This window comes from Ixodes scapularis, unplaced genomic scaffold (assembly GCF_016920785.2).
Source record: "Ixodes scapularis isolate PalLabHiFi unplaced genomic scaffold, ASM1692078v2 PGA_scaffold2__306_contigs__length_199485367, whole genome shotgun sequence".
NCBI lineage: Eukaryota > Metazoa > Arthropoda > Arachnida > Ixodida > Ixodidae > Ixodes > Ixodes scapularis.
In genome coordinates this window covers 118188837-118333015 of record NW_024609857.1, presented here as the reverse complement: position 1 = coordinate 118333015, position 144179 = coordinate 118188837, and the positions used below count along the sequence as shown (strand labels likewise).

Here is a 144179-nt window from a genome sequence, read left to right as displayed (position 1 = left end):
AATCAGAAGGCCCCATTGGCCGAAAGCGGGCTGGGCGTGTTCTATGGCGTCTTCAGAAACACGAATGTGGCCAATCAGAAGCCAGAAATCATATACCCTGGCGGTGGTCGCGAGAAACAAACTTAATAACTGCGTCGGAGTAACTCTCGCTGACTGAAAATTGTGCGCACGTGATGTTTCAATCACGGTCGTCCAAAATCACGGTGGAAAAGTGCGACTAGCGGAACGATCGACATAATGCGTACGCCAGGCGCCGAGGGCCGGGAATCTGCCGTCCGAGCGGTCACGCCCTGTCCAAGCACGACAGAGTTGAGCAGCGCATTCGTTTCTTACATCATTCTGCATGATCATGATCGAAACATTACGCGCACCCTATTTTCAACCATGAAGAGTTACTACACTTCACTCTTACGCGCTTATTAAAACTGTATACCTTTGATTAAAACAGTTTCTCCCTACCAACGCTATAGGATTTTTTTAGGCTTCTCGTTGGCCAAGAGAGCATGCCAAGCCCCTTTTCTGCGTCTGGTGCATGTCCTGGCTCTGCCCGTTCCTCCTATTGACCAAACTTTTTCTATACAACGCTCTGGCAATCGTCTATACTATCTATAGTCACTACGACAGTTAGTATAATGTCACAACAGGAGCGAACGGCTCCATATTCCACTGAAATAAAATTCGACAGCGAAATCGACTCGAAACGATGTGCCAGTAACTAGCACTCTTCCCAAAATATATTATTATTTTATTTATCTAACTTTTTTTTAAAAATAAGAACGTTCATTTTATTTTGTGCTGTTTTTAACCTTGATAAATGGATGCTAACTGCTGTACCCTTTTTAACGGGCGGTAGTCCGTTATAAAGAATACAGCCGTTGCCCAGAAATCGTCCACATCCCTGTCACCTTTTTCGCACGACAACTTTTTCTGACCCAGATAAAAATTGTAATGTTTTTGTAGGTGTTTTTCTACAATATTAGGGCACTTCGTTGGCAGAACGCGTATATTTTGACGAGTAACCGATCTTGTTGTCTTAGTCTTCTTAAACCATGTAATAAAAAATAATAGCTGATGTCAGCTTTCTTAGTTTTTAGTAACAATGGTACGCAGAAGGTTTCTGGCTTTCCTGTCGTTGGCTGTCGCAGTGGAGGGACGCTGCGCCGCAGTTGCCGCAATTGACATCGATAAAAAACACAGAGGTGTGGTACGTGTTTTGGACTGCGTATTGACATTCTATTATTTCTTTACCCTAGGACGTAAAGTTAAAGTAACTCCGCCAAAGTAACGACTTTCTTTTTAAAGTAACGGTCAATAACTTTTACAGAAGACTAATTGTAACAGTAATTAGTTTCAATTTAACCCTGGATAATTGTAAATGTAATCCCTTACTCTTTTTTTAAGTGACGAGTAAAAGTCTGGTCGCTGTATCCAGTGACACTATGACTTTGCAACGTGACGTCAATTTTACCGCTAAATTTAGCGGAGAAATGTATATATAGTGTCCTTTCATTTTGGGACGTCAAATCACGCGACACCATGACGTCACGTCACTTGATCACGACATGCGATTTCAGATCTCTTGACATCAGTTTGGGAAATTTAAAGGTGCACTAAATGTTTCTGAGATTGTCTGTTCCTGGTGATAACTCATTATACGAAACATTAACATCCCAGAAACTTAAAAATTATGCTCGTGCGACGTTTATTTCTCTACCAAAATGTGAACGAAGTTTGTGATACGCCCCTTTGTGAGCAGAAATATCTGGAGTACAGAATTCAGCGGAGGCGCCGGCAGCGGAGGCGCCGCCGGCGCCTCCACCAAATTTTGTTTCAGATTTTTCCGCTCAAAAAGGGGCGTGGCACACACTTCGATCACATTTTTAGTCGGGAAATAGAAGTGTCGAAATCATAATATTTGGATTTCAAGTATGTTTGATAAGTTATCCTAAGTTGATAAGTTATCCTAAGTTATCCCTGAAGATAAGTTATCACCAAGTACAGACGATGTAAACGTTTTTAGTGCACCTTTAAGTCCCGCGACGTTATGATATTACGTGACACCGTGAAGACAACTTCTGCAAAATTTTAAGGGTAAACGGACGTCGCGGCGTCTTCCTGGTGTAACGTGACGTAAGGCATCAATTTTCCCGCTACATGAAAGGGGCCGAGAAATGAGTTTTGGGCTGGGAGGAATGATTTTAAATAGGAATTTTACTAATCGCGTATCGTTTAGTGGACGGCTAAAAGAAAACTGGTACACGAGAGTAGAAAGTCCAACAGCCTGCCTTGCGGTACGAAACTTTTGAAGATATAGCTGACTGTTGCATGCTTACCCCCTTTCCTCAAAAGGCTCTCTGCCTCTTTAGTGTCATGCATCCGCGGTGCCCAAGTACGCCAGCCAATCCTAGCTGGACACGAGCACGTTCGTGGCCAGCCACTGCCTGTCAGGTTCTTGGGAATTTTTAGCGAACCGTTACCATGTTGCGTGTACCCCACTACCGGAGCCTTCGAAGCATGTTGTTAAGCGCGCACTCCCCACGATCACGGAACTTCGGGCACGCGCTTAAAAGCATGCTTCAAAGGCTCCAGTTGTGCGGTGCGCGGAACAACCTCATGGTTTGACATAAGTACTCAAATATCCATTTGACGTGTTTCTTGTCACTCTCATGTCCAAAGAAGGGGAAAAAAAACTTGATGGATATTAAATGAAAGAAAAGTCATTTTGTACGGAGGTCGACTTGCCGGGGCAAATATCTGGCCGAAGTTGCAGAGTGGCGCTCTCATGACCGCTGGATCGAGTCTGTTCTTTGGGGCGTCCCGACTGCTCCAGGGTATTGGGGTGGCTCGTAGAGATGGCTCTCCTATCAAAATCGGGCATCGCCGGTATTTCACGGCACCAAGCTTGCCTTCGGGCCTTTTTTCCTTGAACCGCTCTGTGCACTTACTTCTATTCGCTACTCTACATTTCTGTGGATCTTCCAGTTCTTTTTCTTTTTTCTGCCGACTGTCGTCTATGTTGTTTTTTTTCCGTTTATTAAACACGCCTCAAGTCGCTTGGTTCAGGCATTAACTGACGGGGGGGGGGGGGGGGGGGGGGGGGGTTAAAAATGTATTGACACGAAATATGTTTCCATAACGAACTTCTTAGAAAAAAAGGACCATAACAATCTAGGGATGTAGATAAATACAATACAAAGAAATTCACACGCACAGAAGCATCATTCATGAGTACCGCAAAGTGATAATTCGCACGATGTTTTGAATTTTGCTCTATCTGTAATTTCTACAATATTATGGGGCAGAGAGTTCCGCTCGGAAATGGCAAGCTGCAACAGGGAGTTGAGAAATTGGCTCGTACGACATAATTGTGGGCGAAATTTACGAAGATGATTTTTCTCCAGAAAAAAAAAAAAAAATGCGATAAGTGTAATAACCGCTTCTTGACTGGAACATCAAAAATAGTAAATGTTGTGGATGAACGCAAGACTGGAAACGTGTGGTGTCTGATAAAGGCAAATTTGCTCAATGTTTTAGAACCTATAGTCTCGTAAATGGTGAATAGTCTAAATATAAAACGTGCTCCCTTGCTTTGAATTCTTTCTATTTTATTAATAAGATAATCCTGATAAGGAGCCCTTATAATTCTAGCACACTCAAGCTGGGACCCGACAAATGACGAATGACAAAATCATTACAGTGCCATGACGGCACTTACCACTTGCGAATCGCAAGTTCCACACTGTGCTAAAAATGCACAATAGAAGCTTGGAATCATCGGCTCCGGTGAAATACGACGTTACAAAAACGTGATTTCTTAAATCACATTTGAGTTGATGATCAAATCTAAGGAGAGGACGAAGTTGAAAAATAATGTTATGGTTCCTTTAATACCCAATGTTCTTCATTCCTCGAAACGACTGCTTCAAGTTTCCTAAGTAAATGTAAGTGATCGCTTCAAAAAAGCAAAGGTTCGAATCCTTTAGCGGGCTCGCCAAACTGTCTTTTCTTAAATAATTATCAAATATATGAAAGAAAAAAAAAAGGAAAAACGAAAGGAATTAAAAAATATGAAAGGGAAATGGAAAGTGCAGGTAGTAGGGAGAAATGTGATAAATTGCACTGGGAGGAGAGGGAAACTTCAAAGGTCTATCCTCGAGGCCAGCGTACTCGAAGAACTCCAGTAGAGCAATGAATTTTCCGGCGACGGCGGTTGGTGCCAGAAGAGAAAATGATGGTCCCTTCTGTAGGATTGCCAATTTCAATTGTGAAGAGCTTGGCGAGCAGGGCGACGAATGAAGCCCTCCTTATGATTTGTTTGTTTGTTTATTGGTGTAACCCGGGAGGGTATGGCAACTGCGAGCGGGCATTACGCCCATACCAAGGGGTCCACAGTGCGTCTATGGCAGTAAAAGAAAAGAAAAATAATAAATAACTAGAATCGGTACATAGATAAAAAGGTAAGTTCCGTGGGAGAATACAAATTGAGTTAGATGCTCCGCAGGTGGGCTGTGACGCCCTTCGTAAATGTTCGTAGTGAGGCACTGTCAACTGGTGGTAAATTGGTGATTGCCTGGGGAGGGACCTCCAAAGTTGCACCGCACTGGGTGCGAAGAAGTGCGAGTGATGGAGCGTTCGGGTCAAAAGGGGCTGCAGACCACCGGTGGGGGTCCGCCGCAGGGAAGAGCCAAAAGGAGGGAGGAGTACGGTAGCAGGAAAGTGGCTAGGACCCGCGTGGTTGCTGCTTGACGCCGAAGTTGAAGCGGGTCCCAGCCAACTGAACGGAGGAGATCTCTAGTGTTCTGTTCTCGATAGGGTGGTGTTCGGGGGCCAAGTTGGCGTCTCATAATAAGGTAGGCAGCGCGACTTTGTACCGATTCGAGGGAGGCAACAAGTTGCCTGGTTGCCGGGTCCCAGACCGAGCAGGAAAACTCCAGGATGGGCAACACCAGCTCTGTGAAAAGCAATCTGGGCACATCGGGACTGGCTCCTCTTGTTGACCGGATGACGAAGCGAAGGAGTTGTCTTGCCCTGGACACGACGTTTTGGACGTGGTGACGGAAATCGAGATGCTGGTAGAGGACGACCCCTACGTGGCGGATGTGCGTGTTTCTTGTGATCTCCACTCGTCTCAGGAAAAGTGTTGGAGGGGTCGAGGATTGACGCGAGGCAGTGATGCGCATGATAGTGCATTTGGTTAAGTTCAGGGGAGTTTATTATCTTTCGACCAGAGAAGATTGCTATCTAGGTCGGCTTGTAAGCGTGCGTAATCTGAGGAAGATGATCGGGGTGGATAAGGGTGAGGTCATTGGCGTATAAGAATGGGGTGGAAAAGAGGAAAGATGTGATGTCGTTAATGAAAATGTTGAACAGGGTGGGACAGAGTACGTTGCCTTGGGGTACGCCCTGGCGTACAGGTGTCGTGGTAGAGTGGGTGTTCTGATAGAACACATGCTGGCTGCGTCCTGGGAGAAAATCCTGCAGCCAGGCATACAGGGAGCCAGGTATTCCCATATGTTTGAGCTTAGGTAAAAGCAGGTTGTGGTTAATGGAATTGAACGCCTTTCTGAAGTCCAGTTGCACAAATTTGCAAGGGAGGCGGCTGTCGAGGCTGGCACTAAGCGTACGTATTGGTGACAGATGCAATGGCCGTCTCACAACCCCTGCCAGGGCAAAAGCCATACTGATGTGGGCTGAGGAGATTCGACTGGGCCAGAAGATGTTCATTGACTACCCGTTCCATTCTCCGGCACACTTGAGATGTAGTGGAGATTGGCCAGTAGGAAGTGATTTCAGACTTGGGGGCTTCATGTCCTTTCTACAAAGGTGTTACTGGCGCAACTTTCCAAGAACTAGGCACTGAACAATTTGTGAGGAAATCATTGAAGAGACGAGTAAGAACGGGGGAGATGCGGACAGCGCAGGCTTTGAGAAAAGCAGGATGAATGCCATCTGGCCCGGGGCGTTGTGAGGGGTTGAGGCGGGACAGGGCTTCGTAGAATTCGTTTGGTAGGATGTCTATGGAGGACAGCACGGTTTCTGGGACAGTTCGGGCGGGCAAAATCTCGGGATGTGCGGGGGAGGAGTCCGGTGTAGCAGGGTCAGTTAGTGGGGGCGCCAGGGAAAATTTGTGGGCGAAGAGTTCGGCTATGTCGTTGGGTTTGAAGTAGGGTATACCATGATGTATGAGGACGGGGGCTTGGGACATTTTCTGTTGGCGGTGAAAGTAGGTCCAGAAAAGTTTGGGTTGACTGGCAGCTTTTGCTGCTAATTGTTGCAGGTAGTTGTTGTGGGAGATGTGGGTAAGACGCTTGACATCCCTGCGAGCCTCGTGGGCTCGGGCAAGATGGGCAGGATTTTGGCTTTTCTGCTTTTTCTATGAATAGGCGGTGCTTGTGCCTGATCAGAGCTTAAATCTCCTTTGTCATCCACGGGAGGTTAGCTCGCTTCCGACTAGCCTGGACAAAACACACATTCGCGCTGGATGGCTGACATTATGTCGAGCCAGAGGTCGTAGGCATCATCAGTGGAAGGATTGTCAAACACCATCGACCAGGGAGACGCTCGCACCATGTTTTAGACAGGTCAACAATGTAAGTACTTCCAACCGGTATTTTGTCTTACTTGCGCTCTTGCTGCAATAAATTCTGCATCTTCAGCACAAAGACCCTGGGTTGCAACCTGTGGCAACTCGCGACGGACGTAGGGAACAGTGGTGCCATGTGAAGAAAAAGGAAATATAGAGCTTGTGCATGAATGTAGAATGACCTTGCTGTGGTCCAGCTTCATAAATAAGGTTGGACAAAAACGATGGTGATCTAATTAAAATGATTAAACATCTTAAGACTGCTAAAGCAGTGATGCTGCACCAAATAAGAACTTGATATATTACATAATATGCCAATATATTAAGATACGCACCACCACAGTTATAAAATTGCATATTTTCTAGTGGCAATACTACTAAGAAGCTCAAAACATAAATTTTTCAGACGATATATGAAATAAAATTAATTATAAACCACACTGTATGCACACTGTACGGACACTGTCGGTGATCACTTATATAATGGAAACAATATATTATTAAAATACTTCAGAACTATATTCTGAAATATGATCTATTAACTCGCACGGAATATGAATTCAAGGTGAATAGAACCACTGACTTGTTAGAAGACTTTTACTATGTAAATAAATAAAAAAAAAACGAACAGTTGTAAATAGGCTCTTGTTTTATTCATATACTTTAGTAATTCCTTTAAAACAATGAACCACAATAAGTTACTAGATATATTACACAGTATTGGCATTCAAGCAAGATGCATGACTTATTCCGGACTCATTTTCATGACCGGTATCACATAGACCGACTAGGCTAAAAATAGGGAGTTTTCGTAGACCGCGCTGCCCCCTCCGCTAAGCGTTCCGCAACGAAGAAATTGCTACTGCGCCTGCGCGCCGATAGCCTTGACTGTGGAGTTCCCGCTATCGTAGCGGGTTACGGAGGGCCTTGCGGGACGGCGAAAACGATCTACGAAAACTCCCTAATATAGCAGAGAAGTCAGTCAAGCAGGGAGTACCGCAAGGCACAGTACTGGGTCCACCACTTTTAGTGTATATGTTATCAAGATAGGCCAAGTCAAATTAAAAAAAAAAAAAATTATCTCTTTCAATCCGCAGACGGTCCGGTAATTGCATAAGCACAGAAAAATTCCGAAGTCGCTATAAAGAAGATACAAGAATACATTTATAAATTAACAAAATGGTACCGCGAAAATCAAATGGTTGTAAACGTTCCTAGAACACAAGAGTTATAAAACTCGAGCAAGCAAATTCTAACTAAATTACTAGTAAGAATGCACGAGCAGAATTGCGATAGTTCCTCATACGATCCGTTGAAAGACGCCGAAAATGTCTACTACCTAGGGATTGACAAAGAAAAATATATTAAGTGGAATGTTCACGGAAAGCAAGTTTGTAGAAAATTAGGATATTATGGCGCCGGTGTATCACATACAAAATCTGGTTTCTCGATCCATACTAAGAAAGATGCAATTCACTAGGAAAATCCACACTTCAATATAGCAAACATGTCGGCGGACACTGTGCCAAATATCTGCAACTAAAAATATAACCAATAAAAAAAAGTATAGTCAGATATATGGGCTAAATAAGTGAAAAAACTGATCTGCAAAACTATATGTATGAAAGAACTAGGAATGTTACGTTTTTGAAACCAGATAATGTATAACATTATTATAAAACAATCAACAAGCAACATAAAGTGGAAAATGCCAAAGGAAGAACGTTAGAGCCAATTGAAAGTTTATTGAATCACTTATTTATCCCAAAAAAGTAGAGTCAACAAAAATTATTATGTACCCAATATTTTTAACGAATTATCCGAAGAGTTACTCAAGATAAAATCCCCCAAGATAAAAAAAGATATCAAAACGTGGATACTTGAACAGAGTACAAATAACCCCTAGAAAATTAGTTCCCGTCGATAAGTTGATTTGTAGTAAACGACGTGACGTAAGTAATGTCAAGACACAACATATCTTATTTACTACTGCTGTCCATTGAGTTAGTGTAGGGCTCCAAACACGCGGTCATCGCATGAGGCCCGCAACTCGCTGGGACAAAGCCCGCAAGCATCTCGTGGCTGCGAGCTGCGAGTTTCTGTTCCCACGTCTTGAGCGCTACATGCGCCATAAATAATAGTTCCATATCGTCGATTTATTTCCGCTCTAAAAGAAGGTTTGCTCGTATAATGTGTTTATATATTATAAAATATTCTGTTTCCTTTCGCTTTGGCGCTGCTGCTTTGTGTCGCTTTGCTTCTCAGCCCTTTCTCATGTAAATGAACCGGAACGAAAATACCGCTATACTAGGCTACAAGCGCGAGCTTTGCACAAAAAGACACCTCGGCTGCATGAACTCTCGATCAGCAGAAGCCACTGCCGAAGATAGGGTTATGTGCTCGGGCTTCTGGTCGCCATAAAATGCCTTTAAAATACAAGCCTTTTCCTACAATGCTGATATAAAAATGCCCTGAGGTGTCGCTGTTAGAGTCGACTGCTCTCCAAAATTATACAGCATTGCTGTATTTTGTGACACCGTGACGCCCCCCAGCGCTCCGGGGGGTGTTGCGGCGGGCGGCGAGTGGTGGGTGTCGCGGACCAACGCAACAAGTGTCACGCCTCCACTTGTTTGTGCTTACTTTCGAGAGCTCCGGACAGCGCGTGCAGCAAGCATTCGAACCCGTTTATATAAGTTAACATGGTCCACCGGCTCCCTCGATCACATTCAGACCAAAACAATTCAAATCTAAACAACGCTACTCTTCTCCGTGGCAACTTGTTCTTAGAATGAAACGCGTGATACGTAGGGCATATGTATAGCTTACTTGCTTATTCCTTTCGATGTGCTGTTTACTTTTGTTTATGCCGGGTTGTCAAGTTTAAAGGGTGACCCCCGCAGTGCATTCTTCTAAGCGAGCTACTCTAATAAATTTGTCGAAGAAAGCGTCAGAGCTAGTTTTTTGCGTGTGCTGGGCCGACCCATTTTAGGCAGTACCCAGTTGCGACTAACGAAGGGTTTGTCTCCGTACCCGGGTGGCCTGTTCAAAACCGTGCCTACATAAAACGGGTGCGCGTATCAAACGGGCGCCTCTATCAAACGGCTACCCCTATCAGACGGGTACTCTTACAAAACGTGTAGCCCTAGCTATCAAACGAATACCCGTATCTAACGGGTACCCGTATAAAAAGATTTACCATATCAAACGGGTACCCGTGCATCCTGTAATTTTACTTGGTGAACATATCATCGCTCCATTTGAGAATGTCATCAACTTTGTGCAGACAAGTGGTTTTTTGCACAAATTTTAGGTTGCACATTTTTAGTTGACTATACGTTTGATCCCTTAATTACTATTACTTTGAGTCGCACAAGTAATTAGTCTGGCGCTGTGTGGACTTCGTCTCTTTTGCGCCAATAAACCCTTAAAAAGCATCATTATCAGACGGGTACCCGTATCCCTTACTGGGAGATTTAGCTAGTCGTTTCTACACGAACGGTTCGTCCTCGAACGCATCACCGTCGCTGCTGCTCCTGCGCGAGCGAGTAGTTGGGGGCATCTGGATCAGGGCCAGATTAAGGCATCTGGGGGCCCTGGGCAAAGACTGTTAATGAGGCCCCTGATGATGATGATAATTCTGACTATGAGGATGATGGGGGTACTGGTAACGACAATGACGGCAATATGTATATTTCACCACCTCATGAAATACAAATACCGTTCGTTTTATGATACATCTTAGAACGTTTCTGCATCGGTAGATTCGATGAATAGGAAATTCAGCTTTCACTGGGAAGAAATGAAGCAGATGCGATTGTGAATTAGAGGCTGTTTAAAAAAAGTCAAATGCTTACTAAGAGGTGTAAAACACGAAGTAATGAACGATGGGGAAAATGTTAAGAAGTATCGCGCCCAATGAGAAGCTCCATAGATCCTCGTAGCATGTGAGGTTCTATATGGAGTTTGCTCTAATAATAATTGCCGCCACCCAACCGGTATGCGCTTCGCTCGCTACCCAGGGGGTGGCATCCCATACGAAAACGGCATATCTGGACTTATATACAAAATGATCATATAAAAAATTGGGCATATCTGGCCATATCAAGCACATCAGTTTATATAAGCCATATCCAGCCAGATATGCCAATTTTTTTTTATATATCCATATCTGGGTCTGCCAAATAGGGGTATATCTGCCTCCCATATCAGGCGGGATATGTCCCAATCAAATAAGGCAACCTTTATATATATATATTGTTGTTTTTTTACAAATACCTACCAAAAGTGACTGCTCATCTGTATTAGAAAAATATCAATTGGATATTGAGCATGTACCCACTTCTAATAATTTTTACGTGAGTTGTGCTTTACACCACTTCTGATTTAGCTCAACTTAAATTCCAGGGAAAGCAGGATTATCGACATCCGATTAACGAATGTCGATTAAACGTAAATGTCGACGAAACGTGTGTCCATGAAACGTGTATCCACGAGAAGGTGGCCGTGGAACGTGTTATCACGAAACGCAGGGAGAATAAAAAAATCAGTATTCTACCTGCAGTTGTGACATGATTCTAGAATTTCGGTGAAATTATTCTCCCGGCTGCCAGGAGATAGACACAGCCTAATTCTAGAGGTAATCTGGAAGAGTACCTTTAGGAAAACGATCAGTGGTCGCGAAGTAGGTTGCAGTGCACTTACGTTGACGAGACTGGACTTAAAAGGTGAAATCCGAGATTAATGCCGACACGGCCGCGGCAGAACCGCCACTTAAACACAAAAACGAGAAGGAAGGGGTCCGTGAAGATCCAACACGATGTAGCACAAGTTGTCATGTGTAAAACCGAACGCTAAACGCATCAGAAAAAATTCTTGGGTTTCTTTGAAAAAATCGCTTGTGGTCGATATACAGGTAGGACTCTTCGCATTTACTGCAGAAGCAGTAATCCGCAGCAGCCACGCAGGGCGCAACACACGCCAAACTAGGGCCGGCAGAACGCATTCCGAGATTGGCAACGACTAATGCGTCATTCGTGACACCACGCAACCACGCTTCTGATATCCCCCGCAGGGGGCACCTGTGAAAGCAGGTGTTTGGAGAGTGGCGTCTCCACGGACCCCGAGCCATGTGGGTTCGCCCGCCCACGTCTGGCTGTGCGTGGCTTTCCCGTGTCCGGGGAAAAGGGCAACCTAGTGGTTGAGCCGAGCCCGGGGTAGGTTGGACCCTTCGGGGCCCCCCGGGTGAGGCAATACACCGCTTCGGCCCCCACTTCTCGTAGACGGGTGTCCTGGCTTGGCCCGACCAGGATGATTCAGTCACTCGCCACTACTACTATACCCTCTGATCTTTCGCTTTTATCTTTCCTTGTTTCTCTCACTTCCCTCTCACATCTCATACTCCTATTTCACCTCCTTTTGCGGCAAGGGCTAACCTTGGGTGGTAACGGATTTCCTTATCCAGACCCACTCTTGGTTATAGTCACTGGATAGCACTGGTAGTGTAGCATACCCAGCAAAGCCATATTTAATATGGGGTGCTACCTACCCCCTTGTTGGGCTCGGTGGTGGGCGGTGCATCACAGTTTCCGAACACCTTTCCCCTCTTATGGGTTCCAAGCTAAAACAACCTGATCGGCCTCCTAAAAGAGTCCAAACCGAAGCCCTTTCCACGTTCCTGAACACGATTGATTTTTCGTTTTAGATGTATGATATCGCGAGTTATTCATGGATTATGTTTTCTGGTAACTTTGATGCTCGTTGGAATAAATCTTCGTAAACATTCAAGCAAGGTTTCTTTAAAATAATTCCAAATGATATTGTATCGTTCTTGCGTGGGCTGGTAAGAATAGACAACTCGGGTGTCAGGATAACAATGCCTTAGTTTATTCCGTGTTGTTACTTATATAGCCGAAGTTGGAACGGGGTTAGTGTAGTAGAGGGCAAGCGAAAGGCACGTGGCAAAGGAGCATACAGAGAGCTTGTCCGCCTTGATCTGATACGATACATCCTCCTTCCCAACGGTCGTTCACCGCTGAGATCAGCACCTCTGGCTCGTTTGCTGGAAGCGCTCGCCATAACCCAATCGCTCCGGAGGCCTCTTCTGTCGTGTTGTCCTTCGCGGTGGCTGAACCGTTGGCTGCTGAGTTGCCGTTTGTAGAGCCGTCGTAGTTGCCGTTTGTAGAGCCGTCGTGGTGGTTGGCGCTGTGGATGTCATTCCGTGTGGCGAGGCCCGGTCGTCGTCCGAATCTTCGTCGTCTGACAAGTCGACCTCGCATTCTTCCTTCGTCGCTAAAAGGTGTCGATGGTTGCGCCGAAGAACGGTATTATTCTCCGTACGCACGTAAAAGGACCGCGGCCCGGCTGATCCAACCATCTTAGCTTTCCGCGCCCATGACGCTCCATTCAGGCGTACCACGTCGTCGTTTTTAAGGCGGGGCAGCACCCGCTCGTTGTGTCCTGTCTGTCGGTGTTTCTTGACCCGTATCGCAGGAAGGGGATCGAAGTCCGGCACGGGTGTGCGCAGCCGCCTTCCTTGCAGCAGCTCGCCTGGAGACCGACCATCTTCGACAGGACATGCCCTGTAATTTAATATGCCAAGCCAAAAGCATTCGTTTGCAGCTTTCGTTTTCTTTAGGATGCGTTTGATTATTTGTACACCCTTTTCCGCGAGCCCGTTAGATTGGGGGTATTGTGGGCTGGATTTCGCATGTTTGAAATAGTAATGCTTTGCAAACAGCGCGAACTCATGGCTGCTAAACTGTGGGCCGTTATCTGAGCATACCTTCGTTGGGATGCCGTATCTCGAAAATATAGCACTCAGTCTATCAATAACCGAGCTGGCTGTTGTGTCGGGTAGCAGCTCCACCTCTGGGAAATTGGACATCGAATCGTAAACACACAGATAGTGTCTTCCGGAGTACTGAAAGAGATCGACTCCGACATGGTACCATGGTTGAGCAGGCGTTGGTTATAGAATCAGAGGCTCTGATGGTTGCTTATAGGCATATATTCTGCAGGTCGGACAGCTTTGAATCAACGACTCGACGTCAGAGTTTATGTTCGACCAGTAGACTAATTGCCTAGCCCTGGCTTTGCACTTTACCGTGCCAAGGTGGCCTGCGTGAATCCTCTTTAACATCTCTCTGCGCATGCTCGTGGGAATTACTACTTTCGTTCCTTTCAAAAGTATGCCGTCTACTACTGAAAGTTTGGCGGCAACTGATTTCAGCGCCCCTTCCACTTCGTCTCCTCTCCCGAGCTTTCGTAGTACTACGCTAAGATACGGATCAGTAGCGGTTTCGTGTGCAAGTTTCGCAGCCGTTTTTTCACTTTCGAGTGCTGATACGAGCTGTGACGGCGTGAATTTCGACGTCGCCCGTGTCTGCGGTCCCCATGTTCCCAGGAGCAGGAGACCGAGAAAGCATATCAGCCAGGGCCATCTGCTTGCCAGGAACAAATATCAACGTGTAATCGTATTTGAGCAATCGTAGGAAAAAACGTTGCACTCTTGGCGGCATATCGGTTATGCCTTTCCTTGATATGTTTATCAGCGGGCTGTGGTCGCTCTCGAGTATGAGTGGGCGTCCATACACAAAATGGTTGAACTTTCCGCAACCGAAAACCAACGCCAAAGCCTCTTTTTCAATTTTCGAATATCTCTGTTCCGATTCACTCAGCGCTCTCGACGCGTAAGCGACCGGTTTCCAGCAGTCCCCATGACGTTGTAGGAGCGCGGAGCCAATGCCACTTTGAGATGCGTCTGAAGTTATCTTCGTCTCCAAACCTAGGTCAAAAATAGCAAGCAGCGGCGCCTCGCTTAGCTCCTGACATATGGCTTGCCATTCGTTTTCATGATTAGGTGTTCATTCAAAAATGACGTCTTGCTTGATCAGGGAACGCAGGGTCGACGTGCGCTGGGAAAGTGACGATAGATACTTGCTAAAATAGTTAACAACCCCGAGCAACCTTTGTACTGCCAATTTGTCTTGTGGCTTTGGCATTTTGAGAAGACCGTCCACAAGGGCGGGATTGGGGCTAATGCCTTTGTGGATAATGATGTCGCCCAGGAACAAAATTTCTTGAACGCCGAATGGGCATTTGGATGCATTAAAAATTAGGCCCGCTGCTTCAGCTGCCTTTAGTGCATCGTGCAGCCTCTGGTCGTGCTCCGCCCTAGTCGCACCCCAGATCAGCACATCGTCCACGTATACACGTATGCCAGGAAGGCCCTCGAACACTTCGTTGAGGGCTTTTTGAAACACCTCACTAGCTGACGCTATGCCGAATGGAAGGCATAGAAAGCGATAACGGCCGAACGGCGTGGCAAACGTGCATATCTTGGATGATTGCTCGTCCAGTAGGATTTGGTGAAACACTGCGTTTGCGTCTAGACGCGAGAAAAACTTCGCGCCTGCCAAGTCCGCTTCAATATCTTCTCTACGAGGCATTTGGTAGTGTTCTCTTTTCAGGTTTTCATTAATCCTTCTGGGATCCATGCACACCCACAACTTGCCGTCTTTTTTTAGTACAATGACTAGCGGGCTTACCCAGTCCGTCGGGCTGCTGACCTTCTGAATGATGCCTTCGCGTTCCATTCGGTCCAGTTCCGCACGAGGAGGCTTTCGCAGCGGCAGGGGAACCCTTCGAACTGGCTGAACGATTGGCACGGCGTCCTTGCGTAGCACCATCTTGTATTCCTTCGGGGTACGCCCGGTTCCGTGGGAAAGCTGCGGGAATTCCTCGACGACTGGTTCGGTGTTGCTCGTCGACACGCCTTCAACAGCGCGATTGACGATGCCTAGCTTCTCACTAGCTGCCAAGCCCAAGATAGCGCTGTGGCCGTTCTTTACCACGAAAAATTCGGCGCATATCTGGCGGTCGCCTACTGTCACGGGCGTAAAAAATGTACCGACGTGCTTAATGACGTTGCCACCGTAGGATCTCTGAACAGCGCCGCTGGGTTTCAGCGTCACGGTCTTGAACTTGCGGAACACTGATAGTTGTAACACGTTAGCTTGTGTCCCTGTGTCAACTTTGAAACTTAGGTGTTTGCCTTGAAGACACTCGTCCACCAGCTAGTCGCGATTTTTGTTGGCGCTGCCGACTGCGACATCCAGCACCTCGAAGTTGTCGTTTTCATGCTGTACCTCGTAAACGGCATCTTTCTCGCGGCAACAAGATGCGAAGTGGTTCCGCCCATTGCACGAGTAGCAGGTCTTTCCGTATGCCGGGCTGCGTCGCAAGGCATGCCTTTGATTGCAGCGCGTACAGTTCGGGTTGCGCCGGGGGCTTGTCGGAGCGTTCTTGCTGGTCTTCATAGCGTTAACGTCGAGTTCTTCGCTTGCCTTACGCCAGACTTCATTTTGATAAGCTGATGTTTCTGCCGCCTTGCATAAGGTGACGACCTTTTCCAAGGTCAGCTGTTTGACCCTGAGAATCTTCTCTCGAAGGTTCGGCAAGTTTTGTTTCCAAACACCACTTGGTCGCGTACCATCTCGTCTGCCATGGTCCCGAAGTTGCAGTGCTGCGCTTGTCTCTTCAAGGTACGTAGAAACTTCTCGAACGGTTCCGCTTCGCCCTGCAGACGGGAGCGGAATACATATCTTTCGTGAATTTCGTTTTGTTGCTCCACGCCGTATTCTTCGAATTTGGCAGTCACAGTGGCGTAGTCTGCTTTGTTTTCTTCCTCGGTGAACAGAAAGTTGTTGAACACGTCCAAGGCTTCCTCTCCCGCCACGCTGAGCAGCAGGGCTGTCTTTGCCGCCTCCGATCTCGGCTTGTCGGTGCTTGCTGTGGCTTGAACGAAAGGTCGAACCTCTGACGAAACAGTTTCCGGTTTCTTCCTCCATCAGCTGTCAGTTGTAATGGTTCAGGCAGCCTTAGGTGCTCCATGACGTCGACCTTCACGTTCGGTTCACCCAGAAGCCTTTCTTTCCCGCTGGTAGGCTCACCCCACTCCCGACACCATGTATCGTTCTTGTGTGGGCTGGTAAGAATAGACAACTCGGGTGTCAGGGTAACAATGCCTTAGTTTATTCCGTGTTTTTACTTATATAGCCGAAGGTGGAAAGGGATTAGTGTAGTAGAGGGCAAGGGAAAGGCACGTGGCAATGGAGCATACAGATAGCTTGTCCGCCTTGATCTGATACGATACAGATATCAATAGAAGAATCACCAGAACACATGTTTGAAAAAAAAATCAAACGACACCTCAAGTGCGTCAAGTACTGACTCGTTTTCTGCTTTAGAAAAATTAAACACACGCCTTGAAATCTTCTTTTTACGTAATGAAGGACGAAGTGTTGCAGTAGAAAACTCAACGAGTACCATTTAATGATCAGAGATCTCATCCACCACTTGGTAGTCCGATAGATCCGATAGAAACACGAGGTTTAGTGTAGATTGAGAAGACGAGGTGATTCGTGTTGGGACTACTAACAATTTGAAGTAGATTGTTATTATAAACCATGTCAACTAGCAAGGATGAATTAGGGCAATCACTGCCACTACCACATTGAATCCCAATCATTTAATGGTAAGTTAAAGTCTCCAGCCATAACAAGAACCGGATATTTTTTGTTTATTCTTAAAAAAACAAAATCAGCAAGAGGATCAAGGACGGATGAGCAAGCATTTGGCGGACGATAGACTACGCCGAGGACGATTGGCGGAGTAAACCCGGTAAGCTTTAGCCATAAACACTCAATATCAGGAGCGTCATCGATTACAACAAAATTCAAATGATTTTTCAGGATAACGGCAACGCCCCCACCACATGATTTGCAATCGTTCCGAACAATGTTGTACGATGGGGAAATAATCTCTGAATCATGAATAAAACTATGCAGCCACGTTTCTGTTACAGCAACAATGTCAGGTTTGTGATCATACAAGAAACACTCAAGGTCAACGATTTTGTTAGCAACACTTCTGGCATTGACGTTTATTAATTTCAAAGATTTCGAAGAAGGTACGACGTGTCACGGTGAAAAGGTACCTTCAACAGACACCATGGAACGTTCTGGTGTAGAAATACAAATTCTGTGTCATTTTCTGTGTCTTACCTGTAAGGCAAGTTGTTGGTTATCAATTTGTTGTAGAAAAGTTTTACCCTGTCACCCTGCCTCCTGTTAACGTCTGCACTATCCCACAATTTTTTTCGAAGTAAGCGTACTTGTTGTGAGTAGTCGTCGGAGATAGGAATTTCGGAACCTTTTAGTTAGTAAGCGTTTTTAAATAAATTGACCTTTTCATTAAAATCGCGAACATTCAAAATCACAGGCCTCGGGCGATTTCCTTTGTGATAACCAAGCCGGTGTATCCTTTCAATGGTAGTGACATGTACATCTAATTTACCAAAAAAAAGCATCCCTGCAAACTTTCTGCTTCAGTTGGACAGGGCTCTCTTGACGATCTTCAGGTATGCCGAAAACAATAGCATTGTTCCGTTGACTACGATTTTCATAGACATCAAACTTCTCTCCCATTTGAGAAACAGTCACTCTTAAGTCAGAAAAAGTGTGATTTAGCTCAGCAACACTAGCCTCGTAAGCCTGGAAGGACTTTGCCGTGTTATTGACCTCATAAATGGTGGCCTCAATAGCACACAGTCGCGTATTCACACCTACAAACATTTCCTTAACGCTTTGTTGTTCCTTTCGCATTTCTTTGGTGTCCTTGGCAACGTCCTTCTGGCTTTTTAAAATCTGCTGAATGGGGTCCTGCGTATCAGCTTTACTAGCTTTATCAGGGCCGGGGTTAGTTTCCACCTCTCCGGCCAGTAATAACAACTATACCGTGCTAGCAGATTCTACGAGAACGCGAAGAACAGTGCCGGAGCATGGAGTTAGACAGTAAGCTCCTAGTTGCTGCAGTTGCAAGGACGGTGGCGCCTTGGGATTTTAACTGCGTACGTTGTGATTTTTTACTAACGAAGTTTAATAAGAAGGAAACCCCAACTGAGGTCATGCGACAAGGATTTTGCGGACTAAACAAGGAACATGATTCTCATTCCCACTACTACACAGACGGCACAAAAACGGAATCATTTGTTGGCTGTGCTATGATTGGCCCTTCAGTAAGAAGTGTTCGTAGGCTGAATAGGCCCTTCCCGAAAGTCAGCCAAGCAACCTTGGCAAAGTTAGCCGACGCCATTACTACGGCATCGCCACGAAAGCGATGGCTGCAGCTGACTGTGGGCCAACCGCTGACAGCGGTTCAACAGAATCAGGAGCTTCATCGTGGAGCACGAGTCTCATTAAAATACCGCAGAGCTTCGGTGTAGATAAAGTCGAATCCTACCGCACGTCCAGGTTAAGGTCGAGCCGTCAGGCTGCGCGAAGCTAAAAGTTCGTAACGGAGGCCTACATAGACCCGTCGTGGATTTGAGTGTCGAGGTGAGCATTATTCTTTCCTTGGGCATTTGACATGCATCATATTATCTCTATACTCCGTTTGGCCGTAAGTATGAGCGAAGCCAAAGCTACAAGTTCGAGCGTAACGCCGTAAGCGATCTTTGCGCGCAGTCGTGCCGTCCAAGTGCTGTTAAAGGTACCATGCTGCCCGCTTACGCCTTCGACTTCGCTTGCGTTTGAGATGGAAGCAGGGGGAACGGAATGCTTTACTTTTTAATTCGGAGTATGTTTTTGGTTTACGTAACGTTGCGAAACTCAGTAACGTGGTTCTTCGGCGGGGCTAAAGGACCAAGTCAAGACGGGAGTCACTCGTTGCGTCGTGTCGGTGGATTTCGCTACTCTACGCCATGTACCATATTGTGGATTAGCTGTTCTACCAGCCTCAGTGCAAGCTGTCTGTTTCATTCGTCTTGTCCTCATTGCCGGCACGTTAGATTTCGCGGCGACGGCCAATCATGTATTACGCTGCAGGCCTAGGCACATTGTATGAACTATCGACGTGTACACATGAAGGTTCCCGAATCAACAAAAGCACGTAGGGCATACGACCGTATACTGTCAGAAGTGAGAGTATGCTGGCGAGCTGGTTAGTGAACGTCTTGGGCTGAACCCTAAGCATCGCACATTTCTAAGCATGAGTAATCACATAGTTTTTGTTTACAACTCAGCATAATGCCATCACAGGGTGAAAGGTGGCACAACTTCCACACAGCTGAGGGCCAGAGGCAGTGAAAATGCAGAAGCCCGAGTGCTGTCTGTCTCCTCGGAACACATCCTTTGCAACAAAAAATATGTAAAACAAGAATGCTGATTTTCTAATTTTGATTCTTTGAAATTTATTTTAGTTCCACCGCCAAAGTATGTGTAAAGGCAAGCTACTTTAGAAGCCAGAAGAAGAATTCAAGGCCGTACCAGGTTTCTTGTGGCATCCTCTACAGTGGACTTGTGTGCAACGCAAGCTGCGAATGCGCCGCTGGAACTAGTGGTGTGTGTAATCACTCACTAGCCCTTCTGAAACTTCTGGCTCTACTGCGAGCTAAAGACTATGCTGAAGCTCCGCTTGTTGTTGCATGTACTGAGCTGCCCCAGCAGTGGCGCCGCCCACGGGGAGAGGCAGTTGCATCGACAAGCCTACAGTCTGTTGACTGGAGAAGTGTTCGATAAGATGGCAGTGACGTACCCATCTCTTCAAAACTTTACGATACGCGAAGAAAACCGTTGGACCAGAATGAGACAATACTGTCCATTCGGAAACTTGGTGCGGATCGTTGTTCAAGTGATGCCACACCCTTTGCCAAGCGCCTTCGAGAAGCCACTGCGGACTCGGTCGAAACGAGGTTTGGCCTGGCTCCTGTTGGTAGTCCCCTATCGTACCAGCACTCACTCGTTCCATTTGGATATGAGACATATATCAACCCGGAACTGAGCCTCGTACAAAGGAGGACTACTGCACTGCCTTCTGACCCGGCATTCTTTGAGTCCGGCGTGGCCTGGGATACCTCCGGGCACAACTTTTTTTTGCAACAGGACCTGCTTCTCAAGGTACCATTATTGTTAAGCGCAGTTCAGTTACAGCATAATACTTAGATTGCCTTGGTGACGTCAGCAAGCTTTGTCAAGGAAAGACTGAAGAAATAATCCACTTCTATCTGTAAAAATCACTGCTACATACAAGCATCGGGCCCTGTGGTATTGCCTGCAAGTATGCCCGTTTCACACTTGTGCCAGTATGCTTGTGTAGAGTATGTAAAAATGACTCCTAATATTGATTCATGTCACCTGTAAAGCTTCACTGCTTCTCACAGCTTACGAAGGCTGCTATTTTTGCAGTCTCTGCTGGTGACTTCGACTCAAGCCACAGGTTTGGAGAAAAACACACGGCAGCAGTCGAAGAGTCCGCTATGTAGGGCAGCCCGACGGAACAGGCTGACAACGTCATCCTTCGGGGAAGTCGCAACACGCGAGAGCTGGTCTTTAAAGGGCCTCAACAACCTGACATCAACCAAGGACATCTCGCACGTCCGTGCGGTAAGGTAATTTGTATATTCCCAGCTAGAGAACAAGCAGTGTTCCACCCGATAATGTCAATATTATGCTGTCCCTAGCCGCCGACGTGTATGCTGGGTATCGACAGTGCAAGGTTCTGGTTTCAGTTTCTTTTGTTGGCGCTACCTTCGTCGATTTATTGATTTATTTGCTGTACTGTCGGGGACAGAGGCATTACAGAGGAGAATGGTAAGAAAAAGAAACTTGTACAAGAGCTAAACAGTAGAAACTGTCTGGTTACCAACACTTGTACAAAAAGGAGCACAGTCGGTGCACAGTCAACAGATGCAAGTAACTAATTCTAGTAATTTCCTATACTTTGGCGTGACGGACACACTCAATGTGTCAGAGCTCCAGAATGAAATGCCCACTTTGTGACTATGATCCAGGCCTGCAATGTAGATGTGTGATCCAGACGTGCGATGACTGTGACTGGTCAGTTGGCGTGACTAGAAGTCGCTCGGAATGCATGAGGATCTGTTAAGTGTCCATATATAGCGGAGTCCTATTTTGATGCTTTTGTGGCAGCTGGTTTGTGACACGTACATAAAATTGAAAGAATAAAACACGGAGGACAAGCACGGGACAACCACATTCTTTCATGGTTGTCCCGTGCTTGTACTCCGTGTTTTATTCTTTCAATTTTACGTATTCATGTTCAACCCGCTCGCCTTTGCCAGACCAGTGGTTTGTGACACCTACGCATTTATCTTTTTTCCCAATAGACACGGTATCAAATTCGAGCCAGCGGCTGTGCAACGTTACGAGAGTGCCTTGCGGGTCTTGGGACATGATATCCAGATATCACACTGTGGCATTGTTGTTCAGCCTGACTGCCCCTGGCTCGGAGCGTCTCCTGACAGGACGACATGGGACCCTACCGAAGCAACTGCTCGTGGGGTTGACGAGGTGAAATGTCCTTATACATTAAAGGATGGAGGCCTCGAGACTGCAATAGACTTTTACAAGGTGATATATACTTCAGGTATTACTACCAGATTCTTGGTCAAATGGCGCTTTCTGGCCTGCTGTGGGGGGATTTTTTTGTTTATTCCCACAAGTTTTTGATTGTTGAGAGAATTTATTTTTCTCAAGAGAAGTGGCTAGAATGTAAAACTACACTGGACAAGTTTTACTTCTCTGTTTTGCTGCCACACCTGTCCGAAAGTCGCACATAATTGTTTACTTATGCGACTTGTGGCCCGAATGTTTTCATTGAACATTGCCCTCATAATATGACATTTCATGCTGCACTCATTTGTGTACTCTTGTATTTTAGTGTCAATTAATATATATGTTCAAATGGCTGTCTTATAATATTGCAGCCAAAATTCACAAAAAAGTAGAAACTTTCAAATTAAGGCCATCTTCTTTAGGACATGTGAAGCAATCTGGCTGTGAAGCTTGTATGATGTGGAACTTAATTGTTACCGAACACTTCCAGATGTCAACAAGATTTATAAGAGGGCGTCATTTTTGTTATCAAAAGATAAATGTACACATCATGCAAGAAAGATGAAGTCTAGTGAAATAAAGTAGACGGAACAAGGGGTACGTGGGGAATCATGTTGAATGCAACATGTGTGCAAGAATGCAATGTCTTTTCTATGTAAATGAGCATAAGTCTGGTCAACAGAGTTATCTACGCACGCCTTTTTTGCGTCGACTTTTAACAATTTGACTGTTGCGTCTGTTCTGTTTTCAATGACTGTGATGTTTTTGAAAATGGGATGACATTTGTGAACTGTACGCCCCTGTCGTGGATCGAAGTGGTCAGTCGTGCTTGTGCATCCTTTCATTTTCACACAAACTTGTTTGCCCGATGTAAACCCCTCCAGAGGTCAGTGAAACCTCATGAACCATGGCAACTGCACAATCACTTATTCTTATGTTTCATGTGACATTTGCTCTTATCCTTACCCTTTTCTGCGACTATACTGCAGTGGCGTGTTTCCAATAAATGTTTAGCTGAGAGTTCAGCACTTGTGTCTATGTCACTAACAAACTGCCCTTGTTTGGAAAAAGAGTATCAACTTTATAGCGATGGAAACAAATAAAATTGTCAGTTACCAGGGTTAGTGGTTTAAAAGGGGTTGTAGGTCATAAATACAATTTCCTTCTGCGAGGTTCTCAAAACAGATCTGAATAAAGGCTTAACGCATGCAGTTTTTTTTTTTTTTTTTTTTTTTTTTTTTTTAAGGGGCCGATGTGGTACACAACAGGCCACCAACTGCAGCTGCTTTATCCTCCAGGGCCGGCTCGCTCGAAGCAGCATCTCGGTTGAGACTGCTCATGGAAAGCGAGGGAAGAGTGGGGTGCCCAGCGGCCGAGACTCGAATAAAGCTCGAACACTAGCATTAAAAGGACTTTCTTTGCGCATTCTTAACAGAGACACTTGTTTGTGCAAAGCTCCAGTAGTCGGCAGCAGCACCACATGCAGTCTGCTTTTTCTTACCTCAACACCTTTGATTGATAACAGCCTTGGGAACAGGTTAAGAATCAACCAGAAGCTCAACACGTGCGCTCGTTACCCCTCGTAGTTTTTATCTGCACGCTTGAAGTTGACGCAACACAGTGCCAAGGTAGAACGCTCGCACTGGAGGCAGAGGCTCTGGCACATGCTTAGCCTGTGCCTCTGTATAGAACATTGCACCAGAATGTTCTGAGCTACGTCCACATTCAAAATTACGAGCTGATATGAGGGTAACAAGTATGGCTAAGCTTACTTACTGATCATGAAGAAATTGATCACCTGTTCTCCTTGTCTATTACAAATTTAAAATCTTGGTCTAAATACCAGTGTAGTGAAATGCACATATACAGCGCTCTAACCTAGGCGGTAAAATATGCTCGACACTAGGCTTAATGACTAAAATGTGAAAAGCTAGATTCTTATTCACACTCACTCTGCTGTGCTGTGTTCCAGAGTTTATACAAGTTGTATGTAAAACACGTACGAACAGGTTGAAGGAAAGCTTTATGATCTGGCAGAACTGCCAATGTCCTTATACATATATGCACAAGTGATGCAAAAGAAACGCAGCTAATCTACGTCCCTGCTTCCATCTTCATGCTGACGTAACAGGGGGCTCTGAAAGTTCGTCAGAATTGTACAGATGGTACATATCTCACTTGCTACTGGGCCGAGTGAGAGAGGGATGGCTCGATCAAAAATATGAAAGCTCTTGATTCGCTGTATTCTCCTTTCAACGTGTATACGCAGTGATGGAATCTTCTCAGTTTCCTTAACTTGGCTCTCTGTGAATCTCCCCTGGCCAAGGAACGGCGGGATATTGAGCCTTACATTGATCTCCGCCAGGAGCTCAGAAATCAGAAATCCCTTATCGGCCATTGCCGAGTCATTCACATCGAAGGGGAGTGAGAGGAATCCGCTCTGTCGTACGCATTCTTTGTCTGACATTGACCCCAGAAAGAGCTGCGACACGAATGTCACAGTTCCATCTGGGGATATCCTGACAAGTCCCTTAAAGGTGTTTGACGACTTGTATGTCAAACAACTTGCAGACTGAAGTGCGAGGCTGGTGGGCACTTGGCACTTGACCTCCGTTGCATCGAGGATCACCCTTGTTTTTCGGTACTGCTCTGTAAAAGCAGGTGGCATATCCTCGTCCAGTTGCTGCCGTGTCGCCCGCAGGGGAAGTCGTGACAGGTGCTGATAGAGATAACTAATTCATGTGATGCAGAGTCGTGATACTGTAGAAGTCGAAATCCCAAATCTGAACGCCAAGTCCTTCTCGAGGAGGCCAAACCGAAGGCGAACCAATATTAGAAACAGTTCGTCGTGAGGGTGCAAGCTTCGTGGCCGCCCGAGTTTACTACCCAGAGAGTAGGAGGTTGACCACACTTTGATGTTTTCCCCATTGATTCGAGGATTCACATACCGTAGTAGTTCAAGGTAGGCGGCGTAGTTTGGCAGTCCTGTATAGAACTGCACATCCTTAGGGCTGTCCTTAAAACATTCTACCCATATATGTCGTATATGGCACTTTTTAAACTTTAATAAAGCGATATAGGCTGTATTTCCACGCGTATATGGCGATATATGGCCGTATTTATGCACTTGTATGGCACATATGGCAGTATTTGCCCACTTATATGGCGATATCTGGCCGTATTTATGCACTTGTATGGCACATATGGCAGTATTTGCCCACTTATATGGCGATATCTGGCCGTATTTGCTCCCACATATAGCGGTATATTGCCATATTTGACTCCTTATATGGTCATATATGGCCATTTATAAAATATATCAGGGCCACATCTTACATTTTCGTAGGGGATTACACAACGAGAAGACAGTGAATGGTTTTACTGTACCTCCCGGTTGCCCGTCATCGAGAGCCAGCAGTCCCGGCCCGCCGACCATTGTTGTCGCCCGTCGATCAGAGCTCGCAGTCGGAGCCCGTGTCCAGGCCTGCGGATCGCCCTTCCCACGCCAGCGCTGCGTAGGCAGGCTGTCCCGGGCTATCACAGTCCGATTGTCGCTGCGGAACCACCCGGGAATCGTCATGGCCCAGGTCGGTATGGCCAGGGCTTGCCGTTTCCACCGGTCTTGCTCCAAACCTCACTGGTGGACCGCTCCGGGGTTCTCAATGTGCCAGACCAGGCAGAGCGGCTCCATCGTTCCTGCCCAGCTCCAGAATCGCTCAGCAAGCACTGTCTCGCGCCAGCTCGTGTCTTCTCCGCCGACCGCCTGTCACGTGCCCTCTGCCTCGTCTTCCACCCTCGTCTCCCACAAGCTTCAGTTGAAGAGTTGAAAATAATGACTCCGCGTTCCTATGAACTTGTTGGCCAGGTCTAAAACCTTAATTATACAGTACGTGTCTCTGCTGACGTGCATAAATTTATCATGATCTTGAGTTAGAGAGATGGCACAGATGAATCCCCTTGATGTTGAGTGTCATGATTACTATGGCAAAAATTGCATTAGAGAGGACCCGAAAAGATACCCGCAAAATCCACATTACAAGAAACTTTTTTTTGTCGCTGCCCTAAAGACATGCTTGGCTAGTCGCAACTCGGAAACTAACCTGATAATCTAGTGTTTTTATCATACTAATTTCTCCGATTAATTGAAGCTTGTCTAACGAGCCATTTTTCTGTTCTTTAATGGCTTGAATTGTAAAGCACCACGGGCAGCAAAGTCATCTTGGAGGTTAAAGTATTTATGGCTCAAACCGCTTCGTCTGCTCTCTTCCAGTAACTGAACTCGTGTGTCCCAAACTAAGACTTGTGCGTTCAAATGTTAAAATAAATAATTAAGATTTAATGCGATTGTAGTAAAGCAACCATTCTCATTTGGGAACATTCACAGGCATTTCTCATGTAGATTAAGGAGATACTTTCAAAATCCTCTCCTACATGCATGCTGTCTGTATAAGGGGAAAATGTCTCCATTAGTTATTGAAGTGGTCGTGCTTCTAATTGCCGTAATTTATAACCTCGCAGCCATGGGTACGCTACTCAAAGCTAAGAATAATAGAATATACCTTAGAGGCTCGTAAACAAAATTGCAGCGATCATATCACCTGATGGCAGGAAAAGTGTTGTCTCGCACTGGCAGATCAGACACAGGTTCCAGATCCAGTTATTTGCGGTTACTACCTCTCAAAAACTTTCAGGCAACATCTCAAGAGCCGGCTTTTGAGACGCCTGTTAGTGGTTAGAAAGGAGAGCTTCAGAAGGTTCACCGATATTTATTTATTTGTTTTGCGTGTTTTAAGCTCTTCGTTTTGGACGAAACTTTCCATATGGAACTATGTTAATAGACCAACAATAAACAAAACAAAAAATAATGTGCATCATGCATGCTGCCTGTGAAGCCTTCGGCAACACTTGCGTGACTTCCAACCCACCATTGTCCATAAAACTCGTCGAGCGGGCGGCAGTAAAATAGCGGACTTCGTGGCCTTATTTCCGTCTGGTTTCAATTAGAAGAGACTCCAACGGGACCTTCAGCGTCGACAGCTTTGCTTAATCTGGCAAGGAGGGTGGGAGGCAAACGTTATATTTTGTTGCTCTAGCACAGACTTTTATAATAATAATAATAATAATAATAATAATAATTCCTTTATTTCCATCGAAGATGGGGGAGGTGGAGGAAAAAAGCAGCTATAGAGCAGCTTGATGTGTCCTCAACCCCCTACAGACAGTGGTTCAGCGAAGAGGTTTTTGTAGTTGTACATAAATCGAGTCACTGATGGAGAAATGCAGAAAGATGGATGTCATCTTACAAGCTAATCACACTAGGACATTGGTGACCTACAAATTCAGAGGGCAATCAGACACACAAAAAAGTCATGATAACAAAAAAAATTAATTGCAACGTCTACTTTCTAACAAGTCCTATAATATCTAAAAAGAGCTGTAAAGAGCATAAATATAAAGAGTCACGAAACATATAAAAAATATGCGCTATAAATGCGTAGCATGTAAAAAAGAAACAGTATAAAAAGAATGCCGCAAAAGCCAATGCCGGGCAAGAAAAAAATAGAAAAAAAAAAGCGAAACACTAAACCTCAGATATAAAAGGCTAGCACAATAAACGCGAAAAATATCTAAATGCAATGCGGAGTAAATGCAACGTAAAAATAAGCACACACGGATTTAACATGAAAACAATCACTCTTCAGACATAAATCGTCAGTCACGGAAAAAGGCGAAAAAAAGTAATATTAAAAAAAGGACAAGGGACGGAGCAAAATTATACATAAGTTAAGTGCAGTTTTCTCGCGGAAATGTAGCGTAGGTCAGTCTCTTGTTGAATATGACTGTTAAGTAACTTTGGGAGTAGATATTTCATCATCTGGGTTCCATAGTTGGTTCTGCATTTTTCAACCTTCCAGTAGTCTCTGCAGCGCGTTTCATAGGTTTTTGTGTTTTTAGTCAGGGACGCGAGTGAGGTCAAGTTTGAAGTGCCTCTTTTTATGTCGCATATATAGCTTAGACTTAGCCTGTAATCGTATAAATTAAAATTTTTTATCACGGAAAGCTTTTGAAAGATAGGTGAAGAATGAGACTGATAAGAGGAGTTGCAAATAGCGCGCATCATTTTCTTTTATAGTCGATGTATTCTTTCTAAGTTGGTCAGACCTGTCGTCCCCCAAACAAGGTACCCATAGCTGATTTGTGAATATAACAAAGAGTTGTACAGTAACAGTTTTACCTTAGTGGGAAGTATAAATCTGTGACGCTGAACGACCCCAACAGCTCGTGCCAGCAACTGATTCTGTATGGTGCTCCCACGTCAGGTGTTCAGAGAATGTTACTCCCTGAGTTTTAAACGATGTTACGAATTCAATATTAGTAGAGTTGTATAATAATGGTGCTGTGATTGATGAGTTTTTGCTTTTTGGCCTGAAAAGTATCGCCTTTGTTTTAGAACTATTAATTACCATGGAATTTATCATTACCCACTTTTCAAGCATAGCCAAAGTATCGTTAGCAACGTGTATAATATCATCATATCTTTCACCCGTAAAACAAATGCTTGTGTCGTCGGCGTAAATTATGAATTCGGCGTCTTCACTGATTTGAACTATGTCATTAATATAGGCACTGAAAAGAAGCGGGCCGAGGATACTTCCTTGCGGCACCCCAGAAAGGATTGGTCTGACATCTGAGTGGGATCCGCCTGCAGTAACATATTGACATCGGTTGGTTAGGTATGACTGAAATAACGCTAGCGCGTGTCCACGAATACCTAATGATTCAAGCTTATACAGTAAGATGTCGTGGTTTAACAGGTCGATAGCTTTTGTAAAGTCAACGAATATTCCAAGGACCATCTTTCTTGCCTCAAAATTTTTTAGAATAAATTCCTTTTGTGCAAGCAGCGCCGATTCAGTGCTACGGTGTTTCCGAAATCCGTGTTGGCTGGGCGTCAAAACATTATGCTTGTCAAAGAAAACGCTGAGGCGTTTATAAAGAACCTTCTCTAGACCTTTTGAGAAAACGGGCAGCATTGATATTGGTCTGTAATTACCCAACTCATTTTTGTCGCCCTTCTTGTGTATTACTGACACCTTTGCAGTTTTCATGCGGCTTGGAAAGACCCCGGTTTCAAGACACAGGTTGAAAACATACGACAAGCACGGGGAAGTTAGTTCAATAACATACTTAACTGGGCGGATTTGAATGTCATCACAATCACACGTACTGGAATTATTCAGTTGAGAATACACGGACATCACTTCGTTTTCGTCCACAGAGCTTAGAAATATTGATTTGTTGAGACGCTCGGAGTACGTTCGAAATCGTGCAGCGTAAGTATTTGGTCGCGAAATATTCACAAAGAAATTATTGAAAGCACTCGCAAGTGCGGCACCCGACAGTAGTTGGTCTCCCACACGAAGTGTGTCAACAATATTTCCGGACGATATCCGGTTCAGTAGACCGTTTATTTTTTTTCCAAGTAATGTCTCTTCTTCCTGTTGCCGAGCTAAAAGATCTATGAAAATATTTTGCTTTGGCGTGACGTGATCTGTTGGTTAGCTTATTACGAAAAGACTTGAAGGCCATAAGGTCGTTAGGGTCTCTACTTTTTATAAACTTGTGGTACAGTGAACTTTTTATGTTAACTTGCTTTAGCAGCTCTGGAGTAATCCAAGGCTTTCGATTTTTTTTTTTGACGTTTTGTAAGGAAAATGAGACTTGTACAGTCGCTTGAAGTTATCTAGAAAAACGTCATACGCTGCATTGGCATCATTCAAGCCAAATAAAAAATCCCAATTTGTGGTTGATAATTCTTGCCTGAACGCGTCTAAACGTTGCGCCGAAATATCCTGATATAATATGCTTGAGCACATATCTCTTTTTTTTATATGTTCTCTCCCTTACGAAGATATAGACCGGAAGATGGTCGCTTATTTTGGAGGTTATGATTCCGGCGTTTACTTTTTCAGGTACAAAATTGGTCATGAACAAATCGATAGTCGATTCCGTTGTTTCAGTGATTCTCGTGGGCTTAGTTATTACGTTAAAAAAACGCTTGCTTTAATAACAATATCAAACTTTCTGTTTAGGTCACTGTTAACCGACATGTCGATATTAAAATATCCCCCACAGATCAGGTGGTACTTGTTGTCACTTGTAAAAGAGAGGAGAGTTTCCATGAAGTCAAAGAATGACGCATAATGGCCACTAGGCGGTCGGTAAATAACAGTGAAAATAGTATTGTTAGAGCTCAAGGTTAACACCTCTAGGTTGTGGTTTATGAAGGAGAAGACAGGGACCAGTTCAACAGTCAAGGTTATCTTTTGAGAGGAGACACACTCCTCCTCTTCGATGCTCCGGTCGGTTTAGAAAATGCCTCGTGTACCCTCGTAGCTTAATGACATCAGCATCATCGGTGTACCAGGTTTCAGTAAGCATTATCGCGTCGAAGGCGAAGCCCAACTGCGCAAAAAATAACTCAAGATCGTCAGACTTGTTTTTTGCTGATTGTGCATTTAGGTGGAAACATTTTTGTAGAAATTCCGCGTTGCTGCTCGAGAACGTCTCTGAGCTTGGATGGATGGATGTATCCTGAGCCTTCCATTATCGGGTTCCATTATCGGGTACAACGAGCTTACAAACACCAGGTCGTCTAGAGAAGGGAACTTTATGGCATCCCTGTTTTCTTGTTCAGAAAATTCCGAGGACACCTAAGCACTTCTTACGAGTTGTGAATGCGAAAACATGAACGTCCGCTCCCTTAGTTCGCCTGCGGCGTAGTGGCCTGGGCGGCCACGTTTCAGTACTGCCGAGGTAGCGGCCGATAGCGGCCGACGGTTCAGGGCGCGCTCTCTTGAGCCGCGCTGAGCTCGGCTGTACAACCCCCTCCGAGTTTGCCCGAGCGGGCACTGTGGCCAGGCCAAGGGGCCAGGCTCGCAACGCCGCACCCCTCCGGGCCGTCGCGTGCGCTGCGCCACCATCGAGAGGGCTTCTCTGGTGGCGGCTTTTGAAACCACGCCGCACGAGAGCCTATGGGAGCCTCATTTCTTGATGACACGTGCCAGCCAATGGGCACATAATCCATCGGGGATTTGGCTTTACTTCGCTCCTTTCGGAGAGGTGAATTTAGCTGACGTTTTGCTTGGCTTATAGCGCGGCTTCAAAGCTTGGATGCTTCAGATCGCTGCTGCATTTCGCTCTTTTGGGACAGAGGAATTTAACTGGCCGTTTGGCGCGGCTGATGACGTCGGCTCGGTCCCAGAGATTCCTCCGAGTTTTGTTCCTCCCCTAGGTTTGAGCTGCATTGAACTGAAATCGACTAGCATTTTTTCAAATTTCCGGGGGCCAGCACGGGCCCCTGGCAGCGAGGGTCAAACACAATCACTCGAGAACTTGTATTGCAGACAGCTTCGAACTGCTCGATAGGGTCACGTGGTTTATGGCCAAATTTAAATACAAAGTGTTAAAAAAAATTAATTTTTTTTTTTTTTTGCCGCAAAAATAAATTACACATCGCGGAACGCTCATTCTCCGTCCAAAAGTAGCAGTCGAGCTGCCAACAAGATGCCAACGTTTCAGGCCGAACCAATATCTTATTTAAAAGTTATAAGCGATATTTTGAAAATTTCAAAGGGAAAATTTCGGCCGTCCGAGCTCTCGAATACATGAAGCTCTATGGCGCCAGAAACCGAAAACGGCCAAAAATGGGCAGCGCTTTCCCATAGCAATTTTCAATAAATCGCTTATAACTTCTGAAGAGGACATCGGTTCGGGCTGAAACTTTGGCATCTGGTTCGGACCTCTAGTGCTACCTTTTGGCGGAGAATGAGCATTCAGCAATGCATAATTTATTTTTGGGCGAATAAACAATGTAAATAACTTTGAAGGCACCCTGGACGAGCTGCGAGAAGGTGCCGAAAGCGTTCATCGTCTTCAAACATATCCGTCCTTCGGCTGCTTTCCTCCTGATCACGCGACAACGCAGCGCATGTTCAGTTGCGACAAATCTCCGCAGCGGCGGCCACCATTGAATTACAACCACTCGCCATGGCATTCCCATGGCTTGAGATAGACCCTATCTTCAATCTAGGCTCTCTAGCAATCATTACCATTGTTTACAAGGTTGCGCCCGTATCACGGTTCCTTAAAACACGTTAAATCTGACGTGCGGGTTCACGGAAACGGAACAGCTTCACGATTCACGATTTCGTAACCGTCTGCTTTAGAAACGACCCACTAAAACTCTCTAATTTAATATGATCTTAATGGGTCGATCAGTTAGCAAGCCATTCGAATTTCAAACGTTTTATTTTCCAGCAGGGCTATGGACGTTATCACACTTTTTTTTAAAATTATGTTTCATTTACAATGTTTTTTTTTTTATGTAGACTTAAGTTGGATATTGTTTTTTCTATGGCGCTACTACATTTGATTATAATAGAAATGTCGAGACCAAGATTCAAAATATGCGTTCCCAATAGTTGCGTTCCCAATAGCTGCGTTTGAGATTTTGTTGTGTTCCCCATCTCAGGGTTTACAAGATGTCGATTGATTACCAGCTCGCCTGCACTCTCTCACTGCTTACGATAGTTTTAAGCCGATATTTTTGTCCAATGGATCTGACCCTCCGTGCAAAGGATGGCCGTCAGCTCTCATCCCGACCGAAGCGTTGTAAATGCCGAATCCACATCCTTATCGGAGCCTTCTGCGTGCTTGACACACTTCGGGCGCACGTCTACATGGCCCATTTCGCAAACGTGTTTTGTATGAAACGCGACAGGATGTGAAGCTGAATTACGCCTTGTTTTTAACACCTGCTCACTTTCAACCAGATCCGCTTTTAACACCTACGCAGTGGAAAATGTACCACTCCGGCATAATTCACTGCGCCGTACTAAGCTGCTACCGATCAACAGTTGGTAAGCTGACTCCCAAAATAGCTTTAGAGCCGCGTAGTTGTAACACATTCAGTTATATATGCTTGGCACTGGTTCCCAAGTAGCACAGTTTTTTGCACCGAATTTTGATTTTGGTTTGGCAGTTTAGGACTCTTTAAGCCACAGAAAGTCTAAGTATAGCCAAACTGCATAATCTTAGGCAAGTCTCGGTATTTTTTTCTAATTCGTCAAAAAAGAGCCAGAATTGAACTTCACTGGTTGGGTTTCGATTGACACGTTGCATCTTTGGCGCATGTCTGGCACTTTCGCAATGACATGGTGAACTGGAGGAAAACCATTTACAAAATAAAAAAAAAGTACTTTGGCACAAACTAAAGCATTAGAACAAAACCTTATCAGGCCTAAATTAGGCCCCTACAATTGCCCGACTTGGACCAAGTAGGGCGTCCCTCTGGCGTGCTGCCTAGATTGTCATAGAACTTTCTTTAGCACACTTTTTGTTCAATGCACGTAACAATTTGTGCCCAAAACTAGTACAGATAAACTTCCAACCATTAAAAAAAACGAAATCCGCAACTAAATGTTTCGTGGCTCTTGAAAAATCGGTCCAGCTTGGAACTCAGATAAATCTCCCTTTAGAAAAATTGACGCCGCAAATCATACCCACAGTATTTAATGTATTTCTGGCTAGCTTTTCTAGCTTTTGTTCGATCTTTTTATTTTACCTCCGTTAAAACTGACATAAACAAATTTCTCTTTAACTTGAACTTTACAACACCGATCTAGAAGAAATGCATTAATTGAGAACATTTATTTAAATATAACCAGTAACTATACTCGTACTATTTATCCAAAATCGTAATTTGTGATGTAAAAGTAATGAATCCCAACCTTTCACTTTTCCAGCTGCTGTTATCGCTTACATTGTGCGTAGTGTTTCCGTACTCTAATCTTTATCAAGCTAATTTTCTTTTTCTTTCTGAAATCGTTTTGTGAGCATCGCAAACTTGTGTGTTCGCTCTCGTCGCTTGGTCCTCCTGGAAATTTGCAACTGATTAAAAAACGAGACTGGCACAACGTGCTGCAACGATTTTGTATTAAGACTGGAGGTATAGACGACTTCAATAATAGTCTTTTTATATTAATCCCCGTTTAAAAATAATTCGTAAATTTATATTTCCCAATATAATCACTACACATCGTTTCAGCCCATGTCCAAACGCAGCCGAAGCCACGAGCTGATGGGACCAACCAGACAGTGTCAAAAGCGCATCACCACGACGTTCGTCATGTTTCTGCTCATAGTCTATTATCGCAGAACCAATCATACACAGAACGGACCTATTGACTTGCGCGTTGGACCCTGCCTGATTGGTAGCATTACCATGTAGAGTCGGCTGCGTCTGGACCTAAGCTGAAACGAAATATAACTAGATGGGGACGGCAGAGCATCTCCTTTATCTGTCCGCCTTGTAACATACGCTCGTTGCCCTTCACCGTGCTTTGGCTGCGTGTGCACCCTCTGACTCACAAGCAGTGTTTTACACGTTCTGAAAAAAAAAAGGAATGAAAGCTCGTTCCTCGTTCCTTCTGATTTTGGAACGCGTTCCCCTTACAAGTTACATATGTGAAAAAGAAACCCGTTCCAGTTAAAGTTAAAAAAAGGGAACGTATCGTTACATATACGTTCCATTTGTATTTTGCTGATTATCATATTTAGTTAGATCGAGAAAAGTTAGTTTTCTTTGTTTTTTTTATATATCCCATCAAAGGGCAACATACGAATTTGAATGAAGTGATGAAAGGGTACCAGGAGAAGAAAACAAGCAGAAGCAGTGTTTCATTTGTCGATATATTCGTCTTTAAAAATCTCAGCTTTAACCATATTCATGTGTGTGGTGGGCGATTCAGACGAACCTTTAAATGTACTGCTACCCCACATTGCACGAGAGTTTTACAACTACCTCACACGTTTCAATCTAACAAGGTCCCTTGTTCGAACTTAACAACAATTGCTTCTCAATGTTACTGTCCGCAAGACGAGCATGTGAAGAAGAGGGTGAGGCTTTTGGAAGGTCAGTCTTGAAAAGTACAAGTCTTTCTTTGTGAAGAATGGATTCGTTGTTCAGCTTGAAGGTGGGGGACAACGGGAGGAGGAATAAAGGTTAATTTTGGTTATCTTTTAAGTGGCCTATGGTCGGGATAAAAGGGTGCGTTCGTTTTCTGGTAACATGGTCTTTTGTTGCAACTATATAGGTCTCTTTGTGGAAGCTCAGTGATGGCTGTAGTCGGCCTTAGCAATGATTTCCCTACACACCGGGGGGGGGGGGGGGGGGAGTTCACCCCCCTTGTATTTTTTTTTTTTAAAACATGCACTGAAAGGGGCACTAAAGTCGTTTCTGATATCGTCCTTTTGTGGTGACAACTCAATCTAGACACTCTAAGCATCCCAATAAACCCGAAATCACAATCATGCGTAGCTTATTTCCTCGTTAAGAGCGTAATCAAAGATCGCGAAACGCCCTTTTTGGGAAGAATTTTCTTCCGAGTGAAGTGGTCCACGAAGGGCGCTTGTCGGCGAGTGGCTAGCGAAGGCTTCGTCCGCGGAGGAAAAGAAAAGTCTTATTCGAATCTGTACCTATCAGACTCTGTTCGAAACGAGTTATATAAAAATCAATCGGAATCTGCTGGTATTGTACAGCTTTGATTGGTCCACACAATGTAGTCCGCGGGAAAAAGAGTCCACATGTTGTTTCTTGCCCTGAGATGAATGGACGGTTTTGTAATATAGGACTTGGTATATGCGGGAATTAACACCTTTTAAACAATATAAGATAAAAAAACGACCTTTTTCACGAATGACTTCAGTGTCCCTTTAATTTGCAACAACTCCCTAAATGCCCCCCCCCCCTTAAAAATTTTGACCCCCCCCCCCCCCCTAATTTCAATTCCTGGGGAAACCCATGGGCCTTAGTTTTTTGGTTGTATGAGGATTCGTGGAAGCAAAGTAGCTCAGTTTGAAACGTTCCTCTTTTTGTGCCTTTCCTTCAGCTAAAAGTTTTGCTTTTTCTACAGTAGCCTCGGGCACTGAAAAAAGTATCAATGTCTACTAGTTCTCATGCACGCGACTGTTACCAAGCGAGGACCGCATCAAATAAACCCTAAGACAAGTAACCAAAAATATTACGAGATCCTGCTGTTCGTAAAGATATTGTTTTTATATTTTTTTCTTTAATTTCCTTCTTAGAAATAAAATAAAGATTACGCCACAGGACGAAAAAAAGAAACGCCGTTCTTTTTTCTGTTCCAGTAAAAATGTAACGAGTTACCGTTCCAGTTCCGCTGATGGAAAATGGAACGGCGGGGTTGCTTCCTTCCTCCTGAAAGGAACGCATTCCAGGAACACAACACTGCACAAGACGTCGAAGTCTGTTTATTTTTTTTTAATAGGACGCTCGCGTTGGAGGCTGGAGAACAGAAATACTTCTATGTCGTTCTCATCTTGCGAGTGATATACCATTTCAATGTTCAGAAATCCACAGCCAAGCGTGTGACCTCTATAGTATAGCACGCGCATGTTCGTCATTTTGGAAAGCTGAACGCTGAACCCACGAACGCTGGAAATGGCATCACCTAGAATCCCTGTGATCTATCAAACGAAATATTAACCCGGCATCTGGGGAACATACTCCTAGTGTTTGCGTATCTATTATATTTTATTGTATCTTGCCAGTCACGTCTGTGATATCAATAGATGAATGGTTTAAAACCTTAGCAGTTTTTGTTCGCGATTTTACCTAAAATTAGAGTTACATCGATCTTTGATCTCAAAAACTCTAGTAGTAAGGATAGTCTTTTCTTTTCGACAGCTGGTGACACTTGCGCAACAACATGGCCAACGCTTCTCCAGTCAATGACGCCGTCGAGACAGAGCCGGTTCAGGTGAAGATGGTCCCGGAAGTCTACATCGAATCCAACAAAATTCAGCGAGCAATGGGCATCAAGATACTCGACTCGCCGCAGATGTCGTTCGCTATCAAACCGAGTGGCAGCCAGCAGTTCATCGACGTAGGCTGCGGGACAGGCGACTTTACACTCCAAGAACTGCTGCCGCGCTGCCAGCCCTGCCGTAGGATTGTGGCCACAGACATCTCCCGAGCCATGGTGGAGTATGCCGAGGAGAACTTCGCGCATCCGCAAATCGCGTACGAGGTGCACGACATAGAAAGCGACATCACGGGACTCATCGAGAAGTACGGCAAGTTTGAGCGCGTCTACTCTTTCTGCGCCTTGCAGTGGACTGCGGGTCTCACCACCGCGCTCCGAAATGTGGCCGGCTTGATGACCGACCAAGGGGAGTGCCTGCTCGTATTCCCTGTCCGCCTCCCACTCTTCAGGGTGTGGAGGAGAATTGCGGAGATAGATCGATGGAAGCCTTACAAAAAAGTGAGTTTATCCGCAAATCCAGTGCTTGTGTTATAACTTTTTGGGTTAAGAGACGAGTCATATGTATGTAAGTCGAGGACACGGACGTAACTGTGACAGCAAAGCCTCTCATAAGAAACTAGGCTGTCACTTTACCTCACCCTTTTAGTAAATTCAACTTAAGGTTTTAGTACGTTTGACAAAAGAAAATGTTTATAATTGATGGAAATACACGCTGTCGGTTGTGTTATGGTGTAAGTAACATCTCGTAAAAACAAGCTAAGTTAATTGCGTTTGTAAACTTTTCAAACATAACTTTTCCCTACCATTGGCTTCGAGGTACATATTTCATTTAGCTGGCGCGTGCACACATTTTGTAAGGAGTTGTATTTAAATTTTGAGTGATTTTTACAAATTACCAAATGCACGCACTTTTATAACTGGCAAGTACCTCTACAATTAAAAAGCTGGACTAAGCACTCACTGCCATAGGCATTATTAGAAGTCCCGATGGCGTTTTTGGAAAAAACATTTCCTATTGCGCTGCTATGGCAGGTTTCGCTTTAAATGTTAGTGAACAGAAGGTAGGAAGGAGTAAAATGTAAGTTCAAACTTCAACCGCCAAGAGATACCCCACACAGCAGACGTAATTTCTAAACCTGAAATCACGATGAATAGCCATTGCTCGAAGGTTACTGAATACTTTCACGCGCTTACGAAAATATCTCCTACACTAAAGTCAGTCATGTCACAAAAAAAAAGAAGCAAAAAACACCCGCAATATTACGTAAGATCTTTTTTTTTCGGACAGTTAATCGATTAGCGTGCACCTTTTTGGCGCGTTTAAAGGGGTACGAAAACAAAAATTGAAATATTCAAATTTCGTTCGGAAATGAGTCAAGCATGACGTATATAACCGTAAATAATAATTGCACGTCTGTATTTTGAACGACTGGCTGTATTTTTCGTTCCAAACGGTGCACTTGAGCAAGCGCTCGAAGAGAAGCGAACTGAGTGCGCGATGCGTCATGGGATATCCGGCGCGAATAAAAACAGAAAGAGAAGATTCCCCCCATTCGTGACGTGGCAAAGCTGGCATGGTTATGAGCTCTGGCGTTGGTGACAAGCGTGTGGTTGGCCCAAGGAGCACGTAGCTTCCACAACACTGTCACCCGGCCCTTACGCCCTACTCGGCCTCCGAGCCACTCCCGGCCCTTCCGCCCCTCTCGGCCGTAATGCGACTATCGGCCTTAGCGGGATGCTCCCGAACAGGGTCGGGAAAGCAACTTTTGTCCGAGTTTTGAGCGACGGGCTAATTTTCTAGGGGGAGAGTGGCTGTGCCCGGGTACGCAAACGAGGGTACGAGAAAGAGGGGAGTCCCTCCATTTCGTCTTCTTGGACTGTTTGGTACAATGAGCGGGAAAGCCATGAAGGAAGATGTTGAATTCCAAAGAGCGGCGCTGCTCCGATGCAACTTGCTACGTCGTGACTACTTGGCAAGTTCCCCAACGTTGCTAGATTACCTCCCTAATAGGCTCCACATGCATCCACCAGTTTCACATTGAAATATCATTTAATTAGCTTTAAAATTAGTTTGCTTCTGCCTTTCAATGCAAGACTGGTATTTTTGAGGTTAAGCCGCAACATGCAACATACTAAAGCTAGAAAACGAGCGCTGATTTTTTTTTTCCGTACCCCTTTAAGTGGGCCGAAAAGTCCGAGCCACAGGACTGTGGACATATACGTGGCGTCTGATATTTTGCGGAACGGAGCTTCAGCATCCCCAAGACACGTTCCACAGATCAGCAAGACAAAGCTGGCAGCGTGCAGAAGGAGTCTATTAATGCGCGTACACACGGTTAGGAGGCCCTGAAAAGTACGACGCAAAGCATTGCAACAATGCTTTGCGTCGTACTTCTCAGCGCCTCCCCATTGGCTCGTCGTAAGGGTCGCCGTAGCAACAGGTCGAAGCAAGCAGTATTAGCGAGGCTCAAGTGGCTGCACTGGCACTCGAAAACAACCGTGTGAACGAGCCTTTAGGATGGCTTCTGCGCTGCAATCATCGGCCTTCGGCCGATAATGTTTGATGCTATACTCCGTTTTAGTACAACCGCAGCCGACGCTACGACCCGACAGAGCCAATCAAGCAATACCACAAGTGCATCGTCAGGGCCCTCGGCGGTTTTGTGTTTATGCCACTGAAAACCGAGCCCGGGATTTCTCCCCGGCACGCACATCCTGCGAAAAAAACGTCAGGCTTTGCGACGTGCAAAAGCCTTGCATTTTCGTCTCGTGAATCATGATGCACGCGTGCCGGGGAGAAATCCCCGGGTTTTCTCCCTCGTGTGAATACCCCTTAAACAACCAATATTGATCCGCAATGTGGCACAGTTTCCCTTCGAGTGAAACGGCGTAGAAGTGGTTTTCCATGTCGGTGAGGAATGCTTCATTATCTGAGAGCAGACTCATACGTAACGCATTATTTGTATCTGCTTACGTCTACGGCAAGGAAGGAACGGCTGGTTACTATTCGAGAGTAACGCGTTGGAGTAACGCGTAACGGTATTTAGTTGCTTTTGGAGGGAAACGTTTACAACTAAGGTACACAACCTAGTTATTTGCGTAAATTGTACGTTTGTATATGTATTTGCACGAGGATAGCCGGAACACCGCAGAAAGGCCGGTGTCCGGGGCGCCGCGTGATATTATAGGGTGAAGATGTTGTGAGTAGGTGACGACGAAGGTTCCTGTAATATTCAGGGGGAAAAGAAAACCTAGATAGACACAAAACAAAAGATGTGCACGACACATGGAAGTATAGTTAGATGTCTTTGAGAAGCGGCTCGAACAAAACCAGTTATTCAGTATAGCTACACTGGCCCCTGATTGAATGCGTTAAAAAGCGATAAATTACACTCTAAAAAAAAAAAAAGCCCGTGCGTCTGCTTTCCCGCACAACACTCAGAGAGCCAATCACCGCAACTTACGGAGGCAGCTGAGCGAATGACAATGCCCAAACATACGTTTAGACCAAAAAACGCAGTCTGAGTTGTGGCATTAGGCAATGCAAGCGTGACGTTTTGCATTACTTGATGTCACAACTCAGACTGCGTTTATTGGTCTAAACATATGTTTCGGCATTGTCATTCGCTCAGCTGCCTTCGTAAGTGGCGGTGATTGGCTCTCCGAGTTTTGTGCGTGAAATAGACGCACAAACCTTTTTTAGAGGTTTCTGCGTCTATGGTGCCAAATACTGTAAGGTGGCTGCTGTTTCAGAGAAACGACACATACGGAGTAACGAGAACGTACTACGTTACTTTTGAGCCGAAGTAACGTGTTCCTTCTAAATCGTGGTAATGAATAATGTACTTAGTTACCATGATGACTTTAAACCAAGATCGGGGCAGAAGGAGGAATTGCTTTCAGAGTTGAAAAGAAAGTGACAGTAACAGACATCATTATGGTAAAATTCCACTAGCTCGCCTGCGCACTCAGCGTAATTTAGGTACTTACTTTCTGAAAAAGTAACGAAGAACGATATTTGGTTAGTTTTAGTTTCAGTGACGTGTAGACATCTACCTGATCGCGGTTGCCCATACAAGGAACCCAAGCGCGCCGACTCCCGAATAATATTTTCTATCAAAACTATAGAATATCCGAAAGCTGTGTCGTCTGTTTCGTCCTCTTATGTGTTTCTTTCGTTTTAAGTCAATATCGGTTTCATTGATTGCTTTCTTCTGATAGCAATACGTTTTGTAATTCCCTCCAAGCGACTTGGAATGACAGTCAAGTTTCACGTGTAATACTCGTCTCGTAGCGTAACACCATACAAATAAACACCCACCACGAAAACTGGAAAGTGCGGCTGCTCTCAGCTGGAAACGCAGCGAGAAAGGCAGCGAGGTTTCTCACCGCCGACCTTTCCGCCGAGTATCCAGCTTAGAGCACCAGTGCAACGCTGCGTACGATGGATGACTGCCTACCAGACGAGACTAGTGAAACATAATCATTTGTTACTTCCTTCTAGGTCATTGAGCGCTTCATTCCCCCAAGCGCGGATATCAAAGATATGTCGAACCTGAACTCGTACTTGTTGGGCGTTCTTAAAAATGCTAAGCTGAAGCCACGAATGTGGCAAGTGGTGACCGAAGACCAAAGCGGCCTAGGGCTGGAAAAAAACATAGGTAAGTTTTCCACACATCCTATGGCGTGGTTGCTCATGTCGACGCCCATACATGGACAGAGCGGAACATGAAGGATCGTGGATTGGTATATTTCTTGGACTTGAAATGCTAACGTTCAAGACTGCAGCTTAGTCTAGAGAAAGACAGAGAGATAGTATAAACTTTATTGCGCGACTCAAGTTCGAGTCGTTTTAGTCGCCAGCGCGAAATGGGATGCGCTGTCCCCGTCCTTGTAGAGTCGGTAAGTTTAGCATCCAAAAATAAAGAGTTTTTTTTTTGTTTGTTTTTTAATATGGGCAAGGAGAAGTGGCCACCGCGTGGGTTGGAGATCCTTTGAGGGGGAGGGGGGTGGGGCGGCCCAGCTCGCCCAGGAATAGGGGACTGAAGAGGGAAGAAAGGGGGGAAAGAGACGGGTGAAGGAGGTGGAGGCCCTGGGACAGGACCAGTATGCGTGTTCTTTGGAAAGGTAGCCTCCGCAGTTATTACACGCGGATCTACCACATCGGCGCTGGAGAAAGTGCATACAGTGCTCTGTACGAAGACAGGGGGTTTGTGCTTGCCGGGTAATGAAGGCATTCTGTCAGGAGTGGGACCAGGAAGGGGAGGGGAGCTTGCAGCGCTGGGACCTGAAGCTGGCTATGTGTGCAGTTCGTTCCTTGTGATGTTGGGAGCGGACCTCGGGGGGTAGTATGGTTTCGGCCAGGTTGTCGGGGGACACGGAAGTTCGCTGTCGCCGGCCAGGGCGTGTGCTTGTTGGTTTCCCTGAATGCCTTGGTAGCCGCGGATCCATTCTAGATGAGATGTAAGTTGCGGATGGGTCCGCATGTAGTCTTGGTGGGTAGTGCGGGTGTACGTAGTCAGTGCTTGCGCCTCGAAGCTGTGGAGAGCTCCGTGACTATCCCTCCGCACAGTGATGGCTGCCGTGTCGTGTTGGCGGAGGATGATTGGTTCGATAATGGCGCCTACGCCTCCACTACTGAAAGAATCCCGGAGCGAAAACTCGTGGTGGTGGTGCCGATCGTCGCCGTCACGGCCTTGTCGTCGGTGACTCGAGCGTCAGTGTAGTAGGAGTTATGCGTCGGTTCATGGAGACGGTCCGCTCTGTCTTGCCTGCGTTGTGCGAGTGTAGTGCGATCCAAGTTGCGGGGTATGGGGTGAACGACGAGACGAGGAATGCCGTCCCAAGGAGGTAGAGTCGGGGGAACGGGGAGCGTATGGTCTGTATAGTGCCCTAGCAGACGAAGGATGGCTCTGCCATGTCCGAAGGTTTTGAGTCGGTAAAGTTAAGCGCGATGATGCTTTTAGAGCGCAGCTCTTAGGGGCCCGTTTCCGGCTTGAGCGGCGTCGGCGTCGGCGTCGGCGTAACCGCGCGGTGCATCATGGGAAATGTCCCATAATGCACCGCGCGAGCCCCCACCGGGGTCACGTGACTTCGTGGGGGGGGGCACGTGACCCCCAAGGTCACGTGACTCCCCTGAGGTCACGTGACCCCCTCCTCGAGGTCACGTGACCCCCGCCGATGTCGCGTGACCCCCGATGACGTCATCGACACTGATGACGTCACCGGCATCCACATCGTCATCGTCATCATCACTGATGACGTCATCATCAGTGATGATGACGATGACGATGCGGATGCCGGTGACGTCATCAGTGATGATGGCGATGACGATGTGGATGCCGGTGACGTCATCAGTGATGATGACGATGACGATTTGGATGCCGGTGACGTCATCAGTGATGATGACGTCATCAATGATGAGGACGTCATCAGTGACGATGACGATGTGGATGCCGGTGACGTCATCAGTGATGATGACGATGACGATGTGGATGCCGGTGACGTCATCAGTGATGATGACGTCATCAATGATGAGGACGTCATCAGTGACGATGACGATGTGGATGCCGGTGACGTCATCAGTGATGATGACGATGACGATGTGGATGCCGGTGACGTCATCAGTGATGATGACGTCATCAGGGATGATGACGATGCGGATGCCGGTGACGTCATCAGTGATGATGACGATGACGATGTGGATGCCGGTGACGTCATCAGTGATGATGACGATGACGATGTGGATGCCGGTGCCGTCATCAGTGATGATGATGACGATGTGGATGCCGGTGACGTTACCGACATCCGCATCGTCATCGTCATCATCACTGATGACGTCATCAGTGACGTCACTGATGTCGTCACCGGCATCCGCATCGTCATCGTCATCATCACTGATGACGTCGTCAGCGACGTCACTGATGACGTCACCGACATTCGCATCGTCATCGTCATCATCACTGGTGAAGTCATCAGTGACGTCACTAATGACGTCATCGGTACCCGCATCGTCATCGTCACTGATGACATCATCAGTGACGTCAGTGATGACATCATCGGCATTGGGGGTCACGTGACCCCCCAAGGTCACGTGACCCCCCCTGGTTAGTCTAACCCCCCCCCCCCAGCGCCCTTCCCTCCTCCTCCTCAAGAGCTGCGCTCTAATTCGGCGTTACAGGGAGTTGTAAGCGGCTTTCACTTTTTTATCCGCTCATCAAGGGAGTTGAAAAGCGCCGTCTCTTCTACTTTAAAATTGGAGGTGTAGGAAGGGACTACGAGGGCGGTGCGGGTGCACTTGCGAAGAGCCGCTTTTAGGCGCCGGAGTTACGTGGCCGTGAGGCTCCTGTAGAGGAGTGCGTACATAACGCGCTAGAAGACCGTGGCCTTTATTACCTTGCACAGTTAATGTTCCTAGAAACCTTGGCGTTGCCGAGTGACATGCCGTATTATCTTGTACACTTGCTCGATCTGTTTGTTGATCTTAGGAGTTCACACCGTACTGCGGCCGTCCTGCTGAAAGACGAAGCCCCGTACCTTAATATGGGCGTTCCGAAGAATGGGGGAGCCGTTGGTCTGGGGGGGGGGGGGGGGGGGGGAAGCTTGATGAGGTTCCTCGATAGGCCTGGGCGGTTTTGAGCCGGTCGTTTGAAACTACAACGTATTCCGTCGTGTTAGGCAAGCAGGTGAGGGCGATGGTCTGGGCGTGGGCGTGAACTACTTCGAGACTTTTCTGCAGAGTGCCCTGCTGCTCTCTATAGGAGCCTGCGCAGCACCAAAGGGTGATATCATCCGCACAGATGGCGTGATGAAGGGCTGGGATGGCGTATGGCTAAACTGGAAGACATTTCAGGATAAGATCGAAGAGCGTGGGTGACAATATGAAGCACTAGGGAGTCCCTTACCGCAGCAGATATGGCTGTGGCGGGTTGCCGTCTGGGGCGATGATGCAGAGCGTTCAGTCCGTGAGGAAATTCTTGACGTAGTTGAAGAGGCGGCATCCCGGCTGGGGTCTCGTCCAGATACTAGAAGAGGGCGGCAAGATCTACGTTGTCGAAGGCCTTGTGGATGTCCACTTTGACGATCGTACGTAGTTGAGCCCTGCTTTCGCAGTCGTAGAAGCCGTGCGAATGCGGCGGGCAACGTCTTGTGTGCTCACATGCTGGCGGAAGCCTACGACAATTGGGGCGAAGTGTCTATGGTGCCCTAGGGGACACTCGAGCCGTTGGAGGGCCATCTTCTCCATCAGCTTACTACGGCAGGACTTCATGAATATGGGGCGGAGGTTGGTGACCGTGGTGGAAAGTTTGCCTGGCTTGGGGATGGTGATAATGTGCGCTTCCTTCAATTCTGGGTGTTCCCACGCTTCATTGATTAAGGCGAGCAATTCTTTCAGCGTCACGTCCGGCAGGTTGCGGAGCATCCCGTAGCTAACGCGGTCATGGCCCGGTGCCTTGTTCCTTTTGAGTTTGCGGAGAGTTGCTGAGTTCTTGCTGGGAAAATGCAGTTTTAGCCGCCGTCCGGTTCTTCGCCAGACCTTCTGTCCTCTGGCCGCCAACGGACAGAGGACAGAAGGTGTCCCAAATCTGCTTTGACACCGCGTTGGACGATGCATTCTGCGCTATCTAAAGTTTTTTCAACGTGTTACGATGCTTGGTTTGCCCGACTAGAGTGCACATGATTTGCCAAGTTCGGGGAGTGTGAAGTCGGCCGTTCATGTCGTCGCACGTCTGGACCAGTTGTGTGTGGCGAGATAGTCTGCATGATCCTGGGCCGCTGTCGTAAATTCCTCGATAGCATGACGGAGGCATCGGTTGTCGGGGCAGAAGGCGGTGTTTCTAACTTTTCTTTGAATATGATCGATACTGTTCCCTATAAATAAATGCTGTACTATAGACATATACCGCCATGACTGTATTGTCGACTGACCTGTTTGCTTTTGTTGTGCGACCATTGCCACGACTCATAAACGACCCGCGTTGTTATCTTAGCTGTCTTTTCCGGCATGTGTTCCAAATGGATACTTAAGTCCTAAATCTACCGGATTCTCCTTTTTCTACTCCATACACACAGGGTATTTTTCTGCTGAAAAGATAAAAATTAACAAAAACTCTCATTCTGCTTTGGCTTATCTTTATCAAATACATTTTTTTACTTTTCAGTACCTCGCATTAAGAGTCACTTATAAACACGGTACGAAGTATTAATGGCATTTAGGTGCCATGCATTTCGAGCTAAAGATGTGTAGCACTCGCTATTTGAATATTTCGGCATCAAACAAATCCTCATGCTGCAGCACCGGGAGAGTTTTTATGGAAATATCTAAAAACACAAAGAAAACACTCAGTCGCGGAATATTTTTTTTACTGCCAAATGACTGCACATAAATGGTGCAGTTCGCGTTTGAGAATGTTGCCCTAGACAGATTTTAGCTTAATTTGTAGCCCATCCCATTCCTGCGCTAAGTGGGGAATACCATTTTTCTTTTTTGTTATTTTCTTTCAGAATTCGAGCTTTCACTAGATCCCGTCCTACCATTGCTGCCCGAGGGAGAAAAGACGAAATACAAGACCGACGTGGCGAATGTTCATCTCACGTTCTGGACAGAAAAGCCAGCTGGGGATCCACAGTATTTGTACGACATATTCGCCGTTCACGCCAGCAAACTTTGAAAAATCAAAACTTAACATTATTTTTTTTTCTTTTTGCTTCACTTAATTAGAGCCGAATAAAAATACTTGCTTTTCATACAAAATAAAACATGTAACACCCTATGCTTTAAAAGTTAGTGTTAGCAGACACAAAATATTATATAAGAACAATTTATATGGCATCCCTGAATGGACGACATCCCTGAGTGAAAGACGTGTCAAGCTTTATTGAGAAAGGCTTCGTTTCGAAACCAATAACATCGAGACTACGTTTAGGCGATGGGTAAACCGTTTAATATTATTCGCTGCAGTGCTTTTTTAGCAGTATCCAGAATAAAAATTAAAAAAAGGCAAAGCATAATAAAATACCACAGCCACTAACGCCATGCTGTAGCGTATACAACTCAGGAAAGATTAAGCACCACAGATTTTAAAACTCAGTGTATAAAACAGAGGGCGTACAGTATTAATATAGAGCGCAACTTTACGTGTCATAAAATGTATTTAATTGTTCACCTTCGTTATGAAAGTGAAACCCGTAAATATGTAGAATTTTTTATGTGTATATTTATGTTCCAATATAGCCCAACTACAAACCTAAAAAAAAGCTTAATGTTTGCGAGAAGTTTGTATCCTGCATGTCCCTCTCTCTCCCCATCCCTCCTTCCCCCCCCCCCCCCCCCCCCCAAAAAAAAAAGTAGTGTTATGTTGGTGTTTAAAAAAAGAAAAAAAAAAAAGAAAGAAAATGAGCTATGCATCACCAAATGCTAGTTTTTGTCCAAATATGGTGCCAGTAGTCCGAAACCAGATGCCACAGTTTCATGTCGGACAGTTATCTCATTTAAAAGCTATTTCTGATTTTCTTAAAATTTGAATGGAAAATTGAAGCCCGTTTTCGCCCATTTTCGGTAACTGGTGCCATTCAGCTTCGTGTATTACAGAGCTCTGTAAGCCACCTTTTTGCCATTGTAAATTTCAGAAAATCACTTATAAATAAAAAAAAAAAAAAGCAACGTTTAGTTTTTACATTTTGACACCTGGTTCGGACCGCTGAGCTACAGTTGGTTGGAGAATGAACATTATTCGACGCGTAGTATAGTTTCTGCAGTGGAAAAATCCTTGTAAATTTTATAGCGGAGCTCTTAAGGGCTTGTTTCCAGGATCGTGTCCGGTACCAAACAAATGTCGACACAACAGTTGCCGCCGTCGCTCATAGATGGCGGTAGCTGTCCAGAGTGTTGTGCTTGCCGGCTGTCTGCTTGCCGCAGTCGCTCATTGATCGCGGCAGCCTTTTCAGCTTCGGCAACCAGGCAACTGGTTGCTGCCGTCGCCTATAGATGGCGGAAACATTTCTTCAGAGGAAGAAGAGCGGGAACAGAAGGAGCGGCGATGTGCGCAGCAGCGCGAATGGTTCCGCAACCGCGGCGAGGCCGCTATCGCCTAAAGTTCCACTGCGTCGAGCGCTTCAGATTCCCTTGCGAAAGAAGAGCACATCGCTCGCCTGGAAAGCCGCCGCCGAGAACAGAATCTACAGCTCCGCTGCTCTTCCTTCTTGACTAAAGCGAAAAGCTGGAAAGTGTTTTCGGGCGGACACCCTGTACATATCAGTGTAAGAGAATCTGAATATTGACAACGTGAAACCGGAGTCACCCAATTTGAGAGGCATTTTATCTAAACTTGGTGTCGGTATCATTGGGAGAGAAGATAACAGTGAGTTTTAGTATTGTGTACACGAGAAAACGCAAGCACTGTGCGTTTGCGTTAGCGATGCGTTCTCCACGCTGCGCATGCTTGAAGTCGCCATGCGCCAATCCAAGGTCACATTTTGGGCTCCGCGCACGCGCACTGTTGAACATGCAACGCTAACTCAAACGCACAGGGGTTGCATACACTCGTATACTCAATACAAAAACTCACCATTATTCGTCTACGGTGCATCGGAACACGATGATGGGCACGCAAATCAAAGGACAACGTAGAGAACACGCAGTAAGAGCGCGCTGACGAAGCAGCCAAGCGCGCCGCCATTGGCTTAGGTCGGGGGGAGACAAAAGCACGGAGCAGAGGAACTTGCACGTAGGGTATTATCTGTAGACATGAAAGAAACCCGAGGCTGCAGGCAAGCAAAGGACGACACAGGCACCAGAAATTCTCAGACATTTCATGCGTGTGTCGTCTTTTGCTTGGTGTACTTACACGACACACTTGACGACAGAGAAGTTCGCACGAAATCCGTGACACCAAATTTTCTGGAGTTCTATATTCGCCACGTATCTGGTAGAAACTTCAGGAACATGTCCGCGGACCACAGGAACCTGTCCACCACAGAAACCTGTTCTTCGGTGGACTGCGGGAACCTGTCCGCAGACCGCGAAAGCGTGTCCGCGGATCGCAGAATCGTGTTTGCGGACCGTGGGAACGTGTCCGTGGACCACAGGAACCTGTCTGCGGACCTTAAAGGATCTTGTGTATCACGTGGGCAAACGTCATGAAGTAGGTCCGCGGAGCTGCCAGATCACGTTTGTCGGACTTCGTTCTATAGTCGCTGTTTTTCTGGTCCGCCGAGGTGAGGTCCGTGGCAGGTCCGCAGACGGACAGCAAGACGACGTCGACGTCGTCGTGTCGTGGCGATGTCGTGACGTAACGCTGTGTCTTGACGACACTTTACGTCAACAACGTTGTCACGAAACAACGCTGGAGGCCGCAATTTAAGGCAAACAAGAGTGCTGCCACCTGCAATGTCATTACCTCTTATTCGTCAAAATATTGCCGTGGCAATGTCAATGCCCTTTATTCGTCAAAATATTGACGACCCATTTCGTGACCGTGTCGACTTTGTTACACTAGAAATGCGGACGCCTTGCGGCATATTACAACCTCTTTTGCTGCCCCCCCCCCCTCCCCCCCTAATTTCCCAAGTGCTGGCGATATTGCTATCTCAATATTCCCTTGTAGAGACAGTCCGATGCGACATTTATGCAGGCACCGCGTGCGAAATTTCGATAGTCGCTAATTTGCCTCACAATTTGTTCACCTCATAAATGGACACATCTGAACTAATAACCAAAATTACAGGTAAAATATATATTTCTATCCATAAGTTAATGCTTCTTTTAAACCATGTTCTCACCGTTTTTTTCGTCATCTGAGTGCTTTTACTGACAACACTTGAAACGTGATAACAGATGTTTTCATTTATGTCAAATTTTGGCAGCGCAGCTTGTTACCGGTAGGTTGCGAAAGGTTTGGTGGTGCGAAATGATTACTGGGGAAACTTACTCCAGCAGAACGAAGCACAAATGCGCTACTTTATTATTTAAAACAAATATATGTTTAGGTTGTCCGCTTGATCAGCAAACTCTACAACGTGTGACGTTCCTCACGGGAAAACACGAAAAAATTTGAATGTTGGTTTTGACATCACCTTAATTTGCCGTTTTTGCAATAATAAACAGCTTTTCGGCAAGCGTATTTCTAATACGCAAAGGCATAGCCTCCTCTATAATCACAGAGCTTGGCAGTTCGACGACGATGCCATATAGTGCCCGGTCGCAGATGTGGAGCGCAAAGATCAGGTAGCACATAGCATTTCTCCAGGATCTGGTCGTCAGCGCACAGCATTTGCTGCGGCGAGGACCCGAAACATGGTTTTCAAACCCGACGAGAAAAGAAGTGGTAGCGCGAGGAACGCGAGGAGCACGAGCGGACATTCCACCGCTTGCGAGAAGTGTCGTTTCGGCGTCTCGCCGCGGCGGAACGCCCGTCACGTGGCTCTCCTCTCATCCGTTGTCTGAAGCCCTACCATTTCACTTTCGGCGGCCGCGTCTCGTGGCGGTCTGCCAGGCACCAACGGCGCGGGCGCTGGCGCATGTCGTCCTGGCTGCCGGAAAAATGCTCCTCCCATCGCCGGAAATGATCCCTCGGTGTGTTCAATCTTTGAATGATTTTTTTTGTTTTGTTTTTATGAAAAAAAAAAAATCAGCCACGCATTGTTTTGATTTAGAAATTTCTAGGATGCTTAGGCCCGCAGAGTGAGTAATCGCCATATTTAGGCGATCTCAGAAACCTCCTCAGGGCAGCTTTAAGTCCAGACACAGTCGACGCTACAAGCTGATGGGAATATTCAAACAGTGTCAAAAAGCGCACCATCAAGGTGTTCGTCATGTTTCCGTACGTGTTCTATCCTTCCTGAACCAATCATAAACAGAAAAGGCCCATTGAATCGCTTTTTTGACGCTGCTTGTTTAGTCCGATTTGCTTGTAATGTTGGCTTCGTCTGGACTTAAAGGGGTCATGAAACGATATCGGTTGGAATGTTCATGACTTTGCAGAGGCGTGCTGGTCCTAGTCTGGCCCAAGTATTCTTGCACAGACCGCCACTTATTCAGAAGCTTATTTGTCGCGGTGAAATTGCAACTTGCAATCTCGCTTTCGCAAAGCTTGATGACGTAGTTGTGGTATCGAAACCACCCGCCTGACGACAGTCGAGCGCGACTCATGAATTGGACACGAGATCTGCGTGAGCACTCGATTTCGGCTCGTAACACTCTATGCCTCGGCGGACACTCAAAGGGTGGCTGTCCAACCACTGCGGTGATGAGAATAGCCGAAGTCCAACAATGTCTGGTGCTTAGCACACGTTTTTTACTTTGCTAACCCATAGCCTCCACTATACAGACAAAACGTGGCAGATGGCCACAAAAAGCGGCCACCGAAATGGAAAAGGGGGAGTGGCAGACAACGCATGAGAGGAGAGCCACGTGACTGGCGCCCCCGCTGTGGCGAGACGCCGAAACACACTTCTCCCGAGAGAACAAGTGTGTTTCGGGTCCTCGCCGCTGCACAAGCTGTGCGCTGACGGCCAGGTTCCTCCCTACAGGAGCCAGAGTTGCGCGTTCGTCTCCGTAGCGCCATCTTTCCTGCACGGCATGTTGATCCCGCTCATCACGTGACTGAATTGGGCGAATAGCGGCGCCGCGCGTTCGAGGCGCGCGGCACGCTCAAAAGCAGGGGAACGTACGCCGGGGCGCGTGCAACGTCTACTTTCCTGCACGGCACTTGATCCGGCTCCCCACGTGATCGGATCTCGGCGAATAGCGGCGCGGCGGCACGTGGAGAACAAACGCGCAACTCTGGCTCCCGCAGGGGGCGTATACAAGAACTCTAGGGTCCCCCAGAACCATATCCCGAGAAGTCGCTCTTTGATGCTCTGTGCTACCAGATCCTCGCGCTCCAAATCTGCGACCGGGCACTCTATGGATCGTAAAACAGTTTGTTGTTGGACGAGTTGGTGAACGTTTGGATACATGGTTTTGCGCAAAAAAGACGGACACAAGAGAGAGAAACAAACGCGAGCGACACTTAGAACTGTATGGAGGAAACCTTTAGAAAACATACAGATATATCGTCAACTTCAATGCGTCCACGCATGCGTCGTGTCACTATCACACGCTCGTCACAAAAACTTATCAAGGAAGCGTTTTACAGCATTATACAAACTTATCGAGGTATCGCTCACACATAGGTCGCCTTTCTTTTCGATAAAGAAGGCTTCCAACAGCTCACGTGCTTTTTGTCCCTTACTTCCACCCAAAATTGCAGTGTCAGAAAAACGTGGCTCACACTTACAGTTCCACAGTGCGCAGGCAAATGTGCCCCGTCATTAGTCTTTAAATTTTGAGCATGCTCCCTGAGACGGTCGTTGGCACACCTTCCCGTTTGCCCCACGTATGTCTTCCCACACGTGAGCAGGATTTCATAGACGACTTCTGTTTTGCAGCCAACAAACGGCCTGGCATGCTTTGTGCTGCATTCTCGCTTCTGTCTGCTTTCTCCAGTAATGCGAGGGCAGAGTTGGCCGAGTTTTGTCGGAGCTGTAAACACAGTTGGCACCCCATGTCTGTTCGCAACCTTCTTGAGGTTATGCGAGAGTTTGTGCACGTATGGTACCGCTTCAGGCCTCACATTCCACATGGCGAATTCCACAGGTCGTTTTGGAGCGCGCCGGGATCGACTTTTCTGGAGCGAGCCTATTTCACTGGGCGATCGGGATCGAGACCGACGTGTTTCACTGGTCGTTTTGGATTAGCTCCCGCTCCAGATCTCGATCTGGATCCGAGAAAAGTCGCTCCGACGATTTCGGGGGTTTCAACCGGACGCCAGCCGGGCCAGCCCTCGGCGCACACACGTGACTTACTTTCTCGTGGGGCATCTCGCCTGATCTCGACCATCTCGCCTCAGAAGAAGAAGAAGCACGTCGCGGGCTGGGCTCCTAGATTGTCTTGACATCAGAAGAATTCGTAATGGCCGCTTGCTTACCCCTTGGCTCGACAGCCGGTTCGTTTTCCAGGAAGGAGAAGAGAAGGTATTTGCCGCGCTACGGGCATTCTGGCAATCTTTGCTAGAAGCGCCTGAGCCGTTCCTGCCGCTCGTGCGTCGAACATGTGTTAGCGCCGCGATTGTGAAAACGTCTTCGAAAAGACCGCGGCGGCCGCGGAAAGGGGATTCCCGGGCAGTTGAATGACGGGAAGGCATTCGCCGATCCCGAAGCAGTGGTCATGTTCCACGGGGGATACGAAGGCGGCGCGACCCCGTTCGGATCGTGTGCTTCAGTCCGGATCTGGTCGACCGATCCCGGCGCGCTCCAAAACGCCCGTGGAATTCGCCATCAGTGTTGCTTTGAGTGTGCCCCAAGGACAAGGACAAGGAAGGTGTGCCAACGACCGTCTTAGTGAGCATGCTCCAAATTTAAAGACTAATGACGGGGCACATTTGCCTGCACACTGTAGAAACTGTAAGTGTGAGCCACGTTTTTCTGACACTGCAATTTTGGGTGGAAGTAAGGGACAAAAAGCACGTGAGCTGTTGGAAGCCTTCTTTATCGAAAAGAAAGGCGACCTATGTGTGAGCGGTACCTCGATAGGTTTGTATAATGCTGAAAACGCTTCCTTGATAAGTTTTTGTGACGAGCGTGTGATAGTGACACGACGCATGCGTGGACGCATTGAAGTTGACGATATATCTGGATGTTTTCTAAAGGTTTCCTCAATACAGTTGTAAGTTGCGCTCGCGTTTGTTTCTCTCTCTTGTGGCCGTCTTTTTTGCGCAAAACCATGTATCCAAACTCTATGGATCCGTCGTCGAACTGCCAGGCTTTGTAAGTATAGAGGAGGCTGTGGCTAACCCCCGGCGCGTGGCTATAGTTATTGTTGGTAGCACAGGATAGGAATCAGGCCACGTGGCAGCTTATTCTGGTTGCCAGTTGAGAGGATGAAAGATGCTCATATTTTTCGATTATTTTTAACGAATTCCATTGACTAGAAAAAAAATCTATGGCAAGTCTATTCGAGTGTTAACGTTAAGGAGCGACTCTAAGTAGTATGTAGCGCAAGTCAAAAATCGTTTAATGGCTCCTTTAAGCTGAACGAAGTATAAAAATTTAAATAAACAAAGAAATGCAGCTTGCATTTTCAGTGTCCTATCAAAACGGTACGAAAATTTTCTTGTAGCTTTTTTGTTCTTGTTATTTTTTTAATAAATTTATATCCAACAATAAAATTTTGTAGGCTTAGATTTTACTAGCAACGTAAAAAAAAGTGCAATGACAGAGGGGGATCGGTGGCCGAGTAGACTAGCGCACACGAGCTCGGAGCACGTGGAGCGAAAGCTCGCGCTGCAGAACTCAGGGATCCCGGGTTGAATTCCCACCCCTGCCCGTTTAGATCTGAATGAGCATCGTACCGGCGTGTGGTCGTGTAACACTACTGCGCTTTGCGCGTCAAAGACCCCATGGCTATAGCGGTTGTATTACACTGGCTAAATCGCTCATCTACAGCGAGTGACTCGTCGCAACTTCGAAATGGGTGACCAACACACCCGCTGTATAAATAAATATCCACACAACCCCAATTATTGAGCTGTTTTCCCAAGTTTATTCAAGAGGCGATAGATTAATTCGTCCCTCGCTGAAGTTCTCTTGCAGACAAACAGTAGCTGCGCTGCCGCTCTGTTCTTTTTTTTTTTTTTTCCGTTCTAGGCATTGTGATTGGTCGTAGCGGTCGCGTGGACCATTGTGCCCGCTCATCTCTCGGACATGCCATACTCGAGGATGTCGACGGCGCTCCCGAACTGGTCCGTGGGCACGCCTCCAGAACAGGAGCTGTCCTTCGTGCAGCCGTCTGGAAAGAGGAACAGATCTTCCATGCCCAAAACCGCAATTCGGCTGAAATTCTCTCGCCGAAAAAACCACGAAATAAGTTTTCAGTCGGGAGCAAACGTTTGCGACGCACGGCAGCGCGTGCCGAAATGCATCGCAGCGCCGTCCGACGGCGCGCCGCCGCATTAAGGAGACGCGCTTTGCGCATGCCCGTCTTTCGTGCTCGCAATCATGTCTCCTTCGCTTGTTTCTTTTCGACGCACTCCTGATAACAGGAGTCGGCGCCAGGGGCGCGAGTTAGCGCTTCGCTGGGTGTCATGCTCTGCGTCTGCTTCAGCCGCCTCAGCCACCGCGCTGTCATGGAGGTCGCGTAGGGGGAAGAGGGGAGGGGGGGGGGGGGGGGGTAACCAGGCGCTCTGTCACCCAGCGCGGCTGCTGAGGCAGCTGAAGACGACGCGAGGCATGACAGCCAGCGAAACGGCAACTTGCGCCCCTGGCGCCGACTCCGGTTATCAGGAGTGAGTCGGATAGAAACGAGCGAAAGAGACATGACTGCCAGCACGAAGGGCGCGCATGCTCAAAGCGGGGCTTTTTAATGCGGCGGAGCGCCGTTGCACAGCGCGGCGATGCATTTCGGCACGCGCTCCCGTGCCCCGCAAACTTTTGCTCGCGACTGTACATGCCATTCCTCAGATGACGGTGGTGATCCAAGTGGCCAGACCGCATTTCGAAACGGGTCGATCGGAAGGGCACGTACCAGGGCCGCAGCAGTAGCCGCGGATTGCGCAGCGGCCGTCAGTGCCGCAACGCTTTCCGGGGACGTGGCAGGCGACGCCGTGCAGGGCCTCGGCGCGGCAGGACAGCGTGGCCAGGGCATCGTTGAGGATGCACATGGAGCCCGCGCAGCAGACGTCGGCGCTGTAGCACACGCCCCGGCCGGCAGGACCGCATCGAGGACACTGCGAGGGAAGACGGGCGTTGTCACTTCGGAGGACGTGATGAAGTCCGACCGCCAGGGTCGACCCGATAGGTCCGTCATGTAGTCACGAGAAGCACACCACTAAAGCTGCGGTCAAACTGCTTGTACATTGTACAAAAGACACAGTGTTCGGTGCAGAGATAATAGGGAGTTTTAGGGAACCGTTTTTCCACGTCCGATATGGTACGATGGGTCCTCCGGTACGAACTGCGCTTATGCGAGTCTTCTGTAGTAACGCATGCGCAGTTCGTGCCGCAGGACCCATCGTACCGTATCGGACGTGGAAAAACGGTTCCCTAATCCTTTCTAATAGGGAGTTTTAGGGAACCGTTTTTGCACGTCCGATATGGTACGATGAGCCCTCCGGTACGAACTGCGCATATAGATGTCTGCTGTGGTAGCGCATGCGCAGTTCGTACCGGAGGGCCTATCGTACCGTATCGGATGTGCAGCAGCGGTTCCCTAAAACTTCTAAATGACGGAATCATATGTGGGCACGACTCAAGCATGCTCGAAGCACGTTTGCTTAATGCTTCGTGTGTTTCGGACATGTCTGCGGCCAGTTTTTGTTCGACTAATGTAAGAGGATGACCGCCATACAAGGAGGAAACTCCTTGTATGGCAGACTGTTTATTTTTTTATTTTTTTTATAACGCAGTAATAGCGTGACGGCGACTTTATGCATCATGTACAAAAGTACTCTCCGAGACGTGTTTCTTCTTTGTATGAAGGTCCACGCTGGTCATACAGAAGCTGTCTGCAGACGTGTTGGAATCACGTATGAAGCAATCATGCTTCTAAGAAGCTTGAGGCGTGCCCGCAGATGTACTTCTCCCATCGTGCCTGCGATGAACACCGTGTTTTGAATGCGTTAACTTTAATTCTCTGGGTGCATGCAGCCGTCTTTTGTTCAAAGTTTCCTGGTTTGGGCTGGTCTGGTTTTGTGAGACAGCAACGCGGCTCCCGCCATGCTTTTTCCCCTTCTTCGTTCTCTCGTTATACGTATACACTTTCCCTCGCTCTTAAAGGCCATACACACGTTGGCGTTTGAACGCGTTTGAGCGCGTTGCGGCGTCCTTTCGGTCAGGAGTGGTCGCCTACACTCTTAGAAAAAGGGGACCAAAAGGAGGTAACAGACCGCCTTTACCACCCTCCTCCCGGCAAGGGGGAAAAGCGCTCCGCTTGTTACCTCCTCAGGCGCAGCAGACACTAAGAATGTGGTGCTACAATGTGAAGTTCGCCGCGAAGGAGCACCAACGAGGTAAGTATTACCTCCCAGAGGGTGCACCTGTTTGGGCGCTGCCAAAGCCTGGCGCTGCGATTGGCTGTGGAAAGATGCAAACGAGTTCGCTAATCTCCTCGTATGACATGTCATTCTTCGCGCATGCGTGGGAGAGCGCTTGCCCGGTGCCGAGCCCGTTCCTCGCCAACGCTCCTCTCCGGTCATACCGGTCTTTCTTCTCGAACGTTCGACGGAGGCGTCCCAGCGCAGGAACGTTCTTTATTGTTCTGTTCGCCTCAGTCTCTTCTTACGAAGTCACCGAGAGCGCTGCATTTACTTCAGTCGAAGATCCAACTTGTGTGCACCGTATGCAGGTAAGCAAATGTTCTGCGCGGGCGACAGCTGACGTCGGTTATGACCGCCCCAGGAAGGCGACCCCCGTCTTCCTTAGACAAAGGGTTGGCGGACATGTTGGCACGTTTGAAGGCGTCGAGCGTTCGATAAAATTAGTGTGTGGCGCGAACGCTGACACGGTTTAAACCATCGAAGTTCATAAAGAGCAAGAACAGGCATGACTGTCGCTTGCACTAGCGCATATTTAGAAGGTTGACATACGCTAACCAGTGGCGTAGCCAGGAGCTCTTCCCGGTGCATGTGTGTGCGGGCGGAGGAAGGGGGAGAGCGGCGGCCCGTTGAGCCATGGAGCCGTGCGACAAGACGCCTTTTGAATCGGGGGTCGCCTACGTTTAAGGCGTGAGGGGTAGGAGGTTTTCTTTTTGGGGGGGCCGTTGGTGTGTCGTGTAAACGTTAAATTGAGGATCTGATCAAATACTTGAAAATCTCATAAGGTGGTTCTGTATTTTTTTTTTTCGCAGAGCAGTAGTCGATTAGGCATTCATTGGCGACACGGGCCAACCGGCGCGATTAATTCTCAATGTCGTTGATATTTGAAAAAGTCAGTGTTAAACACTGATTTTTAATATCAAAGCTTTTTTTTTTTTTTTTTTAGTTTAACGAGGTTTAATAAATAGTTGGTAAAATGTCACGTTACCTTGAAATACCGAATATAAATGTCTGAGCTAATTATTTGTGCGCTTCACAAACATTAATAGTAGTATATTACGGAATAATGTCATGAAGTTGTTACCGGCAGCGAGACTAGCAGAGACTTGGTATTTTCTTTGCGTGTGATCAGGCATTTCTAAAAGTCTGATCATTCAGTAGGCAAGTTGGATATGGCTCAAGTTTGCATTATTTGAAGTTGATTGAATATTGCCGCGCGCCAAGTAGGCACCGCGGCCGTAGCAGAACGGTTATCGCGCTTACCTCCCACGCGAAGGGCCAGGGTTCGATTCCTGGCCGCGGCTACGCATTTTTGTTTACACTGTAATGTGATGTTCTAGTGAATTCGAGAACCGTCTAGCTGATTCGAGGTTAGAATGTTCTCCGCGTCGAACCTTCTACATCGAACGCTCCAGAAGCCAACGCGTGTACAAAAGCGCCTCCGCCTGAGCAGCCGCGCCGACCCTCAGTCCACCGAGGAAAAGAAGCTGCGTATCCTGATGCGCGGCGTGAAGGACGACATCTTCGGTGGCCTCGTACGCAACCCACCGACGACGATTCAAGAATTTGTAACTGAGGCGACGAACATTGAGCGTGCACTGCAAGCCCGAGCCAGCCACTACCAGAGGCTACCCGGCGTCAGCGCGGTTCCGCCGTCCGCTTGCGACCTTGGCTCCAGCATCTCCAGCATTCGCGAGATCATCCGGGACGTCGTCCGGCAGGAAATTAAGAAGCTCCTGCCTGCTACCCACCAGCCGGCTTCGGTGTCAATAGCCGAAGTTGTCCGCGACGAGGTTCAGCGGGCAATTCAACGGGAGGCTCCTACCAACGTAGCTGCACCCGAGGAGCCCACCGTGACCTACGCCGCAGTGGCCCGACGGCCACCGCCTCCTCCTCGCACCTATGTCGCGCCGCCCCGACGCCAGTCTCCTGCGCCGCAGCACGACCAACGCCGCGACGACCAGCCCCAGTACGCCAGCCAGGAGCCCCGTGTACCGAGGAAGACAGACGTCTGGAGGACGGCCGACCGACGCCCGCTGTGTTACCACTGCGGGGAAGCTGACCATGCGTACCGTCGATGCCCATACCGACGACTCGGGCTGCGTGGATTCCACCCAAGCGACCCGCGCCCCCGGTATGGTGAACGCCCTCGGGAGATCGACGAGTACCTGCGACGACCCCAGTCCCCCGAGCCTGCGTCACGCCGAGAGTTCCGGTAGTCCTCGTCGCGGACAACTTCGGCTATTGACACTGAAGCCGGCTGGTGGGTAGCAGGCAGGAGCTTCTTAATTTCCTGCCGGACGACGTCCCGGATGATCTCGCGAATGCTGGAGATGCTGGAGCCAAGGTCGCAAGCGGACGGCGGAACCGCGCTGACGCCGGGTAGCCTCTGGTAGTGGCTGGCTCGGGCTTGCAGTGCACGCTCAATGTTCGTCGCCTCAGTTACAAATTCTTGAATCGTCGTCGGTGGGTTGCGTACGAGGCCACCGAAGATGTCGTCCTTCACGCCGCGCATCAGGATACGCAGCTTCTTTTCCTCGGTGGACTGAGGGTCGGCGCGGCTGCTCAGGCGGAGGCGCTTTTGTACACGCGTTGGCTTCTGGAGCGTTCGATGTAGAAGGTTCGACGCGGAGAACATTCTAACCTCGAATCAGCTAGACGGTTCTCGAATTCACTAGAACATCACATTACAGTGTAAACAAAAATGCGTAGCCGCGGCCAGGAATCGAACCCTGGCCCGTCGCGTGGGAGGTAAGCGCGATAACCGTTGTGCTACGGCCGCGGTGCCTACTTGGCGCGCGGCAATATATTTCTTTCGTCCTGCGGCAACGTTGTAGGGTGATTTCGTCGAGGGTACTGGATGCCTGCTACCTTGGACTCATCTCGTGACAGTTCTTAACACTGTTTACTGCAGGTACGCGTAGTCCGATATTTTATTTTGATTTTCTTGTTCCCATTTGTGCACTTGAAGTGGGGCTCTTGATTTTTATGTTTATTTTGTGTGTGTGCTGTCTTTCATTTCCGAGAGAAATTTGGGGGTATACTTTGAGTAAATGAATTAGAGTAAGATACACAAGGCGCTTGAGTGTGTCCTTTTCGGTGTGTTCGTTTTCTGTGTTTTCGTCCTTGTGTGCTGTTCTTCTCATGTATAAATAAAACATACATTCAATTTTAATCTGACAGAGCACTTCGGCAAAAATATTTGCATATCTGCCGAAGTTCGGCAGTTAGGGTTGGCGGTAGTGGGAGTCTGCTGTGGTGCTGAATAGCTAATCTGGTGTAGCGCTCTGTGGTGTATGGTCTTCCTCTGTCCTTGTCTTAAAGCACAATCATGTTTTTTCATGTACAATACCAACTCGCCCAACAATCAGCACTTGTATATACTAACCTGCTACAGTAGTTGTACCCTTTTGACTAAGATTTGTTAGTCACCTAAGTAAATCGGGGTGACAAATTTAATCATGACCGGTGAATACAAGGTGCTGACTAATCTACAATTACCACCCGTCATGTGATAATTTTAGTCAGTGGTAGCTAGTCAACAATTAAACTGGTCACGTCTGGTAAGTATGGTTGATGCTTTATAATGCTGGAATCAGTGGCCCATCAAATGCTTCAAATGCGACTCAGAAAAATCTAATATTTCTTCACAGTTTCTTAAAATTTGGGATATGTTTCAACTTCATATCACATGATTTCCACATTTTTTTGGTTCCAGGCAGGCAGTGCAATCTACCCGGTGGCTGTCAGCTTAAGCCTAATTAATCCTGAGGCGCCCAGCTATGTCGCAGTGGAGGGAGACCTCGAAGTCGCGTCGCCTGCTGAGGCAGTCCTAGTTGCATTCTGCCTCTACTTCATCTTTAACTACGAGTACCATCACCAGTTCAGGCGCAGATTCATTGCACTAGAGTACTTAATTGATCTGAAACACTCAAATGTGGAGTCACGTGCAACACATTGCTTTCAAACCTAAAGGAAATACCAAGAAGTATGTTCTTTTTTCAATGCCTTTTTATGCAGGTTTACGAATTTTTTTCTATGTCGTTTGTTTAATGCTTTTTTTTTTTTTGTCTGACATACGGCAGTATGATTGATTCTGAGAGTTACAGAAGGTCAATAATATTGCTTTATAGTCACATTTTTGTAATTTCCAAAATCACAGCTTTTTGCTTTGTGCAGCCATTGGCATACTTAATTTATTTCAGTCTACTTCATACTCGGGGCCTGAAAGCCTTCGAGGATTGTGGTTTCATGCTCACAGTGATTTCTGCTTGCAAGGTTTAAATACAAGATGGTTTTTGATGGCTTGCAGGGTTTAAATACATGATGCTCAAAACCGATTTTCGCCATTCATTTGAAGTAGGTTCGATCCCTTTGACTCTTGCGGTAGTTTGGTGCAGCTCATTTGCAGCAGGAGATACGAGCCCTTTCTTCTTTGCACATTAGAAGAGCAAATCCAGGCGTCTGTTTAACTCGACTCCAGCCTGCATTCCACTACTGCGTACTGCTGTCCTTGAGTTACAAAGCACTAGTCATTGCTAGTCGTGTCTTGGTGTTTATTGCTGTTTGCAATATCTGTGATACAGAATCTATGCCATATTACAGTGCGTTCATTTTGATTCTGGTTTGTACAAGACTACGTCATTTCAGTTCACCCCGGTGAAGCTTCGCTATTCCAAGCAGTGTTCCAAGCATTCACTCTTCTTTTCCGGGTAGACACTGATTGTTTATGAACTTTTTTGTTATAATTTTATTGACTGTCGCGAACTAAAGCCCCGAAAGTGTTGTTCCAGATGCCTTTATTGCGCTTAGTGGTTTCATCTTGGAACTTTTGTAAGATGTCTAGTCATGTCATTGATTTTTATGCCATTTTGTTTGTGACAGCCACAATAAAACACTGTCATTTACTTCCAGAACTAGGACGTCTTCATCTATTATAAGGCCCACCCTTGAAGCATGTACTATCACACCCACTAAGGGCCATAACACCTTTCTTTAGGGGGTAAAAGTGATTCCATCAAGTGTACATTTAACCTGTAATAAGGTGGTGAACTGGGCCAGTTGGTTGCTGTTATACATGCTGGGGAAAACAGCTCGGAAAGCGCGGACTACGAAGAACAAACACGACAGGACAGCACTGTCCTGTCGTGTTTGTTCTTCGTGGTCCGCGTTTTCTGAGCTGTTTTCCTCATCGTGTACATTTAACCCCAAAGTGGATCATAGTTCCCTCCAAAAGGAGGTAAAAGCAGCGCCCTCAATTATTTCGTCTTACCTCCCAAAAGGGTTAAAGTTCCCCCCTAAAGGAGGTAAAGGCTGATCCCAAAAGGATACACTTTTAACACCGAAAGGAACTAACGTTACCTCCAAAGGGAGGCAATGTTGCACCCTAACCCAAGGGGTAAGTTTGCACCCTCGTTGCAGGGGGTTAACGTTACCTCCAAAAGGGGTTGCCCTGTGTGCAAGTCGGTTGCCCCCTTAAGGAGGGTACTACAGTACCCTTCTTTTTTAAGAGTGTTGCGGTACGACTTGCGCATTCCCGCAACGCTCGGTTAGCGCGACGTAAGTGAGCCGAGACTCGCTCAACTTTTTGAAGCGTTGCGGTGCGTTCGACCAATCAGAAGCCGGAAAACAAGAAGGCTCAGGCGCATTCGCAAGAACCAGCCGTGAGCAATTCCGGTCGACGAACGAAAGGTCCACGTGGGTCCACGGGTCCACTACGTCCGGTTTTTCATTTTGTTTCGTTTGCGGAACGCAGTTTGTAGCAGGCGAGAATCGCCAGCTCGGCGACGCCGGTGGCAGTGTGTGCGGATAAGGAGGCAACGAAGTCCGGAGAATCATCAGCGAAACAGCTGGAGCGAAGCAGATATCGCTCCCACTCGTGGCAGGGATGTCGTCAACGTAGGAGAACCATCGCCGCGGCGGTAGATCGCGCAAGTAGGGGCCAATTGGATTCACTGCCCGCCCGTGCCACATTCCAGTGAACATAGTCGAGGAGCGAATTCTCCAGTTACTCGCTTTTGAGCGCTGAGGAGATCCTCAGTGAAGAGTAAAGATTTGCTGCCATATACCCGTGCTCCCGTGCTGCCGCGGGGCGCCGCCATGTTTCTTTGGGTTGCTCAACGAGCTTCATTGCTAATTGTTAAGCGAATGCGCCAATAGCAAGCTTCCATTGGTTGTTGACTGCGGTCGGCTGCGTTGCAACGCAACTGTGCGCACAAGCTTCGCGCGTACGCTCAGCGCAACGCACCGCAATGCCTTTCCAATACTGAACGCACCGTATAAAAACGCGAATATGCGAATGGCCCTTTACAGGGGGCTGCAACGGGGAGACGATACGAGGCGCTAATCGTACCGCGCGTGCGCCAGTGGATTTGTGCGTGCGGCGTCGTGCACCTTTCAAATCATTCGGAAACGCGCGCGCGGGCGCGCGGGCTTAGATGTCGTGGTTTTTCTGCCGTCTGCTAGCTAACGGCCACTTTAAAAACTGCATTCGCGTCATAAAATCATTGCGACTACATATCTGGGTGGCTCGCATAATATCCGAGGGTGAAAGAAGCTTCCTGCTCGTCATACTCTATAGTGTAAAATCTACCCTTACAAAAATATGTATGGGCACTTCTAGGATGTTCTATAGAGCAGCGTCCATAGGCAGAACACAAGGCGTCTATAGGAAGACCACGACCTCTGTTGCCTCCGTGAAGTCGTCCTATGGCTGCCCTATAGAATATTGGCCAACGGACGTTCTATGGACGTCCTATTCTATGGATGATGTGTGGTCATCCTATACCCTCTCTATGGTAAAACGCCATATAGAGTCCATAGGGACTCCATAGGGTGTCTACACAGGGTCTTTACGGTGTTTATAGGGTGCCTGCAGAAAACCCATACGAAGTCTACAAGGAGTCCCTAGGGAGTCCACAGGAAAGCCATACAAGGTCTACACAGGGTCCTCATGGGGTCTGCAGAGAAGCCATACAAGGTCTACAGGGAGTCCCTACAGGGTCCGCAGAGAAGCCACGCAGTCTGCATGGGGTCTGCGACGGGGTCCGCACCGACCAACGTTTCTAGAGCAAGTCAGTTGGGAAACGCTAAAGAGCTTGCTCCGAAAAAGTGGCACCGAACTGTACTCGAAAACCGAACTAATTGCGATTGCAACGCCACCATTCCACCCGCAGCGGCCACTCGGATAACTGCACGACAGCGTGTGCTGGTTTGGGACTATCGATAATCTACAGCATGTGACTGTTCTGCTTTGGCTTGAATCGGCCACTTTGGCGCCGAAACATATACGGTAGAAGAGGGGTTTCAGGGTTTAAAGAAAAGTTTATTGACACTGTAAACTGCAAGACGTAAATCACACCGGTATACAATAGGAACATGTACGCTACAAAGATCCAGGTACGGAGGTAACGAAAAAACATAACTTAGCGAACCAAATATGGCCGCTGTTTACATCTCATCGGCACACACGAGGAGGGTTCTCTCCTTTACCTAAGAAATGTCAGTGTAAGCCAGGCGTAGCGTTCGGCTGGCTAACGTCATATCCCCCCCCCCCCCTTTCACCCCACCCCACGCCTCTCACACCTGTGCGAGAGGCGCGAAAAGCAAGTGGATGTGACCACCAACCAGCCGGACGTAGCGGCAAGACCACCGCCTGAGGAACTCTTCCTCGCCCAACCAAAAGAGCTCGGAGTCCAGGTGGCGGAGCAGGGTACCCCGCAGTCGAGAGAGAACTGGCCACATTGCACGAAATCGTCGTTGCTGGCCAACCGCCGCACAACAATTCTGCCAGAGGACCAGTTGGCCGACTGCCAACAGGAGCAGGGCGAAGCCCCCGCGGGGGCACCTACCGCCTGACACAAAGTTCCAGATGCCGATACCCCGGAAGCCATGGTGCACCAAACGCCAAAATGAGCGCGCAACGGGACAATCAAAGAAAACATGGGTGTTTGTTTCTACCTGCCCACAGTTGGGGCACTTAGGGTCGGGAACAATGCCCCAGCGGTGGGATGCCAACCCCCGTCTCCCAGGCGGACGCGCCGCGAATCGCAACCAAAGTTAGGACGCACCCAAGTCGAAACGCGCTACCTGAAGTCGCCGGTGAGGCATGGCTGTAAAAAGAAATATTAATTGTGTCGCAAAACCCTGTAAGCTTAAAGTGTATGCAAACATCACGCCCATGTCATTTTGTACTATCTCCAATAAAGGTTTCTACAAAAAGAGCTTTTTCCCATTTGTTTTTACGCAGGAACGTGCTCTGTAAAAGTCATTTTAAAGAGTGTAGGGTCCTTAGGGGTCAGCAAAGAAGCCATACAAGGTCTATAGGGAGTACGTACGGGGTTCACAGGGAAGCCATACAGGGTCCACAGGGAAGCCATACAGGGTCTACACGGGCTCCTTATGGAGTCTGCAGAGAAGCCATACAGGGTCTGCACGGAGTCCCCACGGGGTCCATAGAGAAGCCACTTTAAGTGATGGTGGTACCGCGGTGTGAGAATCGCACTCCCTAGCTCCTGGATGATTGGCCTCATAATAAAATGGCTTGCCTACACTTTCCTGACGTGAAAAAAAAAACATAAAGTAAGGTTTTGACACTGCGCCGCATACAGCATAACTAGACTTACTTACGCGTCGCGCGCAGACCCAGCCTAGTATACCGCTGTTTTACGACGATCATCCAGATGACCGCTACTTTGATAGGCACCAGTGCGCCCCCTATGGGTTGTGAAAGTTGCGAATATCTACGGGGGCCGCAGCGACCCACATATATCTACCTCCCACTGAGAAAGTAAAAACATTATTCCGGCACAAACTAAACACTTCCATCTCCACAATGAATATACCCTGAGGTTGGATATGCCTCCAGACATCAATGTAACATATTGATACCCGGAACTTAATTAACAACTCTTTAACTCGGACACCTCGCTGCATCTAAAGAAAACGTCTACCCGGCATCATTTTATTAATGTACCAATATATAGCTCACACCATAGAGAGGAAATAGGATGTCCATAGACTCACCAGGACCATAGAACGCAAATAGGAAGGAATGAAAAACTTTTTCTTTCGCGAAGATCTCTATAGCGTTGTTGTGTCCATTCTGTGGCAAATTAGTGGTACATAGACGGTCTAAGAACTGTCTACAGGAATCCATAGGATGGACAAAGGGGTAATAGAACGGCAAAAGAATGGACATAGGACGTCCATACATATTTTTGTAGGGGTACATTTTGCGAGCGTAGGGTGAAGAGTACGTGGACACCACAGGGGCGGCGATTGAGAGAAGCTGCGGTGGGTGGTTGCATCAGAAGAAACCGCCGACGCCCGGGAGAGCAGACAGTCTCTCCTAATGCAAGAGTATACGAACCGTTGCGATGTTGGACTTCCCATATTTCGCTCAGTAAGAATGCTCGCACTAAATCCTAACCAATTTCTTCGAGAATCAGCCTACCAACAATAACAAATTCGGCATCTTTTTTTATTTTTTATTGTGATGGAGAGGCAGTGTGATTGCGACTTAAGAAACCAGGTACTGCCAAGGTGGTGCGTGATACGATGTGCTCGAGCCAGCAATGGTGGAGCATTGCCGGAGGTTTCCGGCAGCGAACTGCAGATATTAACGGCAGTTCCTCGATGCTGACACCAGTTCGGACAGGGGTACCCCAAGGCCGCGTCACTAGGCGAACATATTTCCAAGGGACATAACTCGAAGTGATGATTATAATGGAACAAACATCAAAATCATATTTCGTGAAGCATGAAGCCAATCATACGCTTCGTGCGCAACAAAATGGCGACCGACGGTATTGCTCGGTGCGACCTTGAAAACTGTCCATAGTGCGCATCACTGTTTGAAAGCACATGTCCACCACTCCTATCTCGCGGTTACGTTAGAACGCGAAAAGTTAAAACGCTTCTTAAAGGTGTCCATGAAGTCGTCGACAGCGTATATAGTAGCCCACTTTGCGTCTCTTCTGTTTGTGGTTGATTTGTATATGCGCAGCGAAGTAACAAACAGTTTCCTTTAGTGATTGAGAGCCCGAAGGCAAACGGGTGAAGAGACTATATATACGCCCGTAATTATAGGCTCTTAAGGCCAAAGTCCGAGACCTTGTTGGAACGTGTCGCCATTTAATTTGCTCGTCGTGTCCGAACAACGTTGGATGAAAATCGAGAACTCACTTTTCCTTATGAACCTTTCGTTTTTTTTCTGTTTTTTTTCCTTTTTTTTTTCTCTCTCTCGTTTTTCCTCGCAGCATCGCACCCGGTTCTGTGTTTTGTCGCGAACAAGCTGCTTATGCATCCTATAAACTGCAGTCCGCCGACATTAGAGAGTTTTAGAGAACCGTTTTTACACACCCGATACGGTACTATGAGTCGTCCGGTAAGAATCGCGAATGTGAGTGCCTTCTACGGTAGCGCATGCTCAGTTCGTACCGGAGGGCCCATCGTATACCGTATCGGATGTGCGAAAACGATTCCCTAAAACTCCCTATAGTTCGCACAAAACTTGTTTTGAGAACTGCTCGAAACGTACAATTGTACAAAGCAAACATGCTCGATGCTCACGGCCGCAGACAGTTCTGTCGTCATATGTCTGCAGCGAGTGGCTTTCGTACGACCTTTGAGCAATATGATCGCGGAGGTGGCAATTCTCTCGAGGAGGACGTAAAAATAATTCACGCGAGTCGCATATTTTCTGTTAGTTACGGGCGTGCGAGTATAAATAAACTTTTTATATAAAAAAAAAACAAAAAACAAAACAAAACGAGGACGGCACGCAGGTGGGCAATTTGTTTCGCACAATATCGCTTATTTCCAGGGTGTACACGATTGGTCAAAGTGGAAAATCCGATTCTGACGTATACGCTGGTCACAATGGAGAAATTCCCTCCGCCTCGGCTCTATATTTCTTCCCCAACTCTAAAAACCGTCGGAAAACCGGGGATCGTAAACTATAGAAATAAACTATGTTGTCAGTCGAAAAAATGTGCTCGCGTCTGTTACTCGCCGTCATTGTTTCATTCTTTCTGTTCGTAGCATAGCATAGTTCCTATTCCCTTCTTGGTCTTTCAGGTTTGCTTTAATCGTCTGTGCAGGCCGGTGCAGAGGGAGTAAATAATAAAAGAAAAACGGTTCCTTTCTTTCTTTAAAATTTTTTCGGAACGTCCGAAGTTTCCGAGCAGACGACTGGCCCGACACGTAAGAGTGGAAAGAGCCAGCGCCGCGCCTGCTTATCTGACGCCATTCCAACGCGAGGCCTTGAACGCCTCGTTACGATGTCGACCCGCATTTCCGGAGCTTCAGCTGTTTTTCAATGCGATAACACTTCTGAGCGAACCCTCCGCGCTTCCGGGTTGTGCGCCTCCGCGCCGAAACCCATCAAGCAGGCGGAAGGCATCTCTTATATACCCACTTCATTATGCATATAGATGATCAAGAGCCCAATGATTGTGACAATACATATTAGCTCCTGCACGACAAACTCACATATTAGCTTCTGAACGACAAGGTTGTTATTCTGTCAATACAGGGTGCGTTTTGGGCTTGAGGGTTTTGTACTAAAACCAGTCAGAAAATCAGTCACCTAATGACGACAATATCACCCACAGTGAATAACTTACATCACTATAATTTGCACTGTTGATCACTTTATTATAAATAATAAACTGGAGCGATGCTCTTTGAGGAATGAATATATTCGTTTCCGAACGAGTATAGATTTTAAGAAAGCAGACCTATAGTTCTGCTTTCTTAAAATTTACTTAACAGCTCGTTTCCAGTTTGTCTCTATGTCTACCTTTAAGTCCACTACAACACCAACCACGACAATTGGGCCCACAAGGATTGGTTACTTGGACCCATACTTTTTATAATTATAAGTCAATGATCCTTCTGATCTACTTAACCGCTCACAAAAAATAATGTATTTCGATGATACACCTTTTTCTTAATTTCATTAGTTATTTGATATACTAAAGGGCGTAGTTAATGAATATTTCATCCTTGTTTAATAATGGTGCAATTATAAGAAATTGACACTTAATATAAAAAACACGGGGTACATAATATTTCAAACTAATAAAAAAACATCAATTATGACAACTGCAATATTTATAATTCCAATTGCATTATGGAACGAGTTAAAAGGTTAAAACACCCGGCAGCAGTGTTGCCAATTTAGCGGTTTTCCCGCTAAACTAAGCGGTTTTTGGTTCTGTTTAGCGGGATAAATTATTGTTTTGCGGGCGGCGGGATTTTTAGCCGGTTTTATGAAACCTTGGCGGTTTTTTAGCAATATACAAGTTATATCGATATACTGTCAACTATGCGCCTTTAATATCCATAAAGACAAGGATAATAAGCCACAGTCGTTTTCGCTTACTCTCAGTAATGTTCTGGTTTGTGATAGTAACGCCTGTGACGTCATCAAAACATTAAGGCGTCGAATGTCGGAACATGCCTCCCTGTTTTGTGCGCGCACGTTTGAACAGCATGAATGTTCCAATTTTCCTTTGACGTTTCTGACACTGTTTCGTGAAATGGGCGTGGTGAAGTACGCTCAAAAGTTTAGAAAAGACTGGCTATAAGACGCTAAACTTAAAGACTGGCTACTGGAGCTTCCTGATGATAGCAGACGAGCCAGGTGCCGCTATTTCAAAACGGAACTATCTGCGAAAAATGTGGATTTCGTCGCGCACGCTGCAACGAAGAAGCATGTTTTGGCCGCTGCACCTTCTTTCTCCTCTGGTAGCAGACGACTCTACGAGTTGAACGGTTCTGACTAGGGTGCCTTTGAGGCACCCTAGTTCTGACTAGTCACGCACTGCTGAAGGGGCCCTTGCCATGTTCGTATGCGCTCACTCTGCAATTTCGACTTCGGATCACCTGGGTGAACTGTGGCGTGGCGTGACAGATTTCTAGTCAAAACAAAAGGAAAGCTTCCTTTTAGATGGAATTGATATGATCTATACTGTTATTATACCTTTGTCAAGAATTAAAGCAAAAAAAAAGTGTATAAAAAGTCGTTTTGCGCTGTGTTTTGGATATAGCGGTTTTTTAGCGGTTTCCGGGATTCCGACTGCGGGTTTTTAATTTTTGAGTTGGCAACACTGCCCGGCAGTAATGCTCAATAACCACTGGCAACCGCACATAACTTACACCCGTAAAAAATGAACATATACAAGTTGCATATTGCTAAGTGTTTCGACCTGCGCACTTTAGAAATAATTCACTTTTCAATATTTGGAAACTTGTGGTACGATTTGCGGCATTCGCGTGGTACCAATGAATAATTTACAAAAAAAGAAAAAAAAGAGATCAGTTTCAATTATAGCCTACTTAAATTGTACATAAGAACCGTGCGTTTGATTTGATCAAATCTGCATTCATAAATTCCGGAGAATAATAAAACACAAAATTGCTACAATCTTTCCATAAAATGGTCAAATACAACATCTTTTCAATAACAGTGCTTTAGATGTCTGCTGCAACCGCAGTGTCTTTTGTATAATGTACGAGCAGTGGAGCTGCACACTGCGCATGCGTAGAAACCAAATTCGTGCGAAGCCTTTATGGTTGCACCGTGCCGACACCAGCGCCACCGCCACAGCACGTGACGTCGTGGCCGCGTGTAGGCGTATAAGCTTCTCCTACAAGGGTGCGCCGCGTTACTTCTATAACTGCGCGAGAGCAGCTTTGACTAAAGCGCGAAACACATGTACGACGAAACCGTCCGATCCGACGTGCGGACTGCCGGAATGACCTTGGGGAGAGAGGGTTTTCGTAGCATCGGAGAGCGTTGAAAACCCTCGCCTCCGACCGTCGTATTGCGCGGTCGGACGTCGGATCGGACGGTTTCGTCGTACATGTGTTTCGCGCTTTACAGCAACAGACATCGCAGGGCACAGTGCCGAGTCCCGACCATCTTATTTATTACTCCCGCGGAAAGCGTGTCGATCGTTCCTTCGGATACCAACGCGGCGTCATTCGACCGTCAGTTTGCTCCCTGACGAATGAAAGGGAAATCATGGGCCTCGGATGAAATCCTGGTGTGACACGTTGGAAAGCTTGAGTTGTGGCAAATGAACCAACGAGAGATGTTTCAGAGTATTCATATGGTAAGGGTGCAGGCGAGCTGGTGAACATTGACCATGTTGAATTCACCTGAGACTGGGGTAACGAAGAAACATTACAACGTTGAAGAGACAGGAAATAGACAGGATAGGTGATGTCTCAAACTCAGTTCGGAGTTTGAGACATCGTCCTGTCTATTTTCCGTTTCTTCTAGGTTGTGATTTTTCTTCTTCGCCCCAATCTCAGGTGAATTCAACATGGTTTCAGAGCGTGCTTCTAGAATTAAGTATTTTGTACAAAGAAACGGTATTAATGTTTAAAAAATTGAAATATCTTTTGTCTCTTTTTTAATAAAAACATATAGCACACAGTGTAAATTGATCACCTTCGTCACACTTATATAGGCAACATCTGCTAGTTAATGATCAAATTATTATTAAACCAAGAACTCTAATAGGTTGCCGCAGAATCCACAAGAATACAGGGAATATGTTAGCGAAGCCATTTTGAGTATCTGTTTTTCGATTTATTTTAATAAATTTAAAGAATTTTTTGCTATTCAAAATGATCGCCGTGTGACCGGAGCCGTATTACCAAGGTAGAGGATAACAATTAGTTTGATTTAAATGGGAGCTTAAACCATGAATTAAACATGATTTAAGTTACACGAATTTACTATGATTATTTAGATAAACACTTTCCCCCAAAAGGGATCTCGGACATATTTCTTTCTTTGCAGTTGGTCCATTAGTCACGATGCTTTCTCTGTGAACATATATTGTATTTAAATAAAAAAAAGTCAGCAAGGATGAAAGTTTCATATCAAAAGAACGCAAAAAAAAAAAGAGGCTTCTTATTGGTTGAGCAAGTCGGAGCGTTGCGATTTATTTCCATCTTCCAATTCGTTCACCAGTTACGTAACGTTCAGTGAACAACAACAAAAAAAAACACAGTATGTTACAAAAGAAACGTTTTCAAACTAGAAAATAATGTAGTATTGCAATCAAATCAGGAAACGAAAGAAAGAGAAAATAAACCTTTTTAGCCCCCCCCCCCCCCCCCCACACCAAAAAAAAAAATCAAGGTATCTTGTTTTAGAATGGCGGGGATTACACCAAGAAAAAGTAGTTACTTTATTTGTACTTTAAATTGACAGTATTTTTTTTTATTTCTCAATATTACCAGTGATCGGAAGAATTGATCAACCAATCTGCTATGTTTAATATACATCTAGTGGTAAAAATCACTATTTTGTATCTGCAATTACTCAAAACAAAATTAATCAGAATTGAATATTTTAAAAATATCTGATTTACCTCACTTTTTTTGTTTCAAGTCATGATTTTTTTAAGTCTTGCTTGTTTAGCAATCAACAGGCTGCGCTCTCGCGAGTTTGGCCCTCTCGCAAATATTCTTCCGGCGTCTGCACAGCAAAGCATAAATAAAAGTAAGAGAAACGTGAACCGTTGGTTTACGGTGTTCTCATAAACTGAGAAAAAAAAAAAAACGGACTGCCTAAGCAAGCAATATTCCTCTTTCCTTTCACTTCTTATCAATATAGGCTAGTTGAAAGTGAGGCCGAGAATGTAATTGGCTACGTTTTTATGCATGTCACTTACTTTTATTAAAGGTAATTGTAATCGCGATCCCTTCTAAATTTGTGTTGAATAATTTTAAAGGTAACTGCCGTTCTTTTTTGTACATGTCTCAGCGGAACTTACTGTATGGGCGAAAGCATAATTTTCATCTTACAGCGGCACTGGCAGATGATCAGGTTATAAACGTAATTGTCAGTCGTACTTGTTTTGCCAGGTTTCTTTTTTTTTTTTTTGCTTTGTTTTGGTTTCACTTTTTATTTATTTTATTGTCGTCAATATCATATACCGAATCGCGTGACTGGGGACGCCCTAGCCGAAAAAAACTTTCTATACTTCTTTTTTTGGTATTTAAACACACTTAATTACCTTAATTATGCTTATTTAGTTCGTTTGTTGCAGTAAAACCTTTCGTGAATTTTATACCTCTGCATCAAATTTCCTCTTATTATGAAGTAGTAGCGTGTGAATAAGTAAATAAATAGAAAACTATCGAAGTCTTCGTGCTTCTTCGAAGAGATTGCAAAGAACTTGTCACGATGACAGGCCTAAGTTGTAATTTTTTTTTGTATTATACATAGAGACTGGCAGCTAGCTTGGTAAATAATTCGTTTCTGTAAAATAATTATCTTTAATCGAGGTAAACTTTCCTGACAAGAGATTGTATGACAGTAAAATATACACAAGAGAAACATTACGGTAACATTTATAACAGCATAACTAACTCCCTAAAGATGCTTTAGACAGATGCAAATAACTAAACTCTATAAAAAGAGCATGCTATATATACGACGTGATACGCATGAAAGAGCGTTATGAATATTATATGAAGTTTCCTCAATGAAGGACGCATCGGTTATGTATATGCCACGTTCACACTACGAACGCCACGCGCCCATCGCGCAAGAAGCGGAACGATTTCGTTCAGGCTACAAGCAATCGTGGTCTGAACGAACTCGTTCCGCCTGTTGTGCTTAGGTTTGCGTGCGTTATGAAAGGTCGGCGCGTTACGCCCATAGTGTGAACATGGCACTAGAAGCTTGACCATGGTGGTTTATTATATTTTGCCTATCAGATGTCACATAAATGGCATTGTATCCTTCCACTTGTCGCAATCATTCTAAAATACACTCTATTTTATTAGAAGGAATGAGGCCCGTAGCAGCCGACAATATATTTCGTGTTTTCAGTGCATACTGCGTGTTGAGAGGACTTCGAAGAGCAGCAGATACTTTGCTATAGACAGAAATTTCGGAAAGAAACTTCTCTTAGAAGAATTGGGGTCGCTTTCCGAGACCTCTGCGTCTAATAAAATAAATGCTGTTATTCATAATTCCTGTAAACGTATTAATTTCCCTATAAATATATTTAAGTACACTCAGTATAATACCAGATAATGAAGATTGAAATGATGTTTTTTAATTGTAGGTTCACTCATAGAACTGCGTAACTTTTTTTTCAAGTGGGTCTTCTATGTGATATTATGGGATGATATGGGCCGTATGGCTGCATATTAATGCTATTGTTGTTGTTTCCTTCAAGTGGGAAGACGACGGAACCTCCGCGCTCCATTAGGCAAGTGCTGAATACATGGTTCTCCAGCGGTCAAGGAAGAGCGGCAGACGTGCAGACGCGCCAAGTCGTTTTCTGCTTGTACTGGCATTCCTTCATTGATGCGGAAATGCGGCAGCAAGTTCGCCAATTCAGCTGATGCCTTGTTGATAGCAAACAGCGAACTAACTTTCCCCGACGCCGGAGTTTCCGAACTTGGACTTTCTTGCATATTTCTCTTCGACGTCATCAGTTCCATCGGCAATTACATCAAGTTTTTTGTGCCTAATAAACTGAGAGTTCTCTACGGGGTTCTCCAGGGGTAAAGAAAAAGCAATAGTTATGCAGATGCAAAAAAAAAAAAATTCTGCTTTTTGGTACAGGATAGTTCCTGACCCCAAACACCTCTTTGCATTGTAAGCGCACAAGCAATGCCACTATGATTCCCTTACCCTGCCCAGGCACACTTTCTTACAATGCTTGTGAAAGTCTGTACGTTTTGAAACTTCTGTTGCTGGGAGGTGATATTTCAGCTAAATTCGGGTCCATCTAAGGAACATCATAAGAAAAGTTGTTGCGACGTTGCTTTTCTATTGAAGATGTTGACCATTAAAATTGACAAAAATATGGCGAGGTAATTTCTCAACTAAATGAGGTAAAACAATTTTAAGCTAATCTCGAGCAACAAATAACCGACGTTAATGATATTCTGGCAGCTGTAGAAGAAAAGATGGCTGCTTCCCAAAACGGCACTGAGCTTAATAGTGCGAACACTTTACCTGATACTGCATGCAGCGAGGCAGCTACACTCAGTCGTCATTTATACGATTTTGAAGCAAGGTAGTGGAATGAGAATTTGCATTTCCACGGTCTGAGTCTTGTGCTTAGACTGAAAAAAAAAAAGGTATGCGACGTTCTTGTTCTATACTTGAATGTGCATAGTTTATATAATACCAGATGACTCCAGTCAGAAGGTGTATCGGAACCCTTAATTTTTAAATAAACGTTTTTTGATCTTATTTGAATATTCATTTTCCTAACAAGACCATTGCTCGAGCGCAAAGCTAGAGTTTTTACGGTTCAATTAAGTGCCGCCCTGTGAGTGCAAAATTTTTAAGATTAAAAGTAAAAAGATTCCAATTTCGCGGTTAGAACACAGTTAAAAACTGCTAACACTAATGTCAGGTAAGGGTTTTGCATTTATACTTGCACTTCGCGCAAGAAATTACTTGACTCATATAAATGTTAATGGTCAGCAGTTTTTTCTTAATTGTTTTATCAGATACAATAAGCTCCTTACACATAGAAAATGCTACGTTTATTTCCCTTCAACTGATAGTGTTTGTGAAATTGAATGCCACAATGTCACCCTTGCTCGCGCCAATGAAGAAGCGAGTCAACCCACCGAGCATGACCCGCCTTTGACAGAGCAATCCACCAGTGCACATGTTTCTGTACCTGATGTTTTGTTCTTTTTTTATTAAACGTTCGCAGCTTTTGAAGACACGAGGCGAATCGCCCTTTCTTATCGACACCAGTATTGCAATTATCGCCACACAAACAGAAATCTGGTTAGCTGTCAAGAAATCAAGCAATAAATACTTGACTATGAAATGTATTTTACTATCAATCGGTGTGATCGTAGCGCTGGGTCACGTGGCACTGTCCTAATCCTCGTGTCAGAATATCCACTCCTTTCACATTTCTGTTGCTTTTTGCTTGGAAGTCGTCTGCACTGGTATACATATCAATTACCGTGGCATAATGTTTTGCGCCTGTTGTCGGCCCCCAACCTCGTCTTCAACATTTTGCAATGATCTTCATGATGCTTTGAATGCCACATTGTTGTTAGATGTCCACGCGCGCCTATGATTTTATTGGGAGTCTTTAATTTTTCAAGCATAATTTGTTCTGGCGCCGGCCCAATTGTTTGTGATTCAACAAGTGAAGTCATAGCATTTGTAGACTTTTTTTGTCTTTTTTTATCTTATATACTAAAACTTCAGCGTGTGCCAATACATTTGATTTTATACTAACAACCTCTCCTGACCTAGTTTATTAGTTGTCTATCTTACCCGAACTATATTTTATGAAGATGTGCATCGTTCAGTTAGAAAAAACAAAACACTATCACCATTAATAGTGAAATTGCAATGTCTTTGGATGAGTAAATGCCGAAATTTGCCAATCGCATTGTTGAAACAAACTGGTCACTTTCTAAAGCCAACGTATATTGTTTAGTCATTAAATATGCTTAAGGCAACATCCTTTGCCAGCATCGATCGCCTTGGTTCAGCGTTTCATTAAAGCGGCTTTTAAGGAAAAAAGCTGCAATTTCGCAATACTAAACAAAGTAATAGGCAAGACTACTGGTGTATTCATCACATTATTAGGTTTTTGTTTCAAACTGCAGTCACGGAAGCTACGCATATTTTCTTCCATAGCAGACTTCCTTCTTTCACTACTAATAAAAAATGCAGAATGGTTCTTTAGTTTCATTGGTTATTTCAAAAGAAACACGATATATATTAGTGATTTCAACAGCGCGTAGTTCTTCTCCGATCAAAATGCTGTTCAGTTTTGAATCAAGTTTTTTCTCAGTCATTTCTGAATCTGCCTCTGTCTTTCTAACATTAGCGATATGAACTTCCTTCCTATCGATCCTTTGAGTATACGTATAAGTAAGAAATATAAAAGGGTTTTTACCATCAGGGACAGATGGCGTTAACTTAAAATGTTGGAAAAATACTAAAGTGTACTCGACCATAATTATCTCTAATCATTTTTCACAATCTCAATGTTCATGCTTTGCACCCTGCGACTAGAAGGTGGGAAATGTCGTGCCATTATTTAAATCAGGTGATGAGCACTCTCCACTTAATTACACACCAAGTGTATTAAGTAGTGTACCTTGGAAACTTTTCGATCTTATTATCTATTCTAGCCTCGTTCATTTTATTAAATACAATGTTTTTTTTACCTCATGTAAGCACGGTGTTCGTAAAATTTAGTCGTGTGAGACGCATCTGATTTCTATTGCACGCGAACCCCTTTTTTTTTCTGCTGCAGACAAGCTGACACGCGAACCCCTTTTTTCTGCTGTAGACAAGACAATACAGGCTGCATATTTATTAACTCTTTAAAAAATTCTATCTTTTTCATCGGTTGGATCGAGTATTTTTTTTTAACAAAATCCAATTCGTAACAGCTAACGACTTCGCATCCTTACCTCTGGCGTGCCGCAACGCTGTGTTCTTGACCCCTGCGATTTGTCGTTTACATATATCATCTACCTAACTTTATCACTTCATCAATCAAGTTTTTTGCCAACGATTGTGTCATTTTTTCTGTTATCTCTTCTAGTGATGATACCTCCTTAGTGCAATCTCGCTTAAACAAGATTCCCAATTGGGGTAGTTCATGAAAAACGGTTCCAATAATGACAAGTCTAAATTATATTCAAATTAAGCGGCAACCAGTCCGTAACAACGCCTCCTCTTCTCACGTCGCAGGTTCTGCCATAAAGAAGGTAACATCCTACAAGTAACTAGATATTCCTTTAACCACCAACCTCTCCTGGCTAACTCACATCAATTATAAATTTAACAATGTTAATCACATGCTTGGCAATTTACATCGAAACTTCTTTATGGTGTATTCATCTTTATATATTTTACTCTACAGAACTCTTGTCCATTCTAAACTTGAATATGCATCATCAGTACGGGATTCAGGCCTTGAATTTCTTTCTAATAACCTAGAAACAGTACAAAATCGCAGTGCGCGCTTTTTTTTTCTTCTCTTACTCTCGTTTATCAAGCGGATACAGAATTAAAACTAACTCGAATCTCTCACACTTTCTATTGCGCATAAAAGTGTCACGACTAGCTTGATGAAAAAGACAATACCATTATAATCAATCACTGAGAAGTAAACTTCTTTCAGAGTACTCGTAGAGACGGCCCCAAATTTTACGAGGGGCGGCTTGATAACGGTGCAATATAACTTATTAAATAGCTGAAATACGTATGAAAGACCACAGAAAGAAAACACCTAAGCTTCGCAGTAGGGCCAAAAAAAAAAATTTTCTTGTAGTCAGTAAAACGTACATTAGCTATTTTAATAAGTTGTACCCCACGCCTATCAAGCCTTTTGTGAAAGTTAGTACCGTCAGATCGACGTTAGTGAGCTGTACGTCGAACTGAAATTTTGGGGTGTATTATATGAAACAAAGGGTGTAAGAATACACCCCTTTTTTTTAGTGTAGAGTAATGTACCTCATTGTCGTACTGACCCGTTTTGCATTCATACCAAAAAAACGGCGCTGAATGGGACATCCCGCACACCTCGATCGCTACAATCACCGACATACTTTTCTAACTTTCCAGCTAGATTATGTGTTTTCCAATTGTAACTTTATTTGTTGTTCCTCTGTTATAATTTAACAATTTCATGGATTCTTTTTGTTCTGCAACGCCTTCTGGGCCTTTATGGTAATAAAGTAAATAAATAAATAAATAACGATATCTTATCCAGGTCTTTGCCATGGATTTAGACTACTCCCAGAGTCTTGCCAATGTATCCAAAATATCCTTCCTGAGAAACAGTCCTTCGCCAGGCATCTATCGCATTTATGAATGTGTTCCAAGACGATGTTGCTGTCTCGAATGAACTACCTTGTATGCATCTATGTAACCCGTGCCAGCTCAACGAGCTTGAGTGTTACCTTAGAGCGGTAAACCGGAACCCACTGCCTGCAGCGGAAATGGCACCCCCCCCCCCCCCCCCGGGTTGCCGCCATCTTGCCTGTTTGCCACATTAGTGATCACGTGACGATAAGATGGCTGCGCCCAAAGGTGGGCCAGATCGATTGGCCAGATCGCGGTCAGCAGATGGGCACTCTGGAGCTGCGTTCGAATCTTACTCGAATGGCGCCCAGTTATTCCGGCTATCAAGTCACGTGGCAAGACAGATGCAGCAACGCTGGACGCGGGTAGGTTTTCGAACGCAACGGGTACGATAACTTCACCCAGTAGTGAGATAGAAGCTGCGTTCGATTTACTTGCACTTCCGGCACCTGTGCAGAAAAGTGTGGGCGGTATACTTTCGGTCGTATCTCAATACATATACCGGAAGTAGTCTGCCCTACACTTTTCTGCACCGGCGCAGGAGGTGCAAGTAAATCGACGCAGCTTCTATCTCACTCCTGTGTGAAGTTATCGTACCCGTTGCGTTCGAAAACCTACCCGCGTCCAACGTTGCTGCATCTGTCTTGTCACGTGACTTGATCCGCTGGAATAACTCGGCGCCATCGAGTAAGATTCGAACGCAGCCCCAGAGTGCCCATCTGCTGACCGCGATCTGGCCGATCTGATCTGGCCCACCTTTGGGCGCAGCCATCTTAACGTCACGTGATCACTAATGTGTCAAACAGGCAAAGTGGCGGCAACCGGGGGGGTGCCATTTTTGACCGCTGGTTTACCGCTCTAAGTTTACTCAAGCTCGTTGTGCCAGCTAGCATCCCTCATAGATGCTGCAGGTCACCACACCACCGACATCGTATAGACCTCTTTCGAAGTACTGCCCTCTGTTGGCATCTGTGGAATTCCTGCACAACGGCGCACTAAAACCTCAACATCACGGCACACTGGAAGAAACACACCCACAAAAAGGGTGAGCGCCGTGACGTTTCATTTTCGACGCTGTTTGATTGGTTCGTCGGCTCGTAGTGTTGGCCGGCGGCGTTTGCTATCTTATGGAGTGACTTGCACCTTCCTCGATGCAGTTGTTCCGCCACCGTGCAGAGGTTCCGACCTTGTAATCATCGGCATGTGATTTTCGAAAGGGTTTTATAGGTATTGCTCTTCTCGTCGGTGACGTGTCCAGTATGGCGAGTTTCCAAAGCGTCCTAATAAACACGAAACGTGACTCGAACCCGATGATGCTGCCGTTCGACTCTCATTACTCGACACCCTCTTCGTATGTCGGGCCGCTATCCCCTTTTGATAGTGGATTTTTTTTTTCCTCTAATCTTGGCAGGAGCAACGCCCTCGGCAATTTCCGACGTCCGAAATGGAAACCAGGTTATCTTGTGCCACGGATCGTCGCCGCTTCGGGGTTATCCGAGTGCAGCGAGGGCGCGCTATCTCCGCTCGTGTGTTCGATGTCCTCGACGCGAAGCGCGCGCTCACCAAGGCCACCTTCGCCGTCTCTTTGCTCTTGATTTCTCGAAGAAGCACACTTCCGCCTATGGACCTTTCCAGAAATCGCCTTCTGCGCGCTGCCGTTTTTGTCTATTGAGCTTTGGGACGCCTTCTGAGCATGCGCCGTAGCTCCGTCGAGCGATACATCAGACGCTGCACAGTGCGCGTGCGTCCACGGCTCAGTGACTCGGCATTTTTCGCCCAGTTGATAGGCGCTGGAAAGGTCTTTACACAAACCCAGAGTTTCCAAACAAGCACGCTTTGCCCACACCAGGAGCCCTAAACTCGTCAGACACAAAGTTGTAGCCGAAAGTTCGCGGAGCGCGCCGATTGGACGTCGACGAGAAAAACGCCAAGTCATCGTCGTGATTGTCCAATCGGCGCACTCCGTCAACTTCGGCTCCAACTTTGTGTTTGACGAGTTTAGGGCCCCAGGTGTGGGCACTGCGCTTTCGCAGAAACCAGAATCTGAAGGAGTGAAGCATCTGCGCATGTGCAGTACCGACTGCAGCGCCACCGCAGCGGCGTGACGTCAGTGAGTTGAGTTTGTCTATGTGCGCTTTGCTGCGTTTCGCACTAAGTCCACGGGCGGCCAATCAAGCAGCACCAAAGGTGTATCGTCCCGGCGTTCGTCGGCTTTGTGCGTTTGCTATAGCCGACTAAACTAACGATGCGCATGAAAATGCGCATTCCGAATGACGATACATTTAGTGTGAGTGATTGATTCGACCCTTTATAACGGACGCCAAACAAAAAGACAAATACAGTGATGTTGAAAAGACGGTGAGAGACGTTCTCTGTGTCTGTTCCTTCTACTGAAAGTTCTTCCGATTTCTTCCACCGCAGTCTCAGGTGTAATACGACATGATTAACAGTGATGTTGTACTTTTGGCGTTCTTTAATTGGCGTCATCGGCTCGTATAAGGTTGGCTAAACTCCGACTTAAGGTTTAACGATGTATGTACTTATGCGAGGACTTTTGTCTTTCAACATGGGATGAACTTGATAAAAATAGAGTGATGCAAGCCGTCTTATATATGCAAAGTTTTGATGCATACTGACAGCTACTTCTCCACATAATCACCGCGCAGATTTAGGCAGTTATCATGACGTGATACAATTCTTTGGGCGGCGTTGGGAAAGAAGGTTACCACCCGAGGTTTTCAGTTTCCCTCAAGCGCTCTACATGTCCGTCCAGTCGCCACAGACGTTCTTCCCAGACCTTCACCATCACGGACGCCATGTCGTCCTCCCCGAAACTTCGCGCTGTTTCCTTCGTACACGTTTTACGCCTGCGACGACTGGCGGTCTTGTTTACGCGCGATGAAAGGATTGAGAAACCCAGCAGCAACCTTCTATGGGGAGGGCAAGCAAAAGATTGCGCCACGTCATGATAAGTGCCTATAAATTTTAGCGATGATCACCGGGAGACAGCTATAACGTGGATCTAAATCATGTATGTACTAAAGCCTTTTATATATTCTTCCTTCCTTCTACCCAGTTCATGGGAGGTTGAAAAGCTCTGCAGTAAAAATTGCCTGTTCAAGTTTTTTTCTTTTGTTTTTTCTGGCTTGTTTTTTGCGGCTTGTTTTTTGTGGAGGCCGTAACTGTGGAGGCCACTTCCGTTTATATGCTCAAAATAAATAGGTTGTACAGAGCTTTAAATTCTGAAAATTATACTCTATTTACCTTACGATGTATACACCATGTACGCTGAGCTACCGGGGCCAACAAATCTATTGCTAAATCACCCAAGCATCAAGGAGTATGCAGGGATTCGTGTTCTACGCGCCACCCGTGCTGGCCTCAGCAGTAGTAACTTTTCTAAAGCAAATGCCTAAAACAAATTGCATCTTGCACGCGCATTCGTTAGCGCTTTATCTTGGTTGTTTCCTTCAATTCGTTTATACGGGGAAGGCGTGCGCGTGTGGCGCGTGGAACACCAATCATTATCCCTGATGCTTGGGTAATTTAGCAATAGGTCTATTCAAAGCAGGGAGAGTGTCGCGTGACCTTTAAATTGAGAGGAGCGCTTCGCAGAGCGTGAAGTCACGTTACAGACGTGGAGCGATTTGTTGGTAAAAGCGAGCTTGTAGCGTCCATTCCTGTACAAACTACAGGTCTGCTTGGACAGTACAGTTTGCTTACGTTGCGCTAGGTTATGGGATCTGGCGCCTGCTTACGTTGAGAGTCACCGCGACATTCCTGCCTGTACGAAGCGTGGCAACCAATTCAAGGAGTATCAATGAAGTTCACGCTCCTTGAACTGCTTTAGTATCCAGCCAAAACACCTTTTAACGTCCCTATTCGCTTCGTAGATTTTAATGATTGATGTCAACGGAATGCTGTGTATGTATTGGAGTGCAAAAGCCCCAGGGGTGTTCTGTAGTGTTCTGGCACCATCGTTTGTTTAGAATATTTTGGGGGTGGGAATAACGGATTTGTTTGCCGAGAATTCTGCTTATGCACGCACCCTCTTCAGACAGCAAAGAAAGCTCAAATTATGGTCGGTGTACGCAAGCGGAACTGGTAAATGCTCCATGGAAGTATGAGCTATCCAAACTGCCTCCTCCACGTTTCACGTTTTGCTATTTTTTTTTTTCAATTGGGCGCTACGTTATCACGCTCAACTCACATTTTTAGGGAAGAACGATCGTCCTGCTAGATACTAGAGAATTTTAGAGGCATAACTTAGAATCGGGCCTAAACCCTGCATTATTGCGAAACCAGATGCCAGCAGTCCCTTCTTGCTTGCGTCGCCTCGATCGCTATATTTCCATTTTGCTCAGAGAGAAACTGTAGACTCGAAATTAGATGAAAAAGATTTTTGCGAATCATTTTAATTCTTTTTAGTTAAACTTTGGGGTGCAACGATAACAAATTTTCGCCACGTAGTTTGGGCATGTCCACAAAGAGCCAATTGGTGGCGCAACTCACCGCCCGACTAAAACACCTAAATGGTATGCATCGATCTATCCATTCATCCGACCTTTCCAAGTGTATTGTGTGTTTTCGCCGCTTGATGCCGTCTTTATGTGGAAAAAGTAATTGGCTAGCTGCCTAACTCTAAGGTGAATAGACAGGTAGGCTGTGTTCACACATAAGCAATGATTGGCGATCAGCAAACTCGGCGGTAACGAGCTAAAATATTTTTTTTTGTCTTAGGAAGACTTGTAGGAAGGAGCGATAACAAACGAGCCACTGTCAGTTAAAAAGAAAATAAACGGCAATGGTTGCATTATATTCTGGAATCAATATAGTTGTCCAAGGAACCGTGTACTGTCCAACGACACAGCCGCTATTTGAAAATGTAGAGAAAGTGAGAATGTAGAGAAAGTAGGGAAGCGTTGCACGGGCCCCCAGGTCGAACGAACTCTGAAGACCTCGCTACATGAATGATTCACGAGGAGAGAAAAAATGTGACGGCTGTTTTCTCTGCTGAGCTCTGGTTCTCCTTGAAACGAAGGACGTCACTTTGCGCCAAACTTATTAGACGAACAGCGGTTATAAAACTTTAATTATGTAAGAGGTCACTGAAACGTATAAACCGATTCTACCTCCAATTACACTTTAGAGCAACATGAACGTCTTTGGACAATGGTCTCTGACGTAGATTATATTGTTATGGTAACAATAAAATGACTTCCTCTACACTGAAAGAAATGAAGGATCGAAAAATAGCAATGGCTGTTGTTGACCTTAAGTTGTTGGCTCATACCCAAGGAGAGGTCGTCGAGATCAGGAACTGTCAACCTCCTCTGCCTTTCTCTCCAACCGCCAGCGGTCATCGAGCTTCGTCCTCTTCGTTTCATTAATAGCGAGGACAAACCAAATCTTTTTATTCAGGAGAATCGCGCAAACGTCCGAGACCTCCAAGGTCTAATTTACAGGACGTTCCTGACAAGAAAGAACCGTGTTTTACGGCGCGCGTGAGTAAGCTATGCATCGCAGAAAGCTAAAGCTTCGTAAGAATAGCGCTTTATCACTTGGGAAAGAACGCGAAAGTTTGAGGGGACGACGTTATTTAGATCAAATTATAAAAAAAGGAAAAATAAAATTTTAAGTTAACGTCCACCTGAGCCTAATATTGTCAAAACTAGCACTAACATTGTGAAGGTATTTGGGGTTTATACCAGTGAAAGGCACCTGTCAGCAAGAAAGGGACTATTGCTTTCTTTCTGGGTGACAATATCTTTTCACTAAAATGGATGCTACAGGAGCCCGTTTATTGTTTTAACGTTACTAGGCATAGGTGAACATGGGCTCATTGGGAAATTTCGCTTCTTATCTATTTTTTTTATTCAGGTGACGTCATGATTTCAAACTTTCGCTTTCTATCCCAACCGTTCCCATTCTCAAGGAGTTTAGTCCTGCGATGCGTAGTGTTATGTACGAGTAGGATTCTGTGTTTTCTTTTTATAAGTCCAAAAACTCCGATAAACGTTCGGCGGTGAAATTTTCGCCGATTCGGATTTCTCCGAAAAGCTCTGAATTTTGAGGTCACGATGGCAAAATGAAAAGCAAGAAAAGACGGCATTTTAGTGGGTGTTTCATTTCATATCAAACACCGTGTGTCAAGGTTTTTATTTTGGGTTGTCTAAAAAATATATTTTATAGCCCCATTGCCGCAATGAGCAAAACCCCCTTTTAAGATTTTTTACAAACATTTTTTCCATAAAACTTGAAGTGGACCAAAGTGAAATATGCAACGTTTAGGCTGATACATTTTTTTCTACCAGTCCACTCGGTTGTTTTAATTTGCTAAAAACAAAAACACCCAATAATATCTTATGTAAATGTATTACACATGGCCTATTTATTCCTTTAGGATAAACTGCTTTGGCATATTGTATGCTGAAATGTAAAAGAAAAAAGCCAAACATCGCATCTTTGACGCTTTTGCGACACCATTTGGAGCCTTGTATCTTATAATTTATTATATATTTTGCGTATCAAATACTCCATGCCTTTACACCTATATATGGGCTATCGATTGATACCAATTTAGTTTATTTTTATGGTGACAACTAATTTATACACACATTTGAATTTCATCCAAAAAGTTAATTTAGCTATAATTTGAGCCCGCGTTATTGAAAAGACAATTTTTTTATTCCTTTCTTCTTCTTTTTTCTATTGTTCCCGATTATGTTATCTTACTCTGCGTATAATCAAGGATCTAATTTTTTGTTGTATTTTCTGCAGAAGTACTTAAACACGCATACATGCCCCCGAATCGGCAAAAAAGAGTTTCACAAATTGGCTCGACTTCAAGGTTTTATAGCCTTAAAATGCAAAGGGCAGTGGGGTCGGACGCGTACGGGAAATGGAGGGTCGACGGAGTGAGTGAGTTAAAGCATTTATTTATTTTTATCAAAGAATCGCCTGCCTTGGTCCAGTTATCCCGAGTAGATGAGGTAATGGTTACCAGATATAACGTAATAAACCAGCGATCGACGATGATGTTCCAGTGTTCTGATAAGCCCTTGTGCCTGGCTGACTCGTCTGGCGTTTTCTCTCATTTTTTTAAACGATGGTAAAAAAGTAAAGGGAAGAGAGTTATGTGGACGTGCCCCCGTTAGGAAAAGGGTATTTGCCCCTTCCCTTCCGCTGTTCTGGTTTTATTGCCATCGCACGCTTTTTATATTATTAGGCCTACAAAATGTATGCTAAAAAAGATATGTCCACTTGGTACGAAGAGTTTGGTCTATTTTAAAGAAACACATCAAGACTCTGCTCAAGGTGGATCGACGCAGGCACACGGACAATCAGTAGGCTAGTCTCCGGCGGAATCCGAAGAAAGTTTGGCACTAGGTAAATGGCAGGTATGGACTAAAAATGTCAAGAATGACGTTAATTCAAAGTGAGCGATTTATTACAGCTGCAGCGAATATCGCACACACGTTTGCAGCTTACTTTAGTTCTCTTCCCTTACTGACGAAGGATATATCTCTCTCGATGTCTTTTCTGCGGTTGATTTTACGGTGTCAGATGTCCTGGTCGCCAAAAAAAAGCTCAGTAATTCAATTTCGGTGGGTCCTGACAATAATCCTGGTCCTATTGTTAAGGCCTTCACAGAGCTCTTCGCGCCTCAGCTGGCGGCTGACTTTAATTGGTCAGTAAGGGGTGTGTTTCCACAGTTATAGAAAACATCTAACGTTGTACCGGTTTATAAATCGGAGAAAACATCGGACGCCTCGAACTACCGACTTGTGTCGTTAATTTGTGTGTTTTTGAAGGTTTTAGAAATTGGGTTGTACTTATAGATGCCTTACTTTTTTTAGAAACGCCATTGTCGCATGTCAGCATGGCTTTATGCCGGGTCGGTCCACAGTACCATATTTAACGTGTTTTATTAATATCGCTGCACCCATCGTAAGTAAGCATAGTGAGTTTGGTGTAATCTATTTTGAGTTGAGCAAAGCATTCAATTTAGTAGACCATAATTTTTTCCTTAACAAATTACTGCAAATGAGAGTGAGAGGATCAATGCTTGCTTGGTTTTCTTCTTGCCTAAACAGCCCCCAGAATAGGGTTCGGATTGAAGTTGTGTACTCTCTATATCATAACACTCCTGGTGTCCCCAGGCCTCGAGACCCCTATTGTTCTTATCGTGCGTCAATGATGTACAGTCATGCCTATCCTTTTCGGATGACATAAAGATATTTCGAGAAATCCAGAGAGATGCGGACTGCCACAAGCTGCAGTGGGATATCGAGAGAATCGGAGACTGCGGCTCGGTCAATTCTTTATTACTCAATAGAACAAAAACAAAAATTGTCAGTTACAGTCGCAAAGCGGTACAAGTTAAGTTACCCTAAGAAAATGAGTGCGTGAAAATTCCGCGGACAGAAATAATTCGAGATCTGGCTGGTTACTTCGACTCAAAACTAAACTTTCACTCTAAACTAGAGACAACATTTGTGGCTGCAATGAAAACTTAGGAGTGATCAGCCGTATAACGAATGAATTCTTGCAGCCATTTGTATTTATCACACTCTTTAAAAGTTTGTGCTGACTTCGCTTGGAATACGCATCTGTAGTCTGGAACGGGTTGGCGAGATCAAGTGAAGCTCTTTAGTTGACCGCGTTCAAACAAAATCTGCCTACATTCTTAATTACCAGTACTTGCAAAACGAGCCGTCCACTTATTCTAGTGTCTGCCACTACAAGATGGAATGTCTGTATTACCGCGGCTTCTCTGCTGACATTTTATTTATTTTTGGATGTTTGCACGGCAGGAATGATTCTCCTCAGATTGTATTATCTATTTCGTTGCGTGTGCCACAGTACACCACTGTGGCTAGTAGCGCATTTTATCCCCCTGCGACAAATATGTTGTACGCTTTAAACGTGGTTAAAAATCGCGCGCAAAGAGACCAGGGAAAACGATGAAGGAACGTTTACCAACTAGCCCAACTTACTACTTTACTATGTTGTGCAATGTCACAGGCATGCAACTGAAATACAATGATTTTGCCGAAAAACGAGACATAATCAACGACAGTATTTTAGGTCTTCGCGCGTCATTAAGACTATTGGGACGTAGTTGATAAATTTCATGATTCATTTTTTTTTCTTTTTTGTTTGCCACGGTTGTTTCTGGAGCAAATTGGTGAATGTAGTTTTGTGGACTGATTGGGTGTATATTTATCGAGCTTAATGTTTCCGTTCACTTATTTTGTGCCATTTCTTCGCTTCGCTTTTTATGCCTTTTGCCGCCTTGATTTCCCTCTCTTGTTTATGGTTTTTGTCGTGTTTTCCTCGTGTTTCAGCAAAAAGGCCACCGGCTGTTCTTGAACACCGAATAACCATTATTTTTATCATTATTAGAAGTGTTTATCATTATTAGAAGTATATATCAAATATTTTTACTCCTTATTTTGCCTGTTCTTTGGGTTGTCATGTTATTTTAGTCCCAAAGAGTTCACCGACTCAATCCTAACGGTTGTTAAAAAAACACTGACACCGACAAAAAAATTTTTTTTAATTTTTTGCCAGGTGATTTATTATGTCAGAAGACTGCTTAATCAATATTTTGCTGCAGCGTCACTTATATATTTAGGGTTAGGAGTTTTCGGATTAAACCGATAAAAACCGATAAAAGTTACTGAAATCACGTGGCTGTGCAACTTTATTTTTTTTTTTAGTCAACGTATTTACAACGACGAAAATAATCCCTGGAGAAGGGGAACAAGAGGGACAAAGGACAAACACAAATCTCCAAACACAGCTAGGTGACTGGTGCGCGACCGAAAAAATCCGCCTGGTCCGGGATTATTTTCGTCATTCTTGTCCAGCTCGCTTGCACCTTTGCATTTAATTGCATTATAATCAAAGTATTTACAACGTTTTAGAAGTCACAAAAACGGGTCTCTTATTTTCAGTCTCTTTTTAGTATTGAGTGTGTGCCTACGATGACCCACAACTGTAATTATCTTTGGTGGTTGTGTGTAAACCATAGAAAACGGCTTGTGACCACGGAAAAGAGGGTGAGCGCGACTCAAAACGGCAAGTTCTCAATCGGCGGTTTTCGGGCGGAAAGAAAACGAATTTTGAGCCGCAAATTGTGTTATGGGTAGTTGGGCTCTGATATGTCATGCACAAATAAAAACCTTGGTGAGCATAAATACCCTGTCAGTGTCCCTTGTGAGAACCAAGGGGTTCCCTATATCCCTATCTAGGTCTAGCTTCGAGCACGCCGTGGGAGTCGTCGTCCCCAATGGCGAGGGACACCGGGATACGAGGAACCGAGGCTGTATTCCCTGAAGGGGACCGCTCTCCCTCACCCACGCTAGGGTGAATATGCCACCGGCGCACCTTTGAGCGATAGTGGACGCGACTACTACCGGCCTCCCCGGACGCGTCCATATCTCCGAGGCTACATAAGCCGGCCCCGAAGGAGGGCCGGGGGCTCTCGTCGGCGGAGGCCCTGGCTCTACGGAGCTCGGTTTTCTTTGTGGGCCTCCGATTTCCCGCGAATCTGTCTATTGCGGCAGGGCGGGAAATCGGCCGGGTGATACTGGCAATCGAGCCTGCGCCCAGACTTTTCTTGTCTAAGAGCGAAACGTGTTGGCACAAAAGTCAATAAACACGTGGGAAACGGACTCACTGTGTTGGTGTTGTCTCTCGTCCACCGGTGCCCCAAAAAAGCAGTGAATGGACCGACCCGGCCGTAGCCGCGCAAAGAGCGGACTACGGAGTAAGTGCTTACCTCAATGAGGACCTGGGGTAAACTTCACAAATCCCACACCCTTTAAAACCAGACGATATCTACAAACGGTGGACCTTGTATTGACGCTAGCGTTCCAGTCCCCTAGGTGCCGCAGCTTTTTGCACTCGAACTTACATGTGTCAGTTTCAACAATGAATGGCGTTCATCTATTTTGGTTGAGTTACCATACGATGGCCGACATAAAAAGGAGATATATCAGAGTGAACATTTTCTTTTTATGAAACACCGCGACATAAACCTGCTGAGGTTAGCTTTGGAATAAGCTCATGGAGATCAGTTCTTGCTTTGCAATTTCATCTTTGAGGGACTACAAATGCAAAGACAGAAATTGGTACAGCACACGTAAGCACAAACTGTTTACTTAGAGTTTATCTTGATTCATTTTAGACGGGTGATTAAAATAATGTAATCTCCGTTTTGACTTTCAGAAACACCACGAAGTTCTCGTAAATATACCTTAAAGTGTATATTCTGATTACGACGTTCTTCTGGGAATTTCTAATTACTTTCACGGCATGTGTCATGTTTGGAATCAGAATGAAACAATGAAGATTGCCTTTGTGCTCTACTAAGTGGCCTAGTCTAATACCTAGACGCTAACCTACCCCGTACGGTGCAAATGTCACAATTTCACGCACTCAAGAGAGATTGCAGTTGTGCCCATTTTCAAAGCACGAATTTTCACGCTTAGGAAATTAATTGGGAATTACCGGAACGCTGACAGAAATCAGTATCTGAAGCTGGCATCTCCCCCGACTCAGTGACGAATTCACCAAATCTTGACGCACATTGAGACAAAACTCATCACACGCGAAGCAGAAGCAGTACGCAGGGATGATTCAGCTGTTTAGTTTTGTCTTATAGGCAGCAACTAATTTCCTAAAAATAGTTCAGCTGCACGCGACTTCTAGTGTGTCTTACTTTCTCTTCACCTCTGACTGTTGCAAATGTTTGTTTTACGCCCACAGAAATCTCCGTTGAGTTATGTTTAGTCCGCTCCGCCGCAAAGAATTCCTTCCTTAACGTCCCCTAGCATATCATGCTTGGAAATTATACTTTGGCACCAACTTGAGCTCAACTTACTGGCACAGCACGCATTGCTTCCAGCCAGGCGTGCGAAGCAATTATAGCCAAAGCACGTTAGTATACCTTGTCGCAGTAGTGCTGTGATGGTGCAAGGCTGACCTCAGCAGATCCGCGTTGAGGTTCTATTTCACAGAACAAACGTTCATTTCGATATACGTTACTTTTATGTCCACCGTCCTAATTAGATTTCATCAAATCTGTGAACGACAACCATTGATAAAGGTGGACATAAGCAACTTCGAATGTAAAGAGCTCGAGCAAGGACTGGAATGATAGTTGCAGCACGGAAGTTGTAAGTCAGCGGTTGTGGTTGTCTCTGTGTGACTCATTTTGTCCTCGTTTTGTGCGCTGTAACCTCAAGATTACTGAAAACGACAGAAAAATGATAAATCACTAAAAATTACCGTTTTTTAACAAGGCGGGTTCAAATTATGGCCAACTTTATTTTTTGCCTAAATCTAAAAATGCCTATAAATTACTTTGGGAACATGAAGAAACTAAAGTTATACCAGTCAATTAAACATGCATAGTTCAACGGGAATATAGTACTTCATAAGCAAAATATACAATGAATCCTAAGGTAAATTGCTCCAAATATGTCACCAATACATCAAAAATGCGATGTTTGGCTTTTTTTTTTTTCGGATTCAAAATAGGCCAAAGCAGCTTAATTTAAAGGGTCAAACAGGCCAAGCGTTGAACATTTAGTGAAAAAATTACCGTGAATGTATTTATTTTTTCTATTGATAGCAACCAACTGAACTAGGTACCAAAAATCAAGCAGCCTAAGTGTAGCGTTTCACTTTGCTTCTCTGAACATTTTGTGAAGAAATTTGACAAAAACTTAAAAAGTGGCCTTGTTTGTTTTAGAAATGACATTATATATGTAATTCCTTGTTTTCGAATAAATTTGAAGAAAACAAAATATGAAAAACACTCGCCAGTAAAATTTCTGTCAATTCAGATTTATCCTAAAAACTCAGAACTTTTAGGTCAGGGTGATAAAATGAAAAGCAAAAAAAGACGGTGCTTTACAGATGAGGTTTGTTACAACACTGGGTTAGTAGTCCCAGGTAAAAGCCATATCATCAGTTTTTTTTTTTTTTTGTCTCGATATTTGACAAAAGGGAGTTTCACATTTACCTCGTCAGGGTTCATACAGCACAACGGGTTAATGTACTCCTGGGCGACGACAAATTAACTGCTCCGGTGTCCAGTTTAGACCATACCCTTTTGCTTCTTAGAGGGCTTGTGTTCCTTCAACGGAGAAAGTTTCGGTTTTATAGGTTTAATAGGGGCCCGGGGGGGGGGGGGGGGAGATGAAGCTTTTATCCTTCACAAGGACTACATCCATGAGTTTGGCTATTTCAAAGTACCGACTTTTATTGAAGCCATTCTTGTTTGCAATATTTGTCGTGGGGCAGTTAGTACTGACAATCGCAAGGACACTATAGTGCCAAATGTAGCTGCAGAACAATATCTCGATCATATTGAAATTAACCTGAGACTGGGGTAGAGAAGAAACATCAAAAAGTAGAAGGGACAGAAAATAGAGAGGACAGCGTCTCAAACTCAGCTCTTCTACGTTTTGATGTTTCTTCTCTACCCCAGTCTCAGGTTAATTTCAACATGGTTAATATTCACCAGCTCGCCTGCACCCTTAAGATTTTTCTATGAATATCTCGATAACGGTGAGTTTTTATAAACTCACGTTGAATTCTCAAATCTTCGAACATAATAAAATTAAGAGTTCCTGGCAGGCGTACTGGATCTGGACGTCGTGGCATTCTGGAGCACTTCGAATTTAACAAAATAGATTCCAATGAACCCCGAATTTCAGGCGAAAAAGGGACTCCGAGAAACGCCATCCGAATTTCACCAAAAATAAACTCAGAAAACACGGAAGCCCAGCTATCTATAATTTGTTTTAGGCAAATGAAAATGCCCATCCGATCACGGGTTTCAAATGAAACCATCTTACTAATAAAGCTCGTCTGAACACAGGGCAAGCAGCCCTGAAAAAAGGCGCATCAGCTTTTGTTTTTGTTTTCGACTACGGTTATTTACAAAAATGTTTTTCCCGGTTATCTCGTCAGGGTTCGTACAGTCCAAGCGATAAATGTACTTCTGGGCAACGACAGAAGCACTATTCCGGTTTCGAGTTTGGTACATACCATTCTGCTTCCTAAAGAAGGGGTTGTTTCTTTTATAACAGGGAAATATAGAAACAGGGGGAAGAGGGGGGGGGGGGGGGACGGGGACGGCAAAGTGTTTATGCTTCCCAACGACTTCGTCCAGGAGTTTGGCAGCTTCAAAGTACCGACGTTTATTGGAGGAACAATTGTTTGCAAGGTTGTTTTTTTTTTTCATTTGTGTTTGCAGATTCTTGTCGTGCAAAGGGGGGAGGGGGGTACGGCAAAAGGCGCAATTGCCTGAAGAGACATTAGCCCTCTCTTGGTATGCAGTGGGCTACATAAAGATAGAGGACGAAAAAAAAAAGAACAAAAAACAAATTTTACAGAAATTATAAATAGGTTCAAACACCAAATCAAATAAAAATGGCCAAATTATCAATAATCAATAGCATAAAGACACTAAAACATGAGAATAATAAACATTCCCACGGAATAGTTTGACAGTCTAAATCCGGTCCAAAGATGATGGAGGGCCCGATTCGTGGTGAGGAGAAGGAAAATTTAGATGTTAATTATCATAATGATTTTATAAATAAATATAACTAAGAAATAATGTAAACTAGACTTCCTTCAATGACATACACGCGAAAAAACTTACCCGAATATTGGAACGTCTCTTCTCAGTCTGAAAAGAGACAACTTTTCTTGCCGGCCTTGACTGACAAGGCAAGGCGGACCACCCCCCCCCCCCCCCCCCCCCCTTTGAGAACCAGTGGTGTAAAACATGCACAAGTTCGTACTTGGGTCAGTGGACCAATAAATGTCGAATACATGTCGCAAAAAAATAAAGAAAAACTCAGAATGCAACAACACTTTTTGTACAATAATAGTGCAGATACCAAAAAGAGGGCAAACTCCAGGTCATTTAAGGCCAGGTCATTCAAGGCAAATTCAAAGGACAGAATTATCAAAAAAGTTTGAACAGGTGCTAACAAAGTGTGAAAGAAATAAAAAAGGCTTGTTTTACAATCTCGTTTAAATTGGAGTATAGATATATCAAAATTTAATTCAATGTCTTTACGATTCAAAATTTTCGTTGTCAAGAAAGTTAAAGCTTGTCGTCCGTATTTCAATCTTATAGTAGGTGCTTCACGTTTCGGTCGTCGAATATTGTATACTGGTGCTCGTTCACTTTCAGGTGTTAAGTAGGCTCTGTTCCTGGGCAATAATTGAAGCAGTTTAAGTAATAAATTTGATTTTCCTTAAGCATATCCTGCATAAAACAAAGGTTCAGTAACTCAGATTTCTCTAATCCCCCTCGTAGTCCCCGAGCATACGTACATTTTAATGACTAATCATTTATCATAATTTGTGAAATTTGTCGTTCCCCAATCCAAAATGCGTAGCTTATTTTGAAAGAAATAAAGAGTTATACATATTTTTAGCAGCGAATTAGGGATAAAATTTAATACAATTTGCCTATAGTTCCTACCGGGTCATCTTTTAGCTTGGAAATATGACCCCTCTATGACAATTCTTCACTAAACCAAACACCAAAAATTTTTGCTGGCTTACTTGCTCAATTTCCTAGCCTTCATTCACATTTTATGGTTATGCTATCATCGTCTCTTTTACTTACTGGTTTGAAAATTATGCATTTTGTTTGAGTTTAATTGCAATCTATTTCTTTGTCACCATTGTCACAATTTTAACTGATAAGACTTTGCAGCTAGTTCAATATTTTTTTTTATAAAGATTATGCTACAATCATCAGCGTACATTATTACTTCCTGGGTACCTGTTACTTTGCTCAGATCATTTATATATATTAAAATAATGGGGACCTCAGATTGATCCCTGGGGAACACCATTTGGGTATGAAGAGGATATCATTTTTATAATTACATTCTGATACCAATCGGTCAAACAACTTTTTAGTAGTTTTTGTGCAATTTTGCGGGTGCCGTATTTTTCAAGTTTTGAATAATATTTCACGCTGCACAGTATTGAATGCTTTTCTATGTGAAAGAAAGGCTGAGAGTATAGAATTTCCTTTTAATGTTCACGATTATTTTGTCTTTGATATCTAGGAGAGATTGCTCCGTAGATTTATGGTTTTGAAACCCATGTTGAGAAGGAGTTATGACACTGTGTTTATTACAAAAACATGCCAGCGTAATGTTTACAATATTTGCAAATAAAAAAAACAATAAAGCAGAAATCGTTTTAAAATTGCTTATGTCTTTGTGATTTTTTTTTCTCCCCCAACTTTCTAGACCGGATGAATTGTAGCTATTTTAAGGTTGTTGGAAGAGTTCCGTTTAGTAACATTTTATTGGCTTGCCTATATTATTTGCTTGCGTATATTATTAACGGCGCTACATATTTGATATATAGGGGCTTCATTTCATCTACTCCGGGTGCCATGTTATTTTTTATCTTTTTTTTTTATATTTTAAGTTATTTCTAGAGGTGACAGCGGGACCAACATTAGAGAACCAATAAGGCTATCTATATTCATGTTTTCGACACTTCGGTTTTCCTATTCTAGTGGATACTTGCCTACATTTATGAAGAACTGATTCATCTTATACGCAGCGCGGCTTCTTTCCCTTTTATCTCATCTTCCAAATAAAATTCTTCCATAATGCTTTCTTTTTGCTTTGTGTTCGACATGTCATTTATCACGTCCCATAGCTTTCCCTGGCCATCATATACGCTTGAAAATTTACTCTGATAATACATACGCTTGTCTTTTTGTTTCACTCTGAGTTCAGTTTGCTTCTTTCATTTTTGAATTCACGAAGCAAGTTTATATATCGACTCTGGATGAATGTATGATGCATTTTGTTCTTATCCCTTATGCTTTTATACAAATCATAAGTGACCAATGGCTTTCTCTACCTTCTTTTCTGGGGTTTTCTGATTTAATAAGAAAATCGCCGTCATCGTACTCTTTTAACCTTTCCAAGAACAATGAATGGGCTACATTCCCACTCTCCTCTGAGGGCACACCATTCCAATCTTCTCTTTCGATAAGACAAGAGAAATTCGCTAATAATTTCGTATTTATTTTTTTGTAAAAGTATATTTCTTTTGTGTTTTGTTTTTCTTTTAGAATTTGAGCTTATGCAATAAATAGGCAAATGATCACTAATATGCCCAGAGAAAACACCTGATATTGTCTATTTTTCTTCTGTATTCGTGAGGCGGATATCAAGCGAAGTCACCAAATCGGCAGTCACTCCAGTGGGTGTGATTAAACTGACACTAGCATATTGGCTTATAATATCGCTTAATTTTCTCGCATTTACATCTTGCGGAATTGTTTTGATATTAACGTCTCCAAACATCACAAATGCGGCGCCGTTGAAACCGGCATAACGGAGTGGTTAAGAGCATTTGAATTCCTAGTTAAAAGATGAACGAGCAACATATTTGCATCTAGCGTAAGTGACAGCCATTGATGCATCTAGGGTGCTTTTTATAACTAAAATGCTAAGTATATTTTTTTCTCGTTAACAGTCTTTGCAACATCTTTGATGCACGTAATTCGTAGTGCATCAGTTTTTGTTTTTCATTTTCGTTCGCGTAAATCTTTTCGCCGGCCTACCACACGAACCCCTACCTGACTCTACGCTTTTGTGCGATGACCGCTCCAAGCAATATGTTGCTGACACTTGTTAGATGCTCGTTGACGCATACAGGTCATGCAGTCCTTCCTAAGTCAATAGACGCAGTTGTTAACTTCTTTCTGTCCTTTTGCAGGACCTTGTTCCTTTTCGTACTATGAGCGAAAACTACGATGATGTAATCTGTGCCCCGCCTAAACGTTGACACCTGATGGCGGACGTCAATGTCAGAGTCAATTATCGGTTAGTCCAAGAAACTGCAGTCTCGGTTAACAAAATTAATGGGGTACCCCTGAGAAGGTAGTCCCTTGATCTCCAAGTTTAACTTTTGATATTGCTCGAGTTTATAGTGAAGCAATTAGTACTACCAATTACAAGGCGCCTATGTCAATTTCAACTGCAGAAATATCTTTCGATACCGGTGAGGTATTATAAAATTTAGGGTACGGTTTTGCACAATTTTCAAGAAAAACTGGAACACGGTAAAATGAAAACACCCATTTCAGAGAATTTGCAATCCAACAAAAATGAAAACCGATAAACCGCAAATATCTAGCGAAAAATAAACTCTAAAAAACACCCTCTAAATTTTCCGAAAAATGACCTCCTAAAACACGGAACCCTATGTATGCGCCTACGAGGTGCGGCTGCGAGTTAGAAAATGACGAAAACGAGTCGCGTGCCATACGCCAGACCATTCGCGCAGCACCAGCAGTCACTCAAACTGTCCATTTTCAATGCATTGTCCCGGTCACCCTGACCTATGTAAATAGCTTTAACTGTAAATACACGTCATGTACATAGCAAATATGGCAACGAGGAAATCAGTAGCAGCGAGCAATACTCCGGCAACTCACCATGATGTAAGGTTATCACTAACTTTCGAAGCTTTCATAGCAGGTAAACCGGAGACATGACGGGTAATTGGGCCCTCAACGGTTGGAATTTCTCTCTAATGCTCGTGTGATCACCTCCACAAAAGGAACAAACTGTGCTCTGCAGTGTCTGCGGTACCGAGACTTGTGATATTCTGCATTCTCTCCTCGCGCCCAAGACACCGCCCGAAACGGACTACTCAGGTATCATTAAGAAGCTGGGAAACCACTTTGCACTGAAGCTCTCGGAAATTGTGGATCGATCCAGATTGCATAAGTGGACTCGGCGTATCGTTGAACCCATGGCAGAATTTCTTGGAGATTTATGCCGTATTGTGGCCCCCGCAATTTCGAAGACGCTCTCGACAGAAGCATACGCTACCAGATTGTCTGCGGAGTTAGAGATGAAGCCACACAACAATGTCTGCTTTGCGAAACCGACCTTACGTTGGCTCAAGCAGAGAAGTTGGCCATCACAGCTGAAAGTACAAAACACAACGCTGTAGAGATCGGGGCAGCGTTAAAGGGTGCCAGCAATATCCACAGCGTGGCTAAAGACGGACCTGGGCCGTCAACGCCTGCATAGCGCTGTAAGCCGAAACCGAAGCAACGGCTTCAACATGCTATCGATGTAACAGGGATCACCATCCGCAATACCGCCACGTCATAAGCGCCACATGCTTCTTCTTTGGCCGCAAGTGGCACATCGTCCAAACCTTTATCCAGAAGAAGATAAAGAAAGAATCATCTCGTAGACCAGGGCAAGGAACGCAGCAAGCTAATCTTCTAGACAGCCATGATACGAAATCGTACGAGCTGTACAATCTCTCATCTAATCAGCCGTTCATCTCCGTCAACGCCATGATCAATAGACAGCCAATGGCAATAAAGGAAGGCACTGGATCTAAGTTCTCTCTCATAAGCAAGTGTACAATGACGTGACTTCGCATTCCGAAGCAAAGTCTACAGCCATTCACTTTTGCTTTGCACACCTACACAAAAAACAACGACAAAAAAGTGTTACCGTCTTCGGACAAGTACTCGTCGAAGTACAAATATAGAGAAGTATGCCACACAACCACACCTGGTAGCCAAGGGAGAATATGCAAGTCTTCTTGGACGAAATTAGTTCAAGCCACTTGAAATCGAACTCAAGGGTGTTCACGGTAGTGCAGCCAAGAAAGTAGCAGTGAGTTGCTAAATGAGTTCAAGTGTCTCGACACCTGCCTAGAAAAAAAGTTAGGGACCACCTACAAATGTGAAACTCGACGCCCCTGCAGCATGAAACTTCCACAAGGGAAGACAAATCCTTTATGCTATGATACACAAAATATTGAGGAAGCTGAATAGATCGTTCAGCCGGGGATCCTTGAACCAGTGAAACAGACCGAAACAATAGATCGTCTGCACCAAGACACTCGGTTACGTTCATCATGAAAAGTAGAGAACATGTCTCAAGGAATGAGAGCACCGGAAAGTTATGTAGGAGAGGAGGTTTATAAAAGAAACTACTTCGCTGGTGCCAAGTGGCTGCCGGGAGTTGTCACGACTGTAACTTGTCAGTCATCCTGCTGGATTCAAACCAAAAATGGACGTTTCTGGCGTGGCCGTGTAGATCAGTTGCGTAAAACTTTAACGACAACCTCAGCAGCGGACACAAGAACTAACTCTTTACAACTTTCCTGCTGTACACAAAGAAGTCCTCGAGGAACCAGATTCTATCGCCAACACCGCACCAGTAGGCCAACCACCTTACGCATCAACAGCGCCGTCATTACACCTTCTTTGCTATAGAAAGTCACCCACTACCGTGCATATTTCGATGGCAATGTCTTCATCTAGCAGGGAGGATTGTTATGCATGCGCGTGCGGCTGCGTTTTATACAGTGAGGACGACGAGTCGCGTGTCTACCAACCCAACCTTTCGCGCAGCAGGAGCAGCCACTCGAATTATTCATCTTCAATGCACTGTCCCGGCCATCCAATCCTCCTGAAATATCTTCAACTGTAAATACATATACTGTTCATAATGCAAGGTTCATTTTCCCAGGTAAAAAATCACGGTTCTTCTTTCGCAGGAACGCTCTAAATAAAAAAAAAATAAAAAAAGATAAGGCTTCGAGGTGCAGAAAGTGGGAGGTAGAACGGCTAGACCAAGGCTGTTGCGGATGTTTTGGCCCAGGTTTTCCCGGTGGCGAAACCTTGTTAAGTAAGTGAACGGACCGCTTTCTGCACTATAATTGCCTCGTTTTGCTAGGGCGTGAATCGCTGAGGCGTGATTATCTAAATTTCGTTCCCCCCTTCCTCCTGCTTTCTCTCCCTTCGTATACCAGGCGATGTGGCGTCCATGAAAAAGCACCAGACTGCCGAAATTGCCCTGTTTACTTTTTTCACAAATTTTTTTTTTCCGAATACGATCTCCGGTGGCCGCCTTCAGCACATCAACAGAGGTGGCACGACATCTCTAAAGGACTCGTCAGACTACACTGCCTTGAATCCAGGTATATCCCATTTCAGGTGCCATAAAATATGCAAATGTAGGTAGACCTGTACCAACGAGGCCGGAGCGTTTACTTAGGTTTATCCAGAATGCGCCTAGGCTTATCTCCGTACAGGGACAACTAATACCTAGAGCCACTAAATAAGGCACACTTTAAAGTAACATCATTTGGATCATTTTATTGCTTAAAATCAGTCTTCAGTAATCGGAAGCGTTATCCCAAATTCCAGGAAATGTTTCACTGACTGGCTTTTATCCTCAACTTTCTTAGGTATTTTCGCCTTGTTCCCTTTTGCGGAAGTTTTCAGCAATATTCTGGAAAACAATATTTCAACAAAAAAACTGCATAAATGAAAATATTTCCAGGAATCTTTATACAAGGCAAAAATTTAATGCTATTTCATACAAAAAAAACTCAGGAACCAATACTTTTTTTTTATTTCTTTAGATCCGACATATCGCCGCGTGCGTGGCGGAGTTGGCAACGTACGTGCCTGCATCTTGTAAAAATGAGGTTTGAAGCCCGCTCCGGCTCGGCATTTTTTTTTTTTTTTGCTTTTTTTCTTTTTACATTTGAAAATTTCCAGCCTATTCTAGGCTACAAGCGTATGTTCTGGTTGAGGTCATTTTACCGCGTGAATAAAAGCAGCGCTAACACCCTGCGTTCAGTCAATCACTCTTTCGTCGGCGATGCAAGACGTCATAAAGTCAAAAATAAAAAAAACTGAACTCAGAACACAAAATAAACATTTTATGAGATGATAATGTGACTACAAATTAAAGAGAAAAGTACCCCGCGCCTCGCCTCGGCGATGGAAAGGCGACAGACCCAAAGAAGCACGTTGACGACTCTCTTTTAAATGTAAACTCTTTTACATGTTGCCGACTCTTTTTCACATATACTGTCCTCTTTCACATGTTTTACGCGTTCTCTTTTAAATGATGCCGACATTCTTTTACATATAAACGTATTTTTTTTATAAATAAATAAGTACATATCAGAATGTTCTAAAAAAGTACAAAAATTTAGAAAACAAAACTCTACCGCGCGGGGTTGCTACTCCGTTCTGCTGCGTGGCAGCCATGTGCGTTTCTTTTGGCTCTGAAAATTAAAAAAGTTCGCATCTGCGAAGTGTGTTGTATTTTAATTTTTCGCAGTTCCTATATACACTACCTAGGTGGCGCCACTGCCCACCATTGTGCCCGTGTTGTCAGGGTCTTGACGCCATGGCGCTTGACCCCCATGTTTGTTTACCGTTATATAAATGAGTACGGCCATCAGCCACCAACCGTGTCGGACGCCTCCTTCCTTCCGGGGCTCCCGCGCCCCCGGCCCCGCCGGTCACTACTTCGGCATGGGAGACCCCTCGTCTTTTCCGCAGGCCCACGCAGGCACTGCTCTCTTTTATCTTACGGGTAACCGCCTTTTCTTTTTATTCACTAGAAAGTGCATCTAAAAGATCTCCCCATTCTGAAACAGGACCATGCACTTTAAAGACTCTTGTTGCAAAAGTAGACGAAATATTTCTCTTGAATCTAGGTCTGCATGCCGCACAATCACTTTGGTTTTCCAAATACTATACACAACTATGAACAAGAACATATCGTATCGGACATTTTCACTATCAAGAGTCGATAAATTCTTGGACAAAGTATAAACTCCTGTTCTAGAATTTTAGGCTTTCTACACAAAAAAAAAAAAAAAAAACACTCCACAGATCATGGCACATATATGCCATTCTACCTCAGCCACACCTTAACTGGGAGGGTGTTAGTCAAAGAGAACAATCTTGCGGACGGGGGAATGCAATCTTCATTTGTTTTTACCCGCGAGAGAACGTCCACAGCCCTGAGGAGAGACCTTCTATACAGAGGTGGCGGAAACAAGCAGTCTATGAGCTCTCGAGAAAATGTTTTCCTACTGACAGAAGCGATGTACTCACACCGAAAGATTTCCCTTAAAGAACAAAAAGAGGGTCACCTACCTCTTTTAAATACCCTACTGGGGTTGTTATTCCGCTGGAGTCGGAAGAAACCAAAAGCAACAAAGATGATTTGACCGTTTTATCTGTATAACGTTTCGTATAAAAGGGTAATACTACTCCCTCAAAAACATGAAAAGCTACACAACTTGACGCACGAGCACACGCGACAAACCGAGCCCAGCTAGGTGGACACACAGAAAGAGATTCTCACGTTATGCTTGCGCCCAAAATAAACACCAAATAAAGACTGCAAACATAAGGGGATTCTTTTTTTATTCCAAGGCGAGTTTAGGGAATAAATCGTTAAACTTACCACAGTTCTGCAATCAAGAAACTATTGCACACTGTTGCACGAACAAAAATAGGCAGATCGCGGGACTTCCTTCGTTTAGTACGCCTGCCCTTATATCGGCAGGAACTTTCGACCAATACAATCTGCTTTCTGGAAGTGTCTTACTAAAATACCTAGGTAGCAGTCGGGCACGCAAGTCCAACAAAAACTGTCAAACTCGAGGGCGTCGTGGCACATGCCCATACCGAAACACACAACAATTTTTCCAGTTTACGGCAGCACTAGTAACATTACAAAATTGCTTTGTTAGCAGACCCGCTTTTCTAGTACTTCTCTTATCAGAACAAAAAATCGCTACGTCATCTGCGTACACCAGCAACTTCACATCCGTACTCACAAGCGGAAAGCCATGCAGCGTATCGCAGTTTACACGGAAATAAATGACTTTAAGTACAATGAGAATAAAGGCGATAGTTGGCACCCATGTTGGACAGATGAAGACAGAGGTGTGTTACATGCTCGATTGTTGTTTATAATAAATTTGGTGAAACAAAAAATATAAGACAGCGGCGTTACCGCAGCAGCTGATATCTTGCTTTCGCTCCAAACAGATCAACATATTGCTTATGCGTCATCATCCTACCACCACGTTAGTACAGCCACCACCCCTGCTTCCGGCGACAGCAAAATCCGGCGTCAGTCTTCAAAAGCATGACCACAGCGACCGTCTCGGGCTCAGAGAGGCGATCTAAGCAGCCAAAAATGATTAACGCTGCGGCAGATACCTTGTTTTTGCTCTCAACAGGCAAGCTCAAGGCGTTTATTTTCTACAAACACATTTTAGCAGCCGCTTAGATCACCTTCCTTGTTGGAACGGAGGTGGTGTCATGCGGTATCGCTACCAACTATGAGCTGGCAAAGACAATTCAGAAATTAAAGATGGAACTAAAAATTATGAATGGTGAATTTGCCACAAAGATAAGGAAAGAGCTTAGGGTAGCTAGCAATGAACAGTTTTGCACTCTAAGCAAGAAACTGCACGAAGATCAAAACAGTGTAACTTTTGTAAACAAGTATTCGGAAGAACTAGCATAAAAGTCTGAAAGTCTGATCAAAGACAACGCTCAACTAAATAAGAACAATCAGCAGTTGTAAACAACAACAGATTCCTTTAAAGAACAGGTAATTTAATTCGAACAGTACTCACGCCTAAACGACGTCGAGATTCGCAGTATGCCCAACGTTTCGAGCGAAGAACTTGAGGGTGCTTCTAACTACCTTTGGAAACCACATTAACTGTTTTAACGCTGAAACAGACATTGACACCATCCATTGGGTTCCCACATCAAGTCAACCGAAAGCTCACAGCATAATCGCGAAATCATCTCGAGATAATAATGCAACTCATGCAAAGGTGCAAGCGAGCTGGACAAGAATGACGACAATAATCCCTGGAGAAGGGGAACAAGAATGACAAAGGACAAAAACAAATATCAAAACACAGCTAGGGGACCGGTGCGCGACCGAAAAAATCCGCCTGGTCCTGGAATCGAACCAGGGACCTCTCCAGGGGCCTCGCCAGGGACCGCTCCACTGGAAATGGAGAGTTCCCTGGTTCGATACCAGGACCAGGCGGATTTTTGCGATCGCTCACCGGTCACCTCGCTGTGCTTGGAGGTTTGTGTTTGTCCTTTGTCCCCCTTGTTCCCCTTTTCCAGAGATAATTATCTTCATTTTTCTTGACAGATGTCAAGAATGGCATTCAAAAGAAAGCACACCGTGCACGCCTAACAATTAAGAACTTGAACCTGCACGAGTAACCCCGTCAAATCTTTTTAATGCCCACCTTGTTCTTCTAAACAGAAACCGGATCTTTGAAGCACCACCCCCGAGAAAGGACAAGGAGTGGGTGCATTCGTGGACCGATAATAGCATGATTAAACCCAGGAAAGCAAAAAGGAGCGGATGCACTCGTGGACCGATCAATGTATGATTAAATCCAGGAAAGTCAAAGGGAGCACGTTTCACGATATCGTTTCTCAGGACGACTTAAGCGTATTTCCTAACTCCTAATATTGTCGGTGTCATTCTTTTTATATGCTTTACTTTATTTATGAAGGCATCATTGAACCTAAAGTTCCTTAATTCTTCTTTTTACAAGTAACAAAAAATAAACAAATGACGAAGCACATTTTGTAGGAAAAATATGGCGCCATTCAGGTAACTCTTCTGTTGCGCCGCCACTCGCTTCCTGAAATCTGCATCCCCAAGCAGACGGCGCATCAACAAATGTCGCTATTTGTAGGAGCCTCTTATCTAGGAGCTTTATTTGAACCAAAGTTATTTTCGCGAAAGACATCTACGTCATCCGAGTTGTCGCGCTTCATATAAACATCAAAAGCTTACACAATCATTTGGACGATCTACTTTGCTTATTATCTACCCTAAAACATGACCTCCACTTCATCGCATTTTCTGAAACATCGCTTTGCAATAAAGCGAATGAAACTTTATATACCAGAATATCACGTAATATTCAGTCATCGTCAAACGCCGGAAGCAACGTTCTTGTCTGCATCGCACATAGGAGTTGCACTATATATTTAAAACAAAACACTAACTTTCAAATCTTAAGATGATATTAATATATCATCTCCAATCATTATGAGTTGCTATTTAAACAGAACCTCAATTGACTTGTGTAATTTCTGACAAAACAATAAAGACAATTATTAGTATAATTGAACGTTCACCGAATAATTCAGTTGAAAAATTCTTACTCAGCTTAAATAAAACCTTCAAAAGGATTTCAACCACAAATTCGAATGTACGTATTAAGGGCAACATAAACAAAGACACTGCTGCTGATTCATCGCTCAGTTACATTCACCTAGACTCATTCGCCGATCAGTAAATGTAACAATGCTTAACAACATCCACCCGCTTTAGTGACAAGACGCAACACTCTGGATGGCATAATCACACCTTATCATACACCAGACTTCACAATTGGCACAATTTCTAGTAACATAATCAATCATCCACCCATTCTTTTTTTGTTCCTAACAGACAGAATACGTACGTTACAACCAAAACCACAAACTATTGCATTAAACACGAAGCCATGTAAAACTGCTTATCGAAGCAACTACAGCTGACCTAAACCTAAAAAAAACCGTTGTAGCATCATCAAAATTTTAATCTAGGAAGGTACCAAACAAGAACCATATCGCACCGAACGGTCTAGAATAATCCATGGTTTACAAGCGAATTATAACTTTCTATTAATCACGAAAACATGTTTAATAAACTAAAACACAATCCTCTTAATCTAAGCCTTCAAACTAAATACAAATTGCGTAATATATATTAAAAAATTAGTTGCCGCTCTTCAGTACTTCCCTAACAAATTCTATGACGCTACTAAAAATCCCAGAGATCCCTGAAATAAATCAACTCTGCATTAATTAAGAGTTTTCGAGCAAAATGCGTCAGCCTTAAACATTGGCCAAGGCAAACAAAAGGTGACCTATGAAACCTCTGGCCCTGGATCAACCATTTTGCTTTCTCCATGCAGTAATCCTGTGTCTGTCTATTACAAACAAGAAATAGCTAATACATTTCATGACTACTTTTCAAATACTGATAAAAACATACAGTATCTTCCATACAAAATTATATCCACTGACGCACCAAATATTCCCCGAAATCACGAGACTTTCTTGATACCGTCTGTCCAGACGAAGTATACAAAACTATTAACTCACTAAAAAATACTTCGTCGTCGTGTTGCGACGGAATAAAAACTATAGAACTGGAACAAAAAGCGGTCAAATCCTCGCACAGCCATTCAGTGACGCCCATCAATAGTTTTCACTACAAGCACATGCCCTGATTCACTCACAATAACTAAAGTAATCTCGATATATTAAAAGGGGGCAAGTTAGGAACAGAAAACTACCGACCGATCGCTATACTTCCTATTCTTACAAACGTGTCTAGAAACTACTACTGAAACGAATGAACAAGTTCTTCACTAAACACAGTTTAATCACATCGTCTCATATATATGAAAAAAATCAATAGAGCTAGTGTTAATAAATATTGTATAATTGACGAAACAAATTATATAAATAAGGTTATTAAAAATGGAAATTTTCGTAGACCTATCAAATGCATTTGACTTACCTAAACATAACAATTTACTAGAAAAACTAAGTGCATACGAAGTCTATGGAGTACCCCTTAATCTAATCGTAAGTTATCTAACTACCAGATATGAATTCGTCAATTTATCACGCAGTGTATCAACAACTAAACCCATTATTATTGAAGTTTCCCAGGACTCAATACGAGGTCCCTTTTCTTTTGTAATCTTCATGAAAGATATGGCCGCCTACTTACAAAAAGATTTTGTTTTTTATGCCGATAACACTAATATTTTCTTATCTAACACAAACGGCACAGAACTGTACAAGGAAGCAAACCACACTTTAGAAAAGTTCGCCAATTGACTCGCTTCGTACCAAACATGGCAAAAACAAACCATAACTGTTTATGCGGAAATACCACAAATTCTAAGCACACCTCAACTCTGCTTTGCAAGTGTAAACGTAACTTGAATGTACCAACCAATTTTTCAGGACTTACCCTAGGTAGACTATCAATTAACATGGCCTCAACACGTAAAAAAACACTAAAAAGTTATATAGGAATATCCTAATTTTATATAAATAACGGCACATATTTTCATTAAAAAACCAAAATGATTTATCGTGGCTTTAATCTCACTCATAATTTGTACGGGTTATCTATTTTGCGGACTGACATACGAAACAACACTAGAAGCAATAAAAACTGCCCAAAATATAGCACTTTGAGCAATGCTTTTAATTAATAGACGCAAATGCGCTCAATTTTCGCACACTTTTCGAAACATTTTGACAATGCATCAATGCCTCGAATACTATAGAGCTTTCTTAAGATTTAAGTTACTGAACAAACAGACATGTTCATAAATTAAATTTACGTATTAAAACGTTATGTATATTTCGAGTTCTTGTTCTAAAGTGCCACTTTATAACAAGCTCTTGTTCTAAAGTGCCTGTGCCAAGGATAAGTACTACTTATGATGCTTTCACACTCACTTATATAGCAACCAAAACACGGAACACGCCGTACAAAGACTAACCGCCATGTCGACTTTTCATTCGTTCATAAAAGCGAAACATTGACAGATGCATTCTGTCATTCACCAACATGTTTTGTATCTATCCGTCCTGCTCTCTCTTGAACTCAAACTTTCATGAATGGCACGTCAATACCCAATAGAAATGCAAGGATAGGCAAAATTTTTTAAAACATGATTCGAAATACAAATACAAAATACTTCGAGATAAATATATTTTATTAGAGATTTAATAAACTTCATTGTTAAGTTCGCAAATATAAAATGCAAATACAACGAGAGTATTTGCTCTTCTCCAAACACATTTGCAAACACATTTTGTCTCCATACTCTGACATCTTAGATTTAAATTAAACCCTGGGTAAAAGAGACTGTACCCAAACAAAGAGTGCAGTATATAACGAGAATTAAGCGGTTAAATGAAAGTAGCGGCTCTAAAAATAATGTGTGTTTTTTTTTTTATGAGATAGGTGGGTGCAACATCAGGAAACAATATCAGCATGAGTTTAATCTGAAATTCTGAGTACAAGATAAAAATCATTTTCAAACAACATGTCTTGAAAGCGACGTCTAAAAATCTAATTTATTAAACAAAAATCCAATAATCGTACTCAACGCGTTCTTCTACTCTTTCTTTTTTTTTATTTCGTGTTCTTCATGCACTTTGCATATAACTCTAATACCGAAGAGTGCATAATATCGCATTTTATTGCGAAGAACAGTGCCCAAAAGTATATTAGGCAGTATTTGAAAGATTAGTTTTAGTATTTAAATAGAATTGACAAACACATTAGCAAACATGTAATAAAATACACTTATTTTGAATACTGTCCATCCCTGTTGGCAGTAACTATTTTTCCCTGACATTTTTCTATCTTTTTTTTCTCGCCGTTAAATTTTTTATATCGACAGTTTCCTTTTTCTGATTCTACTTTTATAGAATCAGAAAAATATACCTGAGTCTACTTATAACAATCAGGTAGTACAATATACCTGATTCTACTTTGTAGAATCAGGTATATTGTTATTTGTTCTTGCTTCTCAGTCGGTTTTATATTTTTTTATAATGAATGTACCACAATTGCTCCTTTATTTTGTGTAATCTTGGTCTCGTTATTTCCATTGTTGTTTTAATTGCTGTTAAATTCTGCGCTAACTTTTGATCGCTAACTAACCCTATATTACCAAAGGGGCCTTTTAACTTTTTTTTTTTTTTACTTTGGAATTTGACTTTTTCTGAGTATCTTAGGACAACAACTTGTTTAAAAATAAAATCACATTTTGATTTGACTTCGCTTAATACCATTTATTATCCCACTGCCCAGATTAACTCTGGAAGTAATTGAAAAACCCGCATCATGACGCACACGATCGAAGGTTTTTGGAAGGTCGATTTGTAAAATTGACACTTGGGTGATGCAAATCGCGCAACACTTAAGTACACTTCTGGCAACATGAAAATTAGTTTGTATTAAGCGTCCTTGTACCCGACACATTTGGTGCGGCCCGACAAGTTTGCATATAACAGGTTGGGGCCGACGTGCTAATATTTAGAAAAGATTGTAGTGAACGTTTAACAACGTAATGTGGAGGTATCCAGGCACATCGCGCCACTGCCATGCACGCGGCAATATTTGTTTTGCACTGGATCCTATTTTTATTTTATTTTTATTTATTTATTGTACCCTCAGGGCCCGAGGGCATTACAGAGGGGAGTGGGTTACAAAGTAAAATCACTAAAAAACAAAATGACAACCTAAGAATAGAAACACGAACATAAGAAATTTTAACTTAGAAAAGTGGTTAAACAACGCTTAAACATGATGGCATCTGTTACAGACACAACTAACGATGGAAGGTGGTTCCACGTGACTGTTGTTTTGGGAATGAATGAATTATAAAAAGTAGTGGTCTTACAAACAGGTTGACCGATTTTGTGTTGGTGATCGACACGTGGCGAGACATATGAGGGAGGAGTTAGTAATTTTTGATGCAAGGAAGAATTATGATGATAAATTTTATGAAACAGACAAAGACGGGATAACTCACGACGTGAAGAAGGGTTAGGTAGGTTTAAAAACGTTTTCATGGATGTTACGCTTGCTCTACGGTGATAGTTAGTAAGAATGAAGCGAACAGATCTATTTTGAATAGCTTCGACTGCTGTTGTAAGTAAGTCAGTACCGGGATCCCATATAGGGGAGGCGTATTCCAATTTTGAGCGGATAAGGGTTTTGTATAGTAGTAGCTTGAGAGATACAGGGACAGATGAAAAATTACGTTTGAGAAAGCCAAGCATGCGGTTAGCATTGTTAGTTATGTAGCGAATATGAGGCTCCCAAGACAGGTTCGATGAAATATGGATCCCCAAGTACTTATACGATGATACACCTTCCAACAAAACACTGTTTAGATAGTAGAAAGTAGAGTGCGAGTTAAGACGAGAAACAGTCATTGAGGACGAAACGCAGGAAGGTAAGTCGTTGATAAAAATAAGAAAGAGCAGGGGACCTAACACTGAGCCTTGAGGTACGCCTGATGTCACGGGAGCTGGACTTGAAGAGGTATTATTCACAGACAGAAATTGAGATCGGTTATTAAGGAAAGCGCGAATCCATGAAAGTACATCCTGATCAATGTTAAGTTTGCTAAGCTTATGGAGTAGTAGATTATGTGACACCTTATCGAAAGCTTTGGCGAAATCAAGGAAAATACAATCCACCTGGGAACCATGATCAAGAATAAGGTGAAGGTCATGAGTGAAGGTGAGCAGCTGAGTTTCACACGAAAATGATTTACGGAAGCCATGTTGTGCAGGAGCAAAGAATGAATTGGATTCTAGGTGTTGAACGAGATGAGAAAAAATGCTCAAGAATTTTACACGGAATGCTTGTTATGGAAATGGGATGGTAATTGAGAGGAGAATGATGATCACCGGTTTTATGCACGGGCACCACTTTACCCACCTTCCAATCGTCAGGTAAACAGCCTAGTGTAAGTGATTCCTCAAATAATTTAGACAGTATTATAGAAGAATACTCTTTTGTTCTTAGCAAAAATTTAGAATTAATTCCGTCAACTCCCGCGGAGCAGGATATTTTTAGCTGTTCAATTATCTTCATAATTCCACTTGTTTGAATTAAGATGGGATACATGGGCAGAAAAGCGCGTTGTTGAAGTTGAGGTAAAGTTGAAGAAATACAGTTTTAAAATGATTCAATGAACCACTTCTGTAAAAATTTGAACTTCCGCTCACCGTACTGAAGAAGCGTAGTATTAGGGAGTTTTCGTAGATGGTTTTCGATGTCCCGCAACGCCCTCCGCAATCCGCTACGGTACCCGGAACTCTACAGTCAAGGCTATCGACGCGCAGGCGCAGTAACAACTTCTTCATTGCGGAGGGCTTAGCGGAGGGGGAAACGCGGTCTACGAAAACTCCCTAATACCGAAGATCGTAATAGCGTGAGAATCCAGGCGGATACAAAAAGTAAAGTTTCCCGCTTTCCATCAAACTTTTTTTTTTCTATTCTACGTGAGTTTTATTTCTTTTTACCCCAGCATTCGCCTCTGTAAAATTACCATTCTCGTGCACACCGAAGCACTGTAGAAAAAAAAAACGTTTCAGCACTTAAGCCATATAATTGAGGATATATTTATTTATTGAAATACCTTAAAGGTCTTTCTGGGAAGGACATTACATAAGTAAATCATATATGAAACACACACAAAATAATAAAACATGCACAGCAGTGCAAACATATAAAATATGGTAAATCAAGCAACAAAAAATATTACCTTCCACAGTATTGCCAAAATACAAGAAATCGTGTCATACAATACCTAAATGGCTGCTGATAAGAGAACGAAAGCTATCAAGGTTAACCTCGGTGACGATGCGCTTTGTTAGATCATTCCACCACACTGCTGTTTTGGGAAAGAAGGATTACAAAAAAGAAGAAGTGCGGCAGGTGAAACGGTCAATGTTACACGAGTGATTAAGACAAGGTGTAACGAAATGCGACTGTGTTAGGGTGCCTTGGCTGAGAGATTGTGCATAGTAAATGCGATGAAAAAGGCGTAAGCAAGAAAGCTTGCGTCTTAAGGCCAGTTCTGGAAGGTCGGCTTTCTGTTTTCTTAAGGTGACGCTGGAATGTCGAGATTAATCAGAAAAAAAAAATAAAGCGCGTGACACGGTTTTGAAAGGCTTCTATTTCAGCGATCACATATGCTTGGTGAGGATCCCAGATGTTCGATGCGTACTCAAGTTTCGGTCGAATCAATGAATGGTATGCAGTTTTCTTTCAGTGAGGAGGAGCACAACGAAGCGTATGTTTTAGGTACCCCAAAGAACGATTGCATGATGATAACAGTGACAGAACATGTACCTTCCAGGAAAGATGCGAGTCGATGTGAGCACCTAAGTATTTATAAGAGGAAAAAGACTCAACAACGTTAGAATCAATAAAATAGTTATGAGAAAAAAAGTTATTTTTCCTAACAAATGAGATGAGTTTGCTTTTAGAAGGCTTAAGCTTCATGAGCCAAGTCGAGCACCGCAATGATAGGTTAGTGAGGTCATGTTGTAGTTTCATGCTATCTTCTTCGTTAGAAATTTTCCTATACACAACGCAGTCGTCTGCAAAAATACGAATGCGGGAGGAAATACATGAAGGTAAGTCATTAATATATATTAAGAAAAGCAAGGGTCCAAGGACGGAGCCTTGAGGAACACCACTTAATACCACTTACATTTATGCGCCGCGGGAAACCTCGCAAAAAAGCTAAAGCGGAATGTCTCGCAGTGGTAGCCATGTTAACGAGTGTCAGTTGTTGCAATCTGAAAAATTAGCGTGCACTCAGAAGTCTCGAAGTGCTCATTGCACTCGCCGTGCACCCGAAATACTAGCCAGCGGTCTCGGTTCAGTTGGCTCCATCAAAACGTTTACGGCCGAATCACTTGTCTTCTTACATTCTCACTGATACTAGCTAGCTAATAAATGAATAAAAAGTAAGTGCGAAGGCGAGCTGGCGATACGCAAGCCATTCCCGACCAAAGCCCGGCTCACAGCATGGGTTCCTCACATCTTGCGTTGCGTTATGTTTAGGGCTGGGCGTCGATTAAGAGCTTTAACTCGATTAATCGACACCCTTTAATAAAATGGGTGTCGTTCATTTCCATGCTACTTATATATAAAAAGTCCAAATTATTTTTCTTTCCACTTTTGTTGAATATGTTGTAACAGGCGCAATTTACATTTTTATTTATTTATTTATTTATTAATATGAACCAACCTTGATGTGTAGTTAAGAACATGTTCAAAGGCACTCACACTCACAGGTTACTTCAGCCGCAAGGGACAGTTCGCTGATATTCTTCGGCAAGAGCGACCTCCTTTAATTGTTTAAAATAGCCTCTGCTGCGCTAAACGGACACTCGAATGGCGCTGAAGTTGCAGGGACACGTGTAACCCTCTCCAATTGTCCAGAGTTGCAAATATTGCACCTATAGTTTATTTTAGGCTAAACTTTGACCGAAAGTGTTCCCTTTATACAGGTGTGCTCGTCCACGACTGCGCGGTGAAAGCATGCGATTTTTACTTATTTTTGGTTCGTCAAACTTTTAACGATTAACCGGTTAAATAAATTAATCGCGATTAAACCATTAATCGATTAACTGGTAGGTTAATCGATCATTTGCCCTGCCCAGCCCTAGTTAGTCCTGGTTACGCCACGAGCCAACATCCGTGTTTCATGTGAAGTTTGGCAACTAGTTCATAGAGTAGCCCTTCATGTTACAATCGAGGCACGGGTGTTCCGGTGACTTATGAGCAGTCTTGGGTAGTAGCGCGTTGCTATACTTCGTTTCAGCTTCGGTCCGAGCGCGGCCGATGTTATGAGCCGAGTGGCCAATCAAATAGCGAAAGAGACTCAACGTCATGGCGTGCTCTCTGCACTTGATAGGACCAGCCGGTATTCGCCGTCTCTCTGTGCGTGCTCCTCCGCCGGCTTGTCCTATCAAGCACAGAGAGCACGCAATGACGTTGCGCTTTTTGCGCTGTTTGATTGGCTCTTCGGTTCATAACATAGGCCGCGCTCGGACCGAACCTGAAACGAAGTATAGTAACGCGTTACTACCCAAGACAGCTACAGTCGCTACTGTAATTTCGTTACTTCTTTGGTAACTTGTAACTATAACGAGTTACTTTTTTTTAACATGTAACCTGTAACTGTAGTTGTATTACTTTTTCTTGGGTAACGACGAAAGTAACGACGTTACTTTTTGTCGTTACTTTCCAGTTTTTTATGAATAATATATCATTGAACAAGTACAATCTAGCTATTTCTTGCACTTTCCAAATTATCTGTTCCGACATTTCGAGTGTCAGGTTGGGCTTCCACAAACTTGTGAATGCGTTTTTTCTCGCGAGTCACAAACAGATGTTATGAAGAAAACAAATCTAGCTATCTTTACGCACGCGCTTGTACTTTGTGACTGAACACTTACATCTTAGTATCTTGAAGCACTATCTATGTTGCGGTGGTTCTTTGTTCTGCGCAAACGCTTTTTAATCGGGTGAATAAACCGTGAAACAACAATACACACGTTGGGCACTGCGAATGTTTCGTATTTCGATTCGTGCCACTACTCCGCACTGCGCGTGTTTCGTATTTTGATTTGCGCCACTACTCCGGCGTGGTGTCACCAGTCGAGGTAAAATGTACAGCTGTTTGCGCGAGGTTTGCTCTTTGTTCTGGTTGCGCGGGGTCTGTTCAGCAAGGGCACTCACGTGTTCGCAATCAAACGAGGGAAACTTTCAGACACTAATATCGAGAAGCAACTGCTGGTAAGCGACATTATGAAATGAAAAGCGTACTTTTTAATCTTATGCGATAAAACTTGGTGAAGAGCGTTTTCTAGTTTTTCATAAATTTTTCGTATTATAGAAAGGTAACTGAAAAGTAACCTCGTTACTTATTAAAAGTAACTGTAACTGTAACGAGTCACTCTTTTGTGGGGGTAACTGTAACTTCGCTACTTTTCTTCTGAAAGTAACTGTAACTGTAACTAATTACTTTTTAAAAGTAACTTAGCCAAGACTGCTTATGAGTAGGGCTCCGTGCTTTCGGATAAATCCGAAAAACTCCGAAAAACATCCGCCGGTAAAATGTTGGTCAATTCGGATTTATCCGATAAACTCCGAATGTTTATGTGCCAATGCCCCCCCCCCCCCCCCCCGCAAATTTTTTTTTTTTTTTAATTTGATTAGCAGGGAGTTAATGGTCCTGCGAAAATGGCACCAAAAGTATCTTTCAGATCTCAGACCGTTGTCAAACGGGGTCTTGCCGCTTGTCTCGTCGAGGTTGATTCAGGGCAACAGGTCATTGTCCATTCGGGTCACAACAAAAGCCACTCTTTTCGTTCCCAGCCTGAGCCATGCGATTTGTGATTTAGAGAAAGGAGAAGGTACGTTTTTGTAACAGTGAAAGCTATGAACCATGGAGATTGTATTAAGTAGAGAAAAGGGACAGTTGAAACTGTCTATTACATCCTTAACCAGTCCACCTCGCGCGGCCGAGGGCTAGATTGATGAAATAGGATGGGATGACTGCGAGCATCGTAGCGACTGCCCCGGGAGTTTATTGATTTTAAGGTATCGACGTTTATGGAAGCAACACTTTTGTGCGACGTTTGTCGTGGGACAAATGAATATTGTCAATGGCAATGGCACGAACGTCAAATTCAACTGATAAAATTTTAACCGATACAAGCGCGTTTTATTTCTTATGTGGCATACATTCACATCCGTTTATTATTTACATATTTATTTTCAATAGGAAACACTGCGAAATTAAACTCCGAATTTCGGAGAATCGGGAATCAAACAAATATAAACTCCGATAAGCTCCGAATCTTTGGCAAAAAATAAACTCCGAAAAACACCCTCCGAATCTGACGAAAAATAAACTCCGAAAACACGGAGCCCTACTATGAGTTATAACGTAAACATAAGAAAACGTAAACAAACGCTCCTGCGTTAATTGGACATAAGAAAGAAGAGACGGAGTCTGCGTGTTTCCATCCCTCAATGCACGGGGGTCCCTTCCGCTTCCTCAGACTCCGATCTTGGTCCTGCTTGTCATCGAGCGTCCAGCATCGGCAGCTTGGCTGACCCGGTCCTTGATCACTTGCTGCGTACGCAGACACCGCTACCACCGCAACCAGCGCCACGTTCTTTCGCAACTCTTTGAGCACGTGATGGGCACACAGAAGCGTTACACGTGCCTATTATATCCTCCTATTTTCGCGCGCTGTTTCTTCTATTTCGAGCGAAAGAACTCGGCACGTTATCACAAATAACATCGGCGCACGCATTTGCTCGAACTGGGCTGTTGTTTAGCCAACACCTTGGCACGCGCGTCCTTCCGGCACGTTCTGAGAGCCGGCGAGACCTCTTGTAAACAGTTCCTGGACGCCACAATATTACTTCATTGCACAAGCAAAGGGCAACATCCGTGCGCCATCACGACGCCCGATGCCTTGTTTTACGACATTGCCCTCGATTGAACCCGAGCGTTCTTGCGGCTCATAGTCCGAAACCACAAACACTCCCGACAGCATCCACCGAGATAGCAAAATGAATTCACTAGAAAGCAATTATCAGAGTATCGGATTTTTTTATTTCCCCCGGTATGCCGAGAGGCTAGTAAACTATTATTCGAATCCGCAAAAAAAAAAAAAAAAAAAATCGATGAATTTTTGTTGCTTTTTTTTTTTTTGCGGGCTTTTCTTCAGTATGCGTTTTTCCGGGTTATGCAATGTCTATTTGTAAGTATAATAATAAATGTTTGCGTACTTCATAGAAATGGCTCGGCGCGCTCGCTGGTGTATAGGTGCTGCTGTATATATGACACTCGACAAAGGCATGCTCTAACAAAAACTCCTTTTCAATCGCGTAATAATGAAGTGTGCTCTTTAAGTATATTCGTTTTACCACAAATAAAAACTGAGTGGAATGACTACGCTGACAGTGTTTTTATGCAGCCATCGTTGTCGTTATTTTAATCTAATTTATATTGGTTCGTTTTCGTACCGTATTTCTTCGAGTTTACTAAAACTATTTTTTTTTGCCATTTTTTTTATCTTTTTACGGTTGTACCTATTTGTGGAAATCTCACCACCCAGAGATTGCAGTATTAATGCATAAGAAAATTTAAAAAATATCACGATCTGCATTGCTGTAAAAATATTGACGAGATATATTTTTAGAAGCGAAGCTCCGAAGGCTCTAGCCTTGTCCGGCGTCCGTGCTCACATCGATCGCCATCCCATCTGTCTTCTTAAAAAAATAAAAAAATGTTTGCGCAGTCGACAGGATTTGAACCTGTGCGGGGAGACCCCCATGGATTTCTAGTCCATCGCCTTAACCACTCGGTAGTAAAGTGGTTAGTTACGCGAGTTGGTAATGATTGAACATGGTTAAAAGTTCGTAAAATTTTGCCATGTTCCCAATGGTAAAATAAAATCTCACAATCTCAGACAGGTAGCCAATAGGTACGGAGTCCCCTTAGTGATGTCAGCCCCCCCCCCCCCCCCCCCCCAAAAAAAAAAAATATGGGCCAAATTTGTTTTAAAGGCCGAGCAAAAGTAGAAAATATTACACACAGGTGCCGCATAAAACCCGTCGGCCCTTACGTGCCCTGTTCAACCAAAGTGGTTTATAGCATTCCCCTTTCCTGTGGTAGATCCTACGTAGGACAGACAGGACAGTGCATTAATGACCGGTTAAAGGGATACTGAACCAAAGAATTTAGTGCAGATAATTAGTGGTGCACGTTCTTTCCACGAGCTAGCAGCCGCCGGTGTGCACGAGCACACGCAACAAAAATGACGTCACAGACCTCCATTCGCGGTTGAGATGACAGTGAAATGCATGGGCTTCGGACTAAAGGAGAATAAATACAGGCTTTTCATCTCAACCAGTGAAAGCTACGTGCTTGTTAGACCAATTCATCGCTTACCTTTTACACCAGACACCACAGTGTAGATGAAAAACTTGTCTTTATTCTTCTTTGTTCCGAAGCCCTTACATTTCACTGTCATCTCAACCGCGACTGGAAGTCTATGACGTCATTTTTGTTGCATGTGCTCGCGCACACCGGCGGCTGCTGGCTCAAAGGGAAAGAACACGGGCCACTTATTATGACCACTAAATTCCTTGGTTCAGTATCCCTTTAAGGGAGCACAATCTTTCTCTAAATTCAGCGGTGGGGGGGTCACCTACCTCTGCATTGTCAAGTGTGTAAGTCTACACCTTCTTTACAAAAAAACCTCGATAATTGGCAGAATCACCAAAAAACACACTCGGGGAATTTTTGAAGCTTTTAGAATACTCCGCTTATGCGAGCGTTGTGTCAGCCATCCTTCTGTGGCTTTAACCGACAAGTAAATAGCCTTTCTACAGTCGTTCGAGTGTGGTTGATGGTGTGTGTCCTCCGCGTGCTCGGGTGCCCCCGTGCGAGTGTGGCCTCGGCTCGAGCTGATACCGAGGGCTGTTCCTTTTTCTTCCTTCAATAAATTGAGTTGTGAGTTTGCGCTTGTCTCTTCTCTCTTCCCTCTTCTCTGTTCCTTTCTATTTGTGCGCAATTTTAACTATGTTTAACCATTCGGCCACGACTGCGGGACGAGTAGGGGGCTCTGAGATGTGGTAGTAACTCAAGAGCTGGGGATGTCATGGACGAAACGTTGCATGTAGCCGCTCAACGTCCATGCATGAGAAGGCGCGGCGGTCAAATGCGTATTTAACCGCGTTAAACTTTGCATGCATTGGCTCAACGTTTCTAGACGAAAAAAAATCAGCACCATCAGCACTACCTATGAACAAAATGAGTATTATCAGCACCACCAGAGCTTCGCCTCAATTACAGAACACTGTACCCCAATCAGCATCATTCAACACATGGAGATGCGGTCATTTTTTTTTCTCAGACTAACAAACGAGTACTGCGGTGTTAGCGCGCAGCAGCTCGAAGCACGTGGAGCGAAAGCCCGCACTCGTCGACGCCTCGTCTTCAACTAGCCCATCAAAGCACACATCCCGCCTCGTCTCGTCTCGTCGATGCCTCGCCTCGTCGACGCGCGCCAGCCAATGGGACCGAAGTCGAGAATTCATCAGCTTTACTTCGCTCTTTCGGGATCGGGGAAACTAGGTGCTGTGTCTAGGCTTTTCGCGTGGTTTCATAGCTGGGAGCTGGCTACACTACAGAAAGGATTAAAGGTGCCGTTTTCGCACTTCAAACTGAAGACGGCGGCTCGCTTCATGAGACCCCAGTTAATGCTTTCGCATTAAAAAGTACTATTCAGTAATGTGTTCTGCCAACCGAAGCTTGGGCCAGCTCCGTCGTAACTTCAGATCCGCCCGTCTTAAATTAAAACGGATTGTTTAAATTTCTTTGATTCGATCTAAATTAAAATATGCATTTTCAATCTGACAGTCTCACCTTTCTACGTTAACAGACAGTATTGAGTAAATTCTAAGTCGTGCTGCCCGTTTTATTTAATTTGATTATTCAAGTTTCGCCAGGGTTTCTATAATGAAGTCAAGTCTTTCTCGACCATTACTCTCAACCCGGCGAAAATTTGTCCTTCTTTGCCTTCTGCACAAAGTCCTCTATTCAACTCTGCTAAATCAGTGCCTTCTCTCTCCACCAAACTATTCTTCGGCAAGACTAGATCATTTTAACAAAATAGCCAGGCCGCGATGTTTTTCTACAGCGCATCAAAACGCTATTCCCCTCGACACAAATGTGGACTGGAATGACCTTCCCGAAAAAATCGTTACCATCGTGGACCCCATGAGATTTCCCGAAGCCATTTTCAACATTGTGATCTAATACCTAGTTCCTTCTTTAACTCTTTATGGCACTTATGGCATTTAAAATTAATAAATATTTGAATAAATAAATATGCGAATGTGCAGCAAAACTTGGCGCGACCTGGTGGCTAAAATTTTGTAACAGATGAATAGGATAGCCAAATGTTCCAGAACCCGGGACTCAGCGTAATGAAACAAACTACAGCAATTTCATATAATAAATATAACAATTACTCGCTATTTCTGTTCCGCAAAGTCGGTCTGATTTGTTTCAGATGAAAGAAATAACACAAATACACACCGTCGGAGTCCCGAATATGGCGTGAGTTTAGGAAACGGGCCACTACGTTACAAGACAGAAGCATAGTTGATAGCGGAGATCACTGGATCCTACCAGAATTCGATTAGGCGGCGATCGATGAAACGGCCTTCGACGAAACGGCGTTTGATGAAACGTCATTCAATAATCCGGCATTCGATAGAACGACATTCCCTGAAAAGTCCGCACCCAGTAGGGAACATCAGGAAACAGTCAGGAAAGAACGAAATTGAGGGCTTACGAGTCTCGCGGGAGATGGCTCGGACGACCTCTTGCCTCCTGGTGGGCAGTTTGTGATGAAGCAGGCACTCGTACCACCAACGACCGCCAGGAGCAGCATGTGTGAGAGGGCCATCTGCGGGAAAGCGGCCTCTTAGAGAGAAAGGCGACGCAAGCACTCGAGTACGTGGGCATTCATAACGCTGAATCAGTTCCATTTCGCGATCATCGTGCATTAAATGCCGCCCTTTAAGCGCATGGACTATGCTTTCTAACTGAGTCTCCTTCTCAGATACCTGTCCGTTCTTCGGCCAGGCGAACGGACCGAACGACGACGGCGACGCTGCTCAAGCCGGAAACAGGCGCCTAAGAGCTGCGCTCTATAACGTCAAATCGGCATTCTGGTGTGCTCTTGAGGGCAATGGACACCTCACTCTGGTGCACATTGTTGAAGCTGAGTCCCCTTGGGTAAAATACTCGATCGTCGAGAAGCCTGACCTTACACTAACTACATTAACTTCAGCTTGCTCGTACCAAGCATCGCAAACAGCAAAAGGAGAGGAGTAGAACTCCTCGCAAGTGTCGAAAATTGAGACAACGATCTCAACTCTAGCTCTGAAAGATCGCACAACGATATCTGCGCTACTATTCGTTTTCTGCTTGGCAAGCTGCCTGAAACACTAAGTGTAGATCAAGCAGCGGTCATTCAACTCCTCGCCGAGCAACTGAAGCTGATTTCGTCCAAGAAAGACCGCAAGCGTTATTCAGTGGATTTTATGGTGTTTGCATGCATTCTTTTCACAATATCGCATCATGTATACCAGTACATTCGTGGCCGTGGAAGCAATGTTCTGCCACACCCTAAAACCATCCGATCGAAATGCCCGTCGTTTGGAATGAACCCTCAACAAGGAGCAGCAAAGTTCAAGTTTCCTCAGCTACATGGCGAAGACGATCTCTGACTTGAACGATGACAAACGTTATGTTACCTTGATAGTGGACGAGGTCCACATCAAACGGTTTTTCGATTATAAAGGAGGCAAATTGTGGGTATCGCACTTAATTCCACAGAAGTAGCGAATAGTTCGTTCGTGTTTATGGTGCAAAGTATCAAGTGCCAGTTTAAGGAAGTCGCTCGCATCGTACCCGTGCACGGGGCCAACGCAGAGGTTCTGCACAAGCTGCTTCGAGACGTGATTTGCGGGCTCATGAAAATCGGCTACCGGGTGATGTGCGCTGTAACTGATAACAATGCACCGCACGCCTGGTACAACAACGCACAACCACGACATGCCTGGTAAACAACGCGTCGTTCCAACAAGTATTATAGCGCAGTGCTAGGCGCCCGTTTCCGGCTTGAACGGCGTCGCCGTCGGCGTAACCGCGCGTTAGCATGGGACGTTTAGCATACTAAAGTCACACGTGACGTCAGGTTTGATATCACGAGGGAGGAGGGAGGGAGGGGAAGGAGGTGGGGGAGGACAAAGGTAGGAGAATTAGAGGGCAAGAGGAAGGAGTAGGGGAGGAATGGAGAGAAGGAGGAAAAGGGGCATACTCCCTCTTCATACCCTTCCCTCCTCCTCTTCAAGAGCTGCGCTCTAATTCGGCATTACAGGGAGTTGTAAACGACTTTCATTTTTTCCCCTATATCCGTCCGATCCCAACAGGCCGCTGTTTTTTGTGATCGACACTGTGCACATAATCAAGTGCATACGCAATAATTGGCTGAAGCAAGACGATCAATGCTTCTGGTTCCCCGAGCTTAAGGCTCACACGGAATGCCAGTGGCGCATGCTGTGTGCGTCGTTCAAAACTATCAAAGCTGCCTACGACTTGGAATGCGACCAACTGCTGCGCTTTGTATACAGTGTCAAGGAAAGCCCTTTGCCCGCCGAGCATTGAGAAGCGGAACGTGAAACTTGCTCTCCAGATATTTGACAGCTGAATTCTTCCCAGTGTCCTTCGTGCCACTGGAGAGAATTACAATCTGATGGTTTTCAAGGAGTCCGCCACTTTCATCAAAATTATAGTAACGTGGTGGAAAATCGTGAATGTGAAGACACCCGGCAAAGGAAGCCGGCTGAAAGATCGGTTCTAAGAGCCTGTGCACACTGCTCTAGACGACGAGAAGGTGGATTTTTTCTACAACATTTTAGACTGGTTGGATGAATGAGTGAAAAATGGCAACAACTGCAATTTGATCGAAAAAACTCATACCGCACTGCACAAGTCAATTTACGCGCTTCTCGAAATATGCAGGTACTGCTTCGAAGAGTTCAAACTGTCCTACGTCCTAATCAGGAAATTTCAGAGGGAAAATTTAAAGGACCGTTTCGGGAGGTACCGTTAGCTGGCAGGTTACCATTACCACGTGTCTATACCACAGCTTTATGAATGGGAAAACAACCTGCGGCTGCAAAACACACTTGCACCGATTGGCAAAGCTTCTGGAACAGAGAGAGATGAGAGATGGGAGGAAATACAAAAACGAGGAGAGACGCCAAGCCCCTAGCTACAAGGTAGTAGTAACATAAGATCCCCTTTCAAAAAGTAAAAGACATCGTCCCCGTTCTAGCTTATGTGGCCGGATATGCGGTGTACACGACAGTGAAGGAGCCAAAGTGCGAGAAGTGCAAAAATTCCCTCACAACAGACCGCACGATCGTAGCTTCTGCCGGCCATGAGTACTACCATCTCATCAAAAACATTGACAGAGGAGGCCTTTTGTACCCAGCAATGACCGCAGTCGATTTGGTCGCACACAACTACGTTGTTGTTGAGGGAATCTCGAAGCAGGTGGACTTCATAACGATAAGTAACCAACGCCAGCTGGTCACGGACCTCACACTGGACTTGCTGGTCGACGGGGATTGCTCCGACTTCGATGAGTGTGAACAAGGAAACACGAGTGGGGTCGTGCTGAAGCATGTGTTGTAATGCTCAACAAACATTTTACTAAAAAATTTTTGCCCCAAGCTCAACGACAAGGTTGTTAAAACAAACAAGAGATATAAGAAAAAAATTTAAGCTAGCTACGTTAACAAAAAACCATTCTATGAATAGCCTAGCATGCACAGGGACCACTGGTTTGTTCGAGATATCCAACGCGCGAGTCAATAAACACGGGTTTGTGCCGAAAAACTTGAATAATTGCTACACTTCTGTACTGCTCCGTGACGCTCTTCGGCTTCGCATAAGGCCGACTAGCGTCACGTCACGCGCCAAGACTCGCTCCCCTCCACCTTTTCCGCTCTAGGTGGCTTTGCTACCAAGGTGCGCTCCCTTTCCCACTGTTTTGTCCTTAGATGAACGCCTTCAGCTTTTTCTTATCATGTGGGGACTAATGCTAACGCATTAAAAAATGTCAACTGAAGTCAATGAGGAAACAAGATGGGACTGCGCATGTCGACTAGAATAAGGACATTTCTCCGATTTCATTTGCGCTCCACTTTGGACGGGAGTTTCCGTGGTACATAGCAGGCTTGATTCTGTGATTGCCACCCTTGAAACAGTTAAAACTCATAAAGGATATACTCATTTCGCAGCTCGCGATTGTGAAGTATTTCCAGCACGGGCGAGAATGTTTCATGTGACATTGGTTCTCAAGGCGCAAGGCTCCCGCTAAAGCAACTTGACGGGGTTTTCACCCACTGCTACCGCAAAGCGTTTTTGTTTTTTGCGATAAAAAGGTTAAAAAAAAGCGGATATTTTCCCGGCATTGTTTGTTCCATCTCCCGCGGAGCATTGTTGCCTTTTGCCGACGAAATTGTAGAGGTACAAATTGAATTGAAAAAGCGGAGATAAATCATACTTCCACTTTTGTTTTTTTTACAGGTTAGGTGGCGCAAGCTGCCGCCCGTTATGAAGAGTGCAGCCATTAGCATTCGCCCATCCAACTATCGATCCTGAGGCTGTGCAGAGATAATCTCGACCGTCGGCGACCCGGGGAGCCGAGGGTCACCCATCCACGTCTCGCCTTCCCGTTGCTGACGTACACGGGTGGGGAAAAAGCAGGGATTCTTCAATGTTCCTACTAGAGAGTCGTCTGCAGGAACTTACGCGACCGGCGTCATTTGAAAATTTAGTAACTCCACGGAATATGTTTATTTTTATAAAATATATTGGCTAGTCGTTCAGAAAATGCTATTCATTCGGTCTGCCAATTTCCAACCAAATCCAAGACTAAAATGAAATCGGCGTACTTCACACTACGCAGTGTGAAGTACGCCGATTGCGCTTGTCCGTGTCTACTCCCTTGTGATTGTACGCCGATTGCGCTTGTCCGTGTCTCCTCCCTTTTGATTGTACGCCGATGGCGCTTGTCAGTGTCTACTCCCCTATGATTGTCCCTTGTGTTGCGCAAAAACTTCTAGACTGCATCATGACCCAACTAGGCCCACAACAAGTTTCAATTCACACTACGCGTCTGCTGAATATGAGACATAACCAAATATATATTAATTTTACAAATTAAGTCGTTAGACTCAATGTGCAGCTTGTGTAAAGCTGAAATATTATTCGAGTTTTGAATTGGCATGCGGCAATACAATTCCACGACTGAATTTAGCGAAGGAGCACTTCCCCTCTAAATTTAGCAAGAAAGCTTGAATTGCAGTGTAATCACGCACCACTTTAATTTCACTACTAGATCTAGCAAATAAATTTCATGTTAAACTTTTGCATTACACTTCCGTTACATACTTGCATTACACTTTCATTACATACGTCCGTCGCGTACTTCCGCTGCACGTTTTCGTTACGCGCTTCCGTTAGTCACATCCGTTACGTGTTATTGGATGCCATCTATTTTACAAAACCCTCACCAATACACGTTCTGAATAAGACTTCACCTTTCGGCCTACCGCCCATCCAGGACTCTCCACGTCAGAAGGGAGAAAAAGTGCTTACCTTCAGAGAATGGGCAGCCGCTGACGCGCGCCCCTTTGGTCAGCTCGGGGTGGTCGTGTGGGCAGCCGGACGTTGTCGCCGCCGCTTAAATGGGTTTCTACAAATCCCACCGAGCGCATTCATCAAGAGCGACGTGAATCGAGAACGCGGCTGCGAGTGACAAGCGTAAGGGAGCAACCCTCGCCGAGCAAAAGAAACGAAAAACGCTCGTTTCTGCCAAGAAACCCTTAAAAATTTAATGTTCATCCACCGGTCGCCTTGAGCCTCACGAGCCTCCTCTTCAATCCTCCCTGGAACCCCAGGGTGGACCACAACGGAAACTACCAGCCATCACAGTCGGTCACGTCTGCGCCTCTCCGGATGTCACGGGACTCTCGCACTGCACTGGATTGGCTTGGTTGACTCGTAGTGTCTTACACAGTCCATCGTAAGACAAAACAGAGTGTAGTGATGGATTTCTTCGAGAAAAGGGTCAGAGGGAGAGAGTCCAACCCGAAGACCCTCACGTCATCCCTTTTGCCTTAAGAAGGACTCCACGATCTACCTGCTGCACCAATCAGGAGGGGGGACCGACCCACGTGACCTTAGACTCCTAGTTCTCGCAGCGCCCGAAATTCAGGTCACCTGACGCGCTTCGGCCGCGTGATTGCGTTGGATGGGTCCTAGCGTCCTCTTCGGTTCGCTCGGTACTGTAGGAACGGCGCTCCGACGATGCTGGATTAGGTTCCAAGCGCGTCACTGCCGATAAACCTCGTCATGCCCGGCAAAGCATCTAGTCGGTTGCGACCAATAGCGTACTTACAAAAGCCTGGGCTTTTGGATTCTCGTACTTTTTGTCTTGTCGTGCCTTTGAAATTGCGAGCGCTTTCGAGGAAAAACGCGTTGCGGCGACGTTTATCTCCGATCGGGATTTGATGCTCGCTGTTGCGTAGCTGTTGCGTCGATTGCCTGTTCAATGTGATGTTTTGGATTTTGACATTTTCGTGGGCGCTCGATTCATCGACGGTCCCACGTTTCACCGCTCATGCAACGAGATGTTTTGCCGAGTTTGTACATCCTTCCTACATTTAGAGTTTGGTCGGATGTTTGCAACGGCGCTAAAGCCTTTCAAATGCTTGATGATTGGTTGATGGTGTTCTCTTCTCTTGCTGAAGGACGACGAGGATGAAAACCACAAGCTCTTACAAATTTAGGGGTCAGAAAAAGTGCAAAGATACATTGTAAGACCTCAAGCTCTTACAATGTTTCGGAGTTAGAAAAAGTGAAAAGGTACTTGATAAAGAAAAGAAAAAAAATGGCTTGCGTTTACCGAATTTATTTAAATAAAAAGCAAGCCCTTTCGGTTCAACATTTTTGTTTTTAACGTGAAACGTTCTTTGGTTTGTTGTTCCGGATTTCGTGAAGCGAGATTAAGTGAAGACGGATTAAGCTTCGCCGCTAGATTTAGCGGGAAAATTGCCATCACGTCACCTCAAAGCCAATTTAATTTCCTCGTTAAATTTAGCGGGGTAAATGATGTCACATGACGTCATGTCACGCGGCAATAGTTGCCACGAATTTCGTGAAGCCAGATTAAGTGAAACCGGATTAGTTTTCCCGCTAGATTTAGCGAAAAAATTGACATAACGTGGCCTCAACACCAATTCAGTTCTTCGCTAAATTTCATGGGAAAAATGACGTCCCATAAATTCGTGTCAGGTGACCTCTACACAAATTCAGTTTCTCCGCTATATTTAGCGGGAAAATTGACGCCACGTGACTCAACGCAAATTTATTTACCCACTAAATTTAACAGGAGAAATGATGTTCAATGACTTCATGTCACGTGGCTATAGTTGCTCCGGAGTTAGTGAAGCCGGACTAAGTGAAGCCGGATTGAGTTTCCCTCCATATTTAGCGGAAAATTGACGTCCCGTCACGTCAACACCAATTCAGTTTCCCAGCTAAATTGTGTGGGAAAATTAAAGTCACGTGGCCTATATTGTATACACCACTTTATCTCCTCCACGAAATTTCGCGGGAAATTGCGATTACGTGGCGCTGATTGCATATTGGTGCAGTCACGAGGTGCAGTTATCGCTAAATGGTTGTGTAGCTGGAACATTTCACGTATTCAACGAAATTCCCTTGAAATTTGCCATAATTTTTTCCTCTCTTTTCAATTACGTTTTTGATCGAGCAAAAGCGTGTTTTCTCAAAACGTCTTCCACGCAATGTACCGAAGAAGATATATCGCCTGCCCCTCTTCCGTACTTCTCTGGAACCACAACTGCGTAGGAAAGTAGGAAATTTCGTCATTCACAAACTTCACTTGGCACTATTATATGGACCCTTCTAACAAGGGCGCCGCCATCTTGAACTGTCGTTACTTCCCGTATGGGCGAAAACATGGTTTTGCCGTCGCCGCGCTAATAGAAGACATTTAGGATATAAGTGTAACCCTCACACATTCTCGCTTTGCATCCCCTCTATTTGTGTGTTTACTATTTACAGGTTGAAACGTTTTATTATTTTTGTCGCCCATAACGGATACACCCATTAGGTGGCTGGGGACGGTAGTACACAAAAGATGTCTATACTAACTCAAAATTTCTTCCTAGCCAGCCCCGTTGCCAGACCTTTATCCCGCGAACTGGGCAAAGGCACACTTTGTAAATAGGTTATTCGTAAGTAGGTTATTGAACCTTTTACGTTCTGGTGACATATTTGGAGCCCTGTTAGGATTCATAAAAAACGTTGCTCACTAAATTATGTACACCTACAGTCCTATAAATTTGCTATCGTCGGCCAGTTGGTTCATGATCGAAGAAAGGCGCCGAAAAACAAGTGTCCTTGTTTTTTCGGCGCCTATCTTCGGTCTGGTGCCACTTTAGTTTAATCTTTTATCTAAACAAAATTATAATCCTCAAATCTTATTCAAATAAAACTTACCCAATTTTGGGCCGCTTTAGGCATTTTGTTACGGGTCATTCCATGTGAAACGTCCCAGACGTTGCGCTCGACCACCTCCGATTTCTAAAAAAAAAAATTCATGGGCTTCGGCCACAATGTCCGTAGCCATACTTTAAAATAGTTTTGACGATAAAAAAATTTGTGATGACGTGAGCGCGATTTTAATTTTTGAAAACAGCGTGAAACTAGGCATCATTCAATAATTTACGAAAAATCTGCTTTTTTATGAAACACCCAACAATATTTTTTTTCTTAAATTTGCACGGTTGTCGGCTTATAATGTAGATGAGTTTGTGCAGTTTTGTTTAATTTAAATATTTTTTTAAAAATACATAATTTTATTCGAAAATAATCATTTTTGTCATTTTATTAAAAAATATATAATTGCTCCCGGGACCTAATATAACTTTTTACTGGCTGCCCTCTAGGTGTATAACCTATACAAATATTTTAAACCGCTCAATTAAACATCTTGCAGTAAAAAAAAAAATCCTGAATTTGCCAAAAAGCGCGTTTTGACGCATAAACAGCCGTTTATTCCACCCTGAGGTGGTCCAAGTAAAAATACAAAATATGATGGCTTTGGAAGAACAATTTATCGTCTTTTGATTCTGAAAGTTTAATCAGAGTGATTTTTGTTTAAAGCGAGAAAACAATTTTTGAAGTTGAACTCTCGCACCACTACCCGGCGTCGCTTCTTAAAGGAGTACTCCACCGATTTCTTGAGCTATATCAACTAACTATATTTTCTGACTCCCCGGCCTTTAGCCTTTCCGGTATGCTATTTAGCATCGCGAAATTCATAATAGGTATTGTGAAATCGGCAAATGAAAATGGTGCAAAAACCAATATTCAAATATTCGCGCACTTTTCAGTGCCGTGACGTCAGTGGCAGGCAGGCTTGCCAGTCGAGCAAGTAGTCTAAAAATAGAATATGCCAATCATTTGTTCCGTGCTGGAGCGCGGATACCGGAGCGAGCTTCCAAAGCACTCATTTGACACCAAGAAACTGCTTCAAATCCGTTGGGAACAACTTCTGTAGTCCAAAAAGTTAACCCCTGCCTTCCACTGACGTCACTTTGTTGTTGTTGCCAGTAGAGACTTTCAGTTTGAAAAGCATGGTGAAGACCAAAACTGTAAATTCAATAACTTCGCGAAAAAATAATATTTTGACCTAATATTTGGGATACTATTTTACCAATGTTTGTTGGTTAGTTTAGCAAAATTTCAAGCAAATCGGAGACAATGAAAAAAACGGTGGAGTACCCCTTTAACGCCTCTTCGCCGCACAGCACGCCACCTGCGACGATAGCCGACGCGATTAGGTCCAAAGAAACAACGGAGTTTGCTGCCCGCTTCCCCTCGTCCCTCTTTTCTGGCTGTAAGGGAAGAAACGGCGGGTATCGTGTACTAATCGGGGGTGCCGCCAGCGCGTCGCCATAGCAGGCCCGTTGTGCCATTGTACCCGAGGGCGGCTCCTCATACTCCTAAACGCGATGCCTAATCGACGGGCGGCATCAGCTGACGTGGACTTCTTCATGCCATGCCAAAGGTCCCACGGCGACCTCCGATTCCTAAAATAAAATCAATGGTTCTTCATCATAATGTTTGTGGTGCTTGTCTAAAATATTTTTGACAAGAAACAAATTTCATAGGGTGATGGCGGTTTGAACTCGTAAAAAAGGAGTGAAACTATGAGTCATTTGTTAATTGATGAAAATGAAAATATTTTTATAGAACAGTGGACTATTTTTTCCTAAAAACCACATGGTATTTTGATTGTTATGTAATAAGGATCACGGATATTCGCTTGAAGCAATTAAAAAAAAAAGTAATCTATGAGAATTTTAGCCTTTTTGATAGTTTGGTTACAAACTATCTCGTTGCTGCAGGTGATTAAAAATTCTTATTGGAAACTTTGTGAATATACTGCACAAAAAAAGTTTCGGGCCGTACAACTAAATATCTTGCAGAAAAAACAACTTAATTTGTGCAAAATTTCGTGCTGCCGTTTAAAGAGCCGTCAATTCTGCCTTGAGGTGGTCGAAAGAAAAATGCGAAACATGGTGACTTTTACAGAAGAGTTCATTGCCTTTTGTTCTTGAAAGTTTAATTAAAATAATTTTGTTCTAAATAAAAAAAAAAAAACATTTTGAAGTTGAGCTTTTACGTCGCAACCTGGTGTCGTTTCTTGTGCCTCTTCTCTGCACAGCACCGCACCGTCGAGCCCGGTGAAGCGTGCGACTGTGTAACGGTGGGCCCACGCAGGTAGGGAGCAGGACCTTGAGCTGTCGGGTACAACTCGGTGAAAAGGGGCTGTTTTTCACTCTTGTTGCTTTATGGCTTTTCCCATTTCGACCGTTTTACGCGGCGATGTCCTCCTGTGATCTTCCAGTGTCTTGATGTCAGGAGATGCTTAGCGCTGCCGGTTCAGAGCATCCATTAGTAAGCTAGCTGTTTCCTACATACAGAACCCGATCACTCTCTTGTTAACGTCAGGACAGATGTAAACAGCAGCACAAAAGACCCGTGAACGGGCAATCTCGAACGACGAGGTGATGTGGTGTTGACGAATGCGCGCCGTTGAAGGCTCACGCGTCGTTTGTGTTCAAATCGGCTTTGAAATGACAAATTCTTGCGTTGCTGAATAGGACGCAAGTCCAGCACGTAGCGTAGATGGTGACGCAGGCTTAAAGTGATGGTAACTTCTTGTCCCTTTGACGGGGACCGCTGAGCTAAATCTTGGAGTGAGTTGAGCTCGTTTTTCTTCAACCATTTCTTTCGGCACCCAAAATATTGTTATGCCCCCGATGTTATTTTTGGCCCAGGTAAACAGCTGCTGAGGGGTCATGATTTGGTTCTCGAAGGGACTTCGAAGACTGGCCCTTGCTGCCAGACGCTTCACTGTACCCCCGACTCCGTCACAAGCACTCTTCCCGTGGGACGTTGCGAAAAAATTCCATTCAGCGGAAATGCCGAAATCATTTTCGTGCTGACAGAGGTTTGCAAAGTTTTTTTTATTCTTGTACTGAGAGGACGCACCATCTGAAAAGTAGTGAATTTTTCTAATTTGCTGAAGGTTTCGCTTCAATATCTTAATTACTTGACTCTGAAATACAGAAACAGCCACCGTGTCGTGTTCTAGGCAGTTAGAAATAAAACTGAATGATTTTATAGAAATCTCTCGGGTGGTGGCTTCTTGTTTGCGAAAGTAAATAACAACGGGGTGTACTGATGCCTGAGTAGTCACCCAGTGATAAGATTGCGGGGCGTCCTGCACGATGAAACTATAATTTTCAGCGAAGTCCATGAGTACTATTGCCTCGTGTTTGCCTATGTTTGCTTTGCGCTCCCGCAAGTATCGTGCCTGTTGTTTGCTCACAAAGTGGTGAGCCTTCAGTGCCTTCAGCATATCTAAGAATTTTTCGCGGAACTCGTCTGGTGTCAGAACAATGGTTTCCAGTTGGCAACGCACCCCGCTAACCCACTGTTGCACATAAACGCAATCCGTTTCTTCCGGGTCAAAAAGTGGAGTGCTGCGGAGCAAAGTATCAGCAAAATCGGTACTTGGGCATTTGGCACACCTGTCAAGCATGCACTCTTCATTGTGTAGATCACATACTGTAGTGGATAGAAGTTCTTCGGTGCTTTCGCCTAATCCTGTAGCGTGAAGCATGAGCTTAAAATTTTGGTGTTGCATGCACACGCAAACTCTGTGAGTGCCGCTCCCCCCTGCTAGGACACAATGTGAAGGCCGCAGACTTGCGAATGTTGAAAAACTGCACCTGAAATCGCAGCTTTTTTTCCATTCCTCGTGCATTTCTTTCAAGTTGAGCAACAACAGACGCTTTTGGCGACCACGTAGCACGTCCTTTTTTCCCGGTAGGCAGTACGAGACAGCGTCGTCCTGATAGAACTCCATGATGGAGGCCTTAACTTCTTCGCTGACCGGGCGGCCTCTTCTTTTTGGCACGGTGCCCAATATTCCTGATTCTGACCTGACCTTTACGGCTTGACGCGCTTGTCGTTCCGAGGCTCCAAAGAAGTTCATAATCTTTTCGCGAGACCAGGAGAGTGGGGCCAATGTTAGAAGTTGTAATTTTTTCTCTCTATTTTTCTTCAGGTCAAACTTGTTTTTTACATCTTGCATGAGTGACACGTAGTCACTCAAGACAAAATCTTCATCCTTGTTCATTTGAGAAGTTCGTTTCTGCTGTACACCCAAAGATGTATAAATTCTTCTTTCGGCAGAGATTTTAAGTTGTCTAACCTTCTTTTGGGCGTATGTCTCGCGGCTTATTCGCCCTCGTTTTCGTTGGCGCGGGCTCTCTCCAACGGCTGCGAGGGCCTCGTTCACGCTCTCAAGTGCTACCTCGGGGTCATCATGCTCAGAAGGGGCATCACGAGCCAGAGGTGGTGCTGGTGCTTGAAAAGTAGGTCTCTTCTTCAATTCGAAACAATTTCGCCGGCATGCTTGACAAAGTCGGTTTCCAGAAATAAGGTTTAAATTGGGGTGCGCATCTGCCATGGCTATTGTAATTACAGCTGATCCACGGCGGTTTTTGACGTGTTCATAGAAAGGGTTAGAACACCACTTGGATGCAATCAGTGATGTGTACTTTTTAAGGTACACTTGATAATGATGTGGACACACTGTACGGATCTCACCTTGTGGGCGCCCGGAACGGAGCGAAAGGAGCCGCCGATCCGTGTGCGTCAGGACTTGAGCGTTGATGAGAGACCGCGTCTTGGTCTGTGTGGTCACATGGCAACCCCTTGCACCCAGGGAGCACGGAGGAAGTTCGGCTTCTGCAATGAAAAAGAAATTTAAATGCAACATGACTGCTCCTTCATTCATGTGAGCCATATCTGCGTGCTGCGCATAAATGACATGTCGGGCACATATGCGCCTTACGTGCAGAAGCTAGCCTTGGACGCAAAACGCCATTCGGCTTTGAACTTTTATAACGCTAATTGGTTTGTGACAGGTATAAGGCGAACCATGTCTATTTAATATAAGCCAACGCATCCTTCCCTAAAGCTTGGGCTTATACATGTCTAACGTAACACATACTACATGTACGACAAACGGCCAGCTTGAAAAAAATAGCTAGTCCATCTGGTTTGAAAAAGTCATGAATTGAGCGGCCGCAACTATACAGATACTGTGACAGGATGGGCACGAGTAAACACGAAACAACTATCATTGTATTGTAGAAAATAAAGTCGGCTTTATTACGTACCCTGATCAGCATCCACAGGAACCGTAGATTGACTTCTTTCTCCAGAGGGACCAGCTTGATCCATCGTTACACCACCGTACAACGTACTTGACGAAAAATGAAGTCCTTTCTTCGACAGATTTCCGATCTCAAATGGTCGTTCAAAAGCCAACTTCTTGCTTGTCAGCCCTTTCTTAGCTTACTAGCGCAGAAGCGGGCTCCTTAAAAGGCAAGGAATGAGACTCGATACCCAGTGTCAATAGTGCGGACACGTGCCTTTGTTTATTCAATATTTCCAATGGGTCATGCAAAGATTCCCGCATTGACAATATGGACCGAAAATAATGCTAGAAGCGAACTCTTGGCTTGTGACGATGCTTCAAGCGTCCGAGTTAACATACTGAATCAGCGCGTTTCGGACTTTGATCACACGCCTGTAGCCTTCACTGCGCTCCAACTAAGCGCGAACCGGATCATAGTTCCGCTTTTCACCGCAGAGTGCGTGACGGCTAGATTTCGCAGCGATATTATCGCGTTTCAGACGTCCAAGTCAGCTGATGCCGCCCGTCGATTAGGCATAGGGTTTCGGAGTGTGAGGAGCCGCCTTTGGGCACAAAGGGCAAAGCCGGCCTGCTATGGCGACGCACTGGCGGCACCCCCGATTAGTACACGATACCCGCCGTTTCTTCCCTTACAGCCAGAAAAGAGGGACGAGGGGAAGCGGGCAGCAAACTCCGTTGTTTCTTTGGACCTAATCGCTTCGGCTATCGTCGCAGGTGGCGTGCTGTGCGGCGAAGAGGCGTTAAGAAGCGACGCCGGGTAGTGGTGCGAGAGTTCAACTTCAAAAATTGTTTTCTCGCTTTAAACAAAAATTACTCTGATTAAACTTTCAGAATCAAAAGACGATCAATCGTTCTTCTAAACCCACCATATTTTGTATTTTTACTTGGACCACCTCAGGGTGGAATGAACGGCTCTTTATGCGTGAAAACGCACTTTTTGGCAACTTCAGGATTTTTTTTTACTGCAAGATGTTTAATTGAGCGGTTTAAAATATTTTTTATAGGTTATATACCTAAAGGGCAGCCAGTAAAAAGTTATTTTGGGTCCCGGGAGCAATTATATATTTTTAACAAAATGACAAAAATGTTTATTTTTGAATAAAATTATGTATTTGTAAAAAATATTTAAATTAAGCAAAACTGCACAAACTCAACCACATTATAAGCGGACAACCGTGCGAATTTAAGAAAAAAATATTGTTGGGTGTTTAATAAGAAAGCTGATTTTTCGTAAATTATTGAGTGATGCCTAGTTTCACGCTGTTTTCAAAAACTAAAATCGCGCTCACGTCATCAAAAAATTTTTTTCGTCAAAACTGTTTTAGGGTATGGTTACTGACATTATGGCCGAAGCCTATGAATTTTTTTTTAGAAATCGGAGGTCGTCGAGCGCAACGTCTGGGACGTTTCACATGGAATGACCCATGTGTTTAGTCCCATGTTCCGGGGGAAAAAAAGGAAAAAAAAAAAAACTAGCCGCCGGGTAACAAAAAAAAAAAAAAGCATACGCTTTTTGTGAAACACTCGGAAATATATTAGGCGCGTGAGAAAATTCGTTAGCTGCGTTACGTCCTTCTTTCAAACTCCTTTTGTTCACGTTCCGCCCAATGAAAATACACCACTACCGGGAACGCGTCTCCAACTCGTGTATACCGTCCTATTCGCACACGCATCGAAATTGGTCCCAAGTAGCAACAAGTGACTTCCCCAAAGCCGGCGTTCCGTGCCGCCAATGTCGCAATAAAGAAAAACGTAGAAGAAAAAACAGAACGGGAGTGTCGTTATCGTTGTGGCATTCCAACTCGCCTGCAGCGGAACAGGCGTCTATCACCACGGCTGTGAGACCGCCAGGAGAATGCTTTACGTGCAGATGATGAGAAGAGCATGACCACGCTTATTTATCATTTATTTATTAAATATACCCTTCAGTGCCCAAAACCATTACAGAAGAGGGTGAAGGGAGAAAAAAAAACAATAAAATATCTAGGTTAATGATGAAAAATTTGCAAGTGGTAGGAACAATCAAAATAACAGTGATAGATTAGCACAGTTTATAGACCAGTGTCCACGCCAATTCCAGGCCGCCGCCATGGGTGGATGGATGGATGAATACGGCTGAGCCCTTTGGATCGGGCGGTAGCTTACGCCACCTAGTCATTTTGTTTTACCATTTAAGCTTAGAATATTTAAATGTGAAATCTATATTCACTTCGCAGTGCAAAGAAAGTGAGGCTATGAAACCCCCTTGCCATCAGTGAATAAGAAAATACCTAGTTTTCTCTCGATTTCTGCCACCATTCACTTAATCTTTGCTTGGTAATCTCTACAGTCTTGAAATCCACTCTCCCTTCGCTGTCTCTAAAACCCAATGACTTTATTAAATCTACGTTGTCTTCGGTAGGCATAGGGTGAAGCCCTTTACAGTAGAGTATCAAGTGCTCAGCCGTCTCGTCCTCCCCTCCACAAGCAGTGCACACTGTATCCATTTCCCGGTACTTCACTCTGTATGTTCTGGTGCGCAGAACACCCGTTCTTGCCTCAAACAGCAATGAGCTTCCCCTAGAATTGTCATAAATGCTTTCTTTGGCAATAACTCTTTTGTTTAATCTATAGCTTTCCAGAGCCGTCTTTGTCTGCATTCCCTCTAGCCACCGATCTCTTTCTGTGGCCTTAACTTTCTTCTTAACTGAGACTTGCTCTTCCGTATCTTCGCTATAGCCCAAAAACTTTCCTCTTAATTTCCTAGTGCCACCACGCGGAGAGAACTGGCAGGCAGGAGGGGGGGGGGGGGGGGGGGGGGGGGAGCTGCGTTGGCGGCGTTGCTTTGGGGGGCTGGATGCGGCAGGCTGTCCGAATGCTCCGGCACACCGTGAAAGATGTCTTCACCAGAAGCCTTCGCGGCCCGTTCTTCAACAGATAAGATGTCGTGAACATTCGAGAACCCATCTCGATCAAGAAAACAAGAGAAAACCCTTCTTGTCTTAAATGTTCTCGGTGTCTGCTGACCCTTGACATCCGCGTTTCAGTCCGGGTCCATTGCGTAGTAAATATTTCGCTACCGCTTTCTTGTAGCTTTCAAATGCTTGATTGTCGGCTTCTTGTATACGAAATTACATTCGTGGCACGTTTGAGACCAATTTTCGCGATCTGCTTGCCTTTCTGCGGCAGCGCGGCTCTGCCGAGCCGAAATAAGTGGGAGGCGTTCACTGGATCGAACGCCGTTTTAGCGAATGAAAACGAGGCCACGACGTTTCATCGAATGACTAGCGAATGGGTCTAGTTCCATAGACAGCTCGGATTAGCTTTCTTTTGTAATGCGCCGCCTTGTCTGCCGCCGCGAAGCGGCGAAAACGAGGGCTCCGAGTATGTTAGCACGCGTCCCCCCCCCCCCCCCCCCCCCCACACACACACACACGCTGCGAGCGTCTGGGTTCGAAACTATTAATTGCCAGTTCTAAAGGATGGTACTTACTTGAAGTTGGAGTTGGAATTCTACGAGGTACCAGGAGACACTTACTATCGGGCAACGAAGCAGGGTGCTTGTGGGGACGGAGTCTAGGAACGCTACTGATTAATATTGTGACAGGCGGTCAGTTATGATAACAGACGAAACTTCGACTCGTTTGTTCAGAAGTTCGCGGTGATATTTTATTAGCCCTCGTTACAGCACACCAAGGATCTTAGGCAGTGAAATTCACATCACGCAGGCTGGTCCGTCGTAGTCAAATGAGCGCAGTCGACGACGAAATGTAATGAGCTACTAAGCTTCACAAGGTAAATGCCCGCGAGGAAGAGTTTTGCGGCAGTCCAAAACACCGATCCAGCAGACGCACGTACGTTTACGTTTCCATGTGTCACATGGACGGCAGAATCGTCCGATCCGACGTCCGATCCGACAGTCCGAACACCGCTCCAAATCGCCGCACGCGACAGTTTGAGACACTAGCTTCCGAACTTGCATGCGACACGACTATCCGTTCGGCTCCGCCCAGGAGATCCAAGCGCTCCAGCGGAGGTCCGCGTTCACAGATCTCTGGTCCCAGATTGACGGTTTAACTCACACGAGCGAAGTTAGAAGCTCGTTCTCGTTAGCGCGTGCATTCTTTGCCGAAGCCATCTCTCTCGAATGGGTCAGCGGGATCCACACTTCCGGCTTCCCCTCGCCTGTCCCGTTATCGCGTTCGCTTCGTCCCGCCAGACTCAGTGCGTCATCATGACGTTCGCGCTAGCTGTGCTGTCATTGGCTGGACGCATCCGACAATCCGTCCGCCGTGCGAAACTATCTGGCCCGTTGGACGCACGTCGGATCGCCGATCCGACGCCTGAAGCGACCAAATTTTTCGGATCAGGCAGTCGCACTCAGGGTTGCCAGGTTGGGCTATAAATAGCCAAATTGGGCTAGTTTTATTTGCAGTTGGCGGGAAAAAATGGTAGTTGGCTATTTGGCTAGTATTGGGCTATTTCTAACCTGTGCATTGGGCTATTTCTGACCTGTGCATTGGGCAGTTTCTGACCTGTGCTGGAACCAAAATGCCTGAATGCACTTGGGTTTATAGGTTCGAATGTATTTTTAGAGTAAGTTACGTGAACATTTAGCGCTTGAGTCCCTTAACCCTGATAAGTTTGCGACAGCAAACAAATTCGTCTTCTTTTTGCGCGCCTTGTGCAATTGTTTAACTCCGAATGCAAGCATGTGCTGTTATTCCTCTATCTCAACAAGTGACGGCGCGATTCCTTGCAACCTTAACAGCACCTGTTCTGCGCATTCTTTAGGTTGTCTGAATTCTGCATAGTTCTCCCGTGACGTCATTCTGGTCACTATGCCCCGATAGTAAGCGTCCCAATACAGTGGAAGGTATGTTGTCACGCGCTTGTACGAGCGTTTCAGGAAGTTCGCCGAACGTGCATGGCACGCCATTTCTGGGACATTTGATGGATAAAAATGTATTATGTGTCTTTTCTGCTCAAAAGAAATGTTTCAAATGATAAGTTTTTTTTTGGTTATTTTTGGGCTATTTTTCTGGATCGACATTTGGCTATTTTTGGGCTATATCTCGTAGACGTTTGGCGGGTTGGAGTTCAAACACCTGGCAACCCTGGTCGCACTGCCGGATCGGACGTCGGATCGGATGGATTTTTCGCGCATGTGTCTCGCGCTTACAGCACAGCTAGCGCGAACGTCATGATGACGTACTGGGTATGGCGGGACGAATAAGAACACGGGACGGGCGCGGGAAGCCGGACGCGAGGATCTCGCTCACCCATTCGAGAAAGATGGCCCCGGCAAAGAATGCACGCGCTAACTAACGAGAACGAGCTTCTGAATTCGCTCGTGTGAGCTAAACCGTCAATCTGGGACCAGAGATCTGTGAACGCGGACCTCCGCTGGAGTGCTTGGATCTCCTGGGCGGAGCCGAACGGATCGTCGTGTCGTACGCAAGGTCGGAAGCGTGTGTCTCAAACTGTCGCGTGCGGCGATTCGGAGCGGCGTTCGGACTGTCGGATCGGACGATTCTGCCGTCCATGTGTCTCGCGCTTTACTCCGGACTCCATGAACCCGACGGCGCAAGATCAAAGCGATCAAAGAGCACCGCCGCCATCGCCACCCTGTTTTCTCTGCACTTTGCACGACAACGGCACTGCAACGGAGGGCACTCACCTCGGCGTTAACAATCTGCGAAATAGGTTAATTTCCCACTCTTGAAGCCATTCCAAATGATAAATGAAAATATCTCGGCGTTGTAGAACATCTGACGACACAACTATGCCGAGCGCCTGCTCGGCGTCGTTGTTGCTCGTGAAGGCCTGCTTATTTGTAGTTGAGACGATGATTCCACATCTTTCGTGCCACTCGTGGTGCTTGCAATAACTTCGAAGGGCAGGGAAATCTTCTCACGAGGACGTTGAAGACACTCAACACCGGAGCCACCAAAGCAATCGCACAAACCGTCGCCATGTTTGCTTCTTCGTCGCTCGCGGCGCGGTCAACTCGTCGCGAGATGTTTTCTGGCTCGGCTAGATGGAAACCAACAGCGGCAAAGTGGCGTATGGACACACGGCTCTCACATTACGGGCACTATACTCACATACCGCGGTAAACAGGACCGATGCCGGCGAAACTGCAGTCGGCACACCAGCGAAGAAGCCCTCAACGGGAAGCGGCGGCGCAGGCCGACGCAGCCCCCCCTCTCCGTGAGCGTCTGGGTTCGAGATTATTGTTCGCTTTTGTTCCTTGCGGTCGAGGCTAAAAAGAGCACTTCCGGGCAAAGGTCTATATACACTCAGGCGACCACATCAAGCACTCGTCAATAACGCCGGAGAAAAAAGAAAACACGGCGTTTAATCATAACGTGACATGCGACTCGGTTAAACAGTTCCATTTATTAGGGGTGAGAGGAAAAGAAGGAGTATCTAAAAATGTTAGTACGGCATGACTATTCGCGAACCAATAGACCCTTTCCGAAATTGAGTCTGGCCACTTCGATGGCTATCATCACCGTCATCTTGACGGTGCTCGAAAGTGCGGCTGGCCACATTGTACGCGGGAGAGTCCGCCAACGCCGCCATAAGAATGTACGGCATCGCGAGTACGAGCTCTATACTGCTGCTGGCAGTGAGGAGGTTGAAGAAATGACCCCTTTTCTGTGCCCGTTTTGTTGTTATATATATGGGTGGTTTCATCTCAAATCGGACAGGCTAAAAGGTTCTCATTTTTCATTTTGACGAAAAAAATATATGTTTTAGGGGCATTTCTTAGATGAAGGAGGGCGCAAACAGTATGTTCCCCAGATTTTTCGTTCTCGAGTATATATACGAAGCGTGGAAGGCGCAGTGGCAGAAACTAGTTCTTTTGCCTGCCTTCGCAGCTCGCGTGTTTGACACCCTCTGCTGGCGCTAGTTTGCTTCCTGCACCCTTTTAATTTTTTACCCTCATTTAATAGGCACTATAAACATACCCTGACGTATTCAAATATTTTTAAGAATTATATATATAAGTATGGGTGATTTCATCTCAACTCAGGCACGGATTTAGGGTCGAATTTTTAATTTTGACGAAAAAAATATATGTTTTGGGGCAATTCCTATAATAAAAGAAGACGCAAACGGTTATTTCGTCGGATTCTTTGTTTTCAAGTTATGGACCGTTGAAGCGGTCAAGGTGGAAATTGATGTTTTTCCAGCCTATCGGAGGTGCCATATTTCACTCCATCCCCTTTCCCTACTTTTTACGCTACATCAATATAACTTTTTGGGAACACTCTAGACATAGGCTTTTTCATGCTAATTAAGCGTCTAGGTCATAACATTCTTAATAATTTTTTTTTTAATTTGTCAAACCGCCTCTCTGTGACGATATTTGACGAAGTTCAGCAAGCTGTGCTGTGTGACCTAATCAACATATTTTTATGATCTTTATATCACCGTAAAGCACCAATGATGATCTTTCTTTTGAGTATAATTACAATATTTTGCGACAATTATATAATGCGCTACATGTGCCTGAAAAACGAATATTTCGAAAAACTAGCAAGTTTGGAGTCGATTTTCTAAAAAGCCCCACTTTTTATTTTTTTTTTTCATTTTTTATTCACAGTTAGTTAATATAGTAGTCTATCAGGAACTACCAACAGAAATTGTAATATATTGTTTGTATGGCCGCTATTAAGACTCGAATCTCGTGCTATGAGCGTTTTGAACGGGACTTCGCACAGGCGCTTTGCTGAGCCGAATTTTGGCCAATGGAAAGTTTTCTATTTAATGTTAGTACTTACCACAATATCTGAGCGTAAAAGCAAGTGAAGTAACAATATTTATCCTTACAATATTTATTTAGTTGGCACTGGGGTGATTTGAAATGTGTGCGAGCTTCGCCTTATGTATTGACGGAGAAGTACGTAACATCTAAACTCACAGACAAACTTAAGTCACGAGGGAAAAGTCTAAGTAACCTGGCATGAATCACTGCAAATAGAAATAAAACCTAAACACATGACTAACGCATTTGAAGCCTTACACGCCACGAAATGCTCGTTATTTTACGAAAGAGCCCGTATGTGCACAAAATAGACCGTACTTCCTAAGCGTCAGATACTAAATCGCACATATGTATATGCACTGCATATCTGTTTGACATAAGAAAATATGACAATTACATATAAAGTTCGGAATTCTAAACTCAAGATGCGACACGTAACCAGAGAAGGGAAGTAATATTTCATGTTGTAGCCTAAACATGTTCATTTCATAAAATATATCAAAATGTGTTGACCAAATGTCTCATATACTCCTAATTAACATAAAATACACTCAAAGTTAATACAAATATAAACTTTAAAACGAATTGAACACCGCCAAATTCCGTCTGGTTTACGGATAGACGACGCAGTACCTTTTCAATACTAGTGTGCTGCTCACACAAAAACAGTGATAAACACCTGGGATAGGGATAGTCATCTTTCGACGTAGCACATTTCGAGACAATAGGTTGATGCGATTCTGAGCCAGTTTTCGCTTTGTCCAAATTGCAGTCAGTTCAGTGTCAAAGTCTATGGCGCGTCGTCTGATCACACAGCGCGCACTCACAGGGGGACAAGGATGAACGCACTGTTGAAACGGTCCGGCCTTTTCACGGTCCCACCATTTAGCTCTGTCTATTCTGGGGTTTGGTAAACTCTTTCTAGGACCACATCACCTCCCCCTTCCTTTATTGCTTTGCTCCACACATGAGAAGATTGGATGCCTTTCGATGGGGTTACCTTCTACCACCTTTTCCTTTTAAGCTCCCGATAACGGGACAGCTCCCCTTGGTCGATGAAGAGAAGCGTTATCCCCTTGATTTTCTGGCCGAGAGCTTCAACGAACGTACGCGCGTTAGTTATGGAGCTCAGCTCAGTTGTTTTCAAGTTATGCAGTGACGCATGATGCTTCAGCACACCACCCACTCCATCGCACGCGCTTTTGCCGTGCCCTGACGCCGAGTATATCCACCTGCTGACAACAAACTTCTTCTGAAATTCGTGTAATTGGTACCGATTTTTGAAATAGCTTGGAGCGCCGTCCGAAACATAGATTAGCTCCAAAAAAACGGGCAAGAGTTCCTCGAGCCTGTCTTCAATCATTGTGAGCGCAAAGAGCGCGTGTGCAGAATCATGACAGGTATCGTCACTCACGACGCCGAAACTTAGTGTTCCCTTCGTGGTCGTCGCAACGCAGGTGAAGATTGTCACCCTCTTGGTTTTCCAGTGGTATCCCTGCACTGCACGTTGGAGCACAATACTCCAGTTTTCGGCGAAATCAAAGTGGAGGACTACGACACGTGGCTTCACATTTGCTTTTTCAAGCCATAGTGCTCTCTGTTGTGCGCGCCGAATATAATAGTGGGGTATGTATTCCTTCGTCCACTTGTTGAGTTCGTTAAGAAAAGCAGTGGCCTCCAAATGTTTTTCACCAACTCGCCACCAGATTCCCACAGTGCCAACTCCAGTTCATCTTCAGCGCTCATCCCTAGCATCTCGAGGGATATGTCCTTCCGGTTCGAACAGGCTTCGCACCTCAGCAACAAGCAGTTTTGGGAAGGATTTTCAGAAAGAAAGATTTTCTGGACGTCTTCAAAGGTCATGGTCTTCCCCGCCGCATTTGACAGAGATGTCAGACAGAGTATGAAGTTGGCGCAGCATACACACACACACTCTTCATGTACAGGTAGTTTCTTAACCCACTTGGGCCGAAGAGAATAAAATTTTGTTAGGCCCATTTTTGACTCGGGATTGGCCGCCTTGAATTCTTTGTAGGTTTCCCTAATAGATCTCGTCATAAATCGCTTCGTGACGAAGACTTCCTGACCATCAATAAAAAGCCTTACGACATCCTTCTTGTTCGGGCTTTGTCTTGAGCAGTCTTTCCCATCTGATGTGTAGTAAGTCAACGCAAGAGCGACATCGTTTTCGTTGAGAGCATGTCCTTGGTATGGGTCAGGTGACGCCCAGACCCCCATTTTTTTTTTCAGCTTTCTTGATTGGTTCAAAGCATGCCTCGTCACTTCAGGAATTGCTTTCAGGATATCTTTCTTTTTGAGGTTAGATGGAAAGCGAGTTAAGAGGCGGTAGCGTTCCAGCTGCGACGCGCTCTTGGCGTAGGCTGCTCGTAAATTGCTGACCCAATCGGAGCACGAGGAGCATGGATCTTCTTTGTCTGTGCCCGTAGGTTCTCCGTACACGTCACTTAGTTTACGACCAATTTTCTTTTTGAAGTCCGCGGTTATCTCAGATTTTTTTCGCTTAACATAGCCGGTACGACTTCATGGGGTCACGCTAGAAGGGAGTTTAAGTGGTGTCACACTTACTTCGGCAGCATCAATTGCTTCAGACACTACTTGGACCAGAGCTTCCTCGTCAACGAATGATATTTCCGCTGGTTTCAGGGATGATGACGATGAGCTTGATGACAACATTTCCTGTCCTTGCTTATGTCTTCAATCTGACCCAAGAACATTTGTAGCTGTTATTGCACAGAACATCTCCAGGGCTTACGCGCTGGGCGTCCTCAGCCGGTAGAACTTGCTTAAGAAAACTTAGGTTTAGCTCCGAGACTTGACGAAAATGGCGTCCGTAAAACACTCTTCTCCTGTGTCTCCTTGAATAGTCGGCGCACACTTTCCGGTCTGAACTGAATAATGTATTAGCCATGGCAGTAACGAAACCTTCTGGATTTCTGAAAGCAGGAGCAGTTTTAAGTTCATCCAGCTCAGACAGCACGGAGGTAGAATGAGTACCAGCTTTCCGCCGTGGCTTAGGAATTCAAGTAAAGCGCCAGAAAGGGACCGAGAAGGCTATTATCAGTCAGACGACGTGCGAAGATTCGGCTTCCTTTGGGTCCCCATGCTTCCCGTCGATCCATACTTAAACATTCGCTCTCCGCCTCGCGCGTAATTTGAGTGCCACGCAGCAGCGGCGTCTCTTTTAGTGCCCGCGGATTAGTGGCACGGTTGTGTTAGAAGGACGAGGAGGGGAGCTTGGAGAGACAGAGGGGGGCTTGCGACGTAAACTCTAACCTCGAAACGCCTGTTCTCCCGACAATCAGGGTTTACGTGTCGGTCGCATCCAAAGGCATAATCCTTAGAGGCTCCAGGACTCCGACGAAGATAGAGGCGGTAGCCCCGTGATGTTCAAGATAGAGTATTCTATACACGCCGCCTGACTGGGGTGGCATCTATAAAATTTCGGAGCCGAAAGCAAAAGGCCTCAGAGGACTTCTCTAACGATCTGCATTCCCCCGTATTGGGAGAAAAAGATGCGCTCGCACTCGTGAATACGGACTTCTAAGTAACTTTTTTTTTAAGAGGACTACTCAAAACA

General features: G+C 44.8%; 3 protein-coding genes across 3 annotated transcripts; 1 reads left to right on the top strand and 2 right to left on the bottom strand.

The window, feature by feature from the left end:
• Positions 1-12620: 12620 nt before the first annotated feature.
• LOC121836586 lies at positions 12621-13154 on the bottom strand (the record flags this gene model as incomplete). The annotated part of the gene is made up of 1 exon (XM_042291522.1): positions 12621-13154. A coding segment is annotated over one exon (534 nt), but the record flags the coding sequence as incomplete, so codon positions are not given.
• Positions 13155-36788: 23634 nt separating this feature from the next.
• On the top strand, positions 36789-46516 carry LOC121836585 (juvenile hormone acid O-methyltransferase-like). Its single transcript, XM_042291521.1, has 3 exons — positions 36789-37343; positions 41350-41506; positions 46350-46516. Exons 1-3 carry the CDS (start codon positions 36789-36791, stop codon positions 46514-46516), a joined length of 879 nt encoding a protein of 292 aa, XP_042147455.1.
• Positions 46517-54534: 8018 nt separating this feature from the next.
• LOC121836393 (oxytocin-neurophysin 1-like) lies at positions 54535-119817 on the bottom strand. Its single transcript, XM_042291284.1, has 3 exons — positions 119704-119817; positions 55408-55609; positions 54535-54672 (listed from the first exon to the last, which is right to left on the bottom strand). Exons 1-3 carry the CDS (start codon positions 119815-119817, stop codon positions 54575-54577), a joined length of 414 nt encoding a protein of 137 aa, XP_042147218.1. The 3' UTR covers positions 54535-54574.
• Positions 119818-144179: the final 24362 nt, after the last annotated feature.

Coding starts and splice junctions, on each gene's coding strand:
- LOC121836585 (XM_042291521.1), top strand. CDS start 36,789: ATGGCCAACGCTTCTCCAGTCAATGACGCCGTCGAGACAGAGCCGGTT. Junction 37,344..41,349: donor GATGGAAGCCTTACAAAAAA/GTGAGTTTATCC, acceptor ACTTCCTTCTAG/GTCATTGAGCGCTTCATTCC. Junction 41,507..46,349: donor AGGGCTGGAAAAAAACATAG/GTAAGTTTTCCA, acceptor ATTTTCTTTCAG/AATTCGAGCTTTCACTAGAT.
- LOC121836393 (XM_042291284.1), bottom strand. CDS start 119,817: ATGGCCCTCTCACACATGCTGCTCCTGGCGGTCGTTGGTGGTACGAGT. Junction 55,610..119,703: donor AGCCATCTCCCGCGAGACTC/GTAAGCCCTCAA, acceptor CTTCCCTCGCAG/TGTCCTCGATGCGGTCCTGC. Junction 54,673..55,407: donor CGGCTACTGCTGCGGCCCTG/GTACGTGCCCTT, acceptor TCCTCTTTCCAG/ACGGCTGCACGAAGGACAGC.